This window comes from Scyliorhinus torazame, chromosome 3 (genome assembly GCF_047496885.1).
Source record: "Scyliorhinus torazame isolate Kashiwa2021f chromosome 3, sScyTor2.1, whole genome shotgun sequence".
Lineage (NCBI taxonomy): Eukaryota > Metazoa > Chordata > Chondrichthyes > Carcharhiniformes > Scyliorhinidae > Scyliorhinus > Scyliorhinus torazame.
The window spans coordinates 234,686,862-234,831,040 of record NC_092709.1 but is presented as its reverse complement, the minus strand read 5'-3'; the positions used below and the strand labels follow the sequence as shown (position 1 = coordinate 234,831,040).

At 50.0% G+C, this 144,179-nt stretch overlaps 1 long non-coding RNA gene across 1 annotated transcript; it reads right to left on the bottom strand.

The window, feature by feature from the left end:
* Positions 1-39,104: 39,104 nt before the first annotated feature.
* Positions 39,105-141,684, bottom strand: LOC140409583 (uncharacterized). The gene is made up of 5 exons (XR_011940407.1): positions 141,488-141,684; positions 138,557-138,741; positions 43,158-43,311; positions 41,891-42,032; positions 39,105-39,297 (listed from the first exon to the last, which is right to left on the bottom strand). It is a non-coding gene; the product is annotated as an uncharacterized lncRNA (long non-coding RNA).
* Positions 141,685-144,179: the final 2,495 nt, after the last annotated feature.

Here is a 144,179-nt window from a genome sequence, read left to right as displayed (position 1 = left end):
AGGGTGTCCAGAGGGGCGGTCGGGTGGGCTCCCAAATGACCAGAGGCCTTCTGAGCATTCAAAGGATACAGGCAGCGTCAGCAGTGTGAGCAGCCTGGAGCCTGTTGCATCAAAGGGGTGAATTTAAAAGACAGACTGCAGTAATGGCGGCCTGAACCAGACCATCCTGATCCCGAAGGGGACACCCAGAGTCCATGGAGGTGGCACCAAGTTGCTCCCTGCTACTGCCCTTGGCCCGGGCAGCAGTCCCCCCCACCGAGCAAGCTCCACTGTAGTGAATGATTTTTCAGTGCTTTTTTAGCCTCCTGCACCCCTTTCCCCACACGACCATCGCGCCCAGTCCCCGTTTGTAAATACTTGTAGTAATTTGCAGCCCGTGAGACTTCTGCCTAAGAAGAATTGGAGGCAACATGACGCCACAGTGAAACAGCAGAGCCATGGAGGTGGGTTATGGAGAAAAGCAATTTAAAGAGGATGGTATGGTTAATGGAGCCAGACGGGGACATGTTTATAGAAGGAAGCTTTCCGAGTATGAGGGTGCTGGAGGAGAAGTTTGGGTTGGCGAGGGGAAACAAATTCAGGTATCTGCAGGTGCGGGACTTCCTATGTAAACAGGTGTCAACCTTCCCGCTCCTACCGCTAAGTGGGATTCAGGACAGGGTAGTTTCCAGAGGGTGGGTAGGAGAAGGGAGCGTCTCGGACATTTACAAGGAACTTAAGGGGTCAGAGGAGACACAGACTGAGGAGCCGAAGCGCAAGTGGGAGGAGGAGCTGGGAGGAGAGATAGAGGATGATCTATGGGCGGACGCGTTGAGTAAAGTCAACGTGTCCACAACATGTGCCAGGCTCAGCCTGATACAATTCAAGGTCGTTCATCGGGCTCACATGACAGTGGCCCGGATGAGCAGATTCTTTGGGGTGGAGGACAGGTGTGCAAAATGTGCGGGAGGACCAGCGAACCATGTCCACATGTTCTGGGCATATCCGAAGCTTAGGGGATTTTGGCAGGGGTTTGCAGATGTCATGTCCACGGTGTTAAAAACAAGGGTGGCACCGAGTCCAGAGGTGGCGATTCTCGGGGTGTCGGAAGATCCGGGAATCCAGGAGGAGAAAGAGGCAGACGTTCTGGCCTCTGCTTCCCTGGTAGCTCGGAGATGGATACTATTAACCTGGAGGGACTCAAAGCCCCCGAAGTCGGAGACCTGGCTATCGGACATGGCTAACTTTCTCTGTTTGGAGAAAATCAAGTTCGCCTTGAGAGGGTCACTGTTAGGGTTCGCCCGGAGGTGGCAACCGTTCGTCGACTTCTTTGCGGAAAATTATTCGTCAGCAGAAGGGGGGGAGGGGGGAGTTAGTTTAGCTTAGAGTAGGGGGTTAATAAAGGTGGAACCTGTAAGGGAGGGAGACGGCTTTTGCACTATGTTTATAGCTTCATGTACATTGTTTATTTTGTTGTTGTTGTAATACCAAAAATACCTCAATAAAATGTTTTTGAAAAAAAAATGGTGTCAGACAACAGAGAGATCAAAGAGGATGAACAACATTCACACTCACCTAGGACATCTTCTGTCTTTGACTTGATCAGTTTCTGTTGTCTGGATGGGTGAATTCCTGTTGAAGGGCCACATCCAGAGAGATATTACACTAGCACTTTAACAACAAAGGTTAAGAATGGAGCAGTTATTGGACTATTATAGTGACGATGAGAGCAGAAGTTTTGAAATAGGTTAATGATAATACTTTGATGGATCCCAGGTAATAAACATTAGTTAATGATATTGTCAAAATGGGGCTGAGAAGTGGGTATTAGCTGACCGAAAATTGGGACAGGAGAAGTTAATGGTAGGTGTTGTGTTAGGTATACTGGTCTAACACTGGCTGCAACTGGATGCAGCTTAGAATTGAAAGATACTCCAGACTTGAAGTTAGTTCAATCAGGTTTATTGAACTAATAGCACAGTTAGCACAGTTCTCTGTGAATTCGACTCTCTGCTAACTTAAGTGTGGTTACTCTGTCTGACTAAACCAGACTAGCTCTTAGCCACGTGGTGGAGGTGTGAGATTGTAACAACACCCTTGACTGACTCTCGAGATGTTCATCAGTGGAAAGAGGCGGAGTGTGAGTGCCTCGTGTCTTTTATAGTCAGACCCCACCCCTGAGTGTCCTGACTGCTTATTGGTCATGTCCTGTTCTCTGAGTCCATTAGCTGCTTGTCTGGATATCATTATATGTGTGTGTGTGTGTGTGTGTGTGTACCTGCATATCATGGCAGTAGGGGAAGTCTTAATGGATTCATTCAGGTTAATGATGTCGATGAGACAGGGCGATGGAGAAAAAACTTAGGAAGAAGGACATGGAGCTAGATTGGGAAGAGGACAGAGGAGGAAGAGTCTGAGAAAGCAAAGGCAATAGAATTTCTCATGTTTATTTTTGGCCGTTGTACCAACGAAGTGGGATTTTGGGTAATGGAATTGAACATCGAACATCAAACACATCTATCTCCCTGGTAGAACTGGGGGCAATTACTCATTCTGTCATTCAGGCTTTAACACTGATTCAGAAATGTGGTTATAAGCTGACAAAGCTTGGCATGTATGCTTGAAAAACTGGTTCTGATATCATATGATTGAATGCAAGTTCAGTTCTGTAACTTCACACCACAGACTATGATTTAGTCCAATTGTTTATAATTGTTTTGTCAAATCCAACTTACAGTAATTTATTTGAACACACCTATATTGTGTTATACCACAAGCATTTTCTTTGCCAGTTGCAACACATTTGAACTCTAAGATATATTAGCCAAGAAGTTAGACACACCCAAAAGCATATCTGTGTCATTGACGAGCTACATTCGACTTGTCAAGAATATATGTGATAATAATGAAGCATTTTCTCAAAGTACAGGGCCTTGTGGTGTCTGTTGCCTAGAACAAAGAACAAAGAAAAGTACAGCACAGGAACAAGCCCTTCAGCCCTCCAAGCCTGTGCCAACCATGCTGCCTGTCTAAACTAAAATCTTCTACACTTCCTGGGTCCGTATCCCTCTATTCCCATCCTATTCATGTATTTGTCAAGATGCCCTTTAAATGTCACTAGCGTCCTTGCTTCCACCACCTCCTCCGGCAGCGAGTTCCAGGCACCCACTACTCTCTGTGCAAAACACTTGCCTCGTCCATCTCCTCGAAACCTTGCCCCTCGCACCTTAAACCTATGCCCCCTAGTAATTGACCCCTCTACCCTGGAAAAAAGCCTCTGACTATCCACTCTGTCTATGCCCCTCATAATTTTGTAGACCTCTATCAGGTCGCCCCTCAACCATCGTCGTTCTAGTGAGAACAAACCGAGTTTATTCAACCGCTCCTCATAGCTAATGCCCTCCATACCAGGCAACATTCTGGTAAATCTCTTCTGCACCCTCTCTAAAGCCTCCACATCCTTCTGGGAGTGTGGCGACCAGAATTGAACACTATACTCCAAGTGTGGCCTAACTAAGGTTCTATACAGCAGCAACATGACTTGCCAATTCTTATACTCAATGCCCCAGCCAATGAAGGCAAGCATGCCGTATGCCTTCTTGACTACCTGTGTTGCCCCTTTCAGTGACCTGTGGACCTGTACACCTAGAGCTCTCTGACTGTCAATACCATTCACTGTATATTCCCTACCTGCATTAGACCTTCCAAAATGCATTACCTCACATTTGTACGGATTAAACTCCATCTGCCATCTCTCCGCCCAAGTCTCCAAACGATCTAAATCCTGCTGGATCCTCTGACAGTCCTCATCGCTATCCGCAATTCCACCAACCTTTGTGTCATCTGCAAACTTACTAATCATACCAGTTACATTTCCTCCAAATCATTTATATATACAACAAACAGCAAAGGTCCCAGCACTGATCCCTGCGGAACACCACTCGTCACAGCCCTCCAATCATAAAAGCACACTTCCATTGCTACTCTTTGCCTTCTATGACCTAGCCAGTTCTGTATCCATATTGCCAGCTCACCTCTGATCCCGTGTGACTTCACCTTTTGTACCAGTCTGCCATGAGGAACCTTGTTAAAGGCCTTACTGAAGTCCATATAGACAACTTCCACTGCCCAACCTGCATCAATCACCTTTGTGACCTCTTCGAAAAGCTCTATCAAGTTAGTGAGACATGACCTCCCCTTCACAAAACCATGCTGCCTCTCGCTAATACATCCAGTTGCTTCCAAATGGGAATAGATCCTGTCTCGAAGAATTCTCTCCAGTAATTTCCCTACCACTGACGTAAGGCTCACCGGCCTGTAGTTCCCTGGATTATCCTTGCTACTCTTCTTAAACAAAGGAACAACATTGGCTTTTCTCCAGTCCTCCGGGACATCACCTGAAGACAGTGAGGGTCCAAATCATGTGAAAAGACTTCAGGGAAACGTCCCAATATCATTGCGCCCTTGCGCGAAATTCCGATTGGCGGACGGACTTCTGACTCACATGCCCACCAACAATCAAAAAGCCAATTTAAATTAATTAAACACCAATGGACCAGGTTTTACGTTGTCCCTCTGCCTTTATGGTTGGCGGGCTGGCCGATTGGCAAAGTGATCTTTACGTTTCAGCTGCAAGCTCGATCCAGCCGGAATGATAGGATAGGGCTCAAATAAAATTTACAAATGTGTATAGGGACAGAGGTGTGTGTATGATTGTGCTGCCTGGAAACTGGTAGCATAATTTTAACATTGATATTTATTGTTCACGGATCAGCAGCTCCATGAGACAACTCTGCACTGGTTGTCCCGCCAAGGGAGCACATTGGAAGCGCCAGCCCACATGCTGCCTTTTCTCGGCGATCACCCTATTCCTGCCCTCCCTGATGGGCTTTCCCCCTGTCACAGAGCACACTTAAGGGGCGTCATTCTCCGCCGGCGGGAGTCTCCGTTTTGCCGGCGCCCGGGGGTTTCCCGACGGCGTGGGGCTGCCCCACAATGGGAAACCCCATTGACCGGCCGGTGTTACGGAGACTCCCACCGGCCGGTCGGGGCAGAAATGTGGCGGGGCGGGTAGGAGAATTTCGCCCCATGTCATTAATTGGCCGGCTAGTGTGAAATTGTTCCGGGGACGGGAAAGCATTTCACGCTCACTTCCGGGCCTGCCAAGTGCGCATGACCGATGGGTGAAACATTCATGCCCATGGTGCTACATGGAGTGGGATAATTATTATAAACATTGGTTTAAATGACAAACAGACTGGATGGACCTGCCCCATTTCCTCCTTATCATTTAGTGAATTGGACACACTATGAGCTATTGCTGTTCTAAAAAAAAAAGACATGCATTTATGCAGCACTTTTGACAACCACTGGACATCTCAAAGTGCTTTGTAGCAATGAAATACATTTGAACTGTCGTCACTGTGTATTGTAGGAAATGTGACAGCCTACATGTGCACAGGATATATCCCTGTGATAATAAGGAGCGATGGAGACATGGCGATACTTGGCACTGGAGTAGTAATGCAGAGATCCAGGCTAATACATTCAAACCCAATTGGAGCAACTGGCTGAGTTAGAATTCTATTAATAAAAATAAGTCTGGAATTGAAAGCTAGTTTCAGTAAGGATGGCCATGGGTTGCGATTTCATGTTGATTGGCGGGTATAAGGAAGCAGAGGGGGAGGGGTGTAATCTGCTTGCTCCCGCCTCGACTGATCTTCGTGGCTGGCCAATTAGCATGCTGCTGTCGGACACCTCAGTGAATTGAGCACAGGGTGGAATGCCCTCTGGGAGAAGGGTCAGGCTGTGAGCCAAGAGTTGGTTCTGTCTGTCAATTTAAAGGGGTATAGTCATGAGAGGGAGGGGAGGGTGGGGGCAGGGGTGTGCAGCCTGAGGGGAAATCAGATTATGAATGTATCCTTCAGTTGAGCGAAGACAGGATTGAGAGTTCAGAGAGTTTCTGTTTCTGGAACAGCAGGTCAGACCATTAGTTTTAATACAGATGACTCTTGTGGCAGCTGTGTCTTTTTCCAGACCCATTGCCAAGGACTAGATGTCAGCCTCCCTTGCAGCACATCCCCACAGTAAAGAAGAGTGATCCATCCTGTGCTGTGGCTGCCAGGCACAGTACTGGATCCTGAAATCCAGATGGCCCCACTCTTTGATGATGACTTGATGTGAATCCTCCATTAGGCTGTTTTTGAAGGATCTAATGTCTCAGGGCGGCAAGAGGTGACTTCCCCGCCAGGCCATGCAAGCCTGGCTGGAGTTGGCAGTGGATGTCAGTAGCTGTGGGGTCATCCGGAGGACATGGCTGTGGCATCACGATAGGCTGAATGACCTTCTGAGATCCACAAGGGTCAAACCTTTTCTCCGATGGGAGTGCACACATATGGGAGGTTGTAATGTGTGGCAAAGGGGGACTGGGTTAAAACTTGGGCAAGGGGTGCAGAACAATGGACGAGCGTCGGGGGGGGGGGGCATTGGTTGAGATTCAGGAGGCAGAAGCTCTCTCTGGGAAACATAGAAACATAGAAAATAGAAGCAAGAGGGGGTCATTCAGCCCACTGAGCCTGCTCCGCCATTCATTATGATCATGGCTGATCAAGTTCAATACCCTGATCCCGCCTTGTCCCCATATCCCTTGATCACTTTAGACCCAAGAGCTATATCTAAGGTGCAAGGAAGGTGGTGCAGAGGACAGCTGGGCTTTGGAGGTATGTGGGCAGGGAGAAGAGCCCAGGTGTTATCCTTGCAAGAGGAGGGCTATCGATGCCTCCACTGAAATAGAGAAAAGTGTCACCCTGTTCAACGGATTCCATGACAAGGGTGTGCATGTGAGAAGTGGCATTCTCTTCAGTGACTGTCAGCCATCGGCACCTGCAGGCACCAGCCCTGAGCAACCAGTGTTGTCCTCTAAGGAAAAGAAAGGACACTCAGAAGGTGCAACATCCCATACTACTGCTTCATGAAGCACCAGTTCAGATACTTGCACCTCAGTAGGTGTGTGCAGATCTGCCAAAAAGTGGCACAGTACGAGTGATGCACGATCAATCACTACTGAAGTGAGATTGTAGTCCAATTGAAGGCTTTAATGAACAAGTAGTTATCCCAGCAGCTCAGGTACAGAATGACTGCTGTGGGTGAAACACAGACTCTTATTCTCCGCCTGCTGGGCGGAACCAGAAGGCAGGTTCCACCACTCATACTACAGTATAAGGTACATCCCACCTAGGTACCGCGATACCCCTAATATAGCCTACCACAACGAGCACATTACAATCTTCAGGCCAGCTGTTAGATGCTGAGAGAGTCCCGGCCTCTGACTCGCTGAAGGTTATTGATGGGTGGCTGTTATATTACTTTATGTAATATATATATTGCTCTTTGAACCAGCTGAGTTGATGAAATAACCAATAGTCTTCTTTTAAAGATTAACTAACTTAATGAATAATATAAATAATATTCTGTGAGTCCTTTGTCCTTAATACTCAACTAGTAAAAGAAATAAAATACAATAAAGATAACCAACTAACTATACTATGTAATAATGAAATAACTTATAACTTCTCTCTCTCTAGCTAATATAGGTCTTGCCTGTTCACTCTCCTAAAGCACACTCTCCCAGAAAGAGCGGGAGAGTTGTCCTTATACCATCTGATAGTGAGACATCTGGAGCGAAATTCTCCATCCCGCCCCGCCACATTTCTGCCCCAACCCGCCGGCGGGATGCTCCGTTACACCGGCCGGTCAATGGGGTTTCCCATTGTGGGGCAGCCCCACGCTGTCAGGAAAACCCCCGGGCGCCGGCAAAACGGAGACTCCCGCCGGCAGAGAATGACGCCCCTGGTGTACTATATTTACATACATTGATTATGTATATTCATATAAAGAGGTCACTCCAATGGCTAGCTGTTCAACCTCATGCTGATGATGGCAGCCTCTGGAGATTTCCATTAGGTGGCAAATGCGAGATGCACAGCGGGAGGTGGGTGAATCATAGAATAGAATCATAGAATTCCTACACTACAGAAGGAGACTATTCAGCTGATCGGGTCTGCACTGGCTCTTGCTACGATAGAGCCCCCTACCTAGGCCCAATCCCCCGCCCCTATCCCCGTAACCCCACTGAATCTTTTTGGGCAATATTATCATGGCCATTTCGCCTAACCTGCACATCTTTGGACTGTTGGAGGAATCCGGAGCACCCAGAGAAACCCAAGCACACACGGGGAGAACATGCAAACTCCACCAAGCAGTCACCTATGTCGGAATTGAACCCGGGTCCCTGCTGCTATGAGGCAGCAATGCTAACCACTGTGCCACTGTGCCAGGCATCAGTGAAGATCTCGCGTAACTTCCAGAGGGTATGTGCGTCAAGGCACAGACAGTGGAAGAGCCCATCCAGACCATGCTGTAATAACCCATTCATTGGAATGCAAAGTGTCCTCCATCATGAGACTGGTGACTCTCATGGCCAGACCCAGCAGCTCATTCAGGGACTTTGGGATACATGTTGTGAGTTGCATTTCATTGCCTTGTCTCAGAGCTCAACTAGCCCCCCAAGGCAGGGGGAGATAGTGGGGTGTGGGTGGTGAGGCACCTGGTGTTGCATAAGGACCTTCACCCTCTCAGGAATGCATGGCAGGTCAACTAGTTCACAGGGCAACGGAAGGGTAGAAGTGTTCGTCTTCAAGGGCTACCTCTCAAGGTGCATCTAATGGCACAGCCTCTCCTGCACCACTCTGCCACTGACACCAATGCATCAGAGTGCTTTGACAATAGAGCAGACTCCTGCCACTGTGCATCTGTTGCAGATGCACCTGTGTATGACAGTGTCGGTAGGAGTGACCACTGCATAGTCCTTGTAGAGACAAAGTCCCTTCTTCACATTGAGGATAGCTGCCATCACATTGTGCGGCACTATCACAGTGCGAAATGAGATATCTTCAGAACAGATCCAGAAACTCAAAACTGGGCATCCATGAGGCACTGTGAGCCATCAACAGCAGCAGAATTGTACTCAGCCATAATCTGTAACTTCATGGCTCAGCCTATCCTTCACTTTACCAAGCCAAGGGGCGGGATTCTCCCCTACCCGGCGGGGCGGGCCATACCGGCGCCGAGGAGTGGCGTGAACCACTCCGGCGTCAGGCCGCCCGGAAGGTGTGGAATCCTCCGCACCTTCAGGGGCTAGGCCGGCGCCGGCGGGGTTGGTGCCACACCAGCTGGCGCGGAAGGGCTTGGTGCCATGACAACTGGCGCCGAAGGGCCTCCGCTGGACGGCACGAGTTGGCGCGAGTTGGCGCATGCGCGGGAGCGCCAGAGAGTGCTGGCGTGATCCCAGCGCATGCGCAGAGGGGTTCTTCTTCACGCCGGCCATGGCGGAGGTTGACAGTGGCCGGCGCGGAGGGATAGAGTGCCCCCACGGCACAGGCCTGCCCGCGGATCGGTGGGCCACAATCACGGGCCAGGCCAACGTGGGGGAACCCCCCGGGCCAGATCCCCCCACGCCCCCCGGAGGACTCCGCAGGCGGCCCGCAGAGCCAGGTCCCGTCAGTACGTACCTGGTTTGATTTACGCCAGCGGGACTGGCTGAAAACGGGCAGCCGCTCGGCCCATCGCGGGCCGGAGAATCGCCGGGGGGGGGGCCCGCCAAAACCTGGGCGCCGGAGAATTCGGCAGCCAGCAGCGGGGCGGGATTCACGCCGCCCCCCGGCGATTCTCTGCCCCGGCGGGGGGGGGGGTCAGAGAATCCCGCCCAAGAGATCAACACTGATTCAATGAAAAATGCAGGAGGGCATGCCAGGAGCAACACCAGGCATAACTAAAAAATTGATGTTGACCTGGTGAAGCGACAGCACAGGACTAGTTGCATGGCAAACAGCAAAAACAGCATGCAATAGAAAGAGCTAAACAATCCCATAACCAATGGATCAGATCAAAGTTCTGCAGTCCTGCTACATCCAGCTCTGGTGCCCAATGGTGGCACCAATTAAAAAACTAACCAGAGGAGGAGACTCCACAAATATCCCCATCGTCAATGTTGGGAGAGCTCAGCACATCAGTGCAAAAGGCAAGGAAGAAGTATTTGTGACTATCTTCAGGAAGAAGTGCTGAACGGAATGTTCCATTTCGGCCTCTTCCTGAGGTGCCCAGTATCACAGGTGCCAATCTTAAGCCAATTCAATTCACTCCACACGAAGACACTGGATACTGCAAACTGCTCTGACAACATCCTGGGAGTAGTACTGAGGACTGGTGTTCCAGAACTCCCTGCATCCGGTCAAACTGTTCCAGTACAGGTAGAAAATTGGCACCTAACCAACAATGTGGACAACTGCCTAGGTTTGCTCTGTCCACAAAAATCAGGGCTAATTCAATCTATCAACGTGCACCACATCAGTTTATTTTCCATTATGACTTCCCAATAATCTGTATTTTGTGATGTTGATTGAGGAATAAATATCGGCCGCGACACTGGGATACCTCCCCGGCTCTTCAAAATAGATCCACGGGTTCTTTGCATGTAACTGAGCAGGCAGGTGGTACTCCCTCCCTTGGATTTTGTGCTTAAACCTGAATTATATGTGAGTCAATAAAGAACAATCCAGATGAGAAACAACAGCTTGTCAGCTGGTGCAGGTAAAGACCAGTCTGTTTAATCTTTACTGGTATCGAAAACCTCTCATTGGTTCAGCATTGTTGGATATGCCCCGTCCAGAGGCTATGGATTGAGATTGCATTATAATTCTTCTGCTGCCAGAGTGCTTCATGGAGCATTGGACTTCCAGTTCCTTAATCTATCCTACTTGGCACATTGTTGATGCCACTCTACACTTGGAAGGAAATCCTGGCACGAGATCATGCAATGCTCATTTTTACCAGTGCTGCAGGTATGGGAGGACATGTGGTCGGAGAGTGATAAGGTTGCTAACTGTGATTAAATGTATTCCTAGAGGTTTCATTACATGACTTGGCCCACACTCCAGCCTACACAACCATCCTCATATCATACTGCCTTCCTAAACCATTTGGAAAGCAAAACGACTCATTACCGAAACGGATGCCACTTCACTATCAGCCAGTCTTTTTCCAATTTTCAAGATTTTTATATCTGATAAAGAGAAATGTTCAAAGAAAATTACAAGAAAAATCATCTATTTTAATGTCCCAATGATTTTTCTCCAGGGATGCGTTCTGGAGATTGATCTTCAGTTCCTGGAGACTCTAGGCCAGTCCTGGAGGGTTAGAAACCTATTCTGTGCATAAATGGACAATACTTCAGGAACACTAGTCAGACCTCAGCTGGAGTATTTTGTACAGTTCTGGGAGCCACACTATAGGAAGGATGTGAATGCATTGGCGAGAGTGCAGAATAGGTTTACAGGAATGGTTCTAGGGATGCGAAACTTCAGTTATGCGGATAGGTTGGAGAGGGTGGGGCTGTTCTCCTGGGAGAGAAGAAGATTAAGAGGAGATTTGATAGAGATGTTCAAAATCATGAGGAGGCTCGACAGAGTAGATAGGGAGAAACTGTTCCCACTCGTAAATGGATCAATAGCAAGAGGGCACAGATTTAAGGTGATTTGCAAAGGAAACAAATGTGCTGTGAGAGAAAACTTTTTCACACAGCGAGTGGTTCGGGTCTGGAATGCACTGCCTGGAAGTGTGGTGGAGGCAGCTTCAATCGAGGCATTCAAGAGGGCGTTAGATGGTTAGTTGAATAGAAACAATTTGCAGGGATATGGGGAAAAGGCACTATATTGGCACTAAATCATAAGGCTCATTTGGAGAGAGCTGGTGCAGACACGATGGGCAGAATGGCCTCCTTCTACATTGTAATAATTCTGTGATTCTGTGATACAAGCTTGCCAGCCACAACTAGTGAAAACCACTCAGGTTCTAAGGCTGGCTGATAGACGGCCTGAACCCCAAAGGAAATATAAGGAAGCAGTGAAGAATCAGCTGCATTTTTAAAACTGCAATAGCCCACTTCCTGCTGCCCCACCAACACCCACCAGGTTATGCTGGGTACGCAAGATCTCCCCCTTAGGATTCAGGAAGCAATATGTAAATTGGGGAATTTCCTTGACATTCTATTTTCTGCAGAGATCAGCAGCAGTGGGTAAATCCGAGATCAGAGGATTGGAGAGCTGTCCACTTTCCTTTCAATTCACTTTGTTCGAATAGATTGATATATAGTCAGGACTTGACAGTAAACCAAAGCCATGAGAACATTAAATCAATATTGGGATTAAGTAGAGACAAGTGGAAAGAGATATTATCAAAAATAAAAATGAGAAGTGACAGCAATATCCACTACAACAGTTGTGCACACGTGTCAGAGTGAGAGCAGAATTGAGAATACAAGGTTAGCCCTTAGTTACCCAGGTAAATATAGGACACTAATTGAAATTGTCACAAAAATTTTAATAAAGTCATGGTAAATCTCCACAGATTGCTCCAGCGGCTATGCCTATTTGTATTGTCATTTTACAATGGTGGGATTTTCCGGTCGCCAACGCTGAAATCGCGTTCGGCAATCAGTCGGAGAATCCCCGTTTGCGCCAAAATCGGGAGCGATGCTGCATCTGTGATGCTCTGCCCCCTCAAGAATACATACTCAGGGAGTATGCCGCACGCCGTATGGACGGCCTCAGGACGTCACCTGAGGCCCTCCCCCGGTGCTGCACCTCCCGATGGGCCGAGTTCCTGACGGCGGACTGAGTCCAGCGCTGCGTCAGTCGGGGGAGGGGCACTCGTTGCACAGAGTGGCCGCCGCCGATCACATGTGCGGCCACAGGCCCGCCAATTCTCCGGCTGTACCTGCAGGTAAAGCCGGCAGCTTTACGCTGCGTGGCTCTTAGCCCCCCACCGGACGGAGGATCAGTACAGCAGTTGCGCCGTTTTTCCTGGTGTAAAACGCCACTATTCACTCGCTTGCATCAGCACTTAGTCTGCAAATCGGAGAATCCAGCCCAATATATTTGCAAAAGAGACAATGGTTTCCAAAAACTTAGTTAATTAGTTTTAAAGCACAATGGGCGAACTTCTACGTTTGGGAGACTATAAGTAGGATTCTCCATCCAGCGATGCCAGAATAGCGAAATTCGAGCGGGCGAAGAATTCCGCGTCAGACAGAAATCGAGGCCTGGGCTGGACACCTAACAGAATGCTATGTTCCGGTGTCTCGACAGCACTCCGGCGTGGGCATGCAAATTGTTTACAGAAACAGCCTGTTAAGGCTGGACCTGGTATTCTCCGGCCTCTCGCGATGCTCTGCCTCCACCAGGCGACAGTGGCACCGGCGTGATTCACTTGTGGCATTTAAAATTGGGAACCAGGTGCCGGGGCTGCTGAGGGTGTGAGAGGAGGTAAACCGAGTAGCCAAAGGGGATGGGCTGCCAGCCGATCCGCTGGCCAGGGGGGGAGGGCCAGAAGGAGTTGCAGGGGGCGACTAGGCAATGGGCCATGTGTTCGGGGTGTCCCCCCCAAGACCGTGCTGGCTGGGCATGGGGCGCCATTGCCGCAGGCCGCAAGGCAGCCAACTGGCTGCAAAGCCCACTGACCGCCAGCTGTGTCCACAAATGTGCAGAACGCCACCGGCCGTATGGGAGCCCCCACCTCTCCCCCCAGCCCCCCAGGATGGATGCCACACCAGTGGCACCACCGGCCATCCCACCCCACAGGAACACCGGCCACCACCAAGCCCCGCAAGCCCACTCTGCTCCTGCCCCCACCCACCCTGCCCCAGGACAGGATGGCACAAGCAGTGCACCGCACGCAGGGCCCACGGTTGCCCATGGTTGCCCACCAACATCCCTCCCCAACCAGATCCCAGCCAGCTAGCAGGGTACCACACAGCTGGCCCAAGGGCGCATCCACATCAGACCACAAAGAACAGGAGCCGCTAAACATAATGGTGTCCGGGACGGGTGGCGAGGCCGGCGACCCCCCCCCCCCACCCACACACCCACCCCCGCGGTGGCGGCGCCGGTGGGGCCAGGGTCGCAGTGCAGGAGGTTGGGTGCCTGGGACAACAGGCAGGGGCAGAGCTAGGCCCAGGTGGGGGAAATTGGATGGGAGGGGGTGGAATATGCGGGGCAGGAGCTGCAGTAAAGGCCAGGGCCATTGCACGGCCCGCTGGACCTGGCTGGGCCAGGGTGTACTCAACATGCTAACATGTCTGCCCTCTACCCCCAGCAGAAAATGGATTTTGGATTATAACGAGGTGTTGTTAGTACCTGTCTCACTGTCGCACCCCTGGGGGGTGCACTGAGGCTGCACGAGAAGGAGCTGCTCGGGGAGGACCCTGCAGCAGAAGCCTGCCTCAGAGGCGTGGGAGCCAGCCGGTGAGGATGGAGAGCCGGCAGCCCAGCAGGCCGAGGAGGAGGTGGGAAGGGGGCTTCCCATCAGACCTTGTGTATACCGGCAGCGCCTGTCATTCGACGACCTGCTGGACTGGGTGTGCCGCCGAAGACTCCTGCTGAGCCAGGTCCCTGTGCAACACCTTTGCCGGGTGATGACATGCATGTAGCGACCAGGGGCATGATCGAGCGGTGCATTGGCTTCCTGAAGGCACGTTCAGGTGTCTGGACCACTCTGGAGGGGCCTGCCAGTGCACCCTGGGAGGGTCTCCCGCATCATGGTGGCCTGTTGCATCCTGCACAACATTTTGCAGCAGCGGAGCGACATGCTGGAGGAGGAGGTGGAGGAATGGCGTGCCTCGTCCGACAAGGATGACGCAGAGGAGGGCCAGGATGGCCTGGTCATGGGGCTTGGACAGGCATGGGAGGCCGCTCAGCCTGTGCACCAGGGCCTTCGCCCCAGGTTGACCGATTATGGGGCTTGGCTGACGGCAGCTTAAGCGTCCCACCCACACATCCCCCTTCCCTGTCCCAACACATCCCCCCCCCCAACCCTGCACTCCCATCCACCTCAACTCAGCATCACCCACTCCTCCTCCAAACCCCCTACCAGCTGCACCACAGGGAGCGGGCTCTGGGTCGGCATTACCAGTGGGTCTGGTCCATGTGCTGGAGGATGATGATGACCTGCTCTGTGATGAGCTCTGCTGCTCCGCAACGTCTGCCACTGTCTGACTCCCGCCCTGGTGTCAAATTCCACTATTCACAATGGTGACCCCTGCATGCGTGCTAGCCATCTCACCACACGGGCTCACAGACCTTCCGGGTGGGGCGAGGGGGACTGGGCGAGGTGAGGTGTATAGCGGTGGGTCACCCACTGGGTAGACCCTTCCACCAGGGGTCCTGGCCAATGACATCACGCAGCACCCGCAACCCAGGTCCCCATTGGCAGCAGTCCTCTGGAGTGGCCGGACCTGGATGGACTCGACAGACTTCCGGGTGTCACAGGTGGCTTGATGCCGCCCTGCTCTGTCTGCTGCTGATTGGATATACCAGGGGGGGGGGGGGCACCTGTGGGAGTCACCGGCACAGGCCCCACCGCCTACTCCTCACTCAGGATGACCAATGGCCCCCTGGCTGCTCCCTGGGATGGGATTGCGGCCCGTTCAGTATTGGCCTGGGTGGCACACATGATCAGCATCACCTCCTGCTCCTGCAGGCGGTTGGATTCATCTAAATGCGCCTGCAGGAGGCTGGATGGTTGCTGACGTCCCTTCACGTAGCCCCCAGCTCTGTGTCTGCATCTCCAGCATTGATGGAACCGCCCTTTCCAGATGCGCAGACTTGGCTGGACGGCAGCTAGTCCCTGGGATTGGTCCGTCTTCTGACTGTCTACCCTCTTGGGGTTCCTACCTCCACCTGATGTGCCACAGCATGTGTGTGGTGTGTGAGGACTTCCAGTGGTGGCCAGGTGTGAGTGGTCGCACACAGGGATGCTCCTCCTTCAAGGCGTAGAAAAGGGCTCTTTTCACCCGAAATCGGGTGTAACTTCGACGGAAAAGTGCAGCTGAAGGTCGGAGGAGAAGTTCCCCCCGGGAGTGGCATGTCTGCTGGTTACCAAACCCGGCAGAAGAAGGTGAAAGACTTGGCCAAGGAGTTGGAAGAGACCTGTGGCGCAGCAGCTAGTGGAAAGATGGTGGAGGGGGAAGGGTCAGTGCAAGTAGGAATTCCCCAGATGGAACAGTTCATGGCCTTCATCAAGGAAGAGTTCCACCAGCAGAGAAAGGAGATTCAGGAGGATCGTTCAAAGGCCATCGAAGGGGCTGTGGCGCCCCTGAAGGGATCAATGTAGAGGGTTGAGAAAGTTTGGAGACTCAGGGGTCGCAGATCCGAGCGATTGAGAGGGTGATGCCGGACCACAGCAATCGGGTGGTGGCACTGGAAGCGGAGGTGGGGCTCTCAGGATGGCAGATCAGGTTTGGGGTGCTCTAGGTGGCACGGCGGTGCAGTGGTTAGCACTGCTGCCTCACGGCGCTGAGGACCCAGGTTCGAACCCCCACAACACAAAGATGTGCAGTGTAGGTGGATTGGCCAAACTAAATTGTCCCTTAATTGGAAAAACTGAATTGGATACTCGAAATTTATTAAAGGAAACAAAAGGCTTGGGGTCCCCTACCCGGCGAAACTATGGGTGACTTACGAAAACTGGGAATCCTGGGCGGTATTCTCCCAGCCCCGTGCCGGGCCGGAGAATCCCCACAACCGCGACACGCCGCCACGCCGCCGGCGTGCGATTCTCCACGGAGTGGTGAATCGGCGCCATTGGCGCGCCGCTGGTTGCGGGCCGGGCCGCCAATTCTCCGGACCGTATGGGCCGAGCGGCCGCTCTAAAATGGCAGTGTCCCGCCGGCGCCGTCCACACCTGGTCGCAGCCGGCGGGAACTCTGCGCGCAGGGCCGGGGGCGGCCTGTGGGGGGGGGGGGGGGGGCGTCCCCGGGGGGCGTCCCCAGGGGGGGGGGGCCTCCGATGTGGCCTGGCCCGCGATTGTGGCCCACCAATCGGTGGGCCGGCCTCTGTGACTGGGGGCCTCCTTTCCTACGTGCTGGCCCATGTAGCCCAGCGTCGTATTGCGTCGGGGCCGGCACAGTGAAGGAGGTCACTGCGCATGCACATCTTAGCACTGGCGCCACTGCGCATGTCCTCGTTGGCGCCGGTGCAACTGCGCATGCGTGGATCCCACGGCGGGATCTGCAGCTGGAGCGGAATGAACCGTTCCAGCGCCGTGCTGGCCCCCTGTAGGGGCCAGAATTAGACGTGGGAGCGGCCCGTTCATGCCATCGTAAAACGTGATGGCGTTTACGACGGCGTGGACACCCTGCCGCGGGATTGGAGAATCCCACCCACTATTCTGAGACCCCAGAAGCAGCCAATGACTTTATCAAGGAGCAAACTGGGGGAGAACGGAACAATGTTGGGAAACGGAGGTGCTGGCACTCTGGAATAATGGAGAATACAAGTAGAGTGGGGGTTGGAGGGAGGGGGGCTTTTTTCTTTTCCTCCAATGTGGAGGGTTTTTCTTCTTTTTTCTGTTTGGTCGGCAAAGGGTAGCAGGGGTGAAAGGTTTGTAAGGGGTCGGCCGTCCCCACCCCTCTCCTGCTACCTGTGGCTGTTGTTTTTTTCTTTTTGTTTGTCTTTGGGGGAGGTGGCCTATGGTTCAAGATTGGGGCAGCATGGTAGCACAGTGGTTAGCACTGTTGCTTCACAGCTCCAGGGTTCCAGGTTCGATTCCCTGCTGGGTCACTGTCTCTGCGGAGTCTGCACGTTCTCCCCGTGTCTGTGTGGGTTTCCTCCGGGTGCTCCAGTTTCCTCCCACAGTCCAAAGATGTGCAGGTTAGGTGGACTGGCCACGATAAATTGCCCTTAGTGTCCAAAACGATTAGGTGGGGTTACCCTTAAGTAGGGTGCTCTTTCCAAGGGCCGGTGCAGACTCGATGGGCCGAATGGTCTCGGTCTGCACTGTAAATTCTATGATTCTTTGTTTGGGTGGGGGATGGTTCAGTTCGCGGGGAGCCTTCTTCACAGAACAGAGGGAGGTAAGGACGGGGAGGCATGGGGAGGGTCAGTAGGAGGAGCCTTTTGGCAAGAGTTGTCACGCTGGCAGGTAATGCTGGTGAACGGAAGTGAGGTGGGGGAGGAGGCCGAGAGAGATTGCCATTGCGGGGGAGCGGGAGTGATAGGGGGAGTTCGGGGGAGGAGCGGAGGGGCGGAAATGAAGGGAGATGCGACGTGGCGAGGTTGGAGAAGAAACATGGTCGGGGTGGAGAAAGGGGCCATCTTGGATGGGCCAGGTGCAGGGGGAGATTAATGAGGGTCGAGCCAAAAGAGGAGGATGGCGGATGGTAGAGAGGAATAGAGACGCAAGCCGCCAGTAAGGCTGATAACATGAAACGTGTGAGGGCTCAATGTACCGATGAAGAGACCTCGGGTCTTTGCGCACCGCATGAGTTTAAAAGCAGGGTGGTCTTTCTGCAGGAGATGCACTTCTGCGTGAAGGACCAGGTTAGGCTAAGAGAGGGATGGGTGGGTCAGGTTTTCCACTCGGGGTTTGATTCAAAGTCACGGGGAGTGGCCATTTTGATGAGCAAGAAGGGATTTGTGAGTGCGAAGGAAGTGAGGGACCCAGGTGTGAGATGTGTGATGATGAGTGGGGTACTGGTGGTATTAGTGAACGGGTATGCGCCAAATTGGGATGATATAGGTTTTATGAGCGAGTTGCTGGCAGAGATCCAGGAAGTGGCCATGCACCAGTTGATTCTGGGAGGAGATTTCAATTGTGTCCTGGAGCCAAGGATAGATAGATCAAGCCCCAGGTCGATGGGTAGGATATGAATGGCAAATGAGCTGAGTGGGTTTATGGAAAAGATTGGTATGGTGGATCTTTCGCGCTTCAAGAACCCAGGGGGAAGGGAGTATTCCTTTTTCTCACATGTTTACAGGGTGTGTTCAAGAATGGCTTTTTTGTGGTGAGCCGGGAGGTTTTGGTTTGGGTGGAGGGGGCTGAGTAAGTGGGGATAGTAATCTTGGACCATGCGCCCCATCGTCTGGAGATTCGGCTTAGATCGGGACGAGAGCAGAGGCCGGGGTACATGCTCGATGCGGGGTTGTTGGCAGATAGAGGATTTTGTGCTAACGTGCAGGCTGTGATTAAAGATTATGTGGCATTCAACCAAAATGGGGAGGTGTCGGTGGTCCGAAGGGAGATTATTTCATTCAAGGCACATGCAGATAGGAGACGGAGGGAGGAATCTGAATGATTAATGAACAGAAAGTTGAGGTAGAAAGGGAGTACTCAAGGGCGCTCACTACAGAGGGATTGGCAAGGAGGAAAAGGATGCAGGGGCAATTCGATAGATTGATGACGGGGAGGGTGCTAGGACAGCTAGTAGGGCAAATGGGGTGCAGTACGAATACGGGGAGAAGGCAAGTCGAATGTTAGTGCATCAGCTACGAAGGCAGGCCTCGTCCAGTGAAACATTGAAGATATGGACTGGGGCAGGGAAGGTGGTGGTGGTGGGGGGTGGGGGTGGGGGGGGGGGGGGGTGAAGAGGGGGACATGGGATGGTTCTTCAACGAACTAGAGTTCCCACAGTTGGAGGAAGTGAAGAGTCAGGCACTAGAGGAGCGCTTGGGGCTGAGGGAGATATTGGACAGGAAAGGGGGATGAAGTTGGGGAAGGCCCCAGGGCCCAATGGTTACCCAGCAAAATCGTCTAAGGAGTTTGCGATGGACCTGGCATCACATCTCTTGGGGGCGTTTAATGAGGTACTGGAGAAGGGGGAACTGCTGGAGACGATGATGCAGGGAACAATCACATTGATATCAAAGAAGGGGAAGGACCCATTGGAATGTGACTCCTATAACCCCATATGATTGTTAAATACAGATGTGAAAGCATTGGCTAAGTTGGTGGCAGGAAGGATGGAAGAGTGGGGGTGATTGCAGAGGATCAAACAGGGTTTGTTAAGGGCAGGCAGCTTTCTAGTAATATAAGGCGGCTATTAAACGTGATCATGACCCTGCCGAGAGCCCAGGTACCGGAGGTATTGGTGTCCATGGATGTGGAGAAGGCATTTGACCTGGTGGAGTCGTGGTCCCTGTTTGAGGCCCTGAGAAGGTTCGGGTTTGGGCCAAAGTTTGTGACATGGGTGCACCTGTTATACGTGGCACTGGTGGCAAGTGTACAGACCAACGATGTGTGCTCGTGAAACTTTGAACTGCACAGGGGAACAAGACAGTGATGCTTGCTGTTGCTGTTGTTGTTTGCACTAGCGATAGAGCCTCTGGCAATGGCTCTCAGGGGCTGACAGAGTGGTAAGGGATTATGAGGGGATGAAGGGAGCATCGAGTGTTGCCATACGCGGATGACCTTCTATTGTATGTTTCGGACCTGCTGGAGAGCATTGAGAGGATCATGGGCCTGTTGGGGAAGTTCGGAGCATTCTCCGGATATAAGCTAAACGTAGGGAAAAGTGAAATGTTCCCGATGAACGAGTTGGGTGGGCGAGCCAACCTAGTGGGGTTGCCGTTTAAAGTAGCCAGAGACAGGTTAGATACCTGGGGATTCAGGTTGCGAGGGAATGGACGATGCTACATAAATGGAATCTAACATGGCTGGTGGAGAAGGTTAGGGAGGATCTGAAGAGGTGGGACATGCTGTACTTGACTCAAGCAAGGAGGGTCCAAGTGGTGAAGACGAACATTTTGCCGAGGTTCTTGTTCATATTCCAGACACTTCCGATCTTTGTACTGAAGGCCTTCTTTCGAAAACTGCATATGATTATCTCAAACTTTGTATGGGCTGGGAAGTTGCCAAGGGTTAAGAGGACCCTGTTACAGAGACAGAGGGAGAAGGAACTTTTGGCGTTGCCGAAACTGCTGCACTACTACTGGGCGAATGTGGAGAAGGTGAGGCGGTGGAGGCAAAGAGAGGGGGCAGAATGGGTTAGGATGGAGGAAGCATCCTGTCGCGGGTCCAGCTTGAGGGCTATGGTGACAGCGGCGTTGCCAATGGCGCCAAGGAAATGCAGAGAGCCCGGAGATGTAGTCCACAGTAAATGTTTGGAACCAACTGAGGAGACATTTCAGGATAGAAGGGATGTCGGTGTTGGCACCACTGTGCGAGAACCAGGTTTCGGGCCAGGGAGATAGACAGTATGTATAGGACTGCAGAAAAGTGGAGCTGGTTAAGGTGAGGGATCTGTACCTGAAGGAGCGGTTTGCCAGTATAGAGGAACTGAGGGAGAGGGTAGAGCTCCTGAGAGGAAGTGAGTTTAGGGCCGGGATTCTCTAAAAACGCGGCTAAGTATTAATGCCGACGTAAACACTGGAGTGTTTCAAACTGGCGTCAACGGGCCCAGCGATTCTGCAGCCCACAGGGGGCCAGCACGGTGCCGGAGTGCTCCGCTCTGCTCCAGCTGCTGTACGCGATCCTGCACTGCTCGCCACGGTCCGCGCATGCTTACAGGCACCATGGCAGAGCCACACAGCGGGCCGGCGAGGAAGAAGGTAGGCCCTCCCCCAGATCATGCGCGCCCGCCGATCAGTGGCCCCCGATCGCTGGCCTGGCCATCGTGGAGGCCCCCCTGGAGACTGATTCCCCCCGGCCCCCCCCACCAGGATGGCCACCGCAGCCACGATGCCAAGGTCCCGCCGGGTGGAACCATACGTGAACCACGCTAGCGGGAACTCGGCCAATCGACCGCGGAGAATCACCGCGGGGGCCTCTTTCAACAGCCCCCAACCGGCACCGCGTCGACCGCGCGGGCAAGGCTGCCACCGATTCTCTGGTCACCGGAGAATCGCGTCCCAGCGTCGGACCTGATCGCGGGTCTGACGCCCCATTCTCCGCCCCCACGTCGAGCGCCATTTTGACTCGGAGAATCCCGGCCCAGGTACCTGCAGGTAAGGGACTTGGCACGGAAGGCTTGGAAGGAGTTCCCCAAGTTTCCGAGGTGCACCCCGTTGGAGCGATTGCTGCTTCCGGATGTGGAAGACAGATATGGATGGCTGAGAGAGCTGGGAGGTGAGCAGGTGGTGGAGATTAAGGAGCAGTGGGAGGCGTAGCTGGGAGGGGAGATAAACCGGGGAGTATGGAGTGAGGCACTACGAAGGATAAATGTAATCTCCTCGTGCACAAGGATGAGCCTGATAGAGTTCAAAGTTGTGCACAGAGTGCATGTGACTCGAGCAAGAATGAGTGGGTTCTTCCAGGGAGTGGCAGACGAGTGTGAGAGGTGTGGGTAGGGACCAGCGAATCACGCTGCGAAAAGTTGAAGAGATTCTGGGCAGGAGTGTTCATGGCACTAACAAGGATAATGGGGAGGAGTTTGGGCCGGACCCTTTGGTGGCGATATTTGGGATATCGGAGAAGCCGGAACTGATGGAGGGGAGGAAGGCCGACGTTGTGGCCTTCGCATCTCTGATTACCTGGAGGAGAATTTTATTGGAGTGGCGGTCAGCAACGCTGCCGTGGGAAGCAGCCTGGCTGGGTGACCTATATGACTTTCTTTTGCTGGAAAAGATCAAATATGAATTAAGGGGTTCAGCGGAGAGTTCCGAGTAAAGGTGGGGGTGTTCATAGCCCTGTGTGAGACCCACACAGACACGGGGAGAATGTGCAAACTCCACACGGACAGTGATAGGGGATCGAAACCGGATCCTCAGGGCCGTGAGGCAGCAGTGCTAACCACTCTGCCATTATGCCGCCCTAAAACTTAGCTTTATAAAAAAAATGAATGTCCTAATAACATTTAATTAATTACATCCTGAATGCAATGGTTCTTTAAATGATAGTGCTGTAATGCACTTTTGGGAAAAGAATATTGAGCAACGAAGATTAGACTTAAAAAAAACAGCAGGAACCAAATTTTAAAAAAATTATTACTGGCATAAAGAAGGGAATAACAATGATACTTTTTTTGCATTTCCCATTAGTGCCTTGGCTTGCAGAGCTTTTAAGTTATTTAAATGATAGAATAATTATAGTTTAGATGCACTGCCACGCATCCATTGTCTTAGTGCTGCTCACTTACTGGATCTTCTCAATGCTTCCAAATATAGCTTTTCATTTAATGAGAGTTGACTGTACGCTATTATAATCGAGGTCAGCAAATTTCTGATCTAATTGTAGTCCATCCAAAAGCCCTTGCTTATTATTTAAATGTAGTTAACAGCATTTTCACTTCCACAGGAGAAACGAGAAACTATTATAAAAGTTGCAGATGTTACAATCAGCTGACCTAGCAGTCTGAACATGTTCATACCAGAGAGAAAACTGTTGGGCCACAGAGAGACCCCGTAGATATTAATTTATTCTTCTAATTTTCACTCCTCTCCTGAAAGTGATGAATTTTGCATCAATCTGAAATTAGCTCAGGCTTCATCTCAATTTGAAAATTCATCCATTTTACAGGAGAGTAGTTAAGATAGTTGGACTTGGGTCATATAAACTCTGGCTCTGTTTCAGGCTCTGCGGTGTCCTAACCAGCGGTCCCTGGGGCTGTTTAGCACAGGGCTAAATCGCTGGCTTTTAAAGCAGACCAAGGCAGGCCAGCAGCACGGTTCAATTCCCGTAACAGCCTCCCCGAACAGGCGCCGGAATATGGCGACTAGGGGCTTTTCACAGTAACTTCATTTGAAGCCTACTTGTGACAATAAGCGATTTTCATTTCATTAAGGAGGCTACTGGAGTCTGCAAAATAAATTGGCATGCAGGTATTGCACTTTGCTCTGGAGCTAGAGGAAACAGAAATGCTTCTCCAGCCTTCACATCAATACTCCCAGCTCGCTCTCTCTCTCTCCCTCGGCTTACCTGCAGCTCAGCTTGGACGACAAGCCAACTAAAATTTGAAAGCTCTGGACTGATGTCGGGGGGTTTTGATCAGTGTGTGCAGATGAGCAGATTTATCTTATGAGACTCAAGAAAGAATTTCCGATTATCCTTTCTAATGTACTGTTTCATGTCCATTTTTAAGGTTCACACCCATTACCAGGTGCGATTGAACAAAGGCCCTATAAGAATATAACAAAGCATTTAACCTGTAAGAGATGTTAAAGATGACTTTAGTTCAGGAACTCTGTGTTTGCACCATTTTTCAAGCATGCCAGACCATGGTATTAGGCAGGAATCTAGTCCAACTCCTGCAGAAAGCTCCAGTCAATCCTGTGGTGAGCACTAAAAGTGATAAGAAGATTAACTTAAGCTTTATAAAAGAAGCATGGTGGGCTGGACAACGTTTCCCTCTCAATGGGTGTGTTGGGCACCAAAATTGCAGCATGCCCAGTAAACCTGCGGTTCTTGGGAGGACCTTCAAGCAGGAAGTAATTTAGCGTGCCCTCAATTCAATAGTAACTGTTGTTCGGCATTACTGGGCTTCTTTTTGTTTTTCTTCCTGGAAGTTCATGAGCCTTTGTGTAAGTTGTTCCTAATATTATTTAATCACACCAATCTGCTTACTAATGGAAAAGAGCAGCATGTTCAGAAACTTTTTCAGCTCGGTCCCATTGGTATCACTATGATTTATGAATACTTGACAAACTGTTAGGTTGGATGATTCAGTATAAGTATCCAAATCACAATATGTCAAGGTGGCATGTGAGGATGATCAGGAGCCAGTTTTACTCAGGTGACCACATCCACCAAGATGCTACCATCCTTTTCTGCAGGCACTGTTTCCTCAAGGTCTGGATCACTGGAAAGGCATCTGCGGCAAGGCCATCTGCTGCTACAGAGCAGCATAGGGCTGGGACGGTAACAATCAGCTGTGGCCTGAAACTTGACTGCATTTCCTTACAGTTTTGTCATAATACTGCTAGTTTTGTGGATTGGTAGCCCTTCCACAATAACCTCCTTTGCAATACCACCTTGACTTTTCCAGATATCAAATATGACAGGGGATGCTGTACTGCTCCATTACTTGTCTATTGATCTAATGCCTGTGACTGAGGCTCCCCCTCCCTATGGTTTGGTCTGGTATTTCAGAATCCCCAGGCCTTTCTGCTTTAACAAGGGCTGTTAATGTGTTGAGATGTCCTCTGAAACCCTCCAAAAGCTCTATGAGTTTTGCTCTCCCACGGTGCCATTCTCCTGTAATTCTCCCTATCCCTCTTGTAATAATCTAGGGGACATGAAGAAAAAGGTAAAACTAAATGTATCTAACTCAAAAGTAAAGCAGCACCCACAGCATACAAACCAGTGTCACAGCCCATGATGAATAACAACTCCCAGTCCAGGTCTGGGACAGTATTTAGAAGGCTCAATAATGAGTCCCAAATGGACGGGCCTCAGTCCGTCACCATGGGAACTCATACTCAACAGGGCCCACGTGGAGATCGATGAGTGATTCCTCATGATCCTTGTGAGGGTTAGCACATCTCTAAACGTGGCCTGTACGCAGTTCTCTTGAATGTCCCCATAATCAATGAATTACTGTTGAACTGGAATCATTGCTGTAGGTTTTGGGAAGCCCAGCAGCCAATGTGCACATATCAATGTCGCACAAACAGCAGTGAGATAGAATAGATGATTAACGAATTCCCCTAGATTACAACAGCAACTACATTTCATTGCCTTGCACCATCCTGAGGCTGTTAAAAGCGTTGTGTAAGTTGAAGGTTTTCTTCGTTGTAATTTGCTTTTGCATATTAGTCACACAAGAGTGCCATGATCTTCTTTAAATAGTGCTTATGGAATTTTCTACAACTAATAGGAACTTGGCCTAATGTATCATTTAAAAGATGATACCTCCAACAGTACAGCAATCTCTCAGTACCTTACTGCACTAAACTGTCAGTCAAGGTGTGATGAACAACTGTAGCCATCTGGGATGGCCACTTACAATAAGAAACATGGACGGTCGCAAAGCGTAACGGGAAAAATGGACAATGTAAGGTTCAGGCAGGCTCAGAGCCTGAATGTATATTTGTGACCGAAGAATCCAGACAGCATCGAAATCCCCAACCGATTAGCATTTTGATGGCCCATCTCCGTAAGACAAAAGACTGATACTTGAGTAACCGATACAATCCCAGACATTTCGGCGCCAGTCCCTGTACCCAGGAAGCATCAACAACAGGGTCAATGACCACATAGGACACCCCCGGCCATCAAGGCACCCACCCCTTTATTGGCTCAAATCAAATACAGTGATCGGGAACTACCCAATTAATGGGGTCCAAGCCGAAGGACCGCCCAAAAGAGCGCAAAACTCCCCAAGGATAAAGAGAGAGACCGCCATGTGTTCGCTCTCTCTTGGACCTGGCGCTCCGGCAACGTCTACCTCCAATTGAGGCACCACCAGAAGCAAGTTCAAGTTCAACGCCCGCTACCAGACGGGTGAGCCCAGCTGAGCAGCAGTTACTTCTCCAGACCCAGTAGATCCAGATTCGAACAACGGCCACTGTTTCTCTGACCTCAGCCGGGTGCCTGAAGTTAAGTACAGGTTGTCATAGTTGATAGGTGGAGTTTAACTAGTAGTTTTATGTTGCATGATTAATTGTGTGTGTGAATAAAGAACCCTTGATCTTGAACTAACTAACGTGTTTGGCTCTTTGATCGGTGTCCGGATGAACCTTGTGGTGGTATCATTTGATACCTGGTGACTCTCAGCAATATAATATCGATATCAAAAGAAAGAAGGGCAACCTCATTCATTGCCATATTTATAGCAGGTAAAAAAGGCAACAGAACCTAAGGCCCGGTTGCCATATGCAACCCATTTGGGTTCTGGGTGCAGCCCACGAGACATTTTGTTGACGGTTGCCCAGGTGCAGGGTTACCACATTCCTGATTTACATCTGGATAGTTCTTTACCTATCGGATGGTCAGTGCCGACTCAAATGGCCGAATGGCTTCATTTTGCAGTGTAGGGATTCTATGGTATGACTGATGTGATATGCACGTAAAGCAAGGGCAAGTGAAATGAGGTGCATGCTGACTGCACTTAACATTGACTGTCAGAGTCATCATAGCGTCATGCAAGAGTAAGTAAATGATACAAGTATTTTCAAACTAATTTGTCAAGGTGGATCTCAATTACATAGATGGCCTAGAAATTCGAGGCACAATGGCAGTGCAGCATGTGCCTAACGAGGACAGCGGCAGGACCAACTAAATTGATCCACTGGCCTCAGACCCAATCAACTCATGGACTCGCCACTTGATCATCAGATGCTGCAACAAATGGAGACGACATGGGCTCAATTAAAAGTAATAAAGATTTAACTGCTTGTGGCGGAGAACGGTACTTTTGGGAGTCAAACCATTTTTATTATTGCTTAAAAATATTTTATCGCTGTTTTATGTTTCAATTAAATATTTATATCTATGGTGTTTTCCAATTCACCCACTTACAGTTCGGCATGCTGATGTCATTCTATAATCCAGAAAATCTGAAATCCATAAATGATTGACCCAAGCATTCCAGAGGCTACAGTGTTGCACCAATGAGCTGCATACACTATTGGCAGCCTGATATCAACCAGTTCACCGCCAGGTGAGGAGAGTCTGGAGCCAGAAGGAGCAATCGGGAAGGGGAAGGGGTTGTTGGAGAGCAATGCCCACCTCGTTCCACAATGAAGTATTTCAAAAATATAAACTTAGCTCTGGATAGTAACCACCAAAGGTTCCTTTAAGGATCTCTGGTTTAGCTACTGAGCACTTTAAAAAACTAAGTGCACCTTTCACAGTGCATAATGCAGTCAGCCTAGACCAATAGAATCCTGAAGGAGTTAGGCCACCTACTTGCATATGTAATGGGCCCAATACCAGATTCAGACACATTCCCTGAATGGTGACCTGTTCCAATATGGCAAAAAGCACAGCTCTCTTTCCACCATATTGGACACTTAGACACCTGTTCAGCAGATGTAAACAGGTGCAGTGTAATAGCGTTTCTAGACAAGGATACCTTAAAAGGCAGAATGATTCTGGAATTACTTGAGTTCACCTATGTAACCCAATATACATGAAATAAATACACTGCTCCAGAATGTCAAACAACAAACATAAACCACCTGGTTACATTATAACATACTACTGGGTTGATGTCGAGCAACTATGGCCGAGCTTTTTGCCTTCAATTTCAATTGCCACTAAAATGATTGCCACTGAATTTAGGGGTTGCATAATAATAGAATCATAGAGCATAGAAGGACATTTGATTTGTTATGCCTAGTCTGACTTTCGGAAGGAGCTATCATTTACAGAATCACAGAATTGTTTCAGTGCAGAAGGAGGCCTTTCGGCCTAACCTGTCTGTGCCAGCACTCTGAAGGAACAATTCACACAGTGCCATTCTCCCGTCTTCTCCCCATAACCCTGCACATTATTCCTTGCAAATAAAAGTCTAATTCCCATTCGAATGCTTCAATTGGACCTCGCTCCACCTCACTCTCAGGTAGTGGATTCAAGACCCTAGTCACTCACTGAGTGAAAAGGTTTTTCTCATATTGTTTTTGCTTTTTTTGCAAATTACTTTAAATCTTTGCCCTTCGTTCTTGATCCTTTTACGAACGGGAACAGTTTCTCCCTATCTACTGTTTCCAGCCCCCTCAACACTTGAATACCTCGATCAAATCTCCACTCAGCCTTCTCTTGTCCAAGGAAAACAGTCCTAATTTCTCCAATCTATCGTCATAACTGAAGCTCCTCATCCCTGGAACCAATCTCGTGAATCTTTTCTGCATCCTCAGATAATACTTTCACATCTTTCTAAAGTGTGAAGTGCCCAAAACTGGACTTAATATACCAGCAGAGGGGATCACTTAGAAATTCAGAGGGGGATGTCAATATCACTCCAGCCGCTTGAAGGAGTGCCAGAGGCTACGGGAGCAGGAGATGCAGCCAGCAATGCGTGGCACCGAGGCCAACACTACTAGGGTGGCGACCACAGTGGAAAGTGTCCAAGGCATCGTGCAGTCGGTGATGGCCATGGCTGAGGATCTCGGCAGAATGTCTGACTCGCTGGGAGATGTCACCCACTACCAGGCCAACCTTGATGAGGTTCTGCAGGACATGTCCCGCTTTCAGATGGGAATGGCCAAGGCGCTGTGAAGCTTGTCCCAGTCACAGGTGGGCATTGCCGAGGCGCTGCAGAGCATGGCCCAATCACTGAGGAGCATCGCCGACGACGTCAACACCATGGTGCAGAACATGGGGAACCACCAGGGCTGGCAGAGCCAGATGATGCAGGGGCAGTCGGCGCTCGAACCAGCTGCCCCTCCGATCCAAGTTGAACCCCAAGGCCCTATGGGCACCGACCAGAAGGAGGGGGCGCTGAGTGCCAATCCAGACCCGCCCCATGGAGTGGTAACGTTGGCCACCAGCTTCCCCGAGTTCCAACCCTCTGATGAGGCCGCATCTCGAAGTCAGCACACGGGACAGGGCGGCACAGCTTGCATGTGCCGCCGACAATGAGCTGGGTCCCTCCGGTCTCAGAGCCCCCAGAGGACCCCCGCCAGGGGCATCAAAGGCCAAAAGGATGAGGTAAACATCTGGCTGCCTCCACCTCTGCTATACATCCTTGGGAGACACCTAGACAAAGCACATTGAGGATCACTCTGGGCACCAGGGGAGGTTTGGGGGGGCGGGGGTTGGTAGGGGTTGGGGGGCGGCACCATTGGGAGAATGGGGAATTGTATTACACAATAAACACGTTTGAGCACAACCAGTATGATGCCGCTGTCACTTTCTTCCGCAATGTGGTCCGACCTCCGAAGCCTTGGCCCACCTCTCCAGACATCTCTCCCCCTCCCCCCACCGTGGCACCCACCCACCCTCCGACCGTGGACATGTCCCCGGATCTGTGTCCCATCCCCTGGATGTTCGTATGTTGGCTGCTGCGTGTGTGGTGTTGTTGCCCGCAGTGTTCAGGCATCATGGTCTAATTGGAATGCTAGGCAATGACTCCCACAAGCTACATGACCCGCGGGAATCCACTTGGGATGTGTGAAGTGCTCAGTTACCCACGATTGCCAATTCCCTATTAGCAATAGCCTTCAGCCGCATGGCTAGAGGCCACGGCAGTCAGTGGGAATTATGGGTGGTCGGTGGGGCAGACGGGCAGGGACATGGCTTGACCCAGGAACAGGTACACAAGTTCCAGGGGTTGACATGGTGGTGCCATGAGCGGTTGCTCTCCAGTTGCCCCCCCAGCGCATCCCCCACCCTCCTGTGGCGGCCCATCCCAGCCGAGTGTCCCCCAAACCTGCCGAGCACATGGGGGACAATCCCAGTGCTTCCGGGCTCTTTGCCTGTGAGCAAAGATGGCTACTCACCTCCTTGGCTCCCCACAGAAGCCCTTCCACCAGGTTCACATTTTTCAAAAGGAGTTCCAATCGGCGCCAGCGTCACTACTTACACGGGAGGCTGGTGAGACAGGAGGCCATTGGATATAGGGTTGCTCCCATTAATTGTACGGAAATTGGGCTTAAGTGGTAATTATTGGTTTCTCGCCATGCCACGTGAGATCCCTATTTCGCCTACGGGAGCGGGCCAGTTGCATCGCAAACTGTTTGACACAGTTCTCATTTTTGGCCTCTCCCGCTATGCACCGGCCTTGTTTCACTTGAGCGAGAGCAAAACGAGGCTGGAGAATCACACCCTTGATATAATGTTTAAGTCAGTATTTCCATCAATTTATGGAAACACTGCAAACTTTTATTGCAGACAGTGTTTGATGATTATCCTTAGAAATAATGGAATGGTCTCCACATTTTTTGCAAATAGTATTTAAACAAATTCACTGCTAATATGTGTTGAGGATCAATTCAAGCACTTACTTCTTTTGCTACCTGTTCTTTCCGTAAGGCCTCAATTTGGATATCACAACATTCAAGACACGCTGAATTGCTACAGCGTCTCAAGCTCTTTTATCTTAAAGTACTGGGACTGTTAAACTTAATCATTTCACATAGATGCACTAATAAAAGTACTGAGAGGACCCAGACGTAAGTCTCCTGGGGTTACATTGTTAAACCATGAGGCTAAACAAAGCCATATTCAGAAAGCAATTATGCAGTGACCTTTTGCTGATGAAATTGCATTACAAGCTGCACTGAAGTAGAAAAAAAATTGAAAACAATTTATCGGATTTTCTCTCCACATTCATAGATAACTTTCTAACCACCACAGTTTATTCACAACATTCAACAACTATTAACTCTATCTACCATTAGGATACTACAAATGAAAGATACAATGGGTGGGATTTTCCGTTTCTGAGATAGGGAGCTGGATTCTCCGTTGACCGATGCTGATATCATAATCAGTGACAGGGCGGAGAATCCCTTTTAACGCTGAAAGCTGAGGCGGCGCCTGTTTTCAGATGCTCCGCACCTCCAAAACGGCGTCATTGGGGAGTACGCCGCATGTCGTTGGGACGGCCTCAGGACATCACCTGAAGGCCCTCCCCGATGCTCCGCCTCCGATGAGACAAGTTCCCGACGGCGCGGAACATTGTGCACTTAGTTTTCACCAACCTCACGTGGCGGCTGCAGACTGTGTCCAGCGCCGCCACAGTCGGGGGAAGGGGAGCCATTCCGCTGGCCGGGTGGCTTTGGTGGAGGCTGCGGTAACAGGTGGGGGGGTGGTCTGGGCATGACGAGGGGGGGCACAGGGGGGGCACTATCTGGCAGGCTGGGTGCGCCCGCGGCAGGCGCCATGTTGTATGGCCTGATCGCTGCAGGTCATCGCCGTGCGTATACGTGGCCACGGACCCGGAAATTCTCCGGCGATTTATGTCGAGAACACCAGGAATTTTACGTGGCACAGCTGCTAGCCTCCCACCGGGCGCAGCATCGGTGCGGGGTTGGCGCCAACTTTTTCATTGTAAAACTAGACACTTCCTCCGGATATAGCCTCAAAATCGGAGAATCCAGCCCTAAGTGTTGATGCCAACAGAGAATCCGTGGACTTTTACGACAGAAAACCAGTACCGCACCTGGACCGATTTCGCTCCGGGCTCGTACCGGTGCCGCGTGGAACTGTTGCCTTTTTACCCTTTATGTGAACCACAAGCTATTTCTTATATTGACCAAATGACCACACAACCAGTATGTTAGCTCAAAAACATAGTTTATTAATAACACAAGACTTGTATCTCTATGCAATAATACACGCGGCTCCGTACTAAACTACATCTAACAACTAAAATGACCTTTACTTAACTTCGAGTGACCGGCACTGTGCGAGATAAGGCCTTTATCCGGGTCCATGTGGTCGGTTGGAAGTTGTTGGGTTCGTCTCAGCTGGGCTCGTCCTTCAGGAATGGTCGCGGGTTCTTGAACTTGGTTGTTCTGCTACAGTTGGTCGCGCACAGGCCAGTCCCAAAACAGACCAATCTCTAGTGCGCAGGGCTTTTTATCCTTCGTCTCTTTCACGCCCTTTTGGGCAGTCCTTACTCCAGGTCCAATGGATCGATAGGGTTTCGAACACCCTCATCGTTCTTAGCCAATGAGGGGGCGGATACCTCGATGGCTGGGCGGGTCCTAGCTATCATTGCCTCAGGCACATAGGCCTTTCCAAATAAGGGGGTTGCTGCCGGTTAGTCTGCTATCATTGATGGTCCTTAATGCGAATGCTATTGTCTTGGGGAAAATGGTAATTGATTCTCAATGGATGCAAGTTTCAGCCAAGTCTGGTTTCTTTGCACAATACACAGAGGCTGTGTACCTGTCTGTGTCCACAATTGACCACAATTCCCATGGTCCTTTGCAGGTGGCCATTTTACATGGCTACAGAACACACTCGATTCCACTGAAAAATGGTGCGGGATACGCCGGGTCTGTGATCGACACTCGTGAGGCTGACAAGCTGCAGCCGCACATATACATTACAACACCCACACATACTTATCCAAGCCAAAAAGATGGCACTGGTTGTGCTGGAGTGTGCCCATACAGCTGATGGGTTGTCTGGGGCCAAAGGGCGCCCAGAGGGGTGCCCTGGGGGACACTTATGTGACCCATGGCACCAAATCAAAGTGAGCTGTTAGCGGCCTGCGCAGCTTCATGGCTTCCTTGCTGCTGCGGCAATGTTGCTCCATGCCCGTCCACCCAACCCCACAGCTGCGCCATCCCCCGCTACTCACCCCAGCCCTGGCAGAAACCCCCAGCCAGCGGCACAACTGTCAGCAAATCATGGCAATGTTGGACACTTTCCCTACCCCCTCTGTCTCCCTCAGCAGCCACCACGCCGGTTTCATGATTTAAAAAGCACAAGTGAACCACGCCATTGGGAACTCGGGCCATCGGAGGTGGAAAATCGCAGAGGCCCCGGAGAATATAGGTCGGGCCTGATAATGGTATGCAAATGGTGCCTACTGTACGTGCAAAGTGAAATGCATTGACGGCATTTTCGAGGTGACGGTGATCATTTGGCATCACATTGGCGCCTGCCGTGATTTTGGCGTCGGAAGCTATTCTCCGCCAAATCGCATTTCCCGATTTCAATGTTGGCTAATGAAGAATCCCACCCATTTGTAAGGCAAATTCTGGTTACTGTGGGGGCGATTCTCTGCACTAGTTGTGCCCGCCACACACCCCACTATGCTGGGAGAATAGTGGCCGAGCCCCTAAACGGGGTCTATGTCGGGTGCCGATCAGAGCATAATGCACCTGATGTGATACGATTCACACCCTCGCCGGGGGTGAACCAGATTAGTGGATTTAAAGAAGCATTTAAATAGGTTTTGTCAGGTTAAAGCCTGATTCTCCTGGTGAGCGGGATTCCCCACTCCTGTCGGTGAAGCTGAGGCCAGCAGGAATAACTACTGATCTCCACCGCCTGAGACAAGACTTGATGATCACGTCAGGGAGGGGGTTGGGGTGGTTTTCGGGGGCCATTGCAGTGTCCGGGTGGTCAGGGACATGGCAGAGCAGTGCCAGGCAGCATGCCACTGCCAGGGTGCCGAGGGAACGCCAAGGGCTGGGGCCTCAAAGGGGGCTAGGCCATGAAGGGTGCATGAACAGGGTGCATGAAGGGGAGGGGGTTTTTGGGTGTCACTCACAGGGTAAGGAGGTGGTGCCCTAACACTGACGGGAGCGGGTGCAGGGCCTGATGCCAGCTAGAAGGAGGCTGGGCCTGAAGGGAGACCATTTTGGAAGGGCAGATGCCAGTGATCCTTGGGGGTGGGGAGGGCAAGCCGCACTCTCATTTGAGATCAATACGCCCTTTAAAAAAGAGCACTGATCTATGAGAGGCAAGACTTGATGAGATCTTTGGTTCCCACACATTATTTTGGTGTGTTTCACTCCTGCGGCGAGATTCTCCGACCCCCCGCCGGGTCGGAGAATCGCTGGGGGCTGGCGTGAATCTCGCCCCCGGCGGTTGCCGAATTCTCCGGCACCGGATATTCGGCGGGGGCGGGAATCGCGCCGCGCCAGTTGGCGGGCACCCCCCTGCGATTCTCCGGCCCGGATGGGCCGAAGTCCCGTTGCTTGTATGCCTGTCCCACTGGCGTAGATTAAACCACCTACCTTACCGGTGGGACAAGGCGGCGCGGGAGGGCTCCGGGGTCCTGGGGGGGGGCACGGGGCGATCTGGCCCCGGGAGGGTGCCCCCACGGTGGCCTGGCCCGCGATCAGGGCCCACCGATCCGCGGGCGGGCCTGTGCCGTAGGGGCACTCTTTTCCTTCCGCCTTCACCACAGTCTCCACCATGGCGGAGGCGGAAGAGACTCCCTCCACAGCGCGTGCGCGGGGATGCCATGAGCGTCCGCTAACGCTCCCGCGCATGCGCCGCCCAGAGATGTCATTTCCGCGCCAGCTGGCGGGGCACCAAAGGCCTTTTCCGCCAGCTGGCGTGGCGGAAATTAGTCCGGCGCGGGCCTAGCCCCTTAAGGTTGGGGCTTGGCCCCCCAAGATGCGGAGGATTCTGCACCTTTGGGGCAGCGCGATGCCTGACTGATTTGCGCCGTTTTGGGCGCCGGTCGGTGGACATTGCGCCGATACCGGAGAATCTTGCCCCAGGTTCCAAAAAAAATGATAAAGTATGGGAAAATCGCGATGGGAATCGTGCTGGAACCATTTTTCCACCCAAAATGACAAATAGGGTGGAATTTACCCGCCACCCCGCCACGTGTTTTACGGCGGCGGAAGAGGCCCGCCAGCGGTATCTACCAGGATTTCCCGTTGACTGCACCCCGCGTTGCTGGGAAATCTGCACGCCAGCGTGGGACTGGAATTTCCTGTCGCCGTGAACAGCCGTTAGATCCCGCCAGTCAGCAATTTTGGGGAGAATTCCGCCTGTATTTATATAAATACTTATTTATTTCAGTCATCTTTCTGAAATATTTGTCAGAATTATACTAGACTTTGTGAAAAATTATCAGGAAACTTTGTTTAGTGAGAGGATAGAGGTCTGGAGAATCATTTTGTTGCTATTATTGTGACTCACCACTACCACACTGCTGAATTTCAATGAAATTATGTAATTGTGCTGCAAATTAGTAGATAAAGGTTTACCAATATTATTTACATGAAGATTGTTCCCCATTAAATCAAGAATATACTTCCAAAAGTGTTGCTATTTGACCTTGCTCATTGCCAAAAGGTAATTGGACCCACACTTAAAAGGAAAGCACGGTATGCTAAGGAGAGAGGAAGGGAATGTGGGATTATTTGGATGTCTCTTTCAAAAAGCTGGACAGAATCACCGTGGGCCAAATGGCCTACTCCTGTGTTTGGGCTGAATTATATGAGATGTTATGACCTCTGCAACGCTGGCTAATAGGTCAGGGTGGTGGGAGCCTGCCCAGCTGAAGGACAACTGCCCTGCAGCCATCTCATGGAACGGCCAATTGTTTGTTCATCGGCTAGAGGTAGAAATTCCTCCCGACAGAGAGGAGAGCCTACTCAGAAAGCTGTCAGCCAATCAGTGCCAGCAGTGCCACAACGGCCACTGCCGGTACTGCACCCTGAGCACGATGAGATGTTCCATGATGATTGGAACTTGGTCATGCTTGGGGGTTGGCAAGATGTGGGGAGGTGATTGCTGGGTTTAGAAAGTCCATGGAGAAGGGAGACTTGGGGTGGGTAACACCCTGGGGGGTGGGTAGAGTGGGCCAGCTAAGGAGGGAAACATCCTGCCCACTACTGACCCATGCGGAAAAATCTGCCAGGCTGGCTGCTTGGCATGGCCCCCACCAGCGGCGACGGGATGAGGTCCTTAAGTAGCCAGTAACTGCCCACTTAAGGGCTGCAATTGGTCCACTTGTGGATGGGTCACCTGATGCCACTGATAATGTTGTGGAAGCAGGGATCAACAGACAGCTGGCAAGCAAGCTGCCCACTGTATGTTACCTGTCCCTCCCACTTTCAAATCTGCCAACCTGGAACATTAAATCAAGCCTTATGATTCTTTGAGTTTATTTTTCACACAAATTTTCTAACGCACTGGCAGGAATACCCATCTTTTCTCATGAGTTGATAACAGATCAAGTACCACTCACTCAGAAAACTTTTGCAATCAATTTAATAAGAATAATCTTGATTATTGTCACAAGTAGGCTTACATTAACACTGCAATGAAGTTACTGTGAAAATCCCCTAGTCGCCACATTCCGGCGCCTCTTTGGGCACACAGAGGGAGAATTCAGAATGTCCAAATTACCTAACAAGCACATCTTTCGGGATTTGTGGGAGGAAACCGGAGCACCCGGAGGAAACGCACAAGATACAGGGAGAACGTGCAGACTCCGCACAGTGACCCAAGCCGGGAATCGAACCTGGGACCCTGGAGCTGTGAAGCAATAGTGCTAACCACTGTGTGCTTACGTGCTGCCAATGTGCTATTGTGCCGCCCAATTAATACAGCCTTGCAGTTGAGAAGTGTTACAATAAAAGTGAAATGAGAAATGTTAGTATTGAAGATTGTATGTCATTCATTCATAACTGACCCCCCTTAGATGTTATGTAAACACTAAAATGGCGTAGCTGCATTAATGATAGATAATATCGAAGCAGAAAACATGTACATAACTAAGGCTGAGAAGTGCGTCTTCAAGGCCAGGTGGGAAGGAACAAAGGAAGGTTACGATCTTGGCAGGTGCCCTGAGGAGTACAGGGCACCCCCCCCAGTTTCCTTTCCACCATTTAAGCAGTTTGCTTAAAAAAACACCCTACTCACCCACTGACCTGCAGTGTGGGCAGCGTAACCTTTGGGCCAAATGGCTTGGCAACAAGTAATTTCCCATTATTTGTTTTAAAATGGCAGGTGCACTGCCTGCCTGCCTACCATATTATGGGAATCAGCTTGGAGGAGGGTAGAAGGTGGTGAACTAGCTGCTCATCATATTTTAAGTGCCCCCTCCCCACCCACTCAAATCACACCCATTTGGGGGTGGGTGATTGGGGTGGCATAAACTCCAGCCCAAGATAGAAACAAAATCCATGTGGATTGAAGCAAAGGATAAAATGATCAAGTTAATAGGGACAATCTGCAGAACATGTACCAGTGGAAGAAGAAATATATAAGCAAATCTATGAAATAAGTAAAAGGCAGAATAATCGTGGGAGATTTCAACTGCCCCCAAAGGAGTTGGCAGGAAGGGTCTTTATGGTGTGTTCAGGACTCCACTTACCCAGTATGTAAGAAACGCAACAGGAGAGGAATCATTACTTCACCTAGTTATGGGAAGTGAACCACTGAGGAAATGAGAAGCAAACATAGGGCAACATCAAGGTACTATCAATCAAAACATAAAAGGTTTGAAAAAGTAATTTCAAAAGAGACAAGGAGCAAAGTTATAAAATTGGAAAAGCTAATATTGAGAGGATGTGAATGGAAGTAGGTAAAGTAAACTAGAAAAATAATGGCAATGAGATGGTGAAAATGTGTCTAAATCTGTGATCAGTAGAGTGCAGGCTAGCAACTTAATGTGTTGGAACATGCACAGTTGAACATGCAAATCTAAAAATTGTTGTCAGATATCCTGCTCCTCCATAGGTTTGCTCTGCAGTCCTCACTACATTCAATGCTATGGTGCGAACTTTGGAGTACTTGCCCATTAGTTCCCCACTAAAGACATCATTCAAAATTAGGGTTGGCCCATTCAGAAGTAAGTGAAGTTTGATGGTATGATAATAACTGCCAAAAAGCACTCTCTCATCCTGAAATCATAATTTTACAATTGCAGTCTCATTATTATGGGGCTAGGCAGGGAGTGTCGGCCTTAGTAAGGTGCTCTTTTGGTGGGTCTGTGCAGACTTGATGGACCGAATGGCCTCCTTCTGCACTGCAGCGATTCTGTGACAGTTAAACGGTTGCAGGGTAGCCCGCCCAGCTTTTTAGTCAGGGGTCAGGGGGCCCTTGCTGTTCCTTGCCCCGCTCATACTCACTAGAGATCCCTGGTAGAGGGCACTGTGCAGGATTAGATGCCAGATTTAAGCAAGTGTGCCCTCAAAACCTCTGCGGCCAGCTGTACACAAGATGAGTGAAATTCTTTCTCTGTTGGCTGCAAATCCAGAACAGTGAAATAATTACTCAAAGATGTAAGAGAAAAGCATCAATGCAATCGAAATAAAGAACAGCCAGCTGGGTTTTCAAAAGAGAAAGTTTGATATACTGTATTCAATTCTTTGAAGTGTGATGTACCATGAATCCACTGCTAGACGCTGAGAGCGAGAGAACATAGGCTTTATTATATAAGAACTTGCCTGCCTGAGATTGCTGTAACAACTGAGCGCCGCCCCAGGCGGCCGGTCTATATATCGTCCGGGGGGGCGGAGCCAGAGGCGGAGCCCACCAGGGTTTCAGTACACTACATGGAAAAGGGATCATATTACAGTACTCTACAGACAACTGATTCTGGTGAATACATTCAACACATTCACCTCCTGTTAAAAAAAAATGAAGTCCAGCGGGGGTGAAGTGGAGTCATCAAATGTTCAGTCTGTCTGGAGGCTGGACTGTTCTATTGGACCTCCTCAGCCCCGGTGGTGCGGCAGGTGCTGCCGATGTAGTCATTGACTCCGGGAGCGTGTCGTCTGGAGCTTCGGTCCGGCGTGTCGGCGACGGTTGAGGAGTGGGGGTAGGATGGGGAGGTGGATGGCGGCAGGGGGGTGGTGGATAGCGGTAAAGGGGAGGTGGATGGCGGCAGCGTAGGCTCGGGACAGTACAGGAGCCCCGGGGGGACGTAAAGTGTTGGGGGGATGGCGGTAGGCGGGGGGGGGGGGGCGCATTGGCATGGGATCCAGCAGGGGCCAGGTCCCAGAGGGAGACCGTAACTTGCCGGCCGTCTTGGTGCTCGACGTAGGCGTATTGGGGGTTGGCGTGCAGCAGCTGGACCCTCTCGACCAGGGGGTCGGTCTTATGGCTCCTCGTATGCTTCCGGAGAAGGACAGGTCCCGGAGTTGTCAGCCAGGATGGAAACGAGACCCAGGAGATGGACTTCCTAGGGAAGATAAACAAACGGTTGTGAGGGGTCTCGTTCGTGGCTGTGCAGAGGAGCGATCTAATGGAGTGGAGCGCGTCGGGGAGGACCTCCTGCCAGCGGGGAATCGGGAGACTTATAGACCGGAGGGCTAGAAGGACGGCCTTCCATACCGTCACGTTCTCCCTCTCCACCTGCCCGTTTCCCTGCGGGTTGTAGCTCGTAGCCCTGCTCGAGGCAATGCCCTTACTGAGCAGATACTGACACAGCTCATCGCTCATGAATGAGGTGCTCCGGTCACTGTGGATGTATGCAGGGAAACCGAACAGGGTGAAGATGCTGTGCAGTGCCTTTATAACAGTGGCCGAGGTCATGTTGGGACATGGGGTAGCGAAGGGGAAGCGGGAGTATTCATTAACGACGGTTAGGAAGTATATATTATGGTTGGTGGAAGGGAGGGGCCCTTTGAAGTCAATGCTGAGGCGCTCAAAGGGCCGGGAGGCCTTTACCAGGCGGGTCTTGTCTGGCCGGTAGAAGTGCGGTTTGCACTCCGCGCAGACTTGGCAATCCCTGGTCATGGCCCTGACCTCGGGGTGAGTAGGGCAGGTTGCAGGCTTTAATAAAGTGGATAAGCCGAGTGACCCCCAGGCGGCCGTTCTATATACCGTCCGGGGGATCGGAGCCCACCAGGGTTCCAGTACACTACATGGAAAAGGGTATATATTACAGTACTCTACAGACAACTTATTCCAGTGAATACATTCACCACAAAGTGACAGAAAGGATACACACATGTAATGCAGTAGCTGTAGGGGCGAATTTCATGGTGCGACGTATTCCTTGCCGCATGATCAAGAAGTCAGTCAGCACCATTCCAACTTTCTCAGTCTGCCCAGCGGCCGTAATTGGTAAGGGGGGCGACTTTAATGAGTTATAAGTGAGACTTTTTCCATTCAGGGTCAGGAAGCCTCGCACTCCGGAGCTGCCACTCAACCTGATCGTCCGACAGCTCGCTAGAGCCAGCAGTGCCAGAACACAGCAGTGGCCACTGCTGGGACTACATGGTGTCCCGAGAACAACTGATGATTGATACCGGACTTCAGGTAAGTGTGGTGAACGTATTGTACTAACCATTCACCACTGTATTACATTGTATCACGCTGTTGCCCATGTGGGCTCCATCTATGGACCATTGTACTGTACTACACGGAATGTATCATCTTGGTGCCCTTGTGGGCTCTGCCCCTGGCTCCGCCCCCTTGAGAGGAGGTATAAAGAGCAGCTGCCCTGTAGGCGGCTCTCACTAGCAGAGCAGTCGCAGGCAGACACTGTTCTACTCGATTAAAGCCACTGTTCACTTCAACTCTCTGTCTCGCGTGAATTGATGGTCACATCAGTAAGTCCAGGCGTTTTGGTTGGGGGCGTTGCTGAGGCCCCAGCTGGGAGGGAAGAGAACAGTCTGGTTTTAGAGGCCGGGCAAGGGAGGGGAGGCACAAAGGCGAAGCACGCTCCCCACCTAAGGGAGCAACCTCCCCCACCTTCTTGCTCACCTCTAGCCTTTGCAGTGTAGCCTTCCCCAAGCACATGTGTTATTGTGGTGGAGATGGGATGAGGACCTTAAGAACTCAATAGGCCTCAGGGTGGGCAAACTGAAGCATTCCCCTGCCCCATAATAGGAGGACAGGTCAAATGTGGGCAGGAATATGGTGGGCAGGCAGCACACTTTATTTTATGTGCCCCCCTCCCTCCCATTCGCCTTCAAATACCATGAAGGGGGCTGGAAAATGTGACCTGTAACACATTTATCTTTTCAGGACATCAGCATTTGTTAGTCACTAGTACATTTAATAGGGAATTCAGCAGAATTGTCCATCCTATAAAGTGGCAAGAACGACAGAATGAGCTACGCAAAGAGTAGTTGAAGAAAGCTGGACCCATGGCATTAGGTGAAGTAGATGGAGTTGGGCTTGAGTGGAGAATAAATGATCAGTTGTGTCAAATGGTCTGTTTCTATGCTATGACTCAAAGTAAAGAGCTCAGTGCCTCAATGCAGCCGTGTAGAGCATTGAAGCTTTAAATAGTGGCCTACTGTCCCTCTTAAAGGGGCAGATCTCATCCAACAAATTAGCTGTCTAGTGAATCCCAGGTTGAGGAAAGCTCTCCTGGCCACGCCACCTCTGTGCTTGAGATCACGTTTAGCAAAGACAGTGATGGTTTCCTAAACAACTAGGACTGGAAAATGTGGGTGCCAGTCTATTCCGTAGCATATACCCGAGCCATTCCCTTCCTCTGAATTCTCACCTGGCTGAAAGATTCGCAGCAACTGGAGACCATGCTCTCTGAGTCAGTAAGACAACTAATAACAGAAAAAAGGGTCTTGCTGACATATATGGTCACCATGTTGAAAATATACTGTTCTTTTGGAAAGATTGATAAATACGCTTTTCAGACACCGAGCCACGAGGTTCAGGTTTTGGCCTATTTGATCTAGTGTTTTAGTTGGAGTGGTAGTCTGCTTCCTGCAATTAACTGCAACACCCTTAGATTAAAAAGAAGCCAGGAGGGAAAGTTCCTACTTCAGACTGCTATCAGATGATTTATAGAAAGTACTTGCCCCTGGGGTGTGGGTTCAGATAGAATCGGTCTTGTTGGTAATGCCTCCTTGCAGTCACACCACTGACAGTCACCAGCAGATTCAGACATCAGTGCCACCTATTTGGATTGGTTCATCAATGCCTACAGATCCAGGCCCCTGCATTAGGGGAAAAAACATATTTTCACCATGTTTTCCCTGCATATAATTGGATTTTGATTCAATAAATAGGTTTACAGTCTGTAAAGTGCTTTTTTTGTATGTTTGTTTTCTTGCTGCTTTTGCCCAATTAGAAAATGTGATATGATCTGCCAGGAATGCAGTCCACATGCACAAATAATCTTCCAACACTGCCACAGACCATGTGTAATTTTACTGTAGGAGTCTTACAATACTATGCACTTGAGAGACTGTCTGGCATCTAATTTGCATGTCAGTTAGACAGTGTACAATATTCTAAGGAAACTGCAACTTCACCTGTCAAACCTCAGCTGCCACCTATTTTGCTTGCAGTTAACTCCTCGGGTTCCAGTAAAGCTAAAGCCAAAAGGCCTGGAGTTCTTCCATGCAGTTGAGCCACAGATGGACTGGAAAATCAGGAATTTTACGTCTGCACCAGCATCTGGATTGGTTCTATGCCAGGGTACAAGAGGCTTTTGCTCATGCTTCATGGTTTAAGCCTCAGTAAAATACCTATTAGCGGCATCGGATTGGGGGTGGGGGAGGGCACATCATCAACGTTCTCTAGGAATTTCACTACATCACACCATTGGTGAGTACCATTCTATTGTGCCAAGAAATGCCAGAGCAGAAGGCAGGCCCATCTGTGCAACTGCTCCTAAAACCTCTCAAAAGGCCAATTTAATCACACCTGAAAACAGACACCCAGGAGGCAGAGGCTATGTGAAATTGGTGCTGGGACCTCATTATAATGATTCTGCTTTGCAGCCAGAATCATCAATGTGATTCAATGGCTGAATGCCTTTTGATTTGTCCAGAAAGTGCTTTCTCTAAGCCCATGGTAGAAGTTACTGTTTGAAGGGGAAGCTTAAGGACCATGGAAACTGTTTGGAAAATGGTTGGAAGAGGCTCAGGCGGGAAACCCAGGTTCTCTGATGCAGCATTGAACGAACTGGTCCAGCTGGTGGTAGGAGGGGCAAGATCCTGTTTCCCCTACCCCAGTGGCAGAAAATACTCCAAGTAACTTTAGATATTGCACACATATACAATTTATTATTGCACTCAGAATTTTCATTAAACTGAAGATTTAAGCGATATTCTTACCACTTGCGGCTTCATACATCCCGGTATTCATAACTTGTCAAAATCCTGTGGGAATGTTGATTGTAGCTTTTCTATTAACCATGCCAAATTCCACATAATTAACAATATTTAGATGTAAATCATTTTCTTCTTCTTATTTCTCGCAGCATTCCATCTGCAGATAATAACAGCCTGGACAGTTCAATTGCTGTTTTATTTGTCTAATACAAACTCAAAGTTGATCGTTACAAAAGGGGCAGTTTGTTGTTATGATATTGTCATTTTCAGCTTGTAACACGATTAATTGGATAAATGGTTTTCCTCTTTCCCCGATGGGTCGTATGTAAAATTAAGTTGGCCAGTCAACCCAGTTCCTAGAAGGCATATACCAAAAAAATATATAAATTTGGACTTCTACAATGGGATGTTCCACCAACAAATAGTGCAAATTAACTGCTGCACTCTGAAAAAGCTCCAGTAAATGATGCAATAGTATAAAGTGAGTGTTTCTGGTACCACTAGACTAGTAAGCAAGTGTTGATGGTACAATCAGACTAGTAAGTGGGTGTCACTGGTACAATAACAAGCGAGTGTCACTGTTACTACTAGACTAGTAAGTTGCTCCATCTCGCTAAATTTAAAAAGAAACTACTATAATTATCCTGGCTTCAAAAATAAGTATTTTGTTAAACTACTGTTGTACTGGAAAACTGTAAAAGGGAATTGGTACTGTGAAAACAATTGGAGTCTGAGAGAGTTAATGAAGTAATTGGGGGAATGTTAAAGAGCATTACAGAGGCGCAGTACCCTTATTTCTTAATATAAGTTTAAAATCCATTGTGTGTTTTACCAAAGGCAGCATTCTAGGATATTTTCATAACAGCAAAATCTGAACGATCATTCCCAGTTTGTCTGCTGCCAGTATTATGAAATCATGGCAGTAGTTGTAAAAATAAAGACGGTTATGACCTTCTCCACACACCCACCCACACTGCAGTTTAAATCAAATACTTTTGGTGGGAAAACTAAGACCTTTAAACCTTTACTATCAGACTCAATGCACACTCTATTTTCTGATTGCTAAAAACAATTTGTTTTTCAAAAATTTCAAAAAGTCCAATATGATAACAACAAGAAATTCTTCGTGTAGTTAGCTATTCCCTGGGCGAGCTGATTCCAGAATTTAACAATCACTCGTTTGTGATTACCGGCTTCTCTCAAATGCATCAAATGGACAGTATGCTGGAGCTCCACTGAAGTATTTTATGTCAATTATTTCAGCAGAGTGCCCAAGAAATGTATACAGACTGTGCTTATTTCTATCAGAAGCAAGTGAACTTTCAGCAAAATAATATTGCTGAGTTCAGTAGAGCCGTGGCTGCATTCCAGCATTCACTTTTAGTTTTTGCTGATTAACAGTCCGGATCGTGAGCTTCAGTTCTCCCATTCCACATTTCATGGAACAGGAAGATGGAGATTCATATTTGCTATTCCCTACACATTAAGTTCCCATGCAATCAGTGGAAGATACAGGCAGGGAATTGGCAGGTTGTGCTCAAAGGCTTGGAGGAACAATTGTGAGTAATTCATCCGCAGCCACTCTCTGATATCTACTAGCAGGTGGCTTCTTGATGGCACAGCGGGGTTATATGAGCAGATTTCTGAAAGTATTACCTCAGGGTAATAATAAATTTAAACAGACAGGAAAGGTGTACATGTGAATATTTTTAAATGTATGTTAATTCAAATATTTTTCTTTTGTTTCTCCTCACCACTTGACCACAGACATCCCCCACCATTAAGCCAACAATTGGATTTCAGCTATCACAGTTTTACTAGGTACAATATTAAAGAAATACTCTGAAACTTAAGAAATCATTTTGGTGCCGCCTTCACTGTTGATGGATCAAAATCCTGGAACTCCCTTTCTAACAGCACTGTGTGTGTACCTACACCACTTGGATTGTAATGATTCAGGAAGGCAGCTCACCGCCACCTACTGAAGGGCAATTAGAGATGGATAATAAATGCTGGTCTAGCCAGTGACACCCATATCCCGTAAATTAATTTAAAAAAATACAAAGAACAGAATATCATGTTGATAAGAAAAGGAACTTGTATTTATATAGCTACTTGGGACATTGCAAAGTGTTCTACAAAAAAGTGTAGTCGCCGTTGTAATGCAGGGAAATACAGCAACTAATTTGCATACAGCAAGTTCCCTCAAACAGCAGTGAAATAATGACCAGGTAATCTGCTATTTAGTGAGTGATATTGTTTGAAGGATAAGCATTGGCTTAAACACCAGGGAGAACTCCTGGGCAGTGTAGAACTAAGTTAGTTACAATTGGTTTATTGTCACTAACATTCTTCCATCTGTGTAAGATAATGGATGTGCAGCAATCAAATCCATTGGGGATGCAGTAGCTTCACATTGTGCACCTTTCTTGATGGCTATAGAGGCCAATCCATGAGAGGCAGGTTCTGCCACAAGTGCCTCATACAAAGTGATTATTAGGTATTGTGAATTGTTATTTTCGGTGCTGATACTTATTGCCAATCCACTGTAGCAAGTTAGTTATAATGCACTTGAAATCATGTTTGTGTATTGTGGGTCTTTTATCAAGATAAATTAAAGCCAATAAATGCATACTGCTATCAGCACAATATCCTCTTTTTAACGTTACATATACTAGGAAGGTGTCAATTTTAATGGTTGTGCTGTGTTGGCAGAAACCATGAAGGCTGGTAGTAAAAGACACTCAGATTCCCCAACAGAAGATTAAATCAGAATCAGTCACCTTGTAGCAGGTACAGCTGAAACGCCTGTGTTGGCTTAATAAATATTGATTTCCATTCAGGCATATGAGGCTGTTTGCGCATTATGTGTAACAAAGTAAGAAATGTGGTGCTTATGAAGAAATATTCTATCCAGCTGAGGAGAGAATAAGGTTTGTGCATGAAAAAGTCACTAGGGTGAGGTACTGGGAGATCTGCTACCACTTGTTGGTGAGGGAAGGCACAGAATTTACGGTAAATTGCAAACATTACTCCAGCAATCTTCTTATTGATAATCACTATGGCGGCACAGTAGCACAGTGGGTAGCACTGTTGCTTCACGCCTGGGTCCGAGGTTCGACTCCTGGCTTGGATCACTGGCTGTGTGGAGTCTGCACGTTCTCCCTGTGTCTGCGTGGTTTGGTCCGGGTGCTCCAGTTTCCTCCCACAAGTCCCAAAAGACGTGCTGTTAGGTGAATTGGACATTCTGAATTCTCCCTCTGTGTACCCGAACAGGCGCCGGAATGTGGCGACTAGGGGCTTTTCACAGTAACTTATAAAGATTATTATTACATTTCTCTGGTTGGCAACCTGTAACTAGTGGGGTCCCTCAAGGATCAGTGTTGGGACAGCAGTTGTTCACAATTTACATAGACGATTTGGGAGTTGGGGACCAAGTGAAATGTGTCAAAGTTTGCAGACGACACTGAGATGAGTGGTAAAGCAAAAAGTGTAGAGGATACCGGAAATCTGCAGAATGATTTGGGTAGGTTAGGTGAATGGGCTAGGGTCTGGCAGATGGAATTCAATGTTGCCAAGTGTGAGGCTATCCATTTTGGGAGGAATAACAGCAGAATGGATTATTATTTAAACGGTAAGATGTTAAAACATGCTGCTGTGCAGAGAGACCTGGGTGTGCTAGTGCATGAGTCGCAAAAAGTTGGTGTGCAGGTGCAACAGGTGATTAAGAAGGCTAATCGAGTTTTGTCTTTCATTGCTAGAGGGATGGAGTTCAAGACTAGGGAGGTTATGCTGCAATTGTATAGGGTGTTGGTGAGGCCGCATCTGGAGTATTGTGTTCAGTTTTGGTCTCCTTACCTGAGAAAGGACATATTGGCACTGGAGGGAGTGCAGAGGAGATTCACTAGGTTGATCCCAGAGTTGAGGGGATTAGATTATGACGAGAGGTTGAGTAGACTGGGACTTTACTCATTGGAGTTTAGAAGGATGAGGGGGGATCTTATTAAAACATATAAAATTATGAAGGGAATAGATAGGATAGATGCGGGCAGGTTGTTTCCACTGGTCGGGGAAAGCAGAACTAGGGGGCATAGCCTCAAAATAAGGGGAAGTAGATTTAGGACGGAGTGTAGGAGGAACTTCTTCACCCAAAGGGTTGTGAATCTCTGGAATTCCTTGCCCAGTGAAGCAGTTGAGGCTCCTTCTTTAAAAGTTTTTAAGAAAAAGATAGATACCTTTCTAAAGAATAAAGGGATTCGGGGATATGGTGTACGGGCCGGAGAGTGGAACTGAGTCCACAAAGATCAGCCATGATCTCATTAAATGGCGGAGCAGGCTCGAGGAGCCAGATGGCCTACTCCTGTTCCTAGTTCTTATGTTCTTTAAAAGTTATTGTTGTGTTTCAGGTTCTTCCTGTCGTTGTAGGTCCTTGCATCATTCCCTCCTCAACAGGTCTGGCAGATCAACTGTCACTGGATTTCCTATGAGCCAGGCCATTTTTTTAAGGTTATCACGAATGGGAATTTCTTCTCCATTTCTTCTATTATTAATTTCCTTTACCAACACTGTTAGAAATAAAAATTCAGGACAATTTGGGGTCTTTTTCCAGAGATTTTTAGTAGCAGGCTAAATGTTGTCAATCTCGTGCAATAAACATTTGAACCTTTTATACAAAATATTCATGTCATAAAAACAAAAAAATACAAGAGCACTATTATGCCTTCTCTTTGTGATGTACTCTGAACAGTTTGACTTTACCAATGTTTCAATATACTGCACTCATCTGACCCCTAATTTTGTAATATGGAAACAGTACAAAGTCCTACTATGTTATTCGGTCACTGGCAATTATGCCAATGGAATGCACAGGGCATGGGCTTCAGTCAGCTTGAATGTATGATATCAAAAGTGGAAGTATAAGCATAGCGAGGTCCTATTATATTCAGTAAGTCAGCAGAAACCCAAATATGTTTAGACCCAGACATGCATATGTGTGGAATTAATATGTGGTAGTACGCTTGAAGTAAATTGGGAAATTTGACTGAATTTGCTTATCATCTGAAGTTTATTTTTTGTCACATTTCTAAGTCAATCATTTTAGAGGTAGAAATACAAGACTTGCACATAAATACTTTTTAAAGAGATTGGAAGTCTCAGGTTATTCGCAATTCATCAAGGTTTTCCAGATCCATATATTAGTATATTTTACAAAAACCTAAAATGATGAATGATTAGATCTACACAATGTATTAATTTAACACTTATTTTAAAAAATCGCAACTGATATTGATGATTTACATTGACTATGCAGTACATAAGTGCAGCACGGTGGCACAGTGGTTAGCACTCCTGCCTTACGGCGCTGAGATCCCAGGTTCAATCCTGGCTCTGGGTCACTTTCCATGTGGAGTTTGCACATTCTAAATTTAGCCACGCTTAATTGGGAAAAATGAATTGGGTACTCCAAATTTTAAACAAAAGAGAAAAAAAAGACTGCAGCACGCAGAATAATATTTTTATAGGATTGTTAGCTCGACTGCACAATACACAAACAGCATTGGTGATATAAGTTTAACATTTTTGCTCAACATTTTTGTTTTAACAGTGCTTGTGTTCAAATCATCATGACTGAAAGCATCTACTAATCTTTTCATATCATCAATTTCCCACTCCCCTACTTCAATGTCTGAGTGCTGGAAATTTGAATTTGCCTATAACACTGGTGTGGACACAACAGTGTGCAAATTCCACAAAGAAATGGATAAGTTAACACCTCATTATCTTGATGATGGCAGGAGTCATTGATTGGGCCATCAAGCAATAACTATTCATCAATAATCTGCTCGCTGTCACTGTTCGAGTTCTGCTGTAACCTCTTAGCTTTAGGCCTCATCACAACGTGGATACAAAGGATGAATACAAGTGATAATTCCAGTGGAAAGGTGAGAACTGCTATCCTCAACATCAAGGCACCATTCGACCAAATACTTCATCAAGGAGCCTTTGCAAAACGTGCCTCAATGTGGGTCAAAGGGAAAATCCTTCAGTGACTGGAGTTCTACGTGACATAAAGGAAGACAGTGATAGTTGTCAGAAGCCAACTATCACGGAATCAGGACATCACTGAAACATCAGGCGAGCATCCTCATCCCAATCATACTCTGCTGCTTCATTAATTACATTTCTTCCAGGAGCAAGGCTGTTCGCTAACAATTCTAGTCTTCAGTTCCATTCAAAATACCACCTCCAGTAATGAAACAATCCACAGCAGTCTCCAGAAGGCCAACATCCTTGGGATGAAATGTAAAATATAAAATAAGTGCCATTATCTGGTAGATGCCAGGAAGTGTCTCAACAGTATTGGAACAACTTGGCGGGGTAAGAAACTACTTCTGGTGCATAAATATTTAGCACAATAACTTTGGGCTAGTCAGGACCCATAGTCTTTGCTGTGTTCAGTGTATTTAGCCGCTGCTTAGTGTCCTGTGGAATAAACTGAACTGGCTAGACATTGCCATCTATGAGGGTTGGAACCATGGGAGGACATTAAATAAAATTATCCACTTGGCACTTATTGGTTGAAGACATGTGTAAACACTTCAACTCTTGCACTCATGCTCTGGGCTCTACCATAGTTGAAGGTGGGATGTTCACAGAGGCTGTTCCTCCTGCTAGTAGTCAGATTGTCCACCACTTTTCTGGACTGGATAGCTTGGATTCATTGATTGGGGTATTGTTTATCTCTGTTTACACTTGGTGCTTGGCACCCAAGTGATCCTATGATAGAGCTTTATTAGATTTGCATCTCCTTCTAAGCTATGCTTGGTATAGTCCTGACAGTCTTTTCTGCGCTGCATTGAACTGGGGTTGGTTAATATTTTTTAAACAGAGAGCGATTTTGTGGTCTATGGGATAAAACATTGCGGATGTTCCTAAAAGTTTATGGTACCTCATGAATTAGTGTTGGGCCGCAAGATCCTTACGCTGCCCCACTTAGCATATTGCTAGTGCCACATTACATAATGGAGAATATACTCACAGTGCAGCATAGTTTTCTGAAGGGGAGGTCATGTCTCACTAACTTGACAAAGATAATTGATAAGGAAGGGCAATGGATGTTGTCTACGTGAACTTTAGTTCAGTCTCTGACAAGGTCCCTCATGGCAGATTGGTACAAAAGGTGAAGTCACACGGGATCAGAGGTGAGCTGGCAAGATGGGTACAGAACTGGCTCGGCCATAGAAGACAGAGGGTAGCAGTGGATGGGTGCTTTTCTGAATGGAGGGCTGTGACTAGTGGTGTTCCGCATGGATCAGCGCTGGGACCTTTGCAGTTTGTAGTATATACAAATGATTTGGAGCAAAATGTAACTGGTCTGATTAGTAAGGTTTTGGACGACACAAAGGTTGGTGGAATTGTGGATAGTGATGAGGACTGTCAAAAGGTACAGCAGGATTTAGATCGTGTGGAGACTTGGGCGGAGAAATGACAAATGGAGTTTAATCCAGAGAAATAGGAAGTAAACATTTTAGGAGGTCTAAAACAGGTGGGAATTATACAGTAAATGGTAGAACCCTGAGTAGTATTGACAGACAGAGAGATCTGGGCGTCCAGGTCCACATATCACTGAAAGTGGCAACGCAGGTGGATAAGGTAGTCAAGAAGGCATACGGCATGCTTGTCTTCATCGGCCGGGCCATTGAGTATAAAAACTGGCAAGTCATGCTGCAGCTGTATAGAACTTTAGTTAAGCCACACTTGGAATATTGCATACAATACACTGCCAAAAGGATGTGGAAGCTTTGGAGAGGTACAGAAGAGGTTTACCAGGATGTTGCCTGGTCTGGAGGGTAGTTGGTATGAGGAGATGTTGGATAATCTCGGATTGTTTTCATGGGAACGAAGGAGGTTGAGGGGCAACCTGATAGAAGTTTACAACATTATGAGTGGCATGGACAGAGTAGATAGTCAGAAGCTATTTCCCTGGGTGGAAAAGTCAATTCCATGGGGACATGGGTTAAAGGAGTGAGGGCAAAGTTTAGAGGAGATGTGTGAGGCAAGTTTTTACACAGAGGGTACTGAGTGCCTGGAACTCACTGCCAGGGGAAGTGGTGGAAGCAGGTACGATAGTGATGTTTAAGAGGCATCATGACAAATACATACATAGGATGGGAATAGGGGGATACGGACCCTGAAAGTGCAGAAAGGTTTAGTTTAGACAGGCATCATGATTGCCAGAGGCTTGGAGGGCAGAAGAGACTGTTCCTGTACTGTACTGTTCTTAGACATAACTGTGCAGGCCTGAGAGCATAGTGGGTATAAGATGTGGTGTAGGCCTGAGAGCATGGTGGGTATCAGATGTGCAGATTGTGTTGCGGGCTTTGATGACGGTGGCTGACGTCATATCGGGGCATGGGATGGCGTAGGGGAATCTGGAGTACTCATCGACCACATTAAGAAAATATGTGTTACGGTCGGTGGAGGGGAGGGGCCCTTTGAAATCCACACTGAGGCGCTCAAAGGGGCGGGAGGCCTTCACCAGGCGCCCACGGCCCGGCCGATAGAAGTGCGGCTTGCACTCCGCACAGACCTGGCAGTCCCTGGTGATTGTCCGTACTTCCTCGATGGAGTAGGGCAGATTGCGGGCCTTTATGAAATGGTACAACTGTGTGACTCCCAGGTGACAAAGATTGTCGTGCAGGGTCTGGAGTCAGTCTACCTGTGCGCTGGCACATGTACCTCGGGCTAGAGGGTCTGGGGGCTCGTTGAGCTTGCAGGGGCGATACAAAATCTCATAATTGTAGGTGGAGAACTCGATCCTCCACCTCAAGATCTTATCATTCTTGATCTTGCCCCGCTGTGTGTTATTGAACATGAAGGCTACCGAACGTTGGTCAGTGAGGAGAGTGAATCTCCTGTCGGCCAGGTAATGCCTCCAATGCCGCACAGCTTCCACGATAGCTTGGGCCTCTTTTTCGACGGATGAGTGCCGAATTTCTGAGGCATGAAGGGTGCGGGAAAAGAAGGCCACGGGTCTGCCTGCCTGATTGAGGGTGGCGGCTAGGGCGACGTCTGATGCGTTGCTCTCCACTTGAAAGGGCAGTGTCTCGTCTGCTGCGTGCATCCCGGCCTTGGCGATATTGGCTCTGATACGGGCGAAGGCCTGTTGTGCCTCGGCCGTCAGGGGTAAATGGGTTGACTGTATGAGTGGGCGGGCCTTTTCCGCATAGTTTGGGACCCACTGAGCGTAGTACGAAAATAATCCCATGCAGCATTTGAGGGCCTTGGGGCAGTGGGGGAGGGGATTGCTCCATGAGGGGGCGCATTCGGTCGGGCATGATCCACTCCAGCACCGCGCTGGCTCCCTGTGGGGGACAGAATTGGTCATCCCCGTGCCCATTTCGCACCGTCGTGATACGCGACGGTGTTCACGACGGCGCAAACACTTGGTCTCCATTTTGGAGAATCGCCCCCAAGATGTGTAGGCTCAAGAGCACAGCAAGGACAAAATGGAGCAAAGAAAGAATAATCAAAATTGATGTCACAGGGTATGTATTTGTGTGTATCCACAGGTGACATTCTGCCTGGCCCACATTTGTGTGGACCAGCATTAATCGGCGCCCAACTGGAGTCCCCTTGGGGAGGCCAGTAGATGCCGGGAGCCAGTTAGATCCATTCAAGTGGGTTTAGAACCGGCAGTCGGGAAGCCCTTGGGAGGCCTCTCACGGCATTTACAGGCCACGTCTCGCCCCCGTTTGGGAGGGATGTGGCTGGCAAATTGCACTCATGGTATAGGCCGAGAGTCAGTGGTATAATAAACAGTGTAGGCCAAGAGCACAGTGGGTATAAGATATGTAAGTCGAGAGCACAGTGGGTAGAAGATATGTAGGTCGCAGCATAGTGGATATAAGATTTGGTGTAGGTCGAGAACACAGTGGGTCTAAGATGTGTAGGCCTGAGGACACAGAGGATATAACATATTAACTCGAGAGTACAGTGGATATAAGATGTTGTGTAGGTTGAGAGCACTGTGGGTATAAGATGCGTAGGCTTGAGGGCACAGAGGGTATAAGATATGTAGGCCGAGAGTACAGCGGATGTAAGATGTGGTGTAGGCTGAGAGCACAGTGGAAATGGATTAATAGGCCGAGAGTACAGTGGGTACAGGATGTGTAGGCCGAGGGCACAGTGGGTATAGGATGTGTAGCTTTGAGCACAGTGGGTATAGAATGTGTAGGCCCAGAGCACAGTGGGTATAGGATATGTAGGCCGAGAGCACAGCAGGTATAGGATGTGGTGTCGGCCAAGTGCACTGTGGGTATAAGATGTTGTATAGGCCGAGAACACAGTGGGCATAAGATGTGTCGGCCGAGAGCACAGTGGGTATAGGATGTGTAGGCCGAGAGCACAGTGGATATAGGATGTGCATTCCGAGAGCACAGTGGGTATAAGATGTGTAGGCCCAAGAGCACAGTTGGTGTAAGATGTGTAGGCTCAAGAGCACAGTGGGTATAAGATGTGTAGGCCGAGAACACAGTGGGTATAAGATGTGTAGGCTCAAGAACACAGCAAGGGCAAAATGGAGCGAACAAAGAATAATCAAAATTGATGTCACAGGGTATGTATTGGTGTGTATCCACAGGTGACATTCTGCCTGGCCCACATTTGTGTGGACCAGCATTAATCGGCGCCCAACTGGAGTCTCCTTGGGGAGGCCAGTAAAAGCCGGGAACTAGTTAGATCCATTTAAGTGGGTTTAGAACCGGAAGTCGAGAAGCCCTGGGGAAGCCCCTCACGGCATTTACAGACCACGTCACGCCCCCGTTTGGGAGGGATGTGGCTGGTAGATTGCACCCATGGTGTAGGCCGAGAGTCAGCGGGTATAATATGCAGTGTAGGCCAAGAGCACAGTAGGTATAAGATATGTAAGCCGAGAACTCAGAGGGTATAAGATGTGTAGGCCGAGAGCACAGTGGGTATACGATATTTAGGTCGAGAACACGGTGGATATAAGATGTGGTGTCGGCCGAGAGCACTGTGGGTATAAGATGCTGTGCAGGCCGAAAACACAGAGGGTATAAGATATGTAGGCCGAGAACACAGAGGGTATAAGATGAGTAGGCCCGAGGACACTGAGGATCTAAGATATGTAGGCCGAAGCATAGTGGATATAAGATGTGGTGTCGGCCGTGTGCACTGTGGGTATAAGATGTTGCGTAAACCGAGAACACAGAGGGTATAAGAGATGTAGGCCAAGAACACAGAGGGTCTAAGACGTGTAGGCCCGAGGGCACAAAGGGTATAAGATATGTAGACCGAGGCATAGTTTATATAAGATGTGGTGTAGGCCGAGAACACTGTGGGTATAAGATATATAGGCCGGGAGCACAGTGGGTGTAGGGGAGAACGTGCAGACTCCACACAGACAGTGACCCAAGCCGGGAGGAAACCCACGCAGGGCACAGTGAGTATAAGATATGTAGGCCTGAGAGCACAGTGGATATAGGATGTGAAGGTCGAGAACACAATGGCTATAAAATGTGATGTAGGCCGAGAGCACAGTAGATATAAAATGTGGTGTACGCTGAGAACACAGTGGGTATCAGATGTGTAGGCCTGAGAGGACATTGGGTATAAGATATGTAGGCCGAGAGCACAGTGGCTAGAGGATGTATAGGCCTGAGAGCACTGTGGGTGTAGGATGTGTAGGCCTGTGAGCATAGTGGGTGTAGAATATGGTGTAGGCCGAGAACACAGTGGGTATAAGATGTGGTGTAGACCAAGAACACTGTGGGTATAAGATATGATATAGGCCGAGAGCACACTGGATATAAGATGTGATGTAGGCCGAGAGCACAGTGGATATAAGATGTGATGTAGGCCGAGAGCACAGTGGGTATAAAATGTGGTGTAGGCCGAGAGCACAGTGGGTATAAGATGTGTAGTCCTGAGAGCACAGTGGCTTTAAGATGTGTAGGCCTGAGAGCACAGTGGGTATTGGAAGTGTAGGTGGAGAGCACAGTGGGTATAAGATATATAGGCCGAGAGCACAGTGGATATAAGATGTGGTGTCAGCCGAGAGCACTGTGGGTGTAAGATGTTGTGTAGGCTGAGAACACAGAGGGTATAAGATATGTAGGCCGAGTACACAGAGGGTATAAGATGTGTAGGCCTGAGGACACAGGGTATAAGATATGTAGGCCGAGGGCACAGTGGGTCTAAGATGTGTAGGCCCGACGGCACAGGGGGTATGATACGTAGGCCAAGGCATAGTGGATATAAGATGTGGTGTAGGCCGAGAGCACTGTGGGTATAAGATATATAGGCCAGGAGCACAGTGAATATAAGGTGTGGTGTAGGCTGAAAGCACCGTGGATATAGATGTATAGGCCGAGAGCACAGCGGGTATAAGATGTGTGGGCCAAGAGCACAGTGGGTATAGGATGTGTAGGCGAGAGCACAGTGGGTATAAGATGTGGTGTAGGCCCGAGAGCATTGTGGGTATAAGATCATAGAATCACAGAATCTACAGTGCAGAAGGAGGCCATTCAGCCCATTGAGTCTGCACCAGCCCTTGGAAAGAGCACCCTACTCAAGCCCGCGCCTCCACTCTATCCGCATAACCCAGTAACTCCACTTAACATTTGTTGGACACTAAGGGCAATTTAGCATGGCCAATCCAACTAACCCGCAATCTGTGGACTGTGGGAGGAAACGGTTGCACCCGGAGGAAACCCATGCAGACACGCAAGAACATGCAGACAATGACCCAAGCCGGGAATCGAACCTCGGACCCTGGATCTGTGAAGCTACTGTGCTAACCACTGTGCTACCATTTTGCATAGTGGGTATAGGATGTGTAGGCCTGAGAGCACAGTGGGTATAAGATATGTAGGCCGAGAGCACAGTGGGTATAGGCTCTGTAGGTCGAGAACACAGTGGCTAAAAGATGTGATGTAGGCCAAGAGCACAGTGGCTATAAAATGTGTAGGCTAAGAACACAGTGTTTGGATGATGTGATGTAGGCCTGAGGGCACAGTGAGTATAAGATATGTAGGCCTGAGAGCACAGTGGGTATAAGATATGTAGGCCTGAGAGCACAGTGGGTATAAGATATGTAGACCTGAGAGTTCAGTAGGTAGAGGATGTGTAGGCCTGAGAGCACAGTGGGTATAGGATGTGACGTAGGCCGAGATCACATTGGGTAGAGGATGTGTAGGCCTGAGAGCACAGTGAGTGTAGGATGTGGTGTAGGCCTGAGAGCACAGTGGACAGAAGATGTGATGTAGGCTGAGAATACAGTGGGTATAAGATGTGATGTAGGCTGAGAACACAGTGGGTATAAGATGTGATGTAGGCTGAGAGCACAATGGATATATAATGTGGTGTAGGCTGAGAACACAATGGATGGAAGATGTGATGTAGGCCTGAGGGCACAGTGGGTGTAAGATGTGACGTAGGCCGAGAGCACAGTGGGTATAAGATATGTAGGCCTCAGAGCACAATGGGTATAAGATGTGTAGGCCTGAGAGGACATTGGGTATAAGATATGTAGGCCGAGAGCACAGTGGCTAGAGGATATAGGCCGAGAGCACAGTGGGTGTAGGATATGGTGTAGGCCTGAGAGCACAGTGGATATAAGATGCGGTGTAGACCAAGACCAAGGTGGGTATAAGATGTGATATAGGCTGAGGGCACAGTGGATATAAGATGTGATGTAGGCCTGAGAGCACAGTGGATATAAGATGTGATGTAGGCCGAGAGCACAGTAGCTATAAGATGTGTATGCCGAGAGCACAGTGGGTATAGGATATGTAGTCCTGAGAGCACAGTGGCTTTAAGATGTGTAGGCCCGAGAGCACAGTGGGTATAAGGTGTGTAGGCCCGAGGGCACAGTGGATATAAGATGTGTAGGCCTGAGAGCACAGTGGGTATAGGATGTGTAGGCCGAGAGCACAGTGGGTATAAGATATGTAGGCCTGTGAGTACAGTGGTGTCATGTGAAAGTACCTTTAAGAAATGGGTCCTTAAGAAATGGGTGTTTATCAGTGATGTCGGAGTGTGGGTGGAGCTGGGCTGTCTGTCAGCTTTTTACTTTAGTTTTCGGCTGTTTGCTGCAGGATGTGTTTTGGTTTCGTTTTTAATGTTGGAGCTCAAGCCAGACCAAGCAGGTATACTACTGTTCTCTCTGCCATCAAAAGACTATCTCTTGATCATTTGGTGAATTCAGAATTATAAATGTTCTCAGTAGAGAATGTAAACTTAATGTGCTTCTGTTTAAAGGTATTTTTTAAGTCTTCTGGATGTTGAAAGGACAGCTTACGGATTACTTAGTGTTGTATTCTTTGGGGGTTGTATTTGAATTAATGGTTGGTAAGATGTTCACTGTATGTTTCAAAAAGGTTAAATTGAGTTCATAGAATGAACATTGTTTTGCTTTAAAAAATACTTTTCCATTTCTGCTGTACCACACCTGTAGAGTGGGCCGTGTGCTCCCCATACCACAATCTATTAAAAGTTGTGGGTCAGGTGAACTCCATGATACGCTTTGGGGTTCTGAGAGCACAGTGGGTATAAGATGTGTAGGCCTGAGAGCACAGTGAGTATATGATGTGTAGGCCCAAGAGCACAGTGGGTATAAGATGTGTAGGCCTGGGAGCACAGTGGGTATAAGAGGTGTAGGTCTGAGAGCATTGTGGGTATAAGATGTGTAGGCCTGAGAGCACAGTGGGTATAAGGGGCGAAATTCTCCGTTATCGGCGGAAAGTCCGCCGATCGGTGCAAGAAACGGCGCAAATCCGACTTGCGTCACGTCGGAAAAATGGGTCGATAGTCTCCGGCCCGAAATGGGCTAGCAGCGACGTAACGGGATCCGCGCTTGCGCAGTGGTTCACGCCGTGCAGCGTCATACGCGCTGCACGGCGTGACGGCTCATAAGGCCGCGCTGCTCCCCCCCCACCCGACCGGAACACCCGACCGCAACACCCGACTGGATGGCTGGCCGCCGCTCAGCCCCGAGGTTCGAGTCACGGGATGTGGAGGCGCTCCTGGACGCGGTGGAGCAGAGGAGGGACGCCCTGTATCCCGGGCACGGCCGCAGAGTTGCCCCACGCCACAGCCAGCGTCTGTGGAGGGAAGTGACAGAGGCTGTCACCGCTGTGGCCCTGACACCACGGACAGGCACCCAGTGCCACAAGAAGGTGAACGACTTTGTCAGAGCAGGCAGGGTGAGCCTCCCCATATCCCCCCCTCCCCCATATCTCCCCTCCCCCATATCCCCCCTCCCCCATATCCCCCCTCCCCCATATCCCCCCTCCCCATATCCCCCCCATATCCCCCCTCCCCCATATCCCCCTCCCCCATATCCACCATATCCCCTTTCCCCCATATCCCCCATATCCCCTCCCCCATATCCCCCCTCCCCCATATCCCCCATATCCCCCTCCCCATAGCCCCCATATCCCCCCTCCCCCATATGCCCCCTCCCCCATATCCCTTCTCCCCCATATACCCCATATCCCCCCTCCCCATATCCCCCATATCCCCCATTATCCCCCTCCCCATATCCCCCCTCCCCCATATCCCCCTCCCCATATCCCCCCATATCCCCCCTCCCCATATCCCCCCTCCCCCATATCCCCCCTCCCCCATATCCCCCCTCCCCCATATCCCCCCTCCCCCATATCCCCCCTCCCCCATATCCCCCCCTCCCCCATATCCACCCCTCCCCATATCCCCCTCCCCCATATCCCCCCTCCCCCATATCCCCCATATCCCCAAGTGAATCCAGCCCTAACCTTAACCTCTGCAATGCACGCGCAACCGATGGCGTGCATTCATATACCTGCCTAACAGTGTTGCCTTTCACCCCTGCTCCCCCCCCCCCCCCCCACAGGAGAAGCGCGCACACAACAATAGGGAGCATGTGAGGACTGGAGGAGGGCCCGCTGATGAGAGGCCACTGACCGAACACCAGGAAAGGGCCCTGGAACTGGCTGGCGGACCTGAGGACCGGGAGGTTGCTGATGCAGAGGTCGGGGGCGTAGTAGCAAGTGAGCCACCGACAGCCCGTCCCCATATCCCCCCTCCCCTATATCCCCCTCCCGCATATCACCTGATCACTGCCTGATGTCTAACCATGCATGCTTCATTGTGTATCGCAGGACCAAACGTCCAGGCACCCATCCCCGCAGATGCAGACCGCCCGCAGGATGCCCCTCGGAGGCCACAGGAGACGGAGAGACCCGCACCCTCCAGCATGCGACGCCCGCAGGATGCCCCTCGGAGGCCACGGGAGACGGAGAGACCCGCACCCTCCAGCATGCGACGCCCGCAGGATGCCCCTCGCACACCACGGGAGACGGAGAGACCTGGAGCAACAGGGAGACGACACCCCCGTCACGTGCGGGAGCGACCACCCAGCGACGAGGGGGGCAGCCACAGGCCCCTGTCACATCCGAGCCAGGACACCACTACCCAGGACACCACTACCCAGGACACCACTACCCAGGACACCCCTATCCGGGACACCACTACCCAGGAAGACGAAATACCGGACAGTGACTCAGAGTGGATGGGTGGAGACGAACCCCCACCCCAAAGTGCCATGGACTCAGAGTGGGACGAAGAGCACGACACAATGCCACTGCTGTCACCAACACTCTCCACCATCGCAGAAACACTCACCACGGTTGGGCACTTTAGTGATGAGGCGTCTGGTACACTCACTGGTGCGCACAACACAGCCGTCCCGGTACAGCAGGTGGAGGTAGGAGCAGCAGAGGGGCTGGGCGGTCGGAGGGCAGCCCAGCCCAAGCGAACATCTGCCGCCCAGATGGATCCCGGGTTCCTGGAGTTACCACACCCACACATAGATCCGATGCAACCACCGACCCGGAGACGAGTGAAGAGGGTGATGGGCGGCTTGCGGCGGCTGCAGTCGCAGGTGGAGGAGTCCACCCGCGTCCAGGAGCTGGGAGTGGTGCCGGTCATGCGTGCCACCCAGGCCGACACCGCACGTGGAGGCAATGGGTGCGACGGTGTCAGACATGGGGAACGGTTTGCGAGGCCTGGGGCTTTCCGTGCAGGCGGCGTCTGTGGCCCAGGAAATGGCTGCCCTCTCACAGGAGGCCATGAGCCAGTGCCAGCGCCAGCGCCAGATGGCAGAGGCGCGCAACGTCATAGCCCAGTCTCAGCAGGCCATGTCCCAGTCTCTGCAGGCCATGGCCCAATCTCAGCAGGCCATGGCCCAGTCTCAGCAGGCCATGGCCCAGTCTCTGCAGGCCATGGCCCAGTCTCTGCAGGCCATCGCTGAGGGCATCGGCGCCAGTGGCCATGTGCGAGTCGGCGTCGCACTGTCACAGACAGGGTTTGCCAACCCCCTGGGCTCCATGGCTGCAAACCTGCAGACCCCTGTCGATACCAGCACGGGCCTCCAGGACTGGCAGCGCCAGATGTCGGGGGGGGCGTCGGATGGCCAGTCCGTTCGCATCCCCCACCCATTTAGAGGCCTGGGGGCCATCGGGCACCCCGAGGGAGGAGGAGGTGGTGTGGTCCGTCCCGGCTCCCTCTGTAGGGGAGGTCCCGGTACACCGCAACACCTCGGACTCCCCCCCTTCCGTCCCAGGTGCATCGGGTGGGCAACGGGCAGGACAGGCTGGCAGCTCGCCATCCCAGTCGCCCGGGCCGCAGCCTGGCCCATCTAGGCCAGGACGCCCCAGGAAACGGCCGCCAAAGGGATCTAGTGTCAGAGGGCAGGAATCACAGGAGTCCACCTCCAGTTCTGCTGTACCGTCTGGGGAACCACGTAGACGTAGTCAAAGGGCCCGTAAGGCCAAACAATTAGACACTGAGTAAGTTGGCACGGGTGCAGGGCACAGATGAGTTTTAGGGGCTAGGGCACGTGCATGAACTCCTTTGGTTATTAAAGTCAATGTTACACCTACAGAAGCTGCCTTTGTGCTCTGTCCAAAGTGTGCGGGGGTGTCATGTACGTTGAGCGCAAGTGTGTGTGTGAGGGGTGGTCTTACCTCAGCCCCAGGTGAGTCTGCCCCCTTCCCCCTGGGCCGCCATCAACATCCCCCGGGCAGAGGACGGGACCGTGCGCTGCAGTGTCACAGCCGCATGCAGGGATGGTCCGGGTGGATGGTGGTACTGTGGCCATGGGTCAGACATAGTTCAACGATGTAGAGCCAGGAGCTCACCGCAGGGCGGGTTGTCATCATCCTCCATGGCCTGCGATAGACACACGTCCACCCGCAACTGTGTGAGCCCGGTCCGTTGTGCCGCAGGTGGATCGGCAATGGGGGTGGTGTGCATGCGGGTGGGGTGGGTGGGGTTGGGGAGGGGGGTGAGGGTGCTGGGTGGGTGGATGGGTGGGGGGTGTGGGTGGTCGGCTGTTGCCATGGTGTGCGGTCTGTGGCCATACTACCCGATTCCCACGCCCATCTAGTCAGTGAAGTGGGCGTCTATCAGTCTGTCCCGTGCCCGCTGGGCCAGCCGGTAACGGTGGACAGCCACCCGCCTGTGTCTACCCCGTCTGCCCTGACCCTCATCTGGGGAGGACTGCGCCTCTTCCTGCTGCTCCTCCACTCCGCCCTCCTCTGCCTGCGGCACATCGCCCCTCTGCTGGGCTATGTTGTGCAGGACGCAGCACACCACAATGATGTGGCCGACCCTATCTGACCGATACTGGAGGCGCCCCCAGAGAGGTCCAGGCACCTGAAACGCATCTTCAGCACGCCAAAGCACCTCTCTATCACTCCCCTTGTCGCTACATGGGCATCATTGTAGCGGTTCTCCACCTCATTGCGTGGCCTCCGTATAGGCGTCATCAGCCACGATCGCAATGGGTAGCCCCTGTCGCCCAGCAACCAGCCCCTCAGCCGGGGATGGCGTCCCTCGTACATGCCGGGGATGGATGACCGCGACAACACGAATGAGTCGTGTACACTGCCTGGGTGACGGGCGCAGACGTGCAGGATCATCATGCGGTGGTCGCAGACCACCTGTACGTTCATTGAATAGGTCCCCTTCCTATTGGTGAACACGGCCCTGTTATCTGCAGGTGGCCGCACGGCGACGTGCATGCCATCGATCACGCCCTGGACCATGGGGAACCCGGCCACGGCAGAGAGCCCACGGCCCGGGCATCTTGGCTGGCCCGGTCCACGGGGAAGCGGATGTAGCGGTGCGCCATGGCATATAGGGCATCTGTCACTGCCCGGATGCACCGGTGCACCGATGTCTGCGATATGCTGGACAGGTCCCCACTCGGTGCCTGGAATGACCCCGTTGCATAAAAGTTCAGGGCCACCGTAACCTTGACGGACACGGGGAGAGGGTGTCCCCCGCCAGTGCCACGCAGTGACAGGTGTGCCAGCAGGTGGCAGATGTGTGCCACGGTTTCCCGGCTCATCCGGAGTCTCCTCCTGCATTCCCGGTCCGTGAGGTCCTGGTATGACTGCCGGGGCCGGTACACACGGGGCGCCCTCGGGTGCCTCCGTTGCCGTGGGGCCGCGACGTCCTCCTCCCCCTCCTCGTCCTGTTGGTCAGGTGTCCCTCCAGCCTGGGCGGCTGCCGCCTGCCCCTCTGCAGCAGCCTGCGCCGCCTCTCTGGCATGCTCCTCCTCCTCCTCATCCAGGGCAACATAGACATGAGCGGCTGCCGCCACGGCGGCCAACATCGCTGGATGATCTGAAAACATGACGGCCTGGTGGGGGAGGGGAACGACGACATGTCATCATTGTCCATATCCCCTCCTCCCCCCAGCCAGGTGGCATGGACCGCATGGGTCCAACTGTTGGAGGCTGGCACCTGGCCAGGTGGACCAACTCACTTGCCCTCGCATCCCCCCTCCCCGGCACGGACCCCCCCCCCCCAACCTCCACCCCGGCACGGACCCCCCCATCCCCCTCCCCGGCACGGACCCCCCCCCAACCTCCACCCCGGCACGGACCCCCCCTACCTCCATCCCGGCACGACCCCCCCCCCAACCTCCACCCCGGCACGGACCCCCCATCCCCCTCCCCAGCACGGACCCCCCCCCCAACCTCCACCCCGGCACAGACCCCCCCCCCCAACCTCCACCCCGGCATGGATCCCCCCATCCCCCTCCCCGGCACGGACCCCCCCCCCCAACCTCCACCCCGGCACGGACCCCCCATCCCCCTCCCCGGCACGGATCCCCCCCAACCTCCACCCTGGCCCGGCCCCCCCCCAACCTCCACCCCGGCACGGACCCCCCCATCCCCCTCCCCGGCACGGACCCCCCCCCCCAACCTCCACCCCGGCACGGACCCCCCCCATCCCCCTCCCCGGCACGGACCCTCCCCCAACCTCCACCCCGGCACGGACCCCCCCCCAACCTCCACCCCGGCACGGACCACCCCATCCCCCTCCCCGGCACGGACCCCCCCCAACCTCCACCCCGGCATGGACCCCCCCCCAACCTCCACCCTGGCACGGACCCCCACCCCAACCTCCACCCCGGCACGGACCCCCCCCCATCCCCCTCCCCGGCACGGACCCCCTCCCGGCACTCCCCCGGAGCCCAGCCTACTCTAACCACCCTCCCCCCCCCCCCCCCCCGCCGCACACACACACACACAACCCGAGACACACCTCTCCTCACACATTCAGACTGCGGCCACGCCATCGCCTGCCCAGAGCCAACCCCCCAGGCCGTCACTCACCTCCGCGATGGTCGGCGTGAACCTGGAGCACAGGGTCATGCCGATGAAAAGGAGGTTTAATTTACGTCGACGTGAACGGTCATCACGTCGACGGGACTTCGGCCATCCGGAAGGGAGAATATCGGCAGGCCGAAAATCGGCTGCCTTGCGCAGACCCGTGACATTCTCCGACGGCAGCGGCAACATTAACGCCCCGCCGACTTTTCTCCCTTCGGAGACTTCGGCAACCGGCGGGGGCGGGATTCACGGCAGCCAACGGCCATTCTCCGACCCTCTGGGGGGTCGGAGAATGACGCCCAAGATGTGTAGGCCTGAGAGCACAGTGGGTATAAGATGTGTAGGCCTGAGAGCACAGTGGGTATAAGATGTGTAGGCCTGAGAGCACAGTGGGTATTGTGGTAGTATGCATTAGGGGTCATGTGGGACTGTGAAGCCATGATGTCATTGGCTGACAGATCCCGGGTCCTGGTTGGACGTTGACCTCTAGCTCCGCCCTGAAGGCGGAGTATAAGTACCTGGAGTCCTCCCCCGCAGGCAGTCTACTACCGAACTGCGGGGGAAACAGTCACGCTTAATAAAGCCTCATCGACTTCATTCTATTCGTCCCTCGGAGTCTTTGTGCACTACAATTTATTAAGCGTGACTAAAAAGGACTATGGAGCACAGGATCATGCCTGAGGATCAGCCCCCACGCAGTGAACGCGGCAGCAGCTTTCAAGCACTGGCAGACTTGTTTTGAGGCCTACCTCAGAACAGCCACCGGCCGGGTCACAGAAGACCAAAAACTACAGGTCCTGCACTCGAGGTTAAGCACGGAGATTTTCTCTTTCATCGAAGACGCAGAGGATTTCCAGACGGCGTTCGCAGCACTAAAAAGTCTCTATGTCCGCCCAGTAAACCAGATCTACGCTCGCTATCAACTCGCAACGAGACGGCAAAGTCCCGGAGAATCGATAGATGAATTCTACGCCGCGCTACTAATTTTGGGACGAGCCTGCAGCTGCCCGTCGGTGAACGCAAATGAACACACGGACATGTTAATGCGCGATGCTTTTGTGGCAGGTATGAACTCCTCCCAAATCCGCCAAAGACTTCTGGAAAAAGAGTCGCCAGGACTCTCAGAGGCACGGGCCCTAGCAGCCTCCCTAGACGTGGCCGCGCGAAATACCCGCGCCTACGGCCCCGACCGCGCGGCAGCCCATTGGGCTCCGTACGTACCCGTCGCGACAAACCCACCCCCCCCCCGGACACCCCACAGGCTTGCGCGGTCCAAACACCAAGTCGCACCGGGGGCGCCCGCTGCTATTTCTGCAGCCAGGCGAAACACCCCCGGCAGCGCTGCCCGGCCCGCGCAGCGATCTGCAAGAGCTGCGGGAAAAAGGGCCATTTCGCGGTTGTGTGCCGGTCCCGCGAGGTCGCCGCTGTCCCGGGAGAACAGGGAGCCCTGCACGCCGCTTACGCTCCCCAACCCCCCCTGCGCCCCATGTACGACCCGCAGGCGCAGCCACTCTGGGTCCCGACCACCGCGGTTCCGGGAGAACAGGGAGCCCTGCACGCCGCTTATGCTCCCCAACCCACCCCCCCCCGCGCCCCATGTATGACCCGCCGGCGCTACCACTTTGGGTCCCGACCACCGCTCTCCCCGGAGAAGAGGGAGTTCTGCGCGGCTCTAACGCCCCCCAAACCACCCCCCCCTGCGCCCCACGTATGACCCGCCGGCGCTACCAATTTGGGTCCCGACCACCGCTGCCCCCAGAGATGAGGGAGCCCCGCGCGTTCCTAACGCTCCCCAATCCCCCCAGCGCCCCATGTGCGACCCGCAGGCGCAGCCATTTTGGGTCCCGGCCACCACGAGGGGAGGAAGGGCGCCGCCATCTTGGACCACCCCAGACCTGTACGGCGCATGGGGGCGGCTATTTTGTCCACCCCCGCCGCCATCTTGTGACCCCCCAGCCATGTGCGATGCATGGGGGCAGCCATTTTGTTCAACCCCGACGCCATCTTGGACGGCAACAACGGACCCCAGTGTCGACGGCTCCACGGGGTTCGAAGAAGACGCTCAACTACTACAACCACGTCTCGCTTCAATAACGCTGGACCAAGCTCGGCCCCGGACACTCCAGACGACGACGACAACGGTGCTGATAAACGGGCACGAGACACCATGCCTAGTCGACTCCGGGAGCACGGAGAGCTTTATCCACCCTGACACGGTAAGACGCTGTTCTTTGACCACCCACCCCAGCGCACAAAAGATTTCCCTAGCTGCAGGATTCCACTCCGTACAGATCAAAGGCTTCTGCATAGTTACCCTAACGGTGCAGGGGAGGGAGTTCAAAAACTACAGGCTCTACGTCCTTCCCCAACTCTGCGCCCCCACATTACTGGGATTAGACTTCCAGTGCAATCTACAGAGCCTTACCTTCAGATTCGGCGACCCAATACCCCCACTCACTATCTGCGGCCTCGCAACCCTCAAGGTGCAACCCCCGTCCTTGTTTGCAAACCTCACCCCGGATTGCAAACCCGTCGCCACTAGGAGCAGACGGTACAGCGCCCAGGACCGGACCATCATTCGGTCCGAAGTCCAGCGGCTACTAAAGGAAGGCATAATCCAGGCCAGCAATAGTCCCTGGAGAGCACAGGTGGTAGTAGTAAAGACAGGGGAGAAGCAAAGGATGGTCATAGACTATAGCCAGACCATCAACAGGTACACACAACTAGACGCGTACCCTCTCCCCCACATATCCGACATGGTCAATCGGATTGCCCAATATAAAGTCTTCTCCACCGTGGACCTCAAGTCCGCCTACCATCAGCTCCCCATCCGCCCAAGTGACCGCAAGTACACAGCCTTCGAGGCAGACGGGCGATTATACCATTTGCTAAGGGTCCCATTATGCGTCACAAACGGGGTCTCGGTCTTCCAACGAGAGATGGACCGAATGGTTGATCAACACGGGTTACGGGCCACGTTCCCGTATCTCGACAATGTAACCATCTGCGGCCACGATCAGCAGGACCACGACGCCAACCTCCAAAAATTCCTCCAGACCGCCAAAGCCTTGACCCTCACGTACAACGAGGACAAGTGCGTTTTTAGCACCAACCGGCTAGCCATCCTGGGCTACGTAGTGCGCAATGGGATAATAGGCCCCGACCCCGAACGTATGCGCGCCCTCATGGAATTTCCCCTCCCGCACTGCTCAAAAGCCCTGAAACGCTGCCTGGGGTTTTTTTCATACTACACCCAGTGGGTCCCCCAGTACGCAGACAAGGCCCGCCCCCTAATACAGACCACGACCTTCCCTCTGTCGACAGAGGCTTGCCAGGCCTTCAGCCGCATCAAAGCGGATATCGCAAAGGCCACGATGCGCGCCATCGACGAGTCCCTCCCCTTCCAGGTCGAGAGCGACGCCTCCGACGTAGCTCTAGCGGCCACCCTTAACCAAGCGGGCAGACCTGTGGCCTTTTTCTCCCGAACCCTCCACGCTTCAGAAATCCGCCACTCCTCAGTGGAAAAGGAAGCCCAAGCCATAGTGGAAGCTGTGCGACGTTGGAGGCATTACCTGGCCGGCAGGAGATTCACTCTCCTCACGGACCAACGGTCGGTAGCCTTCATGTTCGATAATGCACAGCGGGGCAAAATCAAAAACGACAAGATCTTAAGGTGGAGGATCGAGCTCTCCACCTTCAACTACGAGATCTTGTATCGTCCCGGAAAGCTGAACGAGCCGTCCGATGCCCTATCCCGCGGCACATGTGCCAACGCACAAATTAACCGCCTCCAAACCCTCCACGAGGACCTCTGCCACCCGGGGGTCACTCGGTTTTACCACTTTATCAAGTCCCGCAACCTCCCATACTCCTTAGAGGAGGTCCGTACAGTCACAAGGAACTGCCACATCTGCGCAGAGTGCAAACCGCATTTTTTCAGGCCGGATGGTGCGCACCTGATTAAGGCTTCCCGCCCCTTTGAACGCCTTAGTCTGGATTTCAAAGGACCCCTCCCCTCCACCGACCGCAACATATACTTCCTTAATGTGGTGGACGAGTACTCCCGCTTCCCATTCGCCATCCCCTGTTCTGACATGACCGCGGCCAGTCATTAAAGCCCTGAACACCATATTCACACTGTTCGGTTGCCCCGCATACGTCCACAGCGACAGGGGGTCCTCTTTCATGAGTGACGAGCTGCGCCAGTTCCTGCTCAGCAACGGGATAACCTCGAGCAGGACGACCAGCTACAACCCCCGGGGGAACGGGCAAGTAGAGAGGGAGAACGGCACGGTCTGGAAGACCGTCCTACTGGCCCTACGGTCCAGGGACCTCCCAGTTTCACGGTGGCAGGAGGTCCTTCCGGACGCCCTCCACTCCATCCGGTCACTACTGTGTACTAGCACTAACCAAACGCCTCATGAGCGCCTCCTTGTCTTCCCCAGGAAGTCCTCCTCTGGAATGTCGCTGCCGACCTGGCTGGCGGCCCCAGGACCCATCTTGCTCCGAAAGCACGTGCGGGCGCACAAGTCGGACCCGTTGGTCGAAAGGGTTCACCTCCTTCACGCGAACCCGCAGTACGCTTACGTGGAGTACCCCGACGGCCGACAGGACACGGTCTCTCTGCGAGATCTGGCGCCCGCCAGCAACACACACACCCCCCCGACACCAATCACCCAACCATCCCCCTTCCTGCTACCGCCGCACCCCGCGACCGCCCCCTTCCCAGGAGGATCAGTCCTCCTCCCAGGCCCGACCAGGAATGAAGCCCAAGCTGAAACCGTAAGGCTCCCGGAGAAGACAACACCGAAACAAGCACCACCACCACCACCGGGGCCGAGGCGATCGACACGGACGACCAGACCGCCCGACCGACTCGTGGCATCGATCTAACAGTACAATGTGGACTTTGTGGACTTTTAACGAGAACATTTTGTCTTGTCCTGACGATTACTGTAAATAGTTTGAAAAAAAAACCTTGTACATACTGTTATACCATGTGAAAGTTTTCCCCCCAGGACCAGCCTTGTAAACCCTTACCACCATGCGAAGCATCACCCCGCCGGGTTCATTTTTAACAAGGGGTGAATGTGGTAGTATGCATTAGGGATCATGTGGGACTGTGAAGCCATGATGTCATTGGCTGACAGATCCCGGGTCCTGGTTGGACGTTGACCTCTAGCTCTGCCCTGAAGGCGGAGTATAAGTACCTGGAGTCCTCCCCCGCAGGCAGTCTACTACCGAACTGCGGGGGAAACAGTCACGCTTAATAAAGCCTCATCGACTTCACTCTATTCGTCTCTCGGAGTCTTTGTGCGCTACAGGTATAAGATGTTTAGGCCTGAGAGCACAGTGGGTATAAGATGTGTAGGCCTGAGAGCACAGTGGGTATAAGATGTGTAGGCCTGAGAGCGCAGTGGGTATAAGATGTGTAGGCCTGAGAGCACAGTCGGTATAGGATGTGTAGGCCCAAGAGAACAGCAAGGACAAAATGGAGTGAACAAAGAATAATCAAAAGTGATGTCACAGGGCAGCAGATACATTGGTATCATTTTATTTTGCTAACTGAAGGAAGCAGGTTAAACTCACAGCTGAGAATCTATAACTTGCTATTAACTAGATAACCTAACTAATAAAACTATAATTGAACAAAAATTTAAGCATTCAACTTCTGAGTCCATGGTGAAGGAGCTGTGGAAAAGTCTGTCTGTTCCCCTATCGAATCCCATATCATTGTCATCATTATTATCCTGCTCCTGCCTTCCTGTGGAGTTGAGCCATGTGTGATGCCATGGACCTGCTCTAGCTACACTTCCCCCAGAGCCCCATCACTGATTGGAGTGAGAGATGCACTCAGAGAACTGCTGTACTATCTGTTTGCTCCTGAGGTCACTCTCTGCCTGCACACCGTTAAGCTGCGGGATGACCACCTCTTAGTCCGATCACCCGGCTGATTGCTTTGCTGAGCACCTTAGGTCTGTGCACATTCAGGACCCTGACCTTCCCGTTGCTTGCCATTTCAACACAAGACCCTGCTCCCATGCCCACATGTCTGTCCTTGGCCTGCTGCAACGTTCCAGTGAAGCTCAACACAAACTGGAGGAACAACATCTCACCTTCCGGTTAGGCACGCTACAGACTTCCAGTCTCAACATCGAATTCAACAACTTCAGGTGATTAGCTCTACCCCACCTCGACCCATTTGTTTTCATCCCATTTCATTTTAACTGTCTTTTACCATTTCTTTCTTTCTTATCTTTCTTTATATATATTTACCCACCTCCCCTGTTATCCACCTTTCCTTACCCTTTCTCCCCTTTGCTCCCCCTTCCCCTCCCTCTCCCACATCTACATCTGTCACAGTTTACCTTCTCATGTTAGTTTCTCTGTTATTTGTTCTCTTTTGTTCTCTCTCGAGACTGCCATTACCACTCTTTCCCCGTGGCTTCTGTGGCTATTAGCACCCCGTTTTCCTGGGTTTCTGTGGCGATGACTCATCTTCCATTCTCACTCCACAGTATAAATATCTCCCACTTTCTCTGTCTCTTAGCTTTGACAAAGGATCATCTGGACTCAAAACGTTAGCTCTTTTCTCCCCCGACAGATGCTGCCAGGCCTGCTGAGATTTTCCAGCATTTTCTCTTTAGTTCCTGACGCACATTTCTATATTCTCTCTAATTTCTGAATACAGAAGGGCAAGAAAATAAAATAAAAAATATATTGTAGCATAAATTATCATAGATTATCATAGAATTTACAGTGCAGAAGGAGGCCATTCGGCCCATCGAGTCTGCACAGGCTCTTGGAAAGAGCACCCTACCAAGGTCAACACCTCCACCCTATCCCCATAACACAGTAACCTCATCCAACACTAAGGGCAATTTATCATGGCCAATCCACCTAACCCACACATCTTTGGACTGTGGGAGGAAACCGGAGCACCCGGAGGAAACCCACGCACACACAGGGAGGATGTGCAGTCTCCACACAGGCAGTGACACAAGCCGGAATCGAACCTGGGACCCTGGAGCTGTGAAGCAATTGTGCTATCCACTGTGCTACCGTGCTGCCTCACCTATCCAAAAAAAAATCACCAGCCACCATTTTTATTCCTAATCTATAGTAAGATCTCGTGCGTATAAGTTTGGCACTGCATTTATCTATTTTATACTATGGGTCAGCTTTAGCAGCAACAGAACAGCAACTGTTATCGTAAAATCATTCTTGTGACATGGCCCTTCTCATGTTGTTGGCTTGTGTGAGCAGTCTGGAAGTTTAGCTTCCCACTGTCCGAAGTAATAACCGTGATACAACCGCCTACAGATGATTTTGGTGCCTTCAAAGGCTTGTAAGGCTGTGTTGTGTACACTGTAATATCTTTTAAGATAAAAAGACTTTACCACCCAAAAATATATATGTTATCTTATGTTACAATGTCATAGAATCTTTCAGGATTTTAGATTAAAAAGAAAGCTACCCTTTCACAAAATCAATATGTCAAAGAGAACTAATGTAGGTTTGATTTATAAGCACTTAGATCTTGCTCTGCAGCTCTAGGCTAACAAGAAATATGCTTGTCTAATTGCATTGCTGGTGTGTTCCTTCTATTCTTATGGTTCTCTTCTCAAGGAAGGTAGGCTTAAGATTGAAAGACAGCAGAGGGGGGTTAGGTGAAAAGGTCACTGGTTGATGATGACTCTTGAGGCTGAAGGGATAAATTCTAACTATTATTATTTCTTTTTACTTTTGCATGATAGCTCTACAGATTGGTCACAAAATGCAAGGTTAGTACTTCTACCTTTTGCATGAGTCTTGGTGAGTAAAAACATTTACTCATGCCTCCATTTATTTATTAATTTTTGCTAAATTTAGCAAAGACGGCAACTGTTCCGCTTGAGCTAATTCTAAACTTTTAACTCCTCATTATAATCCATGTCACATTTGTTAATGTATTACGTTCTGTCAGTGCAGCTATAATAATAAAAATCTTTATTATTGTCACAAGTAGGCTTACATTAACTTTGCAATGTAGTTACTGTGAAAATCCCCTAGTCCAGGCATTGTCAAACTCGGGGGCGTGACTCGCAGGTGGGTCGCAGACGGGTGTCAGGAGGGTCACAGATCCGTCCGTCGCGGCACTCCCGATCACGCAAATCTGCGCGCAACAGCCGCAGCAGCCGGTTGTTAATAATGCCAACTGCAAGCGGCTTTCAAAATGGCCCCGAACATGCAAAAAAATTCAGCCGCACTGCGCATGCGTGCCAGATCATCGGCGCGCATGTGCACGATGATCGGGCACGCATGCGCAGTGCAGCCGCTTTTTTTTAAACGGTCGCAGCTTTTAGTTTTACAAGTTCGGGGGGGCTTTATTCGTTTTATTCATTTATTTTATTCATTTCATTTTTATTTATTTTATTCATTTTTTTTTACAAGTTTGGGGGGGGTTTATTTGACAGGAAAAAAATGCAGAACTTTGGACAGATGGAGACTCCATACTTTCCAACACCGGAAGGCTTCACCTTCATCCAACATGTTCCATTGGAGGAGCGCGTACGAGGGCCAAAGGGACCCAAAACCATTTACTCCATTTTTCTCAGCAGCAAACAAGGTAAGAGAAAATGGTGGGTCGGCCAGCGTGGGTCGAAAAGGTCGGCCGGCGTACTCGCAAAGGTCGGCCGGGATGGGTCCCAAAGGTTAGCCGGTTGGTAAAAATGGGTCCCCGGAAAAAAAGTTTGAAGAACACTGCCCTAGTCGCCACATTCCAGCGTCTGTTCGCATACACAGAGGGAGAATTCAGAATGTCCAATTCACCTAACAAGCACGTCTTTTGGGACTTGTGGGGGGAAACTGGAGCACCCGGAGGAAATCCACTCAGACACAGGGAGAACGTGCAGACTCCTCACAGACCAAGCCGGGAATCGAATCTGGGACCATGGCACTGTGAAGCCATAGTACTAACCACTATGTTACCGTGCTGCCCCAGCTAAGGAATCACTTCACTATGAAAATGTACAATAAGACCTCACGTGCTAAATACAATTTCCCCTAACAACCTAATAAATTTGTCAATACAATTTTCCTTTCCTGTTGCCTGCCTGATTTTTATTTTTATTCATGGGACGTGGGCATCGCAGGCTGTGCCAGCATTTATTGCCCACCGCTAATTTCCCTTGCGATGGGCAGTTAAAAGTCCACCACATTGCTGTGGGTCTGGAGTCACATGTAGACCAGACCAGGTAAGCACAGCAGATTTCCTTCCCTAAAGGGCATTAGTGAACCAGATGGGTTTTTACGATAATTGACAATAATTACCATTTGACTTTTCATTCCAGATATTTTATTGAGTTTAAATTCCATCACCTGCTGTGGTAGGATTTGAACCCGGGTCCCCAGATCATTATCTTGGGTCTCTGCATTACTAGTCCAGTGACAGTACCACTATGCCACCGCCTCCCTGTGCATTTCTATTATGATTTATTACAATGTGCTATTTCTTCCTTAATAATGAATTCCAGCATTTCCCAATGACATGTTAAGCTAACTGGCCTATAGTTTCCTGCTTTCTATCTCCCTCCTCTCTTGAACAGTGGTTTTCCAATCAGCTTGGACCTTTGCAGAATGGAGGGAATTAGTGAACAACGCATCCACTATCTCTGCAGCCACTTCTTTGAAGACCCTGGGATACAGGCCACCAGGTCCTGGGGATTGCAGGCAGTCATGTTGCAGGACTGCTTCATCTGGAAACAGTTCTGTAATATAATGAGAACAAGTGTTGAAGAGAAGAATTCTTGTTATCCTCAATTTCCAACAGCTGTTGTAAAATCTAAACTGTCAGGTTGAGAATTAGTTTTCAGATCTCCTGTTGAGTAATCAGAGTCCTGATGCTCCAAGGTGTAAAGTAATTATTTAATTGACAGGCCGAGTTGTTGGTCTCTTGCTGATGTTTTGCCCTTGTCATGGGGGTTAAGTTCCTTTTTAGCTTTGGTTTTCTACTGTCCCAAGCTTCCTTGTTGCTTGGCAACAGTCACTCAGGGAAAGGGTCAATCTCTATATTTTCGTTTTTTAGAGATGTAATTGGAATGTGCCTTGTGGCATTCAGATGCATGAACTTCTGTTTGCAATATCACACTGTTCATTTCTCATCTTACTGTGTAGCACTTCGGCAGCAAGCTGTAAAGGTAAAAGGATGTGTTTTTGCCAGATGCACTACCACTGGCAGCTATATAAATAAACACTGTCACCTGATGAAAAGGAATTTTTTTCATTCTGGTTACCAACAGGTCGAGTGTCTTGTACAGAGCTGTGGTGTGGCAGAAAAGATCCAATGTTGGAGCTTATTTTTTGAGTAGTGTCCTACTGTTCCAAGAGTCATGGCATGATTGAATCCTATTGAAACCATGTGCAGAAAGGAAAGACCTGTGACGGAAGGTGAGTAACTGGTTAGCAGAGTTTGAAAACCTACCCATGTTTTGACTGTCGCAAACTTTGGTATTCAGAGTAGATTAAGTTCCTGGCTGAACAATTCGGGTAGTGTTAACTGATCCAGTTTTGCTACTGATCAGTCCTCATTTGCAGCTATAAGCATATTTCATGTGGCTGATTTTCCTTTTAATCCTAGTGGAAAATCCACTCATCATGTCATCAGTTTAATTCCTTATTACAGCAAGAAGCTTTAAAGAAATGTGACTACCCATAATGGTAGACTTTACATAATTGAAATGACTCCTTGCCAGCTGCCACCAGCATGCTCTCGTGGGTGGTCCAGTCATTAGAGAAGTATGTCGCCTGCATCAGTTTTTCTTCAATTTTCTTCAGGCTTCAATCTGCTCTTAGTTTAAACTTGTTCCTCCGCTTTCCACAAGCATGATTGGAACTTGTCCCACCAATGACAGTGATACAGTGGAACTTCGTTTTGTCACAATCAGGTAAATTGAACCATTGCTCAGTGTATTCGCAATACTGGTTTCTTCAATTATAGTGGGTAGGAACATTGATCTGTCCCAACACCTCTTTACTTAAGTTGACTGAAGCTACAGGCAACTTGAGTAAATTACACATAAGTTGGCTGCATCGGAAATCTTAGATCTTTATGGTACTAATAAAATCATGCACATTTTTTTCGAGGTTGCGCTCATAATCCGTAGTTTATTTCTCCATTGTTTATGTCTGATATAGTGCCTTTGACGTATGCTGAGCTGTTTCACAAAAGCTTAAGAGAAACAGATGGATGCTGAACCAAAGGAGGAGATATAGGAAAGCAGACCAAAAGCTTAATTAATAAATATTTTTAAGGTGGTCTACTTATGGCTTTTGGTTGAGAAGCGCAGGAAGGCACACTTGTAATGTCTTTAAAATGTCTAGGGAATCTGAAATTGTTTTTAAGAATGTTCAAAGGACTTTTAAACTTTTGTATCAATGCAAAGGGATCAATTGTAAAACAGCATATAGTCAGACACAGAGAATACAAAGAACATTACAGTACAGGAACAGGCCCTTCGGCCCACCAAGCCTGCGCTGATCCAGATTCCTTATTTAGACCTACTACATATGCCCAGACAATCTGTATCCCTCCATTCCCCGCCCATTCATATGTCTATCAAGATACAGGGCTGGTTTAGCACAGGGCTAAAGAGTTGGCTTTTAAAGCAGACCAAGGCAGGCCAGCAGCACGGTTCAATTCCCGTACCAACTCCCAGAACAGGCGCCAGAATGTGGCGACTAGGGGCTTTTCACAGTAACTTCATTTGAAACCTACTTGTGACAATAAGCGATTTTCATTTCATCTTAAACATTGTTATCGTGCCTGCCTCCACCACCTCCACTGGCAATGCATTCCAGGCACCCACCAGCCTCTGCATGAAAACGTTTCCCCGCACAGCTCCCCTAAACTTTTCCCCTCTCACCTTGAACCTTGCCCCCTTGTAATTGAGTCTTCCACCCTGGGAAAAAAACTTCCGACTATTCACCCTGTCTATCCCTCCCGTAATTTTGTAGACCTCAATCAGATCTCCCCTCAGCCTCTGTCTTTCCAATGAAAACAATCCAAGCTTATTAACCTCTCCTCATAGCTAACACCCTCCAGACTAGGCAACATCCTGGTAAACCTTCTTTGCACTCTCTCCAAAGCAGCCATGTCTTTCTGGTAGTGTGGTGACCAGAACTGATGGGACCAAACTAAAGTTTTATTTTTAAAAATATTTTATTCAGGCATTTTCATAAAAACAAACCAAAGCAAAAAAAAATCATACAACATTATAAATAACTAACACCCACTCTCCCCGCCCACCCACCCCGCTCCTGATCACCACCATTGCCCTCTTCTCCCATCCTGCTCTCCACATTTTAATCCCCTTACCCCCCTACCCACTCCCTTTTGCTGACACGTCAATCCTCCTTAAAGAAGTCATTGAATGGCATCCACCCCTGAGCAAAGCCATCAACTCACCCCCTCAGGACTAACTTGACCTTCTCCATCCTCAGGAATTTCGGCAGATCACTCACCCACACCCCTGATTTCGGCGGCTCTGAGTCCCTCCATCCAAGCAAGATCTGTCTCGGGGCTATCAGGGAGACGAAGGCCGAAACATTGGCCTCTCTCGTCCCCTGGACTCCTGGGTCTTCTGACATCTCGAATATTGCTACCTCTAGACTCGAGGCAACCTTCACCCCAGCACCTTGGACATTACGACCTTAAACTGAATGAGGCTTAACCTCGCACACGACAAGGATGCAGTTGCCCTCCGCAGGGCCTCAGCCCACGTCCCGGCTTCCATCTCCACTTCCTCCCCACCCCCCAACAGCTCCTCCTCCGACTTACGCTTTATGTCCCCCACTTGGGTTCACTCCCAATCCATCAGCTCCTTGTAAACATTGGACACCTTCCCCTCCCCTATCTCTTCCTTCGACAGTACCTTATCCTGAAACCCCAGGGGCAGCACCCAGGAAAAGACGGCACATCTCTCTTTACAAAATCCCGGACCTGCAGGTACTTTTAACCATTTCCCCTGGGCAACTCATACTCTTCCACCAGGTCCTCCAACTTTGCGAATCTACCCCCTATAAACAGATCGCCGAATATGCACCCATCCTGCCAGCAGCAATGGCAGCACCTCCCATCTCTTAAAGTCCCCCATCGTCTGCTTCATCAAATGTGTCCCAACTAAAGTTTTATACAACTGTACTCAATACCCCAGCTGATGAAGGCAAGTATGTTGTATACCTTCTTGACCGCCTTATCTACCTGCAATGTCACTTTCATGGAACTATAGACCTGAATGTCCAGATCCCTCTGTATGTTAATGCTCCTAAGGGTTATTTACTGTATAATTCACATCAGAATTTGATCTTCCAAAATACATCACATCGCATTTTCTGGATTGAACTCCATCTGCTATTTCTCTGCCCAATTCTCCAATCTATCTATATTCTGCTGTATTCTCTGACAGACCCATTCACTATCTGCAATTCCACCTATCTTAGTGTCATCTGCAAACTTGCTCATCATCTACACCTACACTTTCCTCCAGTTCATTTGTATATGTTACAGACAACAGTGGTCCCAGCACTGATCCCTGTGGAACACCACTAGTAACAAATCTCCATTCTGAAAAACCTCTTCCACTGATACTCTCTGTCACCTGTGCCAAGCTGGTTCTTTATCCATCTAGCTAGTTTATCCCGAATCCCATGCTACTTTACCTTTTGTACAAGTCTGCCATGACTATTTTTAGTTAAATAATTTTAAACATTTTACTAAAGTCCATGTAGACTAAATCCATAGCCTTTCCCTGATTAATTAATTTTGTCACCTCCTCAAAAACTCTGTCACGTTGGTAAGATATGACCTTCCCCGCACAAAAAACATGTTGGTTATCACTAACAAGTCCATTCCCTTCCAAATGTGAATAAATCCTGTCCCTCAGTGTCTTCTCCAACAGCTTCCCCACCACTGACATCAGGCTCACCAGCCTATAATTACCTGGATTATCCTTGCTTCCCTTCTTAAACAAAGGGACAGCATTGGCTATTCTCCAATCCTCTGGAACCTCGTCTGTGGTCAAAGATGATGCAAAGATATCTGTTAAGGCCCCAGCTATTTCCTCTCTTGCCTCCCAGAGTAACCTGGGATATATGCCATCCAGCCTAGGGGACGTGTCTACCTTAATGCATTTTAAGATATCCGACACTTCCTCATTCATTATGCTGACATGCCCTAGAGTATTCTTATACCCATCCCTAACTTCAACATCCAACATATTCCTTGGTGAATACCGATGCAAAGTACTCATTCAGGATCTCATCCACTTCCTCTGACTCCATGAATAGCTTCTTCCTTTGTCCTTGAGTGGGCCTACTCTTTCACTAGCTACCTCCTTGCTCCTTATATATGTATAAAAGGCCTTTGGATTTTCCTTGACCCTGCTTGCCAATAACATTTCATAGCCCTCCTAACTCCCCATTTGTGTTTGTTCCTATTTTCCTTATATTCTTCAAAAGGTTTGTCTGTTTTTAGTTGCCTACACCTCATGTATAATACAGAAAAGGCTATTGTTGTTTAGAAGAAAGGAGTGTTGCAGCAGAGGGAGAACCGAGAAGGCACATTTACAACGAGCTTTGTGTGTGTGTATTTTACTGTTAAGCAGAAAACAGAAGAGAGTAAGAGTAGGAATTGTGAATTGGACCATCATTACTACTGCCACAGTTTCAGTTTTAACTGAGCCAACCAGACCGTGAATTTATTAAAGGGGTAGGATAACGAAGTCTCTATCTGTGCTATCAAGACCGTCATGAACCTAGCTAAGAAGGTCTTGCAAGAGTGTGCCATTCGGGTGATGACATCTCCAGAGATCTCGGATGGAATATGGCTGTCGGTGATTGCAACTCGTTCACCAATGTGATAAAGTGGAAAAGTGAGATGGATATTCTACGTACCAGAGGCCTAGTTAGAGAACTTTGGAACTGCGCATGATGCCATATTTGTGCGGGAAATGGTGCGGGTCCATGTGGTTGCCTGAGACATATCTTTGTTGTATTAACTATTTAAAGTGAAATTTATCTTTTCACTTGAAATATAATTTACCAGTTAATTCATGTTTAATTAGCTTTAGTTCTAATTTTGTTAAAATAGAACTTATTAAAATTGAAATCTTGTAATTTCTTTATTGGGGTATTTTTGGTAAATTTGATTATTGTGGTTTACGGTTTCCCAACAGGGAGCATTAAAAGGAGGAGATGAAGATGGTAAGTCATAATGTTTCATTCACCCGTTTTATTCCCAATTCCTGGGATGAAAAACGTCTGTTATGGAGAAGTTCAAACTGCTTTGCTTAAAGAAAAGAAGGCTGAGAGGAGATTTGATAGAGATATTCAAAATTAGGAGGGGACAGGACAGAGTAGATAGGGAGAAACTGTTCCTGCTCATGAAAGGATCAAGAACAAGATTTAAAGTAATAGTGATATGAGGAGCATCTTTTTCACGCAGCTAGTGATTAGGGTGTGACATGCTCTGCCTGAAAGAGAGTGTGGTGGAGGCAGGTTCAATTAAAAAGGGAATCAGACTTATCTGAAAAGGAACAATGTGCAGGGTTACGAGAAGAGGATAGAACTAAGTGAATTGTGCATTTGGAGTCCTGGTACAGACACGATGGGCCAAATAGAACATAGAACATACAGTGCAGAAGGAGGCCATTCAGCCCATCGAGTCTGCACCAACCCATTTAAGCCCTCACTTCCACACTATCCCCGTGACCCAATAACTCCTCCTAACCTTTTTTGGTCACTAAGGGCAATTTAGCATGGCCAATCCACCTAACCTGCACGTCTTTGGACTGTGGGAGGAAACCGGAGCACCCGGAGGAAACCCACGCAGACACGGGGAGAACGTGCAGACTCCGCGCAGACAGTGACCCAGCAGGGAATCGAACCTGGGACCATGGCACTGTGAAGCCACAGTGCTATCCACTTGTGCTACCGTGCTGCCCACACGGTCGCACAAATGGCCTCCTTCTGCGCTGTAGATTATTTAAGGAAGCAGTTCAACAGTGAGGGGCCTAGGCAGAGAACACAAAGGCACAGCTGCCAACGGTGGGGTGAAATAAATGGGGAATGCTCAAGAGGTCTGAGTGGAAGGAATGTGAAGGAAAATGGGTTAAGTATCGAATAAGGAATAGGGAGGGATGAAGCAATGGAGGGATTTAAGTATGTGAATTTAAAATTTGAGACTTTGGGGATCAGAAGGAAATGTAAGTCAGCAAGGACAAAGGTAATGCGTGAGACAGACTGTGTGTGAGAGGGCATCCATGCAGCAGAGTATTGGATGACATGAAATCAGTAAAGGGTACAGATCGCCAAGAGAATGCCCCTTACTTCCTGTTCGTTTTCGGACGAAAGTTGATCGTCTGCCGCACGTGCATGGTGCAACCAGCCAGAGGTGTAGGCGCAAGGCATGCGCACTGGAAGTGCGCCACATATAAACACCTTGTGCTGTTTTTTTCACCTGCTTTCCTTCCATCGCTGCACTGAACCTGCTGTATTAAAAATCCATGGGCATTGCTAACTTGGCCGGCTGGCGCCGATGTTAGGTGAGTTTTTACACTTTTTTATTCGCACTTTTTTTTCTCGGTCCAGTTTCATCGAGCAGAGGCAGGAGACATCGGGAGCCATTTCTTTAGTGGGTTAATATTTTATTTTATTATTGTTAGCCTTTAGAAGTATGTTTAAAATGCAAATAAAGTGAAAGGAAGATATATTTTTATTTTGTTAAATATTGGATTGCCATGAAGCTTTTCATTCCATTAAAAGGGTACTTTACTGTATAAAAGGAGTTTAGAGCCACAGAAAGTGAAAGAAGGATTGTTTTAAACTTTGGTTTGCCATGAGGATGTCACTCCATTAAAGGAACAATAATGGGTAGAATGGATTTGGAGTGTATGTAATCCTCAGCGATCACTTGCTAATGAGTATGATTGTCCACCTAAGATACTCTGTGGTACTGGTCACGAGTTCTGTGGTTCCTTGTGTGGCTGGTTAGCCTGATCCTCGAGCCATATCTTCAGTCACTCGCTTGGCAAGGGTTTCCAATAGGTGTGATTGGCCCTTGGACTCTAAGTCACGGATATTCCTTTCTCAGGCTCCTTTCTGGGCCTCCTCTTGCCATCAAGTGTTCTTGAAGAATTGTGTCCCCTTACAGGCAGCACAGTGGTTAGCACAGTTGCTTCACAGCTCCAGTATCCCAGGTTCAATTCCCGGCTTGGGTCATTGTCTGTGCGGAGTCTGCACGTTGTCTGCGTGGGTTTCCTCCGGATGCTCCGGTTTCCTCCCACAGTCCAAAGATGTGCAGGTTAAGTGGATTGGCCACGGTAAATTGCCCTTAGTGTCCAAAAAATGTTAGGTGGGGTGATGGGGATAGGGTGGAGGTATGGGGTGTTCTTTCCAAGGGTCGGTGCAGACTTGATGGGCTGAATGGCCTCCTTCTGCAGTGTAAAATCTATGTCTATGTCTATAATCAGGAGGTTCCTCTAAGTAGGACTCTCCTGAGCAAGGGTCTCCCATGCATTAAAGTCCATGGGCTGGATTTTCCGCCCTGCCCCACGCCACATTTCTGCCACGACCCGCCGAAGGGATTCTCCGTTATGCCGGCCAGTCAATGGGGTTTCCTCGTGTGAGGCAACTCCACGCCATCGGGAAACACCCGGACGCCGGCAAAATGGAGACACCCGCCGGCGGAGAATCCTGCCACATGTTCCTTTGCCTGAGGTAAGCCTTCAAGTTGTCTTTGAAGAGATTCCGTTGTCCTCTTTTTCGGGATCCTTCCTTGAGCTGGGTGAAGACGATTTGCTTGGGCAGTTGGGATTCTGACATCCGAAGCATATGGGCGGCCCAGCGGAGTTGGTTTCGGATGACCATGGCCTCGATACTGGTGCTATTGACTCCTTCAAGGATACTAACTAATGTTAGTACGCCTCTCCTCCCAGCTGATTCGGAGCTAAAATACATTTTGGATTTTGCAATGTTTGTTAAGCTGTGTTGTTTAAGAGTCTCCCTGATGCAATGTTCATCCTTACAAGCCTCGGTGATTGCTTCAAATTATGAAACAAATTTTAATGCCTTGGTTGACATATGTAAGCCTGCTGTAAGCTAATGTGAACTATCTCTCTGACAGGTATTGCAGAATCCAGTGCAGTATCAAAATCTAACTCATGTTTCACCTCCGCTGAGGCATCACACTTATAGCTTGGCTTCTTAAAATCCTTGAACTTCTTTTGAGGCTTCGACGTTGGTGCAGGGATCATGAAAGAAGAGTCAGGCAACATCTCCGCCTGGCACGGAAGCAAATCAATTAAGATTCCCTAAGAGCGTACAGGCAAAGGACATCCCAAAATGATATCAGAAGAGATGTGTCCCAGGATACTGCGCTTCAGCAGTTGCTGCTTTTGGACTTTGAGTTTGTAAAATTAACAATTGATATGTCTAAACTGTGAATTACAGGAACCTACAGAACAGGGAAAGATATTTCAGGTAGCCAACACCAGTGTTTATGTACCACACGATTGTCTTACCACTCTAATGAGCTTAATGGAGAGAATATGCAGTTGGAAGCTCAACTCAGGGTCACAAAGAAACAGAAACTGAATTGGACTAGCCATATTCATACTGTGGCTACAAGAGCTGGTCAGAGGCTGGGAATCCTGCAGAGAATAACTCACCTCATCAGTCACCAAAATCTGTCCACAATCTACAAGACACAAGTCGGGAGTGTGATGGAATACTCTCCACTTGCCTGGATGAGTGCAGTTTCACCAACACTCAAGAAGCTCAACACCATCCAGGATAAAGCAACCCGCTTGATTGGCACTCCATCTACAAACATTCAATCCCTCCACCACCAATGCAAAGTGACAGCAGTGTGTACAATCTACAAGATGCACTGCAGGAGCTCACCAAGGCTCCTGAAACAGCATCTTCTACTCCCACGACACCTATCGTCTGGAAGGACAAGGGCAGCAGACACATGGGAACCCCACCACATGGCAGTTCCCCTCCAAGCCACTCACCATACTGACTTGGAAATATATCACAATTTCTTCACTGTCATTGGGTCAAAAACCTAACAACACTGTGGTTGTTCCTACACCTCAGAAACTGCAGCACTTCAAGAAGGCAGCTCACCACCACCTTCTCAAGGGAAATTATGGATGGGCAATAAATGTTGGCCTGGCCAGCAACACCCACATTCCTTGAATGAATTTTAAACAAGGATACCAAAGTTGTGAACAGGCTGGTTAGCTTAACAGTGTCCAGGGAAAGGAATCGAATTGTTAGCGTAGGAAGGGTTCTTATAAACCCATCTCGTTATAGACTGGATATTGGGTTGGGTGCACTGTCCCACAGGGCAGATACATTGAAGTGATTGAAAGAGATAATGCGGTGGTAGGTTTTTCCTGGCCTGCATCCTAGAGGTTGCTGTGAAAATGAGGCAGAATAAGTACTTTCTCCTTAGATGTCAATTTTAATGCTATTCCAAGTTTTCTGCCCTGCAAAAAGGAATTTATTTGCACTAATCTTCACTGTCTTAATACCTAATGCTGATGGATGTCAATGATTCTCAATATTATTCTCAGCATTTTTTTCCCCGGCAACAAATTTTCTCTATGAACTCATTCCTCTTTGTGCAACTTCAATTAGGAAAAATTTTAACCTGCACAAACAGGTGAACGGGAGTAAAACTGGGACATTTAGAGCAGAATGCACCCACTTCCAGGATTAACAGAGGTATTTTTAATGTCAGTGAGAAACCTACATACCAAAGTCAAGAATTTACTTATTGACACAGTGCATCCATGGGAGGTCTTGTGGTGCACTGGGAGCATACCTGCCTCTTGAGCCAGAAGCTCTGGATTCAAGTCCTGTTCCAGGACTTGATGTAATGTGCATTCGTAATGTGCCAAACAGGGGGCGTCATTCTCCGACCCCCCAGAGGGTCGGAGAATGGCCGTTGGCCGCCGTGAATCCCGCCCCCGCCGGTTGCCGAAGTCTCCGAAGGGAGAAAAGTCGGCGGGACGTTAATGGCGCCGCTGCCGCGGAGAATGTCACGGGTCTGCGCAAGGCAGCCGATTTTCGGCCTGCCGATATTCTCCCTTCCGGATGGGCCGAAGTCCCGTCGACGTGATGACCGTTCACGTCGACGTGAATCAAACCTCCTTTTCATCGGCGTGACCCGGTGCTCCAGGCTCACGCCGACCAGCGTGGAGGTGAGTGAGGGCCTGGGGTGTTGGCTCTGAGCAGGCAATGGCGTGGCCGCAGTCTGATTGCGTGAGGAGAGGTGTGTCTCGGGTTGTGTGTGTGTGTGTGCGGCGGGGGGGGTGGTTAGAGTAGGCTGGGCTCCGGGGGAGTGCCGGGAGGGGGTCCGTGCCGGGGTGGAGGTTGGGGGGTGTCCGTGCCGGGGTGGAGGTTGGGGATTGGGGGGGGGGTCCGTGCTGGGGTGGAGGTTGGGGGGGGGTCCGTGCTGGGGTGGAGGTTGGGGGGGGGGTCCGTGCCGAGGAGGCTGATGGGAGGGCAAGTGAGTTGGTCCACCTGGCCAGGTGCCAGCCTCCAACAGTTGGACCCATGCGGTCCATACCACCTGGCTGGGGGGAGGAGGGGATATGGGCAATGATGACATGTCGTCGTTCCCCTCCCCCCCACCAGGCCGTCATGTTTTCAGATCATCCAGCGATGTTGGCCGCCGAGGTGGCAGCCGCTCATGTCTATGTTGCCCTGGATGAGGAGGAGGAGGAGGAGCGTGCCAGAGAGGCGGCGCAGGCTGCCGCAGAGGGGCAGGCGGCAGCCGCCCAGGCTGGAGGGACACCTGACCGACAGGACGAGGAGGGGGAGGAGGACGTCGCGGCCCCACGGCAACGGAGGCACCCGAGGGCGCCCCGTGTGTACCGGCCCCGGCAGTCATACCAGGACCTCATGGACCGGGAATGCAGGAGGAGACTCCGGATGAGCCGGGAAACCGTGGCACACATCTGCCACCTGCTGGCACACCTGTCACCGCGTGGCACTGGCGGGGGACACCCTCTCCCCGTGTCCGTCAAGGTTACGGTGGCCCTGAACTTTTATGCAACGGGGTCATTCCAGGCACCGATTGGGGACCTGTCCGGCATATCGCAGACATCGGTGCACCGGTGCATCCGGGCAGTGACAGATGCCCTATATGCCATGGCGCACCGCTACATCCGCTTCCCCGTGGACCGGACCAGCCAAGATGCCCGGGCCGTGGGCTTCTCTGCCGTGACCGGGTTCCCCATGGTCCAGGGCGCGATCGATGGCATGCACGTCGCTGTGCGGCCACCTGCAGATAACAGGGCCGTGTTCACTAACAGGAAGGGGACCTATTCGATGAACGTACAGGTGGTCTGCGACCACCGCATGATGATCCTGCACGTCTGCGCCCGTCACCCAGGCAGTGTACACGACTCATTCGTGTTGTCGCGGTCATCCATCCCCGGCATGTACGAGGGACGCCATCCCCGGCTGAGGGGCTGGTTGCTGGGCGACAGGGGCTACCCATTGCGATCGTGGCTGATGACGCCTATACGGAGGCCACGCAATGAGGCGGAGAACCGCTACAATGATGCCCATGTAGCGACAAGGGGAGTGATCGAGAGGTGCTTTGGTGTGCTGAAGATGCGTTTCAGGTGCCTGGACCTCTCTGGGGGCGCCCTCCAGTATCGGTCAGATAGGGTCGGCCGCATCATTGTGGTGTGCTGCGTCCTGCACAACATAGCCCAGCAGAGGGGCGATGTGCCGCAGGCAGAGGAGGGCGGAGTGGAGGAGCAGCAGGAAGAGGCCCAGTCCTCCCCAGATGAGGGGGATGGGGGCAATGGTCAGGGCAGACGGGGTAGACACAGGCGGGTGGCTGTCCACCATTACCGGCTGGCCCAGCGGGCACGGGACAGACTGATAGACGCCCGCTTCACTGACTAGATGGGCGTGGGAATCGGGTAGTATGGCCACAGACCGCACACCATGGCAACAGCCGACCACCCACACCCCCCACCCGTCCACCCAGCACCCTCACCCTCCTCCCCAACCCCACCCACCCCACCCGCATGCACACCACCCCCCCCTCCCATTGCCGATCCACCTGCGGCACAACGGGCCGGGCTCACACAGTTGCGGGTGGACGCGTGTCTATCGCAGGCCATGGAGGATGATGACAACCCGCCCTGCGCTGAGCTCCTGGCTCTACATAGTTGGACTATGTCTGACCCATGGCCACAGTACCACCATCCACCTGGACCATCCCTGCATGCGGCTGTGACACTGCAGCGCACGGTCCCGTCCTCTGCCCGGGGGATGTTGATGGCGGCCCAGGGGGAAGGGGGCAGACTCACCTGGGGCTGAGGTAAGACCACCCCTCACACACACACTTGCGCTCAACGTACATGACGCCCCCGCACACTTTGGACAGAGCACAAAGGCAGCTTCGGTAGGTGTAACATTGACTTTAATAACCAAAGGAGTTCATGCACGTGCCCTAGCCCCTAAAACTCATCTGTGCCCTGCACCCGTGCCAACTTACTCAGTGTCTAATTGTTTGGCCTTACGGGCCCTTTGACTACGTCTACGTGGTTCCCCAGACGGTACAGCAGAACTGGAGGTGGACTCCTGTGATTCCTGCCCTCTGACACTGGATCCCTTTGGCGGCCGTTTCCTGGGGCGTCCTGGCCTAGATGGGCCAGGCTGCGGCCCGGGCGACTGGGATGGCGAGCTGCCAGCCTGTCCTGCCCGATGCACCTGGGACGGAAGGGGGGGAGTCCGAGGTGTCGCGGTGTACCGGGACCTCCCCTACAGAGGGAGCCGGGACGGACCACACCACCTCCTCCTCCCTCGGGTACCCGATGGCCCCCAGGCCTCTACATGGGTGGGGGATGCGAACGGACTGGCCATCCGACGCCCCCCCGACATCTGGCGCTGCCAGTCCTGGAGGCCTGTGCTGGTATCGACAGGGGTCTGCAGGTTTGCAGCCATGGAGCCCAGGGGGTTGGCAAATCCTGTCTGTGACAGTGCGACGCCGGCTCGCACATGGCCAGTGGCGCCGATGCCCTCAGCGATGGCCTGCAGAGACTGGGCCATGGCCTGCTGAGACTGGGCCATGGCCTGCAGAGACTGGGCTATGGCGTTGAGCGTCTCTGCCATCTGGCGCTGGCACTGGCTCATGGCCTCCTGTGAGAGGGCAGCCATTTCCTGGGCCACAGACGCCGCCTGCACGGAAGGCCCCAGGCCTCGCAAACCGTTCCCCATTTCTGACACCGTCGCACCCATTGCCTCAACCGCGGACGCCACCCGTGCGGTGTCAGCCTGGGTGGCACGCATGACCGGCACCACTCCCAGCTCCTGGACGCGGGTGGACTCCTCCACCTGCGACCGCAGCCGCTGCAAGCCGCCCGTCACCCTCTTCGCTCGTCTCCGGGTCGGTGGTTGCATCGGATCTATGTGTGGGTGTGGTAACTGCAGGAACCCGGGATCCATCTGGGCGGCAGATGTTCGCTTGGGCTGGGCTGCCCTCCGACCGCCCGGTCCCTCTGCTGCTCCTACCTCCACCTGCTGTACCGGGACGGCTGTGTTGTGCGCACCAGTGAGTGTACCAGACGCCTCATCACTAAAGTGCCCAACCGTGGTGAGTGTTTCTGCGATGGTGGAGGGTGTTGGTGACAGCAGTGGCGTTGTGTCGTGCTCTTCGTCCCACTCTGAGTCCATGGCACTTTGGGGTGGGGGTTCGTCTCCACCCATCCACTCTGAGTCACTGTCCGGTATTTCGTCTTCCTAGGTAGTGCTGTCCCGGGTAGGGGTGTCCTGGGTAGTGCTGTCCCGGGTAGGGGTGTCCTGGGTAGTGGTGTCCTGGGTAGTGGTGTCCTGGGTAGTGGTGTCCTGGGTAGTGGTGTCCTGGGTAGTGGTGTCCTGGGTAGTGGTGTCCTGGCTCGGATGTGACGGGGGCCTGTGGCTGCCCCCCTCATCGCTGGGTGGTCGCTCCCGCACGTGACGGGGGTGTCGTCTCCCTGTTGCTCCAGGTCTCTCCGTCTCCCGTGGTGTGCGAGGGTCATCCTGCGGGCGTCGCATGCTAGAGGGTGCGGGTCTCTCCGTCTCCCGTGGTCTCCGAGGGGCATCCTGCGGGCGTCGCATGCTGGAGGGTCCGGGTCTCTCTGTCTCCCGTGGTCTCCGAGGGGCATCCTGCGGGCGTCGCATGCTGGAGGGTGCGGGTCTCTCCGTCTCCCGTGGTCTCCGAGGGGCATCCTGCGGGCGTCGAATGCTGGAGGGTGCGGGTCTCTCCGTCTCCTGTGGTCTCCGAGGGGCATCCTGCGGGCGGTTTGCATCTGCGGGGATTGGTGCCTGGACGTTTGGTCCTGCGATACACAATGAAGCATGCATGGTTAGACATCAGGCAGTGATCAGGTGATACGGGGGAGGGGGATATAGGGGAGGGGGGATATGGGGACGGGCTGTCGGTGGCTCACTCGCTAGTACGCCCCCGACCTCTGCATCAGCAACCTCCCGGTCCTCAGGTCCGCCAGCCAGTTCCAGGGCCCTTTCCTCGTGTACGGTCAGTGGCCTCTCATCAGCGGGCCCTCCTCCAGTCCTCACATGCTCCCTATTGTTGTGTGCGCGCTTCTCCTGTGGGGGGGGGGGGCAGGGGTAAAAGGCAACACTGTTAGGCAGGTATATGAATGCACGCCATCGGTTGCGCGTGCATTGCAGAGGTTAAGGTTAGGGCTGGATTCACTTGGGGATATGGGGGAGGGGGGGATATGGGGGAGGGGGGATATGGGGGAGGGGGGGATATGGGGGAGGGGGGACATGGGGGAGGGGGGGACATGGGGAGGGGGTGTATGGGGGAGGGGGGATATGCGGGAGGGGGGATATGGGGGAGGGGGGATATGGGGAGGGGGGATATGGGGGAGGGGGGATATGGGGGAGGGGGGATATGGGGAGGGGGGATATGGGGAGGGGGGGATATGGGGAGGGCGGGATATGGGGAGGCTCACCCTGCCTGCTCTGACGAGGTTGTTCACCTTCTTGTGGCACTGGGTGCCTGTCCGTGGTGTCAGGGCCACAGCGGTGACGGGCTCTGCCACTTCCCTCCACAGACGCCGGCTGTGGCGTGGGGCAACTCTGCGGCCGTGCCCGGGATACAGGGCGTCCCTCCTCTGCTCCACCGCGTCCAGGAGCGCCTCCACATCGCGTGACTCGAACCTCGGGGCTGAGCGACGGCCAGCCATCCAGTCGGGTGTTGCGGTCGGGTGTTCCGGTCGGGTGGGGGGGAGCAGCGCGGCCTTATGAGCCGTCACGCCGTGCAGCGCGTATGACGCTGCACGGCGTGAACCACTGCGCAAGCGTGATCCCGTTACGTCGCTGCTAGCCCATTTCGGGCCGGAAACTATCGACCCATTTTTCCGACGTGACGCAAGTCGGATTTGCGCCGATCGGCGGACTTTTCGCCGATAACGGAGAATTTCGCCCAGGTTGTCAACCTGTAAATCCTTCCAATGTGCCAATGGTGGGTGGTAAGAATGGAAAAGTTTCCTGGTCAGCCAGAAACTGCAGAAGGTAACAGCAAACCGCTGCAGTACCTTGCTAAGTAAGAAAGTAAACATGGACTCACACGGAATTCCATAGTTGCTAATGCCCTCTTTAGGCACCTTCAGAGAGAGCGAGGAGACAATTGTTTTTGAGTTTGGACTCTGTCCAAGTTTCCCAGCTTGGCCCCTTTTAACTTATTTAAAGCCTTTACATCCTGCAGTAGCATGCTCGTTTCCACAACACGGGGCAGCACGGTAGCATGGTGGTTAGCACAATTGCTTCACAGCTCCAGGGTCCCAGGTTCGATTCCTGGCTTGGGTCACTGTCTGTGCGGAGTCTGCACGTTCTCCCCGTGTGTGCGTGGGTTTCCTCCTGGTGCTCCGGTTTCCTCCCACAGTCCAAAGATGTGCAGGTTAGGTGGATTGGCCATGCTAAATTGCCCTTAGTGTCCAAAATTGCCCTTAGTATTGGGTTGGGTTACTGGGTTCTGGGGATAGGATGGAGGTGTGGGCTTGGGTAGGGTGCTCTTTCCAAGAGCCAGTGTAGACTCGATGGGCTGAATGGCCTCCTTCTGCACTGTAAATTCAATGAAAACCCGCATACGGACCTTGCACTGATCAATGGGCAGAATAGCAGGAGCTCCATGTCATTAAGTTGACACCAGAAATTGCAGCAGGGTCAGTATAAGTGCTAGCAGGCAGATTCAAATTGCACTCTACCATACTTCCATTATGTACTTCACAAGCAGAAAATATGAATTCAAGTTGAATACTTTTGAATAAGATATCTGTGTTTGAGAAAATAATTTTAAAATATTATAATACATTTTTAAATGACTTAAAATTACATGAGTTCTAATTGTACAGTCTGATTGTCTTTTCAGATCACTCTAATGTTTCATTTTTGATATAAAAATTGCAAGATTAATAAAGCATCAGGCCCCACTGTTAATTACACTTTTAACGGTTATTAATAAAAAATATCTTCTTGCCCAAAAATCACATTTGAAGCCTGGGTCACGATTTTCCCACAAATGGTAAGCTGACATGTTCTTTCCATTGTCAATAACTTGGTTTCCATATGATATTGTCGTAGTTCCTACTTCTCTCCTCTGAAAGAAATTGGAAGCTGGGATTCAAGAAGATGAGACGCTGTTCGCAAAGTGGGGCATGGAAAACAGTCTGTCAATTGACCGAGTTTCTGATGCTTTCTTTTTCAATTTATAAAATTACTTTCTCATCCTTTTTCTTTTGTCGCTCTGCTGTCCAAAATTAGGGGCCATGAATACAATATAGTTAACGATAAATCCAGTAGAACAATAAGGAAAATGTCTTTACTCAGGGAGCGGTTAGAATATGAAATTCAGCACCACAATAAAATGGTTAAGGCAAATGGCTCAGATGCTTTCAAAAGGGAACTAGATGAGTACATGAGATAATAGAAGGATGCTAAAAAGCAGAGATCAGCTAGATGGAGTTGGGAGGAGACCCAGAGGGCAGCACGGTAGCATAGTGGTTAGCACAGTTGCTTCACAGCTCCAAGGTCCCAGGTTCGATTCCCAGCTTGGGTCACTGTCTGTGTGGAGTCTGCACATTCTCCCCATGTCTGCGTGGGTTTCCTACGGGTGCTCCGGTTTCCTCCCACAGTCCAAAGATGTGCAGGCTAGGTGGATTGGCCATGATAAAATTGCCCTTTGTGTCCAAAAAGATTAGGTGGTAGTTACTGGGTTATGGGGATAGGGTGGAGGTGTGGACTTAAGTGGGGTTGTCTTTCCAAGGGCTGATGCAGACTCGATGGGCTGAATGGCCTCCTTCTGCACTGTAAATTCTATGATACATGTACAAGCATAGATAAGTGTGTTGAATGGCCTATTTCTGTGTTTCATATTTTATATGCCATGAGATTAAATAAAATTAAAATGATCTTCTACCGTGGGCAGCACGGTAGCACAGTGGTTGCACTGTTGCTTCATAGCTCCAGGGTCCCAGGTTCGATTCCCGGCTTGGGTCACTGTCTGTGTGGAGTCTGCGCGTTCTCCTGTGTCTGCGTGGGTTTCCTCTGGGTGCTCCGATTTCCTCCCACAAATCCCAAAAGACGAGCTGTTAGGTAATTTGGACATTTTGAATTCTCCATCAGTGTACCCGAACAGGTGTTGGAATGTGGCGACTAGGGGCTTTTCACAGTAACTTCATTGCAGTGTTAATGTAATCCTACTTGTGACAATAAAGATTATTATTATAATTTTCCTCTTCCAATGTTTCTCGCAGGTCATTCAGGTACATATAGGAATAGGTCATGATGACACTCGAGGGAAATTAATATTTGGTGAGTATTCCATGTGCATTGGGAAACAGGTGCTACACAGTGTCGTGGACCCATAAAAACTGTCCCTTGGTGCCCAGTTGCTACCTTCCCACTATCATTGATATATCTCGCAGATATAATGGCTCCGATATTCATATGAAGGTGGCTTTCAACTGGGAGAGAGGAACTGTGTGGGGCAGCTCAGTATTGGAGATGGATTTTACCAATTAATTTTAACTTCCAGGTTTTGCATCTCCAAGCTGCACAGTGGCAATGACAGAGAGGAAGGCATGGTGCTATTCGAATAGGGGGTCGCCCATTTAAAATGGACATGAGATGAATTTGTATCTCTGAAGAGAGCTGTGTGTCTTTGGAACTCACTTCCTGAAAAGGTGGTGGAAACAGAGCCCTTGAAATTTTTAAGGCAGAGACTGATTGATACTTGGTAAGCAAGGGGGTGATAGGTTATCGCAGGTAGGCAAAATGCAGATTTGAGGTTACTATCAGATCAACCGTGAGCGTATTAAATGGCAGAGCAGGCGCGAGGGGCTGAATGGCCTATTCCTGCTCCTTGTCATTCGTTTGACACCAGAAATTGCAGCAGGGTCAGTATAAGTGCTAGAAGGCAGATTCAAATTGCACTCTACCATATTTCCATTATGTACTTCACAAGCAGAAATTTAAATGGAATTGGGGTGTGCAGGATGGATGGTGGACATAAAGCAAGGAAAGAGCTCAGATTTATTGATGCCACACTGGGCTTATGCTGTTTTTGCTTTCGGCAAACCTGGGTGAAAAACTGACCCCTATATCTTATCCAGTAGTGTTCAGCTTGAGCTCATATTTTCTGCTTGTCAAATCCCTAATGGAAATATGGCAGAGTGCAATTTGCACCTGCCTGCCAGGACCTATATTGACCCTGCCACAATTTCTGCTTGTCAAACTTGATGACAATCAACTTCTGGCATTTAGACAGTTGTCATTGCAAACTCGGTATGTGGGTGTGGAAACTGGCATGCTGCTTCAGGATGTAAAAGACTTTAACTTATTTCAATGTACCAAGCTAGGAAATTGTGATAAGATCTGAAATTAACGTTGGTGTTGCACTTCTCACATTAATAGGGTAAAAGTCATATAAAGTCTACTCCACGTGGTCGGAATGGGCTGAGGATGGAGACAGAGAGTCTGTGCTGATGAAATTTGTTCAACACTGCCAACCCAAAAAATGTTCCTTTTGAGAGATCTAAATTCAACAGGCGAATACAGGAGGCTAGTGAAACATATAACAGGTACTGTACAGTACTGTGAAGACTCACGCAAAGATGTAAGTTCGACTGTATAATGCGGGAAGAGATACTCTGAGACTGACTCATGTTTCGAATTGTGGATTTGGGGGCGTGAAAGAGACTGAACTTAAAAGCTAATCTGAACTTGGTGAAGACGGATGGGATCTGTCACATGACTGAAAGCATATTGGTGCAACCTCTTGAGGAAGTTCAAGGAATAGGATGTGAGAGCAGTACATAAAATTAAAGAACCCCCTAAGCACAACAAAAACAAGCGTCAAGACAACTCTAATGAAACCCTAAAGGTTCGCAAGTACTGCATCTGCAGGAAGATACCAGAATTCCACAAGAGAGAGCTGAGCTCAGCCTTTGGAAAGATGTGAACATTTAAAAAATTCTTTCATGGGTGTCACTGGCAATGCCAGCATTTTTTGCCCAGCCCTAATTGTCCTTGAATTAAGTGGCTTGCCACATTGTTTCAAAGGACAGTTAAGAGTCAGCCACATTGTTGTGGGTCTGGAGTCACATGTAGGCCAGACCAGGTAAGGACGGCAGATTTCCTTCCCTAAAGGGCATTAATGAACCAGATGGGTTTTTGACAACCATCAGTGACGGTTTCATGGCCACCATTACTCAGACTAGCTTTCAATTCCAGATTTATTAATCAATTTAAATTCCACCACATGGTGGGAATTGAACCCCTGTCCCCAGAGCATTAGCCTGGGTCTCTGGATTATTAGTGCAGTGACATTCCCACTCTAATCCCCTATTGTGGAAAGAGGAACTATATCACTGCAAAATGCTAGAACAATATGTGAAAAACGAAGGAGAAAAATAAGGCACCATCAATGAGACCGGTTGGATGGCTCCAGGTGTTTTACACTATAGCCGTGACAATTATCACATTTTCAAATAGACACAGACCCACAACGTTACCTAATCCTATATCACATAAATCAAAAAGCAACAAAAAAATTAAGTTAGCAAAGGGAGTGTGACAACTGGAAGACTTTAAGAATACTGGGTTCTAAGTATTGAGCAAGAGTGTGTTTGACTGCAATGGCCATATCTTTTTTTTTAAGAATTCTGTTTTGCGGGGCCTGGATGCTTTTAACAGCCAGGGGAAATTTTATTTTTATTACATTTTCCAATTTATCTATTTAACAATTAGACATATTATTTACATGATTCTCATGTACAATTTACATGTTCCCCTTTCATCGCCCCTCCCCCCTCCCTTGCTCCCTCTTGTCCCCTCCTCCCCCTATTGTTAATCAGGCTCTATCTTGGCCCCTTCTTCTGCCATGGATATTGTAGTCTTTCTTTCATTTTGTAATTGTTGCTGTTGCCCCTATGGCTTTATTGGAGGGGGCTCTCTGCCCCCCCCCCCCACCCCCCCACCCGCACATCGCTCTTTTCCCATGTCCCCTCCTGATATTTCCCTGGATTCCTTCCTTGCTGCCTCCCCCTTGTTCCTATCTGTTCTGTGTGATCCTGTCTGCCCTCATTGATTCCCCCCCTCACCACCCCTCCACCCTAGTCACTAATGGCTACGAACAGGTCTTGGAACAGGCTGATGAATAGCTCCCACGTTTTGTGGAAGCCCTCGTCCGACCCTCAGATGGTGTATTTGATCTTCTCCAGATGGATAAATTCTGACAGGTCTGCCAGCCAGTCTGCAGCTGTGGGTGGTGCTGCTGATCGGCAGCCGGACAGGATTTTCCGGCATGCGATTAAGGAAGCAAAAGCAAAGGCATCGGCCCACTTCCCCAGATGTAGTTCTGGCTGGTTTGACACCCCGAAGACTGTCACTCTTGTGCACGGCTCCACCCTCGCCCCCACAACCTTGGACATTGTCTCAAAGAAGGCTGTCCAGAACCCTACAAGTCTGGGGAAGGCCCAGAGCATGTGGGCGTGGTTGGCCGGGCCCCTCTGGCACCGTTCACATTTGTCCTTCACCTCTGGGAAGAACCTGTTCATTCAGTTTCTGGTTATGTGCTCTGTGCACCACGTTAAACTGCAAGAGGCTGAGCCTTGCGCAGCAGGAGGTGGTGTTGGCACTCCCATTTCTGTCCTACTCCGTCTAATGGTGTTCTCGTCCTTTCTAAAAGTTGTCCGTAAATGTCCCCATAGTCCATTTTCTCCATTCTGACTATGTCCAGTCGTTCCTCCATCATTGTCTCTTTCGGGGCCCTAGGGTACCTCGTCAACTCCTTGCAGAGGAAGTTTTTCATTTGTAAATGTCAGAGTTCCTGTCCGTTCGGTAGCTCCAGTCTCTCCATTAGCTCATCTAGGATTGTGAGTCTGTTCCCTATGTAAAAATCCCTGTTCGCTAGTGTCCCCTCGTCCTGTCTCCACCTCTTAAAGGTGGTGTCTAGCATGGCTGGTGGGAATTTGTGGTAACCACAGATGTGGGCCATGGTGGACACCTCGGTTAAGCCAAAGTACTGTCTCATCTGGTTCCAAGATTTTATCGTAGCTACCACCACTGGGCTGGAAGTGTATTTTGCTGGGGGGATGGGAGCGCTGCCATGGCCAGGGCTCGGAGGGTCGTTCCCTTACAGAAGGGCTCCTCCAGCCTCACCCATTCCACGCTCGGTTCCCTTACCCATCCCCTCACTTTCTCGGCTGTGGCTGCCCAGTGGTAATATTTCAAGTTCAGAAGGGCCAGACTGCCCATGTTTCTTCTCCTCTGCAGTGTAGTCATACAACATAGAACGTAGAACATACAGTGCAGAAGGAGGCCATTCAGCTCATTGAGTCTGCACTGGACCACTTAAGCCCTCACTTCCACCCTATCCCCGTAACCCAATAACCCCTCCTAACCTTTTTGGACACTAAGGGCAATTTATCATAGCCAATCCACCTAACCTGTACGTTTTTGGACTGTGGGAGGAAACCAGAGCACCCGGAGGAAACCCATGCAGACACGGGGAGAACGTGCAGACTCCGCACAGACAGTGACCCAGCGGGGAATCGAACCTGGGACCCTGGCGTTGTGAAGCCACAGTGCTATCCACTTGTGCTACCGTGCTGCCCTTGGAGATTGTTTGATTCTTCCCCCCCTCACACACAATCCGCCATGATCGTTTTATCTATTCCTTGGAAAAAGGCCTTGTGGATGAAGATCTGTATGGATCTGAACAAGAAGAGGAACCTCGGCAGTATGTTCGTTTTGATCATCTGCACCCTCCCTGCCAGGGAGAGCAGGAGAGGGTCCCATCTCTGTCGGTCCTTTTTGAATTTCTCCGCCAGACTGGTCAGATTCCACTTGTGGATCTGTGTCCAGTCATGGGCTATCTGGATCCCCAGGTAGCAGAATTTGCTTTGGGCTAGTTTGAATGGTAGACCTTCCAGCTTCATCCGTTCCCCATTCGCGTTCACCGGGAATACCTCACTCTTGTCCAGGTTGAGTTTGTAGCCCGAGATGGTCCTGAACTTTTCCAGGAGCTTCATGATTACTTTCAAACCGTTCTGTGGGTCCGAAATGTAGAGGAGCAGGTCAACAGGTGAAATTGACATAGGAATATGTTTTCTCAGTCTGGGCTAATGGGCTGTGGTTTGACTGGGAAAGTCCTTGGGGAGTTAATGGGCTTTGCAGCCCACAGAAATAATTTGCTTTGCAGCTTGGGGAGATGAGATCATTGCTGGGTGGAGCCAAGGAATACAGAGAGACATTTTGAAAAAGATTTAGAGAGGCAGTGTTGTGCAGAAACCTTGGAGAGGGAATTTGAATTCTGATCTGCCCGATGCTGAATCCACAATTCTCCCACAGTAAGATAGATTGAGAGCTGTATGTTTTTTTTGTTGTTTAAACACTAGTTCTCAATTTCACATTAAAATGTAAGTGTAAGCTGTTCTTTTCAGGTGTGAAGTTAAAAAGGTTAATATTGTAGTCAGAATAAAGTTATGTTTTAAAAATACCAAAGCCCTATTTCTTCATGCAATCACTCCTGGAGCGAATCATTCTTTCCGCACAGTCTTATGAATACACTAAAATATTGGGGTTTTGGTCCAGTATCCTAGCCATTTTGAGGTCTGGTCTGGGATTGTAATAGGAACCATTTGAATGATTATGGGTGGTATCTTCCAATCTGGACTATAACTTGGGTGGCAGGAGCAGACCCGCAGGAGGTGCGGCTAGTCTTGCACAATCTCGCACAGTTCAGCTCATTACACATGCATATGTGAGAGCATGCCAAATCTTGCGGCGGTGGTGGGCAGGAAATCGTCATCCTTGCCCTTCCCTCATGAGGTAAGGTCCTGGGTGCTTTTTTAAAGGGCACCTGCACATCCATTCACTCATTCTCTGCAGGTCAGGTGTTCCAGATTCTGCAGGTAACAGTACGTCCCAGAGCAAACAACATGTGGCCCCTGTTATGGGTCTGGACCACAACCCAACTTTTTACTTTGGAAAATTGTGAAAAGTTGCTGCACCGCAAGAGTGATAACACTGACCAGCAGGCGGCTTTTATGGTAAATCAAACTTTAATTTAAAAACAATAGCAACAAATAAATAGCTTACATTTAACAGTTACAACATTTTACTTGTTTTTTAACACTACCTCTATATATATATATATATAAGTTCCAATTAATCAAACCCATATATGTAAAAATACCACAAGTGAATAATGTTAACAACAAGGGTTTCCACTTGCTTATACTGGTACAAAGCCTATTAGAGAGAGAATCATTGACAAGCAAACTGAACCCTGTCTGAACAGCTTGGTGTCATAATATACACCAGTATATCATGGTGCAGATACACACACTGATGGACACACAGCAAGACCAATCAACACACACAACACCACAGCCAATCACCAGTTAGAGCACACTCACTATAAAGACAGGGGCATCAGAGTTCCCACGCATTCGGGATACAGCCTCCTACAAGGACAGAGCTTACAGTTTACAGCACAGGTCCTCACCATGTGCTGAGGGCATAGATTGGTTCGGACAGGCATAGGTCTTTAGTTTAATCTAACATCGTGTTAACCCTCAGTGAGAGTATGTTCAACAGTTTCTAACTTAATAAAATAGTGTTGCACTATTTTAAGTGTTGGTGGCCTGTATGTGTTCCACGGATCCAGAGCACCCAACACATCACTTGGTGTTCCAGAAGCAACTGATGAACCTGGTCCCTCCCATTAACTGTCTAACCTGCAATCCAAAAACACACCACATTTCTGTATCTTGTTACATTGCCCCTGCAAAAATCTATAATTCTCTCTTTTTTTAATTACAGCAAAAATATTAAATACAGACTTTAAAATCTGCAACTTTCCTATATTCATCACACCCCACGGTTCAGCAGAACCTCCCTGCAGGACCTTCTCCAGGCAGGGAATGTCAGGAGGTGCTGCTTCCTAGGAATGGCAAGCAGAGGCCCTCCCGTCTGACCATGGCAGCCTGGACGGAGGTCGCAGTGGAGGCTAGCAGCTGTGGAACATGCAAGAGAACAGCGCAGCAGTGTTGGAAAAGGGTAAACGATCTGCTGCATCCTGCCAGGGTAAGTTGCACTCACTGCAAAGTGACACTTATAAGGACATCAGGCAGTGTAAGTTTGCGGGATCCCATGTCAGATGGGAGTTTGGGTTGCAGGATTCCGTAGCAGACAAAACATGTACATTCAATGTGTGGCAGCTACTTCGTGCTCTCAAATGTTCTCAGTTACAGGAGATTCTAATTGGGAGAGCTCAGGAGCTGCATTTGTATGCATGCTCCTAAACAGCTCATTCACTCATTTGGCTGATATCCAATCCTTCTGCCTGCATGCCTGCTGGACAAAAACACCGACAATAGGAGGAAGCAAGCCAAGACCGGCAGTGGCATGCGGGATATTAGAACTCTAGCTTCAAAGAGGAGGCCGCAGATATAGCTGGGGAGAAGCAGTACTGTGCCTGCACTGAAGGTGAGACAGGACTTCTCCAGGAAGCCAGTAAGGATGCCTCTAATCTGTAGTTGTCAGATACTTCAACAAAGTGAGACATAGATAAGGAAGGCCTGTTTAAACATCCATTAAATCTTTCTTTTCTCCATTCCAGGTACCAGCAGGAAAGGCAGGAGGCAAAGAAAAGGAGACCACCCAGAGACCCAATTCCAACCCCATCCTTGAAGATAATGCCTCAGAGGCCTCAAGAGGATGCACCATTATAGCATTTGCCTGCACCCTCCACCACCTCAGTGGGTGCATGTTCTAGAGTAGGCTTAGGGTCACAGTCTGCTGCTCACATAACTGATACGGGTCCACAGCTGGAAGAGGAGATGACTACAATGATCTCTGACACTTGGAAAACAGCTGGAGACCAGGCTCTGCTCAGTTCCATGCTGATGATATACCTTTGGATCCAGCCATGCAGAGGTGCCAGAGCCCCTATGCAGGTTGGATCAAAGACCAGAGGAGTTCCTCCACATTCTGACTGAACTCATGGTCTGGCATATGAGCACTTAACTGCCCCCATGGAAAGGGTAGCCGCTGCCTTGGAGACCAAGGACCAGCAGAACATGCAGTGGCTGCTCGGTATGTGCTTGGACATACACTCACTCCCTCTAGCCATTGATTTAGTGCAGCAGTGATTAGGTTAGAGGGGACAGGCACCATGGCCTCCCTCCAGGTGTACCTTCTCTAAAGGAATCAGGCAGGTGCTATCACATACCCACAGCGAGTGGGGGTGCCCGCAAGGCACAATGGGGGCTTCAGCCCAGAATGCTCCCATGGATGCCCTACTGTTCAACCTCCCCTCTGCCAGTGACCCTTTTGCTTATTCCAGCAGGTCAGTGAGAAGGGTACACATACACAGGAGACCCTCAACAGGCCAGAGCCCTCTCGATCTTGGGTCACCAGAGGATGCCCTTCCACATCACCAGTCAATAGGCACGCCTACAAGTCAGCTGTGGATGTTGGGCCTGCACGTAGGCACAGTCATAGGAAAAGAAAGATAAACAAAAATTAAAGACACAAAGGTGGCATAGGTGTTCATTATCATAAACAATCACAATGCAAACATATGTATAATTGCACAATGTTTATGCTTGTGGAATGATCATTATACTTTTACTTGCTGAAATAATTGTGTGCATTTAAAGGCATCACACTTCATTCCCGAGCACTTGTGGATGATGTGGGCCTATGCAATTGCCATTTATTGTCTCACATGATCCATTGTGCAAGGTATAAGGGCCCCGATCTGTCCAGGAGGCATCCTTGGGCATCACTGTTAAAGTTGAGTCCTTGGTACAAATATGGCCACCTAACAGATACTGGTGACGCTATTAGGATCCCTCTGCTACTCTGGCTTTTGCTGCACCAGTCACTGAGCCACCTATGCCAGTTCCTCCTCAGTTGCACTCTGGTTAGCAAAATGGCAATGATGGCATTCAGCCAGCCATCATCCAGGTTTCCTGAGGTGCTCTGTGAATGCATTGCAGTAACCCAGGTAGTCGTCATATTGTTTGAACTTTTCCCGCAGTCCCTGATTAATTCAGCCAATGGGATGACCTGTATATAACATCGGTATACCTCTGGCACCTCACCCCACCACCCAGTATGTTAAAGTCCATACTGGAGATCAACAAATGAGTGTTCCTCTTGTTGAGACCTCTATATGTTGGATACAAGCTGCCTGGACTGGAGTGAAAGTCATGTCCCCACACCTTCCCTCAGACACTATTGAGCTTCCCTCCAAATTCTCAATACGAATTTGGTACACCCTGTCCTTGTCTTCTTATAGGTGCCAGCCGCCCACTTACCCACCATTTTCACCTACCAAAATACCTTCAGATTCTATTGGGGCCAAATCCCATCAGGCCCCATGGAGCTCTATTTCCCTTTCCCATTCCCCCACTCGGATCACATGGAGCTCCATTTCCCTCTCCACTCCAGCCATCCCTGTCTCAGTCAAGAGGAGATGACCTTCAGCTCAAGCTTCACTGCTGCTTCAGACCTTGCTGGAATGATGCTGTAGTGAGGCCCCCGGGTTATGGAGGAATACACCTGTCTTGATGGTTTGACCATAGAGATGAGAACTCACCTGAGCGTGATTCTCCATCTAGTTGATTAATGATTATTAGGATGTCCCTTTAGTTGCCCGACCGCTGCTGAAGACCGTCCACCCATTTTGAGCCCTGGCTCTTATCATATGACTGCAAGTTAAACAATGGCGCACATCTCCTACCAAAAAAGGGCCAGCACCTAAGGCACTTACCCTGTCAACCAACCAGCACCCCTCCCACTTTCCTTCACCAACACATTATTCTTCACTTTCCACTGTTCACCCTCCACCACTATCCTTTGTCTTTATCTCTACTCTCCTCGGTGAGCCCTTAACCATCCATCCAAGTACAGATGCCCATTCTGATGCTGACCCTCACATCCTCAAAGCCTGCATTACACTTATTACAACTGTCCCCACGAAAGTCTACATTTCCCGATCATAATCCTGCTACTCATGCCTGACCGATTCAACTCCCCAACCTCTGTCACCTCTGACCTTGGGGTCATTACCGCAGGGCACAGGCCGCCGCTGCAGAGGCTCAGAGAACCGTTGAGCTGTGTCCCCCGACCAAGAAGACCCGGAAAATGGATACGGGCCAATGACAGGCCGCCGAGGCCAAGGCAACAGATGGCCCCCGAGAGGGCCCAACCCCCTTCAACCAGATGCGATCACCCTCTTCGTAACCGGGCATACTATTTGGACGAAGAGGACAGCTGGTACCATAACCTCTGCTTCCAAGATAACCTTTGCATCCAAGCACCTGAATCTTCACGCTTAGGACCCAAACATCAACACCTATGGCCCCAACCGAGTTTAGACGCTTCCCTGTGCCACCACCATTATCCAGACAGCCCCTCCCCCAAACCAAAGTGTTACAACCCTCATGGAGGTCACGGGGTGTAAACCATCCTGTTCCCTCTGACCTCCACATAGTACAAACTCCCCCAGTAATAGGACAGGGCTTCCCCTTTAACAAGGGGAGCCCAGGGACTTCCGGTAGGGCTCTGTAGGGGGAAGACATGCACGGGGCAGCTCCCGCTACAGAACTAGGTTCTCGGGGGGGGGCGGGGGGGGGGGGGGGGGGGTTTCTTGCTTTTCTGTTTTTTTTGTTTTTTTGTTTTGCTTGTTTTGTCCGGGGGGGGGGGTTCCTCTTCTTAATCCTGTTTTTTATTTTTTGTGCACTTAAAAAATAACGGAGAGGAGAAAAAGAAAGAAAGGATCCATGCAGCGCTCACCCGGAGGTACGTGCAGGGGGAAAAAAAGAGAAGAGGCCTGCAAGGGACCGGACCGGTAAGCTGTGGCCCGTGGGAGGAAAGGAGGGAAAGGTGTGCTAGAGGAGCCAGAGACTTGGAAGCGGCCGGCGAGAGTCGCGCCCCCCTGAACGGAGGTAGCGCATCGGAGTGCGGGCCTGCGAGCCGGCCCGACCGAGCCACCCCACCCCCAGCACGGCAGAATGTGGGCGGCCGGGGAGAAGCGGCACCGAAGTGGGGACCGAGCCAGCAGGAACGACCTGCGAACCCCCCCCGGTGGCAACCACCATGAGGCAGGCGGCGGAACAAAGGGGGACTCCAGGCCCGACCAGAAGCCTCACTCTCTCTCTCTTACCTGAAAAGAGTCTTTTTAGAAGGGGGTGGGGGAAAGAGGGGGTAAAAGAAAAGAAAAGGGGGGAATAAATAAGGGAGCCAAAGCAGAGGGAGAAAGGGCACCAAAAGCAAACGGTGCAATACGCGAGCCAGTTCAGACGAGCTAATTGGCGCACGAAGCGGGGGAACGGAAGCCTCGCCGCAACAAAAAGAACTGGTCAGACAGGAGTATTTCCCCCTGGGCCAGAGGGGAACTGGAACTGAAAGGTAGCCTTTGCTGAGGCGGTGAGGGAACATCAGCAGGAAAACAAGGCAGGGACCAGAGCAGACATAGAGGCCACAGTACAGGCAGCAATGGCCAAGGCCCTGGCAGAGGTGCAGCTCCCCCTGGGCAGAGCAGAGAAGAAACTGGAAGCCCAAGAGGAGAACCTGAAAACCCAAGAGGCGACCATTAAGGAGCTGGAAAAAGCCGCGACTGACATGAGCGACCGGATCACGGCCCTGGAGAAATAAATGGTGAGACTGGGCACAACGCAAGGGTACCTGAAGGGCAGGGTGGACGATCAGTAAAACCGCTCAAGAAGCCAAAATGTCAGGATAGTGGGCTTACCAAAGGGGATCGAGGGTAGAAACACCACGGCCTACGTGGCCAAGATGCTGGGCAGCTTAGTGGGGAGGGAAACTTTCCCCAACCCACCAGAAATGGACAGAGCACACCGGTCGCTGCGCCCGAAGCCCTGGGCAGGGGACCACCCGAGGGCAGTTATAGCTAAACTACACCGGTACAAAGACAGGGAAACAATCCTGCGCTGGGCCAGGCAAAACAGAACTTGCAAATGGGAAGGACACTTCATTAGGGTTTACAAGGACATTGGGGTAGACCTCGCCAGGAGATGGGCTGAATTCAATAGAGCAAAAGTAGCTCTTCACAAGAACAATGTGCGTTTTGGTATGCTGTACCCAGCGAAACTCTGGGTCACATACCAAGGAAGAGAGTATTTCTTCACAGCCCCTGCCGAAGCAAACAAGTTTATCGAGGAACAAGGGCTGGAAAACCAACAGTGAGGGTAGAAATACGGGGCCCCTGGTGAGGGGCAACAACACGCCGACGGAGGGGGGAAGGGGTGAGGCAACGCCAGGCTCCACCGCCCACACCCTTACCATGGCGAGCGCACCCTGAACAAAAAGCAAACCACTACCCGAGGGACCGCCACAGGTGGGAGACCAGGCCCCAGCACGAGGGAACGAGAGCAGCGGAGAAGGGAGAGCAAGCGAGGGGAGCGCAGGATAGGATGGGGGAAGAGCGGGCAGAAAAACGCAGAGGCCGGGCAAGGGAGAAGCGAGACAACTCTCGAGAGGGGGGGGAGTCACCGCACTAGCAAAAAAGCTAGCACCGGGGACATGCAACAGAGCAGGGCCGCAGCGCGCCCCCAACAGGGGGGAAGGCACCAGGCAGAGGGGGGTGGGGGGGGGGGGCGGCACTCAACAGAGGCGGGAGAGCAAACGGGGATTGGAACAGGGGAAAGAGGGACAAAGGAGGGATATACGGGAGAGGGGGAGAAAAGGGGAGAAAAGGGAAGGACCGGGGGGTGGGGGGGGGGGGGGCGCACAGGAAGGGAGGGACAAACAAGGCTAGAAAAGAAACAGCAATAGGGCTACAAAGTGCCACAACCAAGGGCTCGGAACAAGGAATCGCTGCAAGCACCCACCCAGTACTGTCTCTGGGCGAAGTGAAACCCCAGAGTGCAGGGGGCTACCCGTGTGGCGGTCGAACAGCGGGCGGCCATGTCGGGTGCCCCCTGGACGAAGGGAAACCCCAGAGCGCAACTGTGTGCAGGATCCAACAACTGACAGATCAAACTCCAAAACGGGGAAAACCTCAAGCATGGCAAGGGAACTCGGTCACTTTATGGAACAGGTGGGAGCGGTGGACCCCTGGAGGTTCACCCACCCAGGGGAGAAGGAGCATTCCTTCTTCTCCCCAGTACACAACGTATACACCAGAACTGACTTCTTTGTGGTGGGGAAAACGGTGCTTCCGGGGATAGACAAAGTGGAATACTCCGCAATTGTGATATCAGACCACGCTCCACACTACGTGGACTTGAGGCTGGAAACAGGCAGGGACCAACGCCCCACATGGAGGTTGGACATTTCCCTACTAGCAGACAAGGCGTTCAACGAAAAGATATCGCGGGCCGTAGCAGAGTACACAGAGAACAACCAGAACGGGGAGGTCTCACCCTCCACGTTCTGGGAAGCACTAAAGGCCGTACTAAGAGGGGAAATCATCACTTTCAAAGCGCGAAGAGATAGGGAGGAAAGGGCGGCTGGGCAGCAGCTGGTCGACTCTATACAGGGGGTAGACTGTAAATACTCCGAGGCCCCGACAGTAGAGGTCCTGGCGGAGAGGAAAGAGTTACAAAGGAACTTTGATCTGCTCTCCACCAGGAAAGCAGTGCATCAACTCCGGCAGGAACGTGGGACCCTATACGAACACGGAGACAAAGCCAGCCGCCAGAGAAATTGCACAAATCAGGGACACCAGAGGCACATTAGAAACAGAAACAGAAAAGATCAACAAAGCCTTCAGGGCCTTTTACCAAGGGCTGTATGATGCACGATCAATGACCACTAAAGCGAGATTGTAGTCCAACTGAAGGCTTTAATAAGATAGATATTTCCCCCAGCAGCTCAGGTACAGACTGAAGGCTGCTGGGGCGGCACAGGCTCTTATACCCTGCCTAGCAGGGGGGAGCTACCATACATCCTAACCAATAGAAAGCATACAGTTTCCACCAATGGTGCTCCAGCCTATCAGGTACCATAATACCTATAATACCACATTCACCCCCTGTTAAAAAAGAGTCCGGCGGGGGTGGTGGCCTGATACTACAAACATGGCAACGTGGTAGAATTAGTTATGGAGGTACTGTAATACCTCCGTACAGTGTTTTGTAACTATTTACAATTCTGATAGCTATGTACATTTGATGATTTACATTTACAGTTTACAGTTTCCAATTTAAAATGAAGTAATCAATCGATCGGGGGCGCTGGTCATCCTCTGTGATCGTCGGAGCTTCGGTGGTGACTCCGGAGGAGGCTCGGGCGCCTGTGACTCCGGGAGCGTGGCTTCGATTTCCATGGCAGCTTCGGCACTCCTAGACGGCACTGGTGGGGAAAACGGTTGACCTGGGAATGGAGCGCCTGCGGGGAGCGTCGGTGGGTGGGGGGGCCTAGACGGGGCCGGCAGAAGGACCGATCCTCCTGTAAGGTGCCCCGGTGGAGGGGAGGGTGGGACTGGTGGCAGGGGTGCATGTGGGGCTCCGGCAGGCGCCAGGTCTCGTAGGGAGACCGTATCGTGTCGGCCGTTGGGGTGCGCCACGTAGGCGTACTGGGGGTTAGCATGGAGCAGGTGGACCCTCTCGACCAACGGGTCGACTTGTGCGCCCGCACGTGCTTCCGAAGCAGGATGGGTCTGGGTGCTGCCAGCCAGGTCGGGGGCGAGGACCAAGAGGAGGACTTCCTGGGGAAGACAAGGAGACGTTCATGAGGTGTCTGGTTGGTGGTCGTACAAAGCAGTGACCGGATGGAGTGGAGGGCATCCGGGAGGACTTCCTGCCAGCAGGAGACTGGGAGGTTCCTGGACCATAGGGCCAGTAGGACGGTCTTCCAGACCGTTCCGTTCTCCCTCTCTACCTGTCCGTTACCCCGGGGGTTGTAACTGGTCGTCCTGCTCGAGGCGATGCCCTTGCTGAGCAGGAATTGATGCAGTTCGTCGCTCATAAAGGAGGACCCACTATTGCTGTGTATGTGAGCGGGGAACCCGAACAGTGCAAAGATGCTATGAAGGGCCTTGATGACTGTGGCTGTGGTCATGTCGGGGCAGGGGATGGCGAATGGAACCGGGAGTACTCGTCAATCACGTTCAGGAAGTACGTGTTGCGGTTGGTGGAGGGGAGGGGGCCTTTGAAATCCATGCTGAGGCGTTCAAAGGGACGGGAAGCCTTTATCAGGTGTGCCTTCTCTGGTCGGTAGAAGTGCGGTTTGCACTCAGCGCAGATTTGGCAGTCCCTGGTGGCTGTCCTGACCTCCTCGATGGAGTAGGGCAGGTTGCGGGTCTTGACAAAATGGAAAAAGCAAGTGACCCCCGGGTGGCAGAGGTCCTCGTGGAGGGCTCGGAAGGCCGTCCACTTGTGCGGTGGCACATGTGCCGCGGGACAGGCCGTCAGGAGGCTCATTTAGCTTTCCGGGATGATACAAGATCTCGTAGTTGTAGGTGGAGAGTTCGATCCTCCACCGCAAGATCTTGTCGTTTTTTATCTTGCCCCGCTGTGCATTATCGAACATAAATGCCACCGACCGTTGGTCAGTGAGGAGAGTGAATCTCCTGCCGGCCAGGTAATGCCTCCAATGTCGCACAGCTTCTACTATGGCCTGGGCCTCCTTTTCGACTGAGGAGTGGCGGATATCGGAAGCATGGAGGGTACGTGAGAAGAAGGCCACGGGTCTGCCCGCTTGGTTGAGGATGGCCGCCAGAGCTACGTCAGACGCATCGCTCTCGACCTGGAAGGGGAGGGACACGTCGATGGCGTGCATCGTGGCCTTTGCAATGTCTGCTTTGATGCGGCTGAAGGCCTGGCGGGCCTCTATCGACAGGGGAAAAGCTGTGGATTGGATCAGGGGATGTGCCTTATCCGTATAGTTGGGGACCCACTGGGCGTAGTAGCTGAAAAACCCTAGGCAGCGCTTCAGGGCCTTGGAGCAGTGAGGAAGGGGGAACTCCATAAGGGGGCGCATGCGTTCAGGGTCGGGGCCTATAACTCCATTTCGCACTACGTAGCCGAGGATGTCTAGGCGGTCGGTGCTGAACACGCATTTATCCTTGTTGTATGTAAGGTTAAGGATTTTTGCAGTCTGGAGGAATTTTCGGAGGTTGGTGTCGTGGACCTGCTGGTCGTGGCCGCAGATGGTGACATTATCGAGATACGGGAATGTTGCCCGTAAACCGTACCGGTCAACCATTCGGTCCATCTCACGCTGGAAGACCGAGACCCCGTTGGTGACACCGAAGGGAACCCTTAAGAAGTAGTAGAGCCGCCCGTCTGCCTCGAAGGCAGTGTATTTGCGGTCACTAGTGCGGATGGGGAGCTGGTGGTAGGCGGACTTGAGATCCACCATGGAGAAGACCTTATAATGCGCGATCCTGTTTACCAGGTCGGATATGCGGGGGAGAGGGTACGCGTCCAGCTGCGTAAACCTATTGATGGTCTGACTGTAGTCGATGACCATCCTATGCTTCTCCCCGGTCTTTACCACCACTACTTGAGCTCTCCAGGGGCTGATACTGGCTTCAATGACCCCTTCCCTCAGTAACTTTTGGACCTCTAACCTGATGAAGGTCCGGTACTGGGCACTGTAGCGTCTGCTCCTGGTGGCAGCGACGGGTTTGCAATCCAGGGTGAGGTTCGCAAACAGGGAAGGCGGGTCGACTTTAAGGGTCGCGAGGCCGCAGACAGTAAAGGGAGTGCTGCACTGTCAGAGGGTCAGTACTGAGGGAGTGCCGCCGAATTTGAAGGTTAGACTTTGGAGGTTACACTGGAAGTCTAAACCCAGGAGTGTAGCCGCGCAGAGGTGGGGGACGACGTAGATACGGAAATTTTTGAACTTCCTTCCCTGGACTGTGAGGTTTGTGACACAAAACCTCTTTATCTCCACTGAGTGTGAACCGGAGGCCAGGGAGATTTTTTGATTAACGGGGTGGATGAGGAGAGAACAGCGCCTTACCGTGTCGGGGTGTATGAAGCTCTCCGTGCTCCCAGAGTCGATTAGACAGGACGTCTCATGCCCGTTGATGAATACGGTCGTTGTAGCAGTTGAGAGTGTTCGAGGCCAGGACTGATCCAGGGTCACCGAGGCTAATCGCAGCAGTTGAGAGGTCTCTTTGGGCAGTGCGTGGTCAGCCGAGCTGGGGTCCTGGGGGTTCATCCAAGATGGCGGCTCCCATTGGTTGCACATGGCTGGGGGTGCACAAAATGGCGGCGCCCATCCCTCCAACGTGGCGTCCGCGGAACAAGATGGCGGTGCCCGGGGTCCGCACGTAGCCCTGGAATAGGAAGATGGCGGCGACTGCTGGCCGCACGGGGACCGTGGAGAAGTTTGTGGTTGCGGCCCGCATTCGCCGCCGGAGACCGCGGCAACAGCACGGGCCTGACATACCCCCACGAAATGGCCCTTTTTGCCGCATCCCTTGCAGGTGGATGCGCGGGCTGGGCAGCGCTGGCGGGGGTGCTTGGCCTGCCCACAAAGTAGCAGCGGGGCCCCACGGGGTTGCCAGGCCGCCTTGCAGCGCAGGCCTGTGGGGGGATGGGGGAAGTCTCGGGGTCGGCCGCGGAGGGGTTCCACGCTGCCCAGGGGGCTGCCGCACGGTCGGGAACGTAAGCGCGGGCGTTCCTGGAGGCCACGTCCAGGGAGCCGGCAAGGGCCCGTGCCTCCCTGAGACCCAGAGTGTCTTTTTCTAACAGTCGCTGCCGGATTTGTGAGGATAGCATACCTGCCACGAAAGCGTTCCGGACTAAGAGTTCAGTGTGTTCGCTCGCCAAAACTTGCGGGCAGCTGCAGTTTCTCCCCAACACCAGGTGTGCACGGTAGAATTCTTCCAGCGATTCCCCAGGGGTTTGTCGCCTTGTTGCAATCAGGTGCCGGGCATAGACCTGGTTTACCGGGCGAATATAATGTCCCTTTAGCAGCTCTATTGCTGCATCGAAGTCTTCCGCTTCCTCGATGAGGGTGTAAATCTCCGGGCTCACCCTTGAGTGCAGGACTTGCAGTTTCTGCTCTCCCGTGGGTGTGTTTTCAGCCGTCCCTTTAAAGCACGCCAGCCAGTGCTTGAAGATTGCCGCTGAGTTTGCCGCGTGGGGACTGAGTTGCAGACACTCGGCTTGATTCGGAGCTCCATCCTTTCTTTTTTTTTAACCTAGCTTATTAAATTGATGCACGATCAATGACCACTAAAGCAAGGTTGTAGTCCAACTGAAGGCTTTAATAAGTTAGAAGTTTCCCCCAGCAGCTCAGGTACAGAATGAAGGCTGCTGGGGCGGCACGTGCTCTTATACCCCGCCTAGCAGGGCGGAGCTACCATACATCCTAACCAATAGAAAGCATACGGTTTCCACCAACGGTGCTCCAGCCTATCAGGTACCGTAATACCTATAATACCACACTGTACACCTCAGAGCCCTCAAGGGGGGAGTCCGGGATGAAACGGTTCCTTGATGGACTGGACATACCAGTCGTGGGGGAGGGCAGAAAACTGGGCCTGGATGCACCACTAGCACTGGGAGAGATCATGGACAGCATTAGCTCTATGCAGGCGGGGAAGGCGCCGGGACCAGACGGGTTCCCGGCGGACTTTTACAAAAACTTTGCGACAGCACTGGCCCCGCACCTGTGGGAGATGTTCACAGACTCGCTAGCACAGGCCTCAAACCGCTGATACCCAAGAAAGATAAAGACCCAACGGAACGTGGGTCATACAGACCCATCTCACTGCTGAACGCAGATGCCAAAATACTGGCCAAGATTCTTGCCAAAAGGCTAGAAGACTGTGTACCTGAGGTGGTCGCAGAGGACCAGACGGGCTTTGTCAAAGGTAGACAGCTTACCTCGAACATCAGGCGCCTGCTGAGCGTGATAATGACCCCATCCGGGGAGAGAACACCAGAGGTGATCGTCTCCCTAGACGCAGGAAAGGCCTTCGACAGAGTCGAATTGGAATACCTCATAGAGATACTGGAGCAGTTCGGGCTTGGAACAGGGTTCACCTACTGGGTAAAACTCCTATACAACGTTCCCATGGCGAGCGTACGGACAAACAACAACAACTCCCGATACTTCCAGCTGCACAGGGGCACCAAGCAAGGATGCCCACTGTCCCCACTGCTGTTCGCTCTAGCGATCGAGCCACGAGCAATTGCGCTCAGAGCAGCAAAAAGCTGGAGGGGGATCCAAAGGGGCGGCAGAGAGCACAGAGTTTCACTATGCAGATGACCTGCTCCTCTACATCAGCGTGGCCAGAATCATCGCGCTCCTGAAAGAGTTTGGCGCCTTCTTGGGCAAGATCTTCCCGGTACACCCACAAGTAGGTGGGGCAGCACTAACGGGACTGCCATTTAAACAAGCCCGATACAAATTCCGCTACCTGGGGATCCAAACAGCCCATGACTGGAAAGGGATCCCCAAATGGAACCTCACCAGTCTGACAGGGGAAATCAAAAAGGACCTGCAAAGATGGAACACACTCCCACTCTCCCTCACGGGGAGAGTCCAGACAATGAAAATGAACGTGCTTCCCAGGTACCTCTTCCTATTCAGATCCATCCCGATCTACATCCCCAAGGCCTTTTTCAAAGCACTGGACAAACTAATCATGGTGTTCGTAAAGGGGGGGGGGGGGGGGGAAATGCAAGGATCCCAAAGAAGGTCTTACAAAAAACAAAATCCAGCGGGGGGGCTAGCCCTCCCAAACCTACAATTCTATCACTGGGCGGTGACGGCCGAGCGAATAAGGGGATGGATCAAGGAGCCAGAAGCCGAGTGGGTGCGCGCGGAGGAGGCTTCCTGGAGGGGGACCTCCTTTCGGGCCCTCGACATGGCGGCACTCCCATCCCCACCCAAAAAGCACTCCAGCAGCCTGGTGGTGATAGCCACCCTCCAGTCCTGGAACCAACTACGACAGCAATTTGGCCTGACCAAAATGTCGGACAAAGCTCCCATCTGCAACAACCATAGGTTCACACCAGCGCTGACTGACGCCACCTTCAAAAGGCGGGGACAGGATGGGGGGACACCGACAGTCAGGGACCTATACACGGACGGCAGGATCGCAACAATGGATGAACTGACAGAGAAATTCCAGCTGGCCAGGGGGAACGAGCTAAGGTACCTGCAACTCAAAAACTTCCTACGAAAGGAGACTAGGACATACCCACAACCGCCACGACAGACATTACTGGAAGAGTTACTGGACGCAAGCATACTAGATAAAGGAAGCTGTAGTGACATGTATGACAGACTGGTAGACACCGTACTGGACGCAACAAGAATGAAATGGGAGGAGGACCTGGGGATCGAAATAGGGTGGGGACTCTGCAGCGAAGCACTACACAGGGTCAACTCCACCTCCATGTGCGCAATGCTCAGTCTGACGCAACTAAAAGTGGTACATAGAGCCCACTTAACAAGAACCCGTATGAGTAGGTTCTTCCTGGAGGTGGAGGATAGATGTGAACGGTGCCAAGGGGGCCCGGCCAACCACGCCCACATGTTCTGGTCTTGCCCCAGACCTGTGGAGTACTGGACACCCTTCTTCGAGGCAATGTCCAAAGTGGTGGGGGTGAGGGTGGAGCCATGCCCGAAAGTGGTGGTCTTCGGGGTTTCAGACCAGCCAGATCTATTCCTGGGGAGGAGGGCGGGTGCCCTTGCCTTTGCATTTCTCTCGTGTTGTATTTCTCTCGTGTTGTTACCTTTTTTCTTTTTTTTTCTATTTCCCTTTGTGATTTGTGTGAGTGCGCCCTTCTCGTCTATATATATATATATATATATATATCATATCCTGTGTACATAACAGCAAATATACTTTGTTCAAAAACCCAATAAAAAACAATAAAAATCTACCATTGGTAGTAGTATATGGAGGAGGGCCAAGTTTGCTGGGCCGTGACTGGTTGAAGCACCTCTGCTTGGATTGGCAGCAAGTCTTGGCAAAATTCCCCAACATTTTTCAGGAGGGCCTAGGCACCAAAAGAGGGGTGGTGGCCAGGGTTAGTTTTGATCCATTGGCGCAGCCGTGCTATTTGCGTACTCGGTCTGTCCTGTAACCCGAGGCCTGAAGTGGATTGAGAATTGGAACACTTGGGTATTATACGCTCCGTGCAGTTCTCCAACTGGGCAGCCCCAGTCATACCCGTGATGAAATCTGATGGCTTTGCGGCGACTACAAGATGACTCTAAACTGTATCTCTCGTCTGGACTGTTACCCGGTTCCACGCATTGAGGATTTATACGCAAAACTCAGCGGTGGTCTTTACAAAATTAGACATGAGTCACGCATGGTCTTGAGCCCAGCTGATTTTGGACCCTAGTTCCTGACGGTTTGGGATGATCAATACGCACTGAGGGCTATATGAATATACCCGGTTGATTTTTGGGGTCTCCTTGGCATGTGCTATCTTCCAGCAAGTAATTTCCTGAGCGGCATCCTACCTGGACGATGTAAAGATGGCTCTCATTGTTCAAATTGTTGACCCATTTCGGCCCGCCGAACAACTCACACTGACGTGCGACGCATCTGCTTATCGGTTGGGGCCATCCTCGCCCACCGCATGGACGACAGGTTAGTGTGTCCAATTGCGTTCACCTCCAGGATGCTCCCCGACACAGAAAGAAACTATGCTCAGATCGAGAAGGAGGGCCTAGCTGTCATTTTTGGGGTGAAGAAGTTTCACCAATATGTCTACGGACATGCATTCATGGTGTTCACAGACCACAAGCCTCTGTTAGGTCTGTTCAAAGAGGACTGGACAGTCCCTCCCATAGCGTTGGCTAGGATCCAACCAATGCGAGGTTGAGTGGTTTTTTTTAGGGGAGGGAGTGGAAGACAGGTGTGAGCTGTTTTCTCAGGGGCCGGCTAACCACATTCATATGTTCTGGTCATGTCCCAAGTTATTCAGCTTTCGGATCTATTTCTTTTATACCATGTCAGAGATTCTTAATGTCAAACTGGAGTCTTGTCCACTGATGGCCATTTTCGGGGTGTCAGACTCACCGGTGCGGCAGACAGGGGTGTAGACGGATCTCCTCACCTTTGCCTTGTTAATAGCCTGGAGGCGAGTTCTGCTTGGGTGGTAGTCTCCTACTCTGCCACGGGCTGGCTGGGTGACCTCATGGAGACCTACATTTGGAGAAGGTCAAGTACACCATCAGGGACTGGTATAAGGGTTCTATCCAAGATGGCAGCCATTCATTCCCTTTTTTAAAGAGTAAGTCACCATCAGTTGTTAAGGGGGTTTTAGTTTAATGTTGGGGTGTTAAGATTGGAGATGTTTTTGATTGTTGATTGTGCTCTTTTCACATTGTAACTTGAAGCATCTGTTTTATATTATGTTGTGTTATTTTGTTATTTTTGTGTGAGCGGCATGGTAGCACAGTGGATAGCACAGGGTCCCAGGTTCGATTCCCGGCTTAGGTCACTGTCTGTGTGGAATCTGCACGTTCTCCCCATGTCTGCGTAGATTTCCTTCAGGTGCTCCAGTTTCCTCCCACAAGTTCCCGAAAGACGTGCTGTTAGGCAATTTGGACATTCTGAATTCTCCCTCTGTGTACCCTCTGTGGCTCGTGGTGGAGCATAGGCTCCCATTAGGGGACAGGTACAAATTCTAATCCAACATGGTGGTTCTAATTGTAAGCTAGACTGCAATCTTGTCAAATATGCAGCAATATGACCGTTACTAGGTAGGGGGAAGATCTATCTAGGAATGAATATCATAAAGTACATGATAATGATGAAATTAATAGAACGTATACTACTGGAATAATAATATGTACAATCAATCACTACAAGCCTCTAACCAAGGAGAGTTTAACACTCAAACATCCACAGGTGAAGGGGTAGGATAGGTTGGTTGAGAGGCAGGAGATACCATTCAATATGCCGTGTCATGTATCCGTGGCTTTAAGAGCTATGGTAAAGGAAACCCAAGATGGTCTAGGTGGAGATGACATCATTGCTCCTGGCCTCATGGATCAGCTTGTTAGTACTCGTACCCAAGAAGGGTGGCACAGACCACGCATCTACTTACATTCTACTTATCAAGAGAGAATACTGTCCCCTGCCAGCAACTGAGGATGTAGTTACAAGGTTACATGGTTGCTACACAATTTTCAATGTCTGAAATGGGTTTTGGCACAAGCATCTCAATGAACAGTTGTCATATCTTACAACATTCTATATATCTTTTGGGAAATTCCACTGGAAGCATATGCTCTTTGGAATAGGCTCAGCCCAGAAGATTTCCAACTAAAGATCCATAAGCTAGAGAAAGGGCTGCAAGGGGTAAGAGTAATTAATTATACATGATTCTGTGGCAGTGGGTTTTGGAGAAACATGATTTGATTTGATTTGATTTGTGACTATTGTCACATGTACCGAAGTACAGTGAAAAGTATTTTTCTGTGGCCGAGGGAACGTACACAGTACGTACATAGTAGACAAAAAGAATAATCAACAGAGAACATTGACAAATGGTACATCGACAAACAGTGATTGGTTACAGTGCGGAACAAGGGGCCAAACAAAGCAAATACATGAAGAAAACATAGAAGAACATTGTTAGTAATTATATAAGAAGAGGAAAATAGTTTTAGTAGGTCAGAACGCCGATAGGAAACGAAAGAAAAGGGACGTGGGGAGAGAGCTCGCAGAGTCGCTATGCTCCGGCGCCATCTTGGATCATCCACCAAATAGTGATTTAAGATGATATTTCCTAAATCGATGTAAAGATCATGGAATCATAGAATCATGGAATCATAGTGCAGAAGGAGGCCATTCAGCCTATCGAGTCTGCACCGGCCCTTGGAAAGAGCACCCCATCCAAGTCCCACACCCCCATCCTATCCCCCTGTAACCCATTAACCCCACCTAACCTTTTTGGACACTAAGGGCAATTTAGCATGGCCAATCCACCTAACCTACACATCTTTGGACTGTGGGAGGAAACCAGAGCACCCGGAGGAAACCCACGCACACACGTGCGGACTCCGCACAGACAATGTCCCAAGCCGGGAATCGAACCTGGGACCCTGCAACAACTGAAAAGAAGTGTTTTGGTAATATAATCCCAAGGAAGAAGTTACTCTACAATGTTGGTGCATCACCATTTGGACTTGGACCAACACTGATGCAGAATGGGCAATTGGGCTCATGCATCAAGGGCATTAATAGCAACAGATTTAATAAAAACATCTCATGGCAACCTGTAATAAATTTGAACCCAACATTTATGTCCAGAGTGCGGTGAATACCGAAATGGATCACTGTGCACTGGAATCAATAGTTCATGAGCCATTAAACAGTGCACCTAAGATAAATTCAAAGAATGCTGTTAAAACGTCAAGTGTTTTATCTACAACTGTCATAAAAGAAAGGGGAAAAGATGGCATTGCACCAATCAGAGCATACTTGTCAGATGTTAACTCCTGCGACTTTACACGTGGAAGAAACTGATCATTGTGAGTCTCTGGAAACAATTGAATTATGCTGCAGTGGATAATCCAATCCAAATAAGCAACTGAGTATTATTATTTGGCAAGGCTGGCCTGAGGTCAAGTCAGAAGTACCCGAATGCCTCCACCCTTACTTTTGACTTTCAAAATGAATGAATTGTCAAAGGGCATTTGATATTCAAAGGACAGCAAATTGTGGTACCAGCTGCATTACGTGGGAAATTAATATCATTCGCTCATTCAATACACATTAGCATAGAAAGTTATCTCCCTCGAGTCTGTGACACTCTCTATGGCTCAGAATGCCAAACAGCTTAAACTTTATATAAACAATAGCTGCTAAATTCATTGGAGTGCTTGAAAGAGGGAAACATTACTAGATGACAAAATTACAGCTAGGTCTTAGTCAAAGGATGATGCTCTTTGTGTGTGACTATTAAAATAGCTTTATAGAAATAACTCTTTATAATAAATCACAGTTGTGCCTGTTATCTTAGAGGCATATTGACACATTTTGTTCACCTCACAAAAAATATGTATCGAGATGTCATCAAGAAGCTTTATGGTGGGTAGCACAGTGGCACAGTGGGTAGCACTGCTGCCTACGGCGCTGAGGACCCGGTTTCAATTGCAGCCTCAGGTCACTGTCTGTGTGGAGTTTGCGCATTCTCCCCGTGTCTGCGTGGGTTTCGCCCCACAACCCAAAGATGTGCAGAGTAGGTGGATTGGCACGCTAAATTGCCCCTTAATTGGAAAAAGATAATTGGGTACTCAAAATCTTTTTTAAAAAGAAGTTTTATAGCTACTTCATTATTTCTAATTTCAAGGACTTTTATTAATTTAGATTTAAACATTATTTTCCAATTTTCTCCCCTCTTTTTCTGATGATGCTGATTCACGTTAATCTACGGTTCCCTAGCTTTGTGCCATTTTGCCAGGATTTCCTTGGCTCTTCCACCTGTTACAGTGAACTAAAACCTTGCAGATATTCACCCCAAGCATCACCAGATTCTTCTACTCTCAAGGCGTTATATCCAAGCACCATATAATCTCAAGCAACATACACACATACACACACACACAGATCTTCAGCGGGATTCTCCGCAATCGGCGCAATGGCCCGACTTCGGCTTCAAAAACGGCGCGAACCACTCCGGTGTTGGGCCGACCGGAAGTGAATTCTCCGCACTTCCGGGGGCTAGGTGGACGCCGGAGGTGTTGGCGCCACGCCAGCCAGCGCTGAATGGACTGTGCGAGTCCACGTATGTCAAAGGGCCGGCGCTGAATGGACTGCGCAAGACCACGTATGTCAAAGGGCCGGCGTGATCCTGCGCATGCGCAGAAAAGCCGGCGTATTCTGGCGCATGCGCAGGGGGGTGTCTTCTCCACGCCGGCCATGGCGGAGCCCTACAGGGGAAGGAAGAAGTGCCCCACGGCACAGGCCCACTCGCAGATCGGTATGCCCCGATCACGGGCCAGGCCACCGTGCCCCTGGGGTCGGATCCCCCCGCACCCCCCCCGAGGACTGCACCAGCCGACTTACCTGCCAGGTCCCGCCATGTGGGACCATGTCTAATCCACGCCGGCGGGTCTGGCCAGAAAACGAAGGCCGCTCGGCCCATCGGGGCCCAGAGAATTGCCGGGAGGAGCCGCTGTCAACGGCCCCCGACCAGCGTGGCATGAACCCCGCCTGAAACCCGGCACCGGAGAATACGGCAGCCAGCGTCGGGGCGGGATTCGCGCTGCCCCTGCCGGGGATTCTCCGACCCGGCGGGGGGTCGGTGAATCCCACCCCTTGTGTCGCTAGATCACAATCAATACAGAAGCCTTGATTAATTTTTCTGCCTTCCTCATCTCAGTTATTGCACATCTATGGCTAATACCAGGATAGGTTAGAATTGAAACCTGGAATCTCCCCATTAAGTGATCTCGGAGACAGTGTAGTTCCAATTAAGACTGGATCAACAGGAGATTAGGGAATTTTTGAATGGTATCGGAACTGTGGTCCATTCTGTCAACTATTTGTTGATGATACTGAATTCATAAACATCAAAATGTGCTCAGTTTTAAAAATGTGAAAAACCACTTGGTATTCTAAAACTTGAATACGCTGAAGAGAGAGAGACATGCTGCCCAAGTCTCTCGTCTTGCACCCATCAGAACAAACTCAAGAGTTCCAAATTTCAAATGATCACAAGAGAAAAGAGTGCTGATGGGTTGACAAGTTGACTCTGATTGGCTAGGAGAAAGCAACAGGGAACGAGAGGCTTCTTAAGCTCCTGGGTATATCAAACACACAATGCTTGAACATATTCCTTTTGTTGGCAGAGAATGATCCATATGTATGAATGTATATCTCAGGCGGCACAGTGGCACAGTGGTTAGCACTGCTGCCTCACAGCGCTGAAGACCCGCGTTCGATCCCAGCTCCGGGTTACTGTCCATGTGGAGTTTGGACATTCTCCCCGTGTCTGCACGGGTCTCACCCCCACAACTCAAAGATGTGCGGGGTAGGTGGATTGCCCTCATTAAATTGCCCCTTAATTGGAATTTTGAAAAAAATGAATTTATGTCATTTTTAACAAGAGTAAATGAACCTCGTTATGAGTTTGACTGCCATCCAATCAGGACCCTTTTCTCCTGTAGTATAAATTGTTGCTCTAGTTTGAAATTTGCCATTCTTGCATTTGCCCTGAGTGCAAGGCAAAAAGCTTTGGCAACATGTCTCTCTTTTCAGCAATAATGAGAAAAGTGTGGATTTATTCTGCAGAGATTTACAGATTACAGGTAAGTAACAAGACCCTATAATTCTAACAAGTTTGTCATGTGATTACACTATGGAAAAAATTAAGACAAAATTCCATCCATTATTATTACCAGCAAACTATTCCTTGTAAATTCCCTGTTAACATTCTCCCTTGACACAAGCCTTTCTCAAAGGCATCACAGACATTACTAGGAAGCACAGTCCTTCATTTCTTGTTCACAGTTTACTTGTACATTAGTACAAAGTCTCCTGTTGCACTCCCAAGTAATTCATCTCACTCGTGCTTTGATGTGTATTTGGCATCCTGAGTGCTGCTGAAAGCCAAATCAGCTTTCAACTTCTTCCAACATGTTCTTTCACTGTGGCCTATTGTTTTAGTAGTGGATTAAATGTATGGCTTTTTTTTTTAAGTACAGCCTGGTGTAACATTTGAAAATGTAGTGCTAGGAATAGGGTAAATCCCCTCCAACATGTGAAAGCCAGTAATAAAATATATTAAAACCTTGGTTTGTGCCCAATTGGATTGCATGGTTTGGCACAGGTCATTGTGACCTGTACTATGTTGCCTTCCCTGCAAACTTCAAAGTGTAAATGGAACGCATAACACAGAAAAAAAAACCTGTAACTCACTCTTGAGATGCACATCCATCAAAAGACTGCCAAGGCCACATATCCTCCCACTATTGCTTTGGACTGTTTTCAGTCTGGACGCAGGATGGGATGGGGTGAGGGGGGTGGGGGGACAGGGGTATTTCCTCACCATTTTTAGCACATTACCGATGTATAAATGGAACAGACGAGTTAACTGGCAGGAAAGTCAACCAAGTTCCATTGCATTTCTTCAAACTTCCCAAATCCAATGGCCTCATTTCTCTATGTCAGAGTTAGGGCCAGCAGCATTGCACTTCCAAATTTGCTGGGCCTGCGCACGGCTGCACTCTAGACAAGTTAGTTTGTGATAGAGCAACCGGCAGGAGGAACAATTCAAGGTTTGAGATTTTTGATCCCCGGCAATTTAAAGACTGATTTGTACTGGGGAAATGCATTCTTCTGGGAGCAATGTATTTTTAGACCAATCCATCCCCTGCCCTTATAACCCCACCATCAGTCAAGGTTTCTCAGGAGCCTTTGAGTGCTATACAGAGAGTAAGTGCCCAAGAATGGCAGTCTTCAGGGTATTGGACCAGCCAGAACTATTCACGGGGAAGAGGGCCGACGCCCTAGCCTTTGCTTCCCTGATCGCCCACCGGAAAATCCTGCCCGGCTGGCGATTGGCAGCAGCAACCACAGCTGCAGACTGGCTGGCAGGCCTGTTGGAATTTCTCCATCTGGAGAAGATCAAATTCACTATTTGTGGGTCAGTGGAGGGCTTCCACAAAGTGTGGGGACCATTCACCAACTTGTTCCAGGACCTGTTTGGGGCCAACAGCCATTAGAGCGAGGGGATGGGTGGGTGGGGGAGGGGGGAACACGGGAGCCTGCGAGACTGTAGGGAACAGACAGGGATGGGAGGGGAGACCAGGGAGAAAGGCTGGGAAATGGCCGAAACAGATAACAGGGGGCCTAGAGCAAGGCCACAAGAAACGGAACCTCCAAAGAAACACCAAAAATGAAATGAGGAAGGGGGAGGAGAATGGGGTGGGGCCAAATGACAAAGGGAGGGAGGGGAAGAGGAAAGCACCGCATACATGTAAAGAGAAGATAACTACCCACTGATAATAAGTGACCTAAGAAAGGATCTCAAAACAACAAAAGGAGGGGGTGGAGAGGTGGGCGTTCAATACCAAGGAAAATGCCTAGGGCTGGATTCTCCATTTCTGAGGCTAAGTGTGGAGGATCTGTGGCATTTTACGTGAAAAAAATCGGCAGCGCCCCCTCACCGATCCTCCGACCGGTGAGGGGCTAGCAGCTGTGCTAAGTAAAGCACCCGGCTTCCACGATATAAACGGCCGGAGAAATGCCGTAAAACATGGCATCGGCCATGTGCGGACCAGACCTGCCAGATAGTGCCCTCCGGGACCCCCTCCACCGACCCCCCCAGCCCTCACGTAAGACCCCCAGCCAACAGCATGGCTCCCGCCCGACTGTGGCAGTGCTGGACACAGTCCGCAGCCGCCACGCCGGGTTCCCGACCCCTGAGACCGCACGTCAATCGTGCGGTCGGGAACTCGGCCCATCGGGGGCGGAGCATCGGGGGAGGGTCTTCAGGTGATGACGCACTGAGGCCAGGCATGAGGCACGCAACGCAATGACGCCATTCCAGAGGAGGCGGAGCATCCAAAACCTGCGTCAAACAGGCGCCGCCCCCGATTCTGCCGTCAAAAGGGATTCTCTGACTGATCGCCGATTACGAAATCGGAGTCGAGGAACGGAGAATCCTGCCCCTTGTACATTATGCCCGATGCACATACCCTTGTTGAATGTACAGTGTATAAAATGTAAAACTTCAAGAAAAACATTTTAAAAAGAATAATTCTAACCTAGGGTGCTATTCCCATTCTCACACTTCAGGAAGGACGGGACTTTTACCTGGATCTTGAGGAGGCCCTGTTAGTTTCCTCCATGGCTTTCCTGTCCTAACATGACGATTTGCAGTCAGTGATATGGCTATCAGAACACAGAGCATTAATGACATTTCTCTACCACAGATCACCTTTGACACAGCATCTCAGGCCTCTTTGCACTGACATGATCTTATCATCGCTTGAGTAAATTAGTCAGCAGCAAAAAAGTGCGCCCTTGTTTGGATGTCTACAACCTCCATGAATTACAAAACACTTAGTGCATTTTCATGCAATAATTCACACAATTATCCAACTCTTTTTGAACACCTGGGCAGGGGGGAGAGGGTGCTAAGAGTTTTGTCTTGACCCACTAGACGTGATGGGGTGGTCCTGGTGGAGCATGAAAGTCCTGACCCCCCCCGCCCTCAAAGTTTTAACTCCAGTGTGTTCAATATCAATGACAGATTCTCCAGCCAGAAGCCAGCTTCAAGTCGATAGTCTTGATTTCTTGCCGGCAGGGATAGCTGAAGTAGGCCACAAGACCGTGTAGAACTGTGCTGAAATCGGGTGGGGTCTTATTTCTGTGTTCTTCAGTTGGGATTCCGAGATCAGAGGCCCGGAGAGGAATTCTGAGGCCTAAGGCAGAGATTGGAGGCCTAAGGATAGAAGTGCATAAAAGATAAAGATCGGACACAAAGATACAAAGGTTAGGTGGATTGGATATGTTAAATTGCCCCTCGGTGGGGTTATGGGGATGGGATGTGGGATTGGGCCTAGGTAGGGTACTCTTTCAGTGGTTCGGTACAGACTCGATGGGCCGAATGGATTCTATGTAGGCATTCTATGATTCTATGATACTGGGGCAGAGACTTGGGAAAAACATCAGAGAGTTGTGGGTCAGGGACCTTTGTGGCGGTTGGGACAGGCAGTGGAATATTGAAGGCCTCATGGTGGTGGTGGGCAGGGGTGGGTGAGCAGAGTTGAAAGGTTAGGGAGCAGTGTCTGATCAGTGAAAAGTATTTAGGCAGGCACGTCGGAATCGACAGGCTAAATTAGCTGGCAGGTTAAATTTCAAATGGAATTAGAAAAATGAGGCATGCAACCTCATAATATTTAGTGCCCCACCCTGCCCCAACTCCATTAAAACTGGAAGTTGGCATTTTAAAGGCAGTTTGGGCCAGAAAACAGACCATTAAGACTTTGCCCCAAATCCCTCATTTTGGGGTGTTAAAATATCTCCTCCCCATGCTTCTATGGGGTGCCACACGTGCCTCTGAAGTACCGATTCTGCTGCTCAACTCAAGTGTAAGGAGGTAGTTGGCTCTTCATGCTGCATAAAAGGCACATCAGGTATACATGGCCCTCATCTCATGCCATCTTGCTCTTGGATTGCTTGACATTGCTTCTCACATTCCACTGGCATGGGGTTGTCAGGGGTCATGCTGAAGGCAGGCATAATATTTTACTATCCTGAAACATGGCAGTTTAGCAAGCAGCTGCGACTCCCGGTAGGCTTGGTTTTCATTACCCTCCGCCACCATCATCATCTGACTCCATTACCATGGTGAATCTAGAGGAAACAAAGTTAGAACCTAATAAGGGGTGGGCATTTCCCTCTTGGCATTAAGGAGACAGAGAAGAGGATGGAAGCTTCTAGCTGTTTGGTTCTCCTGGGGCAGGATTATTCGTTGAAAACGGGGTCTCCACACCATAACTTAAATTTTGAGGGCGAGCCTGCCTCCTCTTGGCAGGCTTGCCCAGCCAGGAGGTGGCCCTTTAATTATTATGAGGCGGGACCTCCGTCAGTCTTTAGGATGAAGTCCCATTTCACAGAGCTGTTGACCAATCAGAGGCTAGCAGCTCTGCCCACAGGCAGTGCCAGCAGGAGTAGTGGCTGCTGCTGGTAATGCAGGTAGGACAAAGAAAGGCATTCAACAATGGACCTGGGCATTCAGAAATATCTGGTCTGGGATCTTGCTGAGGCTAGAGCTCACAGGCCTTGCGAGGTGGTGTGTGGGAGGCTGTTGGACAAGGTGGGCAGAAGGAGGTTGGACATGGGGAGACAGAACAATGTGGGAGGGACCTCTGGCAAGAAGCAACTCTCAACCTCCCCCTCCCCCCACTCATTTAACTGACCAGCAGTCTGCAATGTTAAACCCACCAGACTGTACATTGAGTGCCAGCTTCTCCCACCACCTGTTAAAGCAGAGAGATGATGAGATGATGCCCTTAGTGGACATTCATTTCCCATTTAAGGGCCTCCAGTGGGTCACAGCTGGTGACTCATTTGACTCCTCCCTGCTGCTCATCAAATCACAATGGGGCAGAGGCAGGCAGGCAGGAGGTGGGTACACTGCCAATGGCACGGTACCCCAATTTACGAGTCCTAATTTTACTCACCAAGACTTCTTAGACAGCACCTTCCAACCCCACATTCACTACCATCTAGAAGGACAAGGGCAGCAGACATATGGGAACAACATCAACTGGAGATTCCCCTCCAAGTCACTCGCCATCTTGACTTGGAAATACATTGCCATTCCTTCACTGTCACTGGGTCACAATCTTGGAACTCGCTTCGTGACAACACTCTGGGTGTACCTACACCACATAGGCAGCAGCAGTTCAAGAAGGCAGTGTCGTGTTAAGCACACTGAGATAACACGGGCTGCAACTGGATGCAGCTTTAACTGAAAGATACTCCAGACCTTGAAGTTAGTTTAATCTGATTTATTGAACCTGCCACACAGTTAGCACAGTTCTCTGTGAGTTTGACTCTCTGCTAACCTCAGTGTGATTACTCTGTCTGACTGAACCTGACTAGCTCTTAGCCACGTGCTGGAGGTGTTATGTGATATATACACTCTGACTCACTCTGTAGAAGTCCCCTGTGGAACGAGGCGGAGTGTGAGTGCCTCGTGCCTTTTATAGTGGGAAACCACCCCCAAGTGTTCTGCCTGCTGATTGGTTATGTCCTGTTCTCTGTGTTCATTAGCTGCCTGTCTGTATCTCATTATGTGCATGTCTGCATATCATGACATCTCTCCTTTGGAAATGTTTTTCTGTAGCATATGTGAAAGTATTTACATGTGTCGGCCAAAAAACTAACTTATTTACATTCTATGGCAGATGGGAACATATATACATGTGAAAACAGGTGTCTAATGTGCGAAAACAGAACATAGCAAACAAAACAAATGTTCATAAGTCCAGTCTGATCCTGGTCGACCGCCGGAGAGGTGGCGGTGGGGACGATGGCGCCTTGATAGGCGGGATTGAAGCCTGACTGGTGGCCTCGTGGTTCGAGGTATCAGGAGGTGGCACAATAACAGATGGAAACAACGAAGAATGTGGTTGCGGGCGGGCAACTGTGCGCAGTGCCCATCTGTTTCGCCGCACAACAGAGCCATCAGCCATACGCACAACGTACGATTGAGGAGCAGCCTGTCGAAGAACAACAGCTGGAGCTGACCAGCCTCCATCAGGCAGCTGAATCCAAACAGCATCCGCCGGGGATAGCACAGGCAAATCGGTGGCATGAGCATCATAGCCCTGTTTTTGCCGGTCCCTGAATTTCTGCACCTTCTGCAGCACCGGGAGGTGATCCAGGTCAGGCAAGTGTATGACTGGAAGAGTCGTCCGCAGGTCCCTGTTCATCAGGAGTTGTGCCGGTGACATGCCGGTAGACAGAGGGGTTGCCCTGTACGCAAGCAGCGCAAGGTTGACGTCAGAAGCAGAATCCGCGGCCTTGCAGATGAGCTGCTTCACTATGTGCACCCCTTTCTCAACCTTCCCGTTGGACTGTGGGTAATGTGGGCTGGAAGTGACGTGATTAAACTGATATGACTGGGCAAATCTTGACTACTCTTGGCTGCTGAAGCAAGGACCGTTTTCACTCTGACAGTGAGTGGAATACCATGCCAGGAGAACGTCTCCTTACAGGCCTTGATGACGGTCTTGGATGTGAGGTCCGAGAGCTTCACGACTTCTGGGTAGTTGGAAAAATAATCAATGATTAACACATAACCACGACCATTGGCGTGAAAGAGGTCGATGCCACGGGAAGGTCACGATTTTGTGCTGCTGAAGCGTCTCCTTGTTCTGTGCTGGCTGGAAGTGTTGACAGATCGGACAGTTGAGGACCATATTTGAGATGTCCTGACTAATCCCAGGCAAGTAGACAGCTTGCCTGGCTCTGCACCTGCACTTCTCGACACCCAGATGCCCCTCGTGTATTTGCCGGAGCACCAAGCTCTGGAGACTGCGTGGAATGACAACGCGATCCAGCTTGAGGAGGATACCATCAACCACCATCAGGTCGTCCTTCACATTGAAGAATTGAGGGCACTGCCCTTTTTGCCAGCCATTGGCAAGGTGGCGCATGAAACATTGCAGAAGAGGGTTTTGGGCTGTCTCGTCGTGAATGCAAATCACCTATACATCCGACGCCGGGAGTTGCTGGCCCACAGCTGCACCTGTGATTCGATCTGTTGGATGAATGCCGGCGGTTCACTAGGCAAGGTTATGGAGCGAGACAAGGCATCCGCAATAATGAGCTCCTTGCCAGGCATGTACACGAGTTCAAAGTCGTACCTTCTGAGTTTGAGGAGGATACGCTGCAGCTGGGGCGTCATGTCGTTCAGGTCCTTGTGGATAATGTGGATCAGAGGCCTGTGGTCCGTCTCGACAGTGAACGTCGGCAGGCCGTAGACATAATCGTGGAACCGCTGCTCGGTGGATGTCATCGCCTGTGATGCGTAGGCAACCGGTGCCCAGGATGAGGTGTCATTGCGCTGGAGCAACACCGTGCCGATGCCGTCCTGGCTCGCATCTGTCGAGATTTTTGTTTCCCTGTCAGGGTCAAAAAATGCCAATACAGGTGCAGTGGTGAGCGTGGCTTTCAGCTCCAACCACTCTGCTTGATGAGCTGCCTGCCACTCAAAGGCAGTGGACATTTTCACCAGGTGTCTGAAGGCCGTGGTGTGTGAGGCCAGGTTTGGGATAAACTTGCCCAAAAAGTTTACCATGCCTAGGAAGCGCAGCACCGCCTTCTTGTCTTCAGGGGTCTTCATGGCTTTGATGGCCTTGACCTAGTCTGTGTCCGGGCGCACACCCTGCTGAGATATCTGGTCACCCAAGAACTTCAGCGTTGACATGCCAAACCAACACTTGGCCCTGTTTAGCTTGAGGCCATTGGCATGGACACGGCGGAATATCTGCTGGAGACGAGAGATGTGCTCTTCGGGGGTCGTGGACCGTATGATAACGTCGTCCACACACACACGAACTCATTCAGTGCCCTCCATCATCTGCTCCATGATTCTATGGAAGATCTCCGAGGCCGTGACAATGCCGAAAGGCATACGATTATAGCAGTACCTGCCAAACGGTGTGTTGAAGGTGCAGAGCCTTCTGCTGGACTCATCCAGTTGGATTTGCCAGAATCCATGTGACGCATCTAACTTTGCGAAAAACCGGGCGTGTGCCATCTCACTTGTGAGTTCCTCCCGCTTCGGGATGGGGTCGTGTTCCCGCACTATATTCTGGTTGAGATCCTTCGGATTAATGCAGCTGCGCAGCTCCCCCAAAGGCTTTTTACACATACCATCGAGCTGGCCCAGGCAATCGGTTCTGTAACTTTGGAAATGATGCCCTGGTCCTGAAGATCCTTTAGCTGTGCCTTCAGGCGCTCCTTCAGTGGAGCCGGGACCCGGCGTGGTGCCTGGATCACAGGCGTGGCATTAGGCCGTAGCAGGATCTTGTACCGATATGGCAGACTGCCCATCCCATCAAACACATCCGGATACAGAGCGAGGATGTCGTCAATGCCAACTTGAAGATCCACATTGGGGGTGGACATTGTGTAGACCCGCTGCACAAGGTTTAGCTGCTTGCATGCATGTGCGCCGAGCAGGGAGGCCCTGTCTGGCTTGACGATTTCAAACCTTAGCCTTGCATGAATGCTCCTGTTGGAGACGAGCAGATGGCAGGATCCCAGTCCTGTGATGGCATTGCCGTTATAGTCCTGGAGCTGACAGGCTGCTGGAAGGAGCTTGGGTGGCTTCTTGATGCTGTTGAAATCTGCCTGTGAAAGGAGATTTGCAGAAACACTTGTGTCCAGTTTGAACTGGATAGAGCATTGATTTATTTGCATCGCCGCACGCCATTCGTCCGCAGAATCCACAGTGAGGATGGACAGGCTTCGTGATGATGTTGGTGAGGCATGTTCACGCTTGGTAATGATGCTCACACGGTAGGGGCACTCCAGGCAATTGTCCTCTGGATCCATTATACTGCCAGGATCAGAATCCTGTAAACCTTGTTGTGCACTCCGAACGCGCCTGCGTTGAAATTGGGAGCGCTGGCCTCTGACTGGTGGTGCAGACCAGCACAAGGCTGCATAGTGTCCAGGCGTTCCGCAATTTAAACATCGCCTGCCTCTTGCAGGGCAGTGTTTCTTTAAGTGGGCGGTGCTGCAGTTCAGGCACGCCATGACATTGTTACGCTCCGTGTGCCGTCGCACGTGCGCAGTACGGTCGGCAGACGTTCGCACCTGCGCAGTGTGGTGATCGGCCGCTTCGTTATCTCATTCGCATCGCGCATGTGTGGGGCTCCGGGACGAGCGCACAAAATGGCCACTTTCATCAAGGCTGAGGCGCTGCATCCGGGCGATGGCCTGCACACTCTCTGCCTTGTGGGAGGCAAGTTTCTCATTTTCAGCCGATTTGTATTGGGAATACCGATTTTTGGCGTGTTCATGCACTGTACATGTTTCAATCGCAACTGACAGGGTCATATGCTTGATTTTTAAAAGCTGCTCTCTCAGAGGATCAGAACGCACTCCAAAAATGATTTGGTCTCTGATCATGGAGTCAGCAATATCACCAAAGTTGCAGGATAGCGCTAGTAGACGGAGATTAGTTGAGAAGATTCATCTTTACCTTGTAGGCATTGATGAATAGAAAGCGCTCGAAGATTTCATTGGTGTCCACTTCACAATGACTATCAAACTTGTCCAGGATGGTCTGAAACTTTGTCTTGTCCTGGCCTTCGGTGAAGTTAAACGAGTTGAAGAGTTAGATGGCTTGATGCCCCGCAGTTGAGAGGAGAAGCACGATCTTTCTTGTGTCAGTCGCACCCTCGAGTTCTGAGGCTTCGATGTACAGCAAAAGCCTTTGCTTGAAAGTCCGCCAGTTGGCAGTGAGATTGCCGGAGGTAGGCAGCTGTTGAGGAGCCTGGATCCTCTCCATGGTGCCGGATACATTTGCTGGTCGTCATGGAACAGATTGAGGTAAACCACCTCGGGATAGCAGTCTCCTGGTATCATGTCGTGTTAAGCATACTGAGATAACACAGGCTGCAACTGGATGCAGCTTTAACTGAAAGATATTCCAGATCTTGAAGTTAGTTCAATCTGATTTATTGAACCTGTCACACAGTTAGCGCAGTTCTCTATGAGTTCGACTCTCTGCTAACCTAAGTGTGATTACTCTGTCTGACTGAACCAGACTAGCTCTTAGCCACGTGCTGGAGGTGTTACGTGATATATACACCCTGACTCACTCTGTAGATGTCCCCAGTGGAAAGAGGCGGAGTGTGAGTGCCTCGTGCCTTTTATAGTGGGAAACCACCCCCAAGTGTTCTGTCTGCTGATTGGTTATGTCCTGTTCTCTGTGTTCATTAGCTGCCTGTCTGTATCTCAGTATGTGCATGTCTGCATATCGTGACAGACAGCTCACTATCTCCTTCTGGAGGGCAATTAGGGATGGGCAATGAATGCTGGTCTAACCAGTGAAGACCACATAAGATGAACGAGTAGAAAAAAGAAACCTGTCTATGGCAAGAGTATCTTTCCTTAGGTAAAGAGATCAAAACCGCAAACAGTACCCCAGGTACAGTATATGAAGGATCATATATAATTGCAGTGAGACATCTTTACTCCTATACTCAAATCCTCTTGTAATAAAGGCAAATATAAAAAATGAAAAAATCGCTTATTGTCACAAGTAGGCTTCAAATGAAGTTACTGTGAAAAGCCCCTAGTCGCCACATTCAGGCGCCTGTTCGGGAGGCTGATATGGGAATTGAACCTGGCTGCTGGCCTGCCTTGGTCTGCTTTAAAAGCCAGCTATTTAGCCCAGTGTGCTAAACCAGCCCATGCCTTCTATATTATTTACCACCTTAATTGCTTGCTGTACCTACATGTTAGCTTTCAGTGATCATAAACAAGGAAATCAAAGTCCCTTTGAAGTACACTTCCCAGTCCCTCACCATTTAAAACATACTCTGCATTTTTGGCTTCTCTACCAAAGAAAACCCCACATTGTATTCCATCTGCCAAACTTTTGCCACTCGCTTAGCCTCTCCAAATCATCTTGAAGCATCTTTGCATCCTCTTCACAGCTCGCACTTCTACCTAGTTTTGTACCATCTTCAAAGGTGGCAATATTACATTTAATCCCCAAATCCAATTCATTGATTTAGACCGTGAATAGATGATTCAAGAACTGAACCTTGCGGTACCCCACTAGTCACAACTTGCCAAAGTCACAACTTGATAAACGTGAGGGGCGCGACAAATCCCCCCCAATGGTTTTCTTCAGAAGTCAAATAGTGATTGCCTTTAACCTCCAACAGCTTGTTAGTTAAAGTAATTTAGACAGCTCAAGACTCGGTTGTGTGACACTGTTTCAGGTAGTTAAACAAGGCCCCTGGTTGAAAGTTATTGTGTGTTGGAACAGGTAATGTTTATGCCATTAGCACCAAATCGGAGAACACGAGTTGCATCAGCTGCCTTTTTTCATAGCTGGCTGCGGCAGACAGTTCATCTGCTATGCCGTTGTGTTGGCTTGGCTGGAAGGTTTATACAATGCAAGGAGTGTTACATTCCAGGCATTTGAGGTGTTAGCCTTTGTTTGCTTTCAAAATGCACGGAAACTCCCAGAAGCCAACGTGTGACCAGCTGGAACCATCTTGTCAGCCCAGCAATTGTCCATTTTGGAAACGCAGGAAAAAATATTTCATAAAGTAGCCAGGCTGACAGAGATCTGTATTTATTTTCTGACCTGTCTCAACTGAGACAGTATACTTCCCAGGAGGTGGTATAGCAAAGCTACACCGCATTGGATTGTGCGTTGAGAGGATTGTCCTATGATGCGAGGCTGAGTAAATTGGACATATACTCTTCAGAGTTTAGAAGAATGAGAGGTGATATCACTGAAACATACAAGATTCTGAAGGGGCTTTTCAGGGTAGACACTAAGGGCGCGATCTAACCAAATTGCAACAGAGTTCTGGGACTGTGGTGATATGCATCACTGTAAATACACAAGGGGTTAATGTAAATACACTTAGACTAGATAAACACTAGAGGGAGCACCAGGGACATCATGACACACAGATATTCAACCAATAGGCCAGTAAGATAGGACACGACCAATGGGCAGTCAAGACACACACAGAGGTGACACTACCACAAGGGGGCTACCCATACATAAGGACACAGCACACATGATCTCTCTATTTCCAGTGGAGACACTTAGTGAGTACAGACAGGGTTGATTGAAACACATCACACCCACCATGTGGATTGTAGCAGATTGGTTAGTTAGTCTGAGTAGCTATAGCAGGATTAACAGGAGAGTCGAATCCAAGTATGAGAATTGTTAACAGTTCAATAAATGTGTTAAACCTATCTCCAAGTCTGAACCTTCCTTTGTCAGAGTGTACAACAAGGAACCAGCTTATGCTACGTCAAGAGCATAATAAAACAGGGACGAGCTCGTGTAGCTGGGTGCTTCCCGGCACTTGGAACACCGAGAAACACCATGCTATCTATCTGGATTTTGTTGCAATCTGGGGCCTCAGTGGGAAATGCCCCGCCGAGGCTAGGCCCTTGTCTTACACTGAGGAGCTCCGCTCGCCGAAACTCCTCAGTGCCGGAAGAGATCAGGATATCTCTCAATCCCCCGACGTGACCCCCAAAGTCCCAAAACAACTATAAGGGGGTCCTCGGGCTTCCCTGCACCCCATCTCAGATGGTCAGAGCACCCCCAGTCCTGATCCTCAGCATTGAAAAAATGCCAGCCTGGCACCTTAGCAGTGCCCCTGCCAGCTGGCAGTGCCACCTGGGCAACTTGGTAGTGCCAGTCTGGCACCAAAGTGCCAGGGTACCAAGCTGGCATTACCAAGGTGCCCAGGTGGCACTCTGCTCAGAGGGCAACCACCTAGGAGCCTCCAATCCCCGAGGAAACCCTCCCAGGTGTTGTTCTGTTTGCTCCCCATTTGTGGAGACCAGCACTGAACGGCGTTCGTCAGAGGTCTCCGAGGCGAAGGGGTTAGATCTCAGGGCCTCGATAGATCAGACAAGTGCATATTAAAGTCAGATTAGCTCTCTCGCTCTAATATGCAGATGTGCCAAATACTAATCCCACCCACAATAGGCAGGATTCAGGTCACGACACCTCGCGAGATGGGCATGCTGAGTCAGGTAGATCCCGGAAATGGGGTCTCCAGACATCTATCGACTGAGCCGCGCTGCCGTACGGCCGCAACCCAGCTGGTGAAATCACGCCCTAAGAGACGCCCCATGGTAGGGTAGGCATGATGACGCACGTCCCGCTATCATATCTGGGTGCCATATTTAAAAGGAACCCAACATCACTGACCCACCATTGAATTAAGAAGATGGAGCTCCTGAAAAACAAATGTATCCCCAGGAACACTCTGAGGCTAAAAGATGAACCTCCTCGATGACACTGAAGCAAGAAGATCCACCTGATAGAGTCACTGGCAGCCTCCATCCTGAACTTTGGATGCAGCCCCAGCATTCTTCAGGTAAGTCCTGACTTCTGCACACCACGTTATTTCAGACAGATGTAGAAACATATTTTCCCATTCGCATCGTGGAGAATCGGGCGTGGGGGAAATCTGCTCAGGCCTTCATCTGCATCCCACGAGCCGAATGTAAACCAATTTCACTCCAGCTGCCAGCGGGTTTCCCGATCTGCCACAACGGGCACCCGTGGAATATACCATGGAAAATTCATGCTGGCACTGAACCAATTTATGGGCTTCCCACTACATTCTCCCCCACCCTGCCATCCGTTGAAACGGCTGGCAGGAGCATGGGAGAATTCTGGCCCAGGTTTTGTATCTCTTCTGGGGCGAAATTCTCCTACCCGCCCCGCCACATTTCTGCGCCGACCGGCCGGCGGGAGTCTCCGCAACACCGGCCGGTCAATGGGGTTTCCCATTGTGGGGCAGCCCCACGCCGTCGGGAAACCCCCGGGCGCCGGCAGAACGGAGACATCTGCCATGATTGTATTGTACAGGCTCGAGAGGCATTAAGGTATACCTCTGCTCCTACTTGCGTTTTTATTTGCTTTAGAACAAAAGTAGCGCATGACTAGTCTGCTAGGTTGTCAACTCTTGTATTATGTACCTGCATGCTATTGTAATGTAAAGGTGCTCTGCAGAGCAAGGGTTAATTTGGGACCAGAGAAGAGCGCTGTCCATGGGATGATGTAGAGTCATATGGTAACAGACTCAGAGAGAACACTCTGGAAGCAGCCTCCATGACAATAAATTGGGATCAAGTCTCAAGAGCTTGGGCTGGATTCACCGTTTCTGAGGCTAAGTGTGGACGCCAGCGGAGGAACAGTGGCGTTTTACGACGTAAAAATCGGCACTGATCCTGCGGCCGGTGAGAGACTAGCAGCTGCGCCAAGTGAAACTCCCGTCTCCCACAACAGAAACGGCTGGAGAATGGCCGGGACCATGGCCGTACATACACATGGCAACGACCTGCAACGGTCGCGCCGTGAAACGGGGCACCGGCCGTAAGCGGACCCAGCCTGCCAAATACTGTCCCCCTTGGCCACCCCCCACTAGTCCTCCCAGCCCTCGCAGAAACCTACCACCCCGGCCAGCAGCACGTCTCCCGGTCGACTGTGGCGGTGCTGGACACAGTCCACAGTTGCCATGCCGGGTTCCCGAGCACAGAGGCCACAAGTGAACCGGCCCGTCACGAACTTGGCACATTGGTGGTGGTGAATCGCGAAGGCCCCGGAGAATGGAGGACCAGGCCCACTAATGATATGCCAATGGTGCTTAAAGCAACGCATCTATGGCATTTTTGGGGTGCCTGATTTGGCATCAAACTGGCGCCTACTGCGATTTTGGCGTCGGAAGCTATTCTCCACCCAATCACAATTTTACCATCAGCCAACGGTGAATCCCGCTGCTCATCCCTGAGACACAGCAGAGAACCCATATTACAAAAGCCCTGCTGAGGTCATTGAGTTAATCATGGTTCTACTCTCTGGAGGTGAAGAGTTACCATAGACACCTCTCTCCAGGCCACTCCACTTATACTTCTAGTGTTATGGGCCAGGGTTTAGAGAACCCCAAAGTGTATCATGGAGTTCACCTGACCCACAACTTTTATTAGATTGTGGTATGGGAGTACACGGCCCACTCTACAGATGTGGTACAGCAGAAATTGAAAAGTATTTTTTAAAGCAAAACAATGTTTATTCTATGAACTCAAGTTAACCTTTTTAAAACATAGTGACCATCTTAGCAATCATCAATTCAAATACAACCCCCAAAGAATACAACACTAAGTAATCCTTAAGCTTTCCTTTTAACATCCATAAAAGGACCCACAAGACATTAAAAAACCTTTTAACAGAAACACATCAGGTTTAAATTCACTACTGAGAACAATTATCACTCTGAATTCACCAAATGATCAAGAGATAGTCTTTAGATGGCAGAGAGAACATCATTACACATTCTCTGGCTGGCTGCAGCTCCAACACTAACACTAAACCAAAAAAACACCGACACACCTAAGCTTTTCTCAAAGTGAAACTAAAAAGCAGAGCCAGAGCTCAGCTCCACCCAGACTCTGACAGCACTGCAGTAATTTGAGCACACAAACATTTCTTAAAGGAACACTCTCATGACACGAGGTGCCTTGGCCACACCCAAGAGTCTGTCCTTCCTACTTTCTAGGGCAGAGTTTGAAAGTCTGAATCAGTAATATCTGCATCCCTTTTCTCTGGCTTTCTGCTATGCCTTGCTGCCTTCTTTCTTGGTCCAGGTGTTGTCAGTGCCCAAATACTTAAAACAAGACATGCAGCAATTAGAGAGTCTAAGTGAAAGAGCTAAGCACTATTCCTGTCTTGTTTGTCGCAAGTTTATCCCTGAAGACTACACGCAGACCTGTTTTCTCTAAAGGCTGCACAAAAGTTTCCAGGTAGTTCAAATTCGCATTTCCATTTTCCACCAATGGGAATACAAATGAGCCGAGTCATTGGAATTCCCTCTGCAGGACACAGGTAGGCAATTTTTTTAAAATGTCAACAGTAGCAAGGAAGTTCCTCCTCAGAAAGAAAATATCCCAGAGCACATCTGTTTTTGCCTCCAACCAAGATGCACCAGTTAATGCCCTTTTATATTGCGGAATCACATCTCTAATCTGTTGAAGCTTCTGTTGTTATGGAACATGGCCCCTTTTCCCCATTACCAGATGTACAACTGTGTCAGCATCACCTTGCATTTGCCCACATGCTCCAAAGTCACTATTGGCAATTTATTTCAAGTTACTGAATTTTTCCTATATAATTTGACACTTCTTGCCAAGTCCAAAAGCTGGGCAGTCAGGAAATAGAAGCAGAGGAGGATGTCATGATTTGAATTCTGGGCCCAGCCTGTTATTTTTCAGCAGACTCCAGTCATAACTTCCCAGGATTCACTGCAACAGCTGGAAAATAGGCAGGGCCTGGGTCCAGGAGCTGGAGCTTCTGTCCAGCCAAAAAGGCAACCAGTGCAGTGTACGTCTGTCGAGGGGAGCGACACATGTATTTGGTGAGTGCAGGGTTGGGGTACGATGGCCAAGACTCTAAATTTTTGAGTTATCACTCTCCAGGCCTTAACCATCTAGCATCTGGTCAGAACAAGCATACGAGTTGGTTCACCATATTAATAACTTTGACTCAGCAGCTAGGTATGTAACAACTAACATTTATTTGCAGCTTCATGGCTATCAGTGAGCATTGGAATCAATCTGTGGTAAAAACCCACACTTGCTACAGTAAACACCCATCCTGGTCTCTGATTGGTTTTCTGGGTGATGTGACCTATCAGCTATTTGCCCCTTAAAGGGGCCATAAACCACATCCCTCTCCCTCTAAGTCATTTAACTGTACAGTGCCCAGTAAATGTAACATTTAACCCATTCAACTAGTCCACCATAGATTTAGTCTCTCTGATGATGTCCACTTTCTGACAGTAACTCCACCAACTTGGGTGCTTCTGCAAGGGTACTTTCTGCAGCAGATGCTGCACCTGGTATCTCCTCAGGTACTGGCAAATTGGCCTCATCCGTTTCTGTGGTGATGACAAGCTTTCCTGTCACAGGTGGACTTTGTATTTCACTACTCGCACAACCAGCTACGTGTTCTGCTGGCAGAATGGTTTCAGGCGGTAGTACTGGCTGCTGGGACAACTCTTGTCCACGTAAATGTTTCCTGAAAATTCAGTTTTGTACATTAATCTCGCAAGACTATGGTCCTTTATTGGCTACAACTCCTGGGATCCAGCTTGTTTCACTTCTAAAATTTCTGACATACATTGGTTCATCTATTGCAAATGACTTTGCTGCTTTGCCTGAATCATGGTCTTCCTAATAACTGCTCTGACTGGCCTCTACCCTCCCCAGCAAATTTGGAAATGCCAGACTTAGTCTGGTCCTTTCTTGCCACCCCATCAATAATTCCACTAATTGGTGGCGCACCAATGAGGCGTTGTCCGGTATCCTATTTAGAAATTGAGACATTCTGGTTTCCAGAGTCAAACCTGACTGCTTTTTAAGACCTGCGTTGAAGGTTTGGACTGCTCGGACAGCCACTCCATTGGATGCTGGATGGTATGGTGCGTTTCTATGTGCTGTTTGTGGAGGTGAATTTCTGAAATCCAGCACTCGTGACGGCCGTTCCATTATTCAACACGATTACTTCAGGTATCCCGTCGGATGCAAAACACTGACACAATTTGTCAACTGTGGCATGCAATGTCATAGCCTTCATTTCAAATACTTCCATCCACTTCGAATAAGCATCTTTCAGGAGCAAAGACATTGTGCCCAAAAACCGGCCACGTAATCACGCACCCATGGCCGACCAAGCCATTCCCAAGGGTGCAAATGGGCTGTTGCAGGCAATGTCTGTTGCAACTCGCACTGATCACAATGCTTCAGTAACCTCTCAATGTCAGCATCTATGCCAGGCCACCAAACATAACACTTGGCGAGCATCTTCATTTTTGATGCACCCGGGTGGGCACTATGTAATTCAGCAAAAAGCAAGCCCCTTCCTGGTACAGGGACGACTACTCTTGCTCCCCAAAATATGATATTGATAAGCATGACTCTTGTCTAACTTCATATAAGATTGGCCTCTGGCCAGCTTTGCATACAAATCTTCCACCTTTGGAATGGGATACTTATCTAGTTTGGCAGCTTGAATCACTGTCAATTTGTAATCCTCACAGATGCGTACAGTCATTTGTTTTTTAATTTAGAGTACCCAATTCATTTTTCCCCAGAAAGGGGCAATTTAGTGTGGCTAACCCACCTAGCCTGCACATTTTTGGGTTGTGGGGGCGAAATCCACGCAAACACGGGGAGAATGTGCAAACTCCACTCGGACAGTGACCCAGAGCCGAGATCGAACCTGGGATCGGCGCCGTGAGGCAACAGGGCTAACCCACTGTGCCACCGTGCTGCCCTGATGCGTACAGTCATGTTTGTTTTTTCACAGGGACTATGTGGGCTGCTCATTCTGAAAATTGGATAGGCCGAATGATTCCAAGTTCTTCTAACCTTTTCTATTTTTTCTCCACCTTTTCTAACAAGGCATAGGGCACATGTTTGTCCTGGAAAAACCGTGTGGTTGCCTCTGGGGCAACGTGGATTTTAGCCTGCAGGCCCTTAATTTTATCTAACTCATTGAAAATACATTTTTGTACTTCTTTATTAATTATACCAGGCCTCCTTCTTTAATCTAAAACATTTTTGTCCAATTTAATTTAGTTTCTTTGAGCCAATCGCAGCCTGGGAGACTTGGTTCTTGGCCTGATACAACTAATGTTGAGTGTTGGGCAGATTGCTGCTGACATCTCACCGGTACGTGAGATAGAACGTCTGAGGATCCTGGGTTTATATTCATTGGAGTTTAGGATGTTGAGGGGAGATCTAATAGAAACTTACAAGATAATGAATGGCTTAGATAGGATGGACGTAGGGAAGTTGTTTCCATTAGCAGGGGAGACTAGGACCCGGGGGCACAGCCTTAGAATAAAAGGGAGTCACTTTAGAACAGAGATGAGGAGACATTTCTTCAGCCAGAGAGTGGTGGGTCGGTGGAATTCATTGCCACAGAGGGCGGTGGAGGCCGGGACGTTGAGTGTCTTTAAGACAGAAGTTGATAAATTCTTGATTTCTCGAGGAATTAAGGGCTATGGAGAGAGAGCGGGTAAATGGAGTTGAAATCAGCCATGATTGAATGGTGGAGTGGACTCGATGGGCCGAATGGCCTTACTTCCGCTCCTATGTCTTATGGTCTTAATATGCATGATCTTGATAGCCTCTCCTGTATAGGTCACCAATTTTGCTGATGTATTCCTTTAACCCAAAGTTTGAACCCCTTCTTGCAAATACCTATTACAGTAGAGGACGCTCCTGTGCCTACTTCCATCTCTATAGGTTTACCATTTATCAAATGCACCACTGTGATGGGGGCTACCTTGCCCGCTTTCACATTGTTCAGTGAGTGAACACTCAAATTATTTGTAGGGAAATCTTCACTGTGTAATTGTGATGTGCTACTGCCTTTAGCACGAAGCAAGCTTAGCTTGCTCTTACACCAGTGCCTAAAGTGCCCCTTCCTGTGGCATAGCTGTGGTAATACCAGGTATTGCAGTACCTGAGAGGTGGATGATCATTGGCTAGACCGCGAGGTCTACCATTGGTTAATGTATATAGCTCCGCCCTGCGAGGCAGAGTATAAGAACCGATGCCGTCCCAGCAGTCTTCACTTCTGTAACATCACTGCTGGGTACAGTTCTATTTGATTAAAGCTAGATCGATATGACTCCTCGAGGACTCAAGCGTATTGATTGCGTATCAATAGCTTACATCAGTGTTTTTCAAACTTTTTTTCCGGGGACCCACTTTTACCAACCATCCAACCTTTGGGACCCAAACCGGCCAACCTTCGCGACCCACGTTGGCTGACCTTCGCGACCCACGCCGGCTGGCCTTTGCGGCCCACACTGGCTGACCTTTGCGACCCACGCCAGCCGACCTTCGCGGCCTACGCCAGCTGACCTGCATGACCCACCATTTTCTCTTACCTTGTTTGCTGCTTACAAAAATGGAGGAAATAGTTTTGGGTCTCTTTGGCCCTCGTACACGCTCCTCCAATGGAACCTGTTAGATGAAGGTGAAGCCTCCCTGTGTCGGAAAGTATGGAGTCTCCATCTGTCCAAAGTTCTGCATTTGTTCCCTGTAAAATTTTATCAAATAAACACCCCCGAACCTGTAAACAAAATAAAAATAAAATGAATAAAACAAATGAAAAAAATAAAAATAAAATGAATAAAATAAATGAATAAACCCCTCTCCCCGAACTTGTAAAACATAAAGCTGCGACCATTTAAAAAAAAGGGGGCCGCACTGCGTATAGTTTTGCGCATGCACGCCGATGATCTGGCATGCATGCACAGTGCAGCCGCATTTTCTTTACATGTTGCGTGCAGATTTGCGCGATCGGGACCGCCGCAACAGATGGTTCTGCGACCCTCCCGACACCCGTCTGCAACCCACCCGTGGGTCACACCCCCGAGTTTGACAATGCCTGGGTTACATTCTGCTTCCTTAAATCTGCAAGCTTCTGGGGAGTGATTACCCCCACACCGATAACATTCTGCATCGACCCTTGGTGTCACATTCACTCTCCTAAATCTTCTGCCTGCTGCCACATTTGCTTCCCGTTTAAAATTCGCACTTTTGGCGCCACAGCTGATGGCAGCTCCCGCCCTAACTGATGAATGGTGCTGCCATTTTGCGCGCTTTGAAGCTCCTGCGCGTCCTTCTCAGCGTTCTCTATTGCTAGTGCTATCTTCAGCACCTTTATAAAATTGATTTCTGTCTCCGCTAACAGCGTTCTCTTGGTGGCCTCATTATTGACTCCACAAACTGAGTGATCGTTCAAGGTGGCCCTGAAGCCTCAGTGATCTATGATTTGACTTAGCTTTGTAATGTAGGTTGCAATGGTCTCCTCTGGAGCTTTCTCTAGGGAATTAAACTTAAAATGCTGCAAGATGGCTGAGGGCTTTGGATGTTCGTGTCCCATTTCCAAATGCACTATCACAATGAATCAACTAGCAACGGCGCATTCAAGGACATAAGGCTGCGGATTAGACTGTAGGCCTGGGTCCCACGTGCAGTTAAAAGGAATGTCTTCTTCTTTCCCTCCTCCTCTATTCCATAGGCCATAAAATAATAACGTAGGCATTCTATATATTGTGTTCAATCCTCAACGGAGACATTTAATCAATCGAATAGAGGCATTTTTCCTGAAGCGCACTTCCGTTTTGCAATCTGAAATCAACCTCAACAGTTTCTGTACTGTTGTGTCTGTCCACACAATATGTTTTTAACCTTTATACGGTGGACAAACAACTGTGAGTCGACTTCTTATTAATACAATAACGTTTATTCATTCACACAATATTAGTTACGGTAATTACTTTTACAGAACGATCAAGATTCAAACTTAACGCTGGACTTTGACATAACTTTGAGTGACTGACAAGATGTTGGTCTGCTGTTTGGTCTACTCTGATCCTCTTCTTCTGGGTTTGGTCTGTTCTTCCTTCTTCTCCTCTGGATGGTCCAGGATCGTCCTTCACGGTGGTTGGTCTCTGCTAGTGTGTGCCTTGGGTGCCTGTTTTTATTCCTCCTTCCTTTTGCAATTTCCCCTGACCTCCTGCCAATGGGGTCTCAGAAGGGGGTCACAGGGCCCAATGGCCTGATTGATGATTTGTTGACAGGACACCTGTGCCCGCCCCAGGTGTCCATTGCTGGTGGTGTGGTCTGCACATAATCTGTTGCCATATAAGGTAACTTGGTGACCAAAAGTCTGGCTTGACCAGGGCACTGACAATGGGCTTGTGCATATCAATAGGGTGTGATGATCTCCTGATCATTGATTGATGGGGCAGGTCCAGACATGTTCTGGCAGCTTGTATGTTGGTTGTGTATTCGAACTTGGCCAGTTCGAATTCCCATGGTGCTGTGTGCTGGAGTGTCTGTGGCTTGATTTAAAGAGCCCAATTCTTTAATTTAAAATACCCAATTTAAATCAGGCCTAAATCTAGGCCTAAGTTACCACAGTACTCACAAGCTTGGGACCACACATCCTCTGCTTTATCCTTGTCGCCAATATTAAAACTTTGGCTCACCAGCTAGGTATGAAATAGCTAACTGAAAATGGAAAAATGAAATGAAAATCGCTTATTATCACAAGTAGGCTTCACATGAAGTTACTGTGAAAAGCCCCTAGTCGCCACATTCCTGCGCCTGTTCGGTGAGGCTGGTACGGGAACTGGGGACCAGTATGACAATTCCTCAACACTAACACCAAGATACCCCATTCTACAGATTTTAGGGTTTCTGGGTGCCATGGTTCACAATAAAAAAGCTAATTGAAACCTTAAAAATAAATCCATCCACACCATGAGGCACAGGAAGCAATACATTGTCTCTGAAACAAAGCAATCTTTTGATTTGAAATTTCTGGGAACAATACTCCAACTGCCATGTTGTCCGAAGCTGACTGGGAAAGATTCATTCAGACCAGTAAGTGAGCAATCCTGGTTGAACATGCACACTATCTTTAGCCAGAAAAATAGATTCTAACATTGCTAGTGTCAATGTTTAAACTTGCCACCAACATACAATGGAGTCATTTTCCTTCTGTAGGCTTGGTGGCAAAACCACTGAGGAAAACCAAATATTATATTATTTTGGAGGCACATGGAGTCTAAGCCTATCTAAAATTTACCAGACATGCATATAAAACATTTGTGTGGATAGTAAAATTACAAATGGTGAGTGGGTAAAACAACAGCATTTCCGCATAACTATGGAACGCAAATAACATTAATAGCAGGAAAAAGAAACATAAACTCGGGTCCATTATGTTATCACCAAAGTGCAAGCATTAACTATTTGATAAATCACTGTTAAATCAGTAACAGATGTTGTTAAGTTATACTCACAAGCTGTCGTTCACTGTCTATTGTTGGGACATTGGTGGAATTTTCCCTGGTGTCTGAAACTCATTCAATTGATATTGTTAAAATTAATTTCATATTAAAGCTTAGCAACACTAAGGAAATATTGATTTGGGACACAGTTACATAAAAGTGCTGAGCAGACTATCGGTGTGAATGATTACAGGCACAAATAAAGATAAAATTCAGCCCAGCAGCTCCAGATTGAGCCTGAGAAAGGAAAATAATGGAAGGCTGAATATCATAGGATGCCTGACCCCAGCGATAAAGTGACATTCCAAATAATATACTGCTTGTAGCTGGGAGGATTGGTACTAAATTCCACACAACTGAAAGAATTTGAAACATCAAGAGCATTCATCCCTAGGTCAAGGTCTCTCCAGGTATTTGGTCTGTAAACACCATTAAAGAGAAATATGGGAGAATGAGAGTGGAGAGTATTTCACCTTATCTGAGTAAACAATTGCAGTAAACATTAACAGTTACTATGCTGTCACCAGGAAAATCAAGTATTCCATTATATATAATACATTTTTTCGAAAACCTACATGTTTCCACCTAATTTCTTTTTCTAATTTACTCCTCTTATTTCCTCAAGGCACTGGTTTGAGATTTTCACTACTGAGGTAGATAGCTCAAGTTGGGAAATTTCCTGACTCTCTGCACATGCCTCGGAAAAAAAGCCGCAAATGGCCATTGGGGGTGGGGGGCAAGTGTGGGGGTGGAGTCAGCCCCAACATTCCCAGAAGCAAAGTGTAGGTGAACAAGGGAATGGTCAAGTACCAGGTTGGGCTTGTTAGAAGTCTCACCTTGGTTCTCTGGGACTGTGATGTGTTTGTGTTGTGTCTGTGTTGTGAGGGCAGCCCTCACCCTTCACACCCCCTCACCCCCCACCTACCTCCCAATTATCCCATTTCAAATCAAGCCAATTCAGACAGTATCCACCCTGGGGGCAGACATCAGGAGCCATATGGAATGAAATAAAAGAAATTATCAAAATCTAATACGGATTAGACGGTAGAATAAATCCCATTCATAAAAACCTATTCAAAACTTTTCTTGATCTCAAGTGCATGATCTCTTGTAAAACAAACTTCTATTCATGCCTCACATCAAAATTAATGAATTCTTCAATAATCTCCTTAAGGCGTCAATCAAACTATGAACTCTGACCCCCCTATTGTGATAACTGTAGCTTTTGGAAATAAGCCAGGCATTCACAAAGAACCCTGAAAAATGTTACCAAACAGCTATTAAAATTGCTAGAACGGAGCTATTTTACACTCTTACTGACATCTTCAGCTTGTTTTTTTTTTTCACTTTTAAAGGACTGGAGATTTCAAGGACAAGAGGGAATATAAAATTAGAGGTAAAATTCTTAAGGGGATGGAGGAGCAGAGGGACCTGAGTGTATATGTGCACAGATCATTGAAGGTGGCAGGACAGGTGGAGAGAGCAGTTAATAAAGCATATAGTATTCTGGACTTTATTAAGAAGGGCATAGAGTACAAGAGCAAGGAGATAATGCTGAATATATACAAGAAACTAGTTGGACCACAGCTGGAATATTGTGTTCTGTTCAGGAGCCACACTATAAGAAGGATGTGAACACATTGGAGAGAGTGCAGAAGAAGTTTAAAAGAATGGTTCCAGGGTTGAGAACTTCAGTTATGAGGATAGATTAGAGACGTTGTGACGACTCTCGTTGCAGAAAATAAGGCTAAGAGGAGATTTGATAGAGATGTTCAAAATCATGAGGTGGCTGGACAGAGAAGATAGAGAATAACTATTCCCGCTCATAAAAGGATCAACTCAATCAGGTTTAAAAGTGATTTACAAAATAAGCAAATTTTGCCTTTGACATGATGTGGGTGCACAATTCTGCGAACATCAGAAAACGAGAATCTCGCTGGCCAGATCTCATTTTCAGATTTTCCCCAACCCTGCTTGTGATGTAACAAGGTTACTGCCCTTCATTTAAATAAATTATAATATTACTAAGGGCTTCCCCGCTGTATTGCACGCCCCATGTTGGGATCACCCCCTCGTCGGCATGATGTCAGATTGGCAAGGTTAACAACATGTTTTTTTTTAAATGGGAAAAGGTGAAGGGAGCCCTCCAGGCACATACAGGTAAGTATAGCCCTGGGAGAAGAGGGACCTCTCTGGGCAGTAGTCTGGCATTACCCGTGGGCACTGCCAGGGGAAATTCCAGGGGAGGCCCCCGCTGAGGAGCTCCATGGTAGATGGAGGTGTTCCCATGAACATGGGGGCACAGGAGGTCTCCATGTCTGTGGGAAAGGGGAGGCTTCGTCTTTTTTTGTTGTCGTGGATCATCTCAGGATTCGCGAGCCTCCATTTTCTTTGGACCAAGTGCTGGATTATCTTGTCTTCTTGCCTGAGCCAGCACTTGGTGCAAAATTGCTAAAAGTCCGCCCGTGATGTGTGGAAAGGTTTCTTCACACAGCGAGTGGCTCAGGTCTGGAATGCACTGTCTGGAACTGTGGTGGAGGCAGGCTCAATCGAGGCATTCAAGAGAGCATGAGATGATTACTTGAACTGAAACAATGTGCAGGGGTATGGGGAAAAGGCAGGGGAATGGCACTAAGTCATGATTCTCATTTGGAGAGCCGGTGCAGACATGATGGGCCAAATGGCCTCCTTCTGCACCATAACA